The 133,261-nt window shown below is 37.2% G+C and overlaps 1 protein-coding gene across 2 annotated transcripts; it reads right to left on the bottom strand.

Annotated features, from left to right (window-relative positions):
- Nucleotides 1-23,058: 23,058 nt before the first annotated feature.
- On the bottom strand, nucleotides 23,059-115,126 carry Wls (Wnt ligand secretion mediator). Of its 2 annotated transcripts, none has more exons than XM_038311737.2 (12): nucleotides 114,799-115,126; nucleotides 82,548-82,820; nucleotides 60,765-60,889; nucleotides 57,144-57,305; nucleotides 52,872-53,008; nucleotides 50,171-50,339; nucleotides 48,446-48,543; nucleotides 48,022-48,085; nucleotides 45,947-46,090; nucleotides 44,229-44,312; nucleotides 33,890-34,043; nucleotides 23,059-26,522 (listed from the first exon to the last, which is right to left on the bottom strand). In XM_038311737.2, exons 1-12 carry the CDS (start codon nucleotides 114,902-114,904, stop codon nucleotides 26,413-26,415), a joined length of 1,626 nt encoding a protein of 541 aa, XP_038167665.1. In that variant the 5' UTR covers nucleotides 114,905-115,126; the 3' UTR covers nucleotides 23,059-26,412. The 2 variants fall into 2 exon arrangements, with proteins under 2 accessions (XP_038167665.1, XP_038167666.1); XM_038311738.2 differs by lacking the exon at nucleotides 114,799-115,126 and adding an exon at nucleotides 89,944-90,028.
- Nucleotides 115,127-133,261: the final 18,135 nt, after the last annotated feature.

Here is a 133,261-nt window from a genome sequence, read left to right as displayed (position 1 = left end):
TATAAATTTCTGTACTTTCTGATGATCTTAAGCCAGTCCTGTGATAGATTCATTTGATCACTCCAAAAGGAATCATGACTTACCAGGTTGAGAACCACTGATCTAAACTGATAATTCAAAAACTGGGAAACATTGGAAAATAGAAACAAAGGATTATAAAATAATGCCTTTGAAGAAAACAAAATATAAAAACTGATAAACAATAGTTGACTTCTAAAAACGATGAAAATAATTGAAAACTTAGTTATACTGACTTTGAAACAGAATAGGTACTTCCCTGGTAGGGAGAATGCCATTAATAAAAGAATGCATGACTTTGTCCCAGGTAAAATGTTAGCTGCTGAGTGTTCGAAGCTGACACATGGCATAACAGTCAATGGCCTGCATCTCAAACATCTGAGCTGATTAACTGTGTCATCCTAGATTGAACATATCTCCATGGGAGAGTTTACTACTTGGAAAATGGATACTTAGTAGTTCAAGTTCTCCTCCCTAAACTATACACCCACCAGTGTCCGTCTTTATTAACATGGAAGAAAATAATATATCATGAGAAATTACACAGGAAGTCACACACTGTGCCCCATAAGGTCCTTCTTTGTTATGGTAACACCTGCAGTCCATGGCCTTAAACTTTAGTCTAAGATCTAGCAATTGTCCAGTGTGTTTACCCCTGCAGTGTACACAGTACACTGTTTCTACTCTTCTGGTCTGAAGTGAGAAGCCATGCCCACACACAAATCATTTTATTGTTATTTCAATGGACCACCCACAATATAACTAAAACTGGTAATTTTAGAGCTCTGTGGTGCAGCAAGAGTAATGCTGTGTGGGGCTACAGACAGGAAACAAGTCCACCTCAACCAGTATATGGGACATTGACTCTGAATTGCTTTTGTAAAAGCTGAAAAATGTAGCTGTTCTAGAATTATTATACTTTTATGGCCCACAGGTTGTGACCCTGTAATGGCCCCTTCAGCAGCATGTTAGAGACCATTGATGGGTCTTTTGGATGGTTGTAAATCATGGTTGTCTCTTTGTTATAGGAATGTACCTTAATGGCTGATTAATACTGGTAAACAAACACTTGAATCTCATGATACTAATCTCTAACCAGCATGGATTGCACACTACTTATCTTTGGGGTATTTGGAATACAGTCCTCCCTTACTTAAATTCTACTTTGTGTGACTTAATGTATCCTAAGAAATGGAAAATCCTTATACCATTAATTCTATAATCAATTCTACTCTTCTACAACACAGTTTAGCAGCAGAGTGCTACTCTACACAATAGAAACCTTTTACGAGCTCACCAGAATTACCTACAGACAGATCCTAAACCTAAATGTTTAAAGTGCAGAATTTCTGAAGACCCAGAAGAGACAAGTAGTCTTCGAGTTTGGAATATTTGGTGATATCTCTCTACATGCGACAATATAAGCACTACATGAACCAACATTTTTGGCTACTAAAGCTCTGCTCGGTGCAGACACAGCCCAGGCCTTGAAGGTACTCAAAGGCTACCAGCAGGAATCACTTAAAACTACTTAGGATAAGGCAGAAAGAGGCAGGAAGACAATAAACTCTGTGTCTGTCCACTGGCTCCCACCCAGGCAGGAGAGGACCCACCACACCAGCCGCTAGCCTCAGCAATAAGCTCCATCTAGTTTCAGGACAGGGACCCCTTACCTGCCAAGCCCAGCCACTCCTCCACACGTGGGGACAGCGACCCCACCACCACTCCCGCATACAAAGGCCTGCCCCTCTTCCCTGCCCTGAGACACGGGTCCCTTGCTCACCTTGGCACACCATTCCTCCTGTCTGTGGAGAGCAATCCCTCACTCACCATGGTGAAGCTGCTGAGCTGACAGACTCTCTACCAACAAGGGAGCCCAAGGCAAAGTGCAGAAGTGAAACTATGATTTCTTCAAGAAGAGCTAAACTGGAGGCACTAAACCAGAAGCCTGGTTCCCAAAAGAACCCTCCCATTTGACTGGTGGGTCTGCTGGAGACTCTGATTGGCTAGTGAGGTCTAAGTGACAGAACCAGGTGAGCAGAAGGGACACACTGCAGCATTCCCAGCACTGGTGGCTAATTAGAATTTAACAGCAAGTCTCTTGCTAATGTAAATCGGTTTGAAAAGGAAGTATACAAGTTCAGAAAGAGGCTAATCAGACAATGTTGCACTAGAGGAACATTGGGTAACTCAAGAAAATTATAAACAACATCCACAGTGGTGTCGGGACTGATAACCACATTTTCTGCCCTTCTGTGAAAAGTCCTAGGATCTGTGATAGGAAACAACCCTTTTCCTAAGGCCCTGGCCCCACATCTTTACCAGCTATCCCAAGCATATTCCCAAGATTAGAGACAGAGCTCTGTTATCGCTCTATACATCAGGGCCTTGGAGAAACCTCCCAAAGCCTAGGCAGGTTGCTAAACTCAGAGAGGATGTAAATATGTAAATATGGTTACAGTAGTGATGCCATGAATAATGTGAAGGATGTCTTGTGTTTTATCCAAGGTTTAGTTGTACAGTTTGGACCTAGGAAATTATTGATTTATTACACTGTCTTAAACAGTTTCTATTCATCTTTCTTTTATTTGTTGTTTCTCAGCACTATCTAAAGACGAACAGTTGGCACCTTCTTGTGATCAACTATGCCTGCTTACAAAGGACGACCACTACCAGGTTTGCTGACTGTTGATATTCCATCATGAAAGAAAGTTTGTGTATTCGATCTGAGTACACAGCATCTTCACCAGGCAACTGTATGCAATTCACCCTTAATGATATATGAACTAGTGGTTTTAAGGATGAGCTGGAGTACATAAAGCAAAGCTTTTGACTTATCCTCACATTGAAGGATAACTGATTAAAGAGACACTTGAAGAGTCTGTGATTCCTTCCAAGCACAAGTGAACTCTGAAGACTAGCTACTCAACTGGCCTTGACAACTCAGAAAGAAAGATTAATTTTTGCCACATGCATTGGTCTTTAGTACTCAAGAAGAAAGTTTAATCAAAGGATAAGAGAATTGGTAACAACACAAGGGTTCAAACACCACAAATATTAGATGTAAGTCTACATGAGATCCTATTTAGATAGCAAACCTCACTAATATTTTCTTCTCAATAAAAAGATGTTGTCCAAATGTGAGATATCAGACCTTGGCTCCTGGAGCACCTGCACACAGCAAAGAAGGACAGGCCCATATTTCTTTTAACCTCCAAATTATATGATGCTAAATACCTCTTCTCTCCCCATGGGAAGGGCATCATGCTAACTTTTGGCTGATAAAAGAGGTATAAAAGGGTATGAAAGTTGGTTGTGGGCTCATCACTCTGGAAACCAACTGTAGAAGTTAAATGGACATTTCTAACAGATGGGAGCTATTGTGAGCCCCTCAAGAATGTCTTATGGACTTTGGACATTTTAGTGTTTTCCAGACAAGAGTAAAGGAATTCCTTTTCTGTCTACATCTGAGAGTTTGGTCTTTAAGAGAGATGCTTTGGAAAGGTATCACAGTACTACCACCTGATAAGCCAAATTCAACTTGAAGAAACTAGTTCAAGTCATTGCTTCAACCACATAATGGTAGTTAGTGTTACCTCTTCAGAGGGATGTGAAATAAGAACTGGAGGTAGAAATGAACTATACAATTCAACATAAAAAAAAGCTAACACTCATGGCTCCCTATGGGCTCCCATATGGCTTACAATCTACTTCCAACTGGTACTCCTGATTGCTAGGCTTGCCCAGAGTCCCTCATTGCTAGAACTGCCCAGCTGAGCCTCAAGACAGTAGCAGTTTCCCTACTAGATGTACAGAAATCAAATGACTAAGCCAGCACAACTCTTCTCAGCTCTGCCATTCCACCCTAGGGGAACGCAGGGCTCTAGTCTGGAAAATTGGTATTTTAGTAGAAATTCTTCCACTCTCTCAGAGCACTTCCTGTTCCTCTTCCAAAATATGCTGTCCCTTGTGTGTGTGTTCCATTACAGGACCACTGACGAGTGAAATCAACCCTTTCCCTCATAGCTCAGATATTCTGAAGCCAAACTAAGGTCACATTCAAACAGTGACTCTTGCTAAAGCAAAATTCATGATTTTTCTAATTTCTGGAAAGTCTTAGAGGCAAGAAAGTGATGATGTAAATAATGTAAGTATAATCCATGAAAATTAATCAAAAAAGGTGAAGCAGGTTTATGGTCATATGCTCCAAAGTTTAGTAATTTATATTAGAGCACACCAAGGAATAATAACACATTTTATCTCAGGCTGTACATCTTAAATATGTAAAATAAGTTTTTTTTACTCAGGGGAATACCATTTTATCCACTTCTATTTTGGTCAGACTAGTTTAACTACTGTAATTTGGTTTTATAAGTTTGATTCTTTATTACAATTCTTGATTCCTTACTCTGTTGATGCAAGAAATGGCCAGTAAGAACATTTAGCAATCATCTAAAATTGATTGAATCACTACCTATTTCTTATGTGAGCTATGGTCTAAGGGGGGAAAGCTTTCATGCTCCTTCTTGCCCATACAGCTCTGTACAGGGACTATATCTGATTTACAGTTTGTCAGTGAACTCAATTCTTACATGAGTTCCTCTTTATTAGCAAGTTCACAATAAAATCCAGATTAGTTAGAAGACACTCGTCTATTTTCCTTCTCACTAACCATTTAAGGCCCAGCCTTGAAGCAGTTGCAAGAGTTTCTTTCCAGCACTGAAGAGCAGAGACAGGATTAGGTGTTCAAAACCATTCTAAACTACATAGTGTGAGAAAGGTAGGTCTCTTTAAACTCAAGGTCGCCTGGTCTACAAAGCTAATTGAAGCACAGCCAAAGCTACACAGAGAAACCCTGTCTTAAACAACAAAAATGTATTAATTTAGTTGTCTGTGATGTGCCCAACTGTAATCCAGGTACATTGGAGATAAGGTGGTCAAACTTTTCTGATTTTCTACAAGATCCTAGTGTATATATGGAGTTCCAAGACAGCCAGAAATTCATAATGAGGCTATTTTTTAAGATAAAAATATAGAAAAGAAAAAACAACAAATTATTAATAAAACTAATAAACATGATAATTTTTGGTGTGACTAATTTGGAACAGTGATGAAGATATAAGGTATTAATTTATCCTTGGAGTCCAAACAGGTTGATATAGATGACAAGGGATATACACATCTAAGTTAATATAACTAAGTCATATAATGAAAGTATTCCCATCTCTAAAACCTTTCCCAAACCTCAGCTCCTGTCTCTCCTGTAGACATGGTCTCACCTGGAGGAATCATTCTTTTCCCACAGTGAAATTACCAGGGAAACAAATTTCATAGTATCTATTATTTCACTAGTTATTAGCCTATGGAGAGGACCAAGAGAAGAACTCTAAATCACAAGCAGTGAGAGAAACCCAGGAAAACAGAGCAAGAGAGCAGGCTAAAAGAGACCTCAGTGGCTTCCTGAGACACAGAACATACCAAAAACAGTTTCCAAAGACTCAGACAGCCACTGTAAGAATCAGACCAAGATGCAAAGACACTGCCAGCATCAAATGAAGGAAAAGATGGGTAGGCTCCAATGCAAGAATTTATCCAACAACCTAATAAACCATATGGTAACATCAGAACCCAGTAATCACAGATCATGCTAAACAAATGAAAACAAAAGGAAATTATTTTAAACATAACTTCATGAAGAGGATAGTGAACTTTAAAATGAAATGAAAAATTACCTTTAAAAACAGAGAAAAAACAATAAAAAAGGAAGAAAATAATAAATCCCTCAAAAAAGCTCAAGAAAACATAGAAAAAAACAATCAAACTTGATTTTGAAAAAAATGGTTCAAGACTGAAAGACTGTAATAGAGGCAATACACAAACCAAGGAAACTCTGGCTAAGTATCATGGGGATGGGTGATCCCTCTGCCCATTGCCTTTCAAGAAAGAGGGGATAAGAAGCATTTCTCTGTAGGGATGTGTGATCATTACATTCAAGCTACATGGTAAGCTTATTTACTAGGGTTGAAAAAAAATGAGAACAAATAATCTCTCTGAAAACCAACACACTTGGATTTACAAGTATTCAATCCATTAATTGATTCATAAATTTCCTTGTATTTTTTCTTTCTGAACCTCCATTTCCAGGATCTCATTTCTAAAATGGAAATGCTGAAAAACTCAACATGAATATAAACCAATTTTTGTCAAAAGTATAGATGTTCTTGTTTATGAAATATGTATGCAACATCAATAGCATGCTATGTAATCAGTCAGATACACAGGAGAATACACATATGCTTCATTGAGCACTGTGCATAAAACAGGTAACCTTTCAGATTCCAGATTCATAAAGGGTGTGTTTCAAGTTCTTGGCTTTGTATGTATCCTATGCCTTATTTCATCACCATTTTCTCTTCTGTGCACTCAAGAGAAGTATGCTCCTGAGTCAGAACTATTCTGACAGTTAAATGATCTCATAATAGAAAGTGCTTGTCAGAGTGGCCAGCAAGGAGTGAGGGTTGACTTTATAGTAACTTGATCTCAAATATTACTACATAGTCTTAATGACATGAGGTCTAGATTGATTAATGAGCTAAAGTTCCAGGTTTGGCAACTATGCACAAAGAGACAACCTATATGATACAGAACTGATAATGACTTCATATTAGATATTAGAAATAAGTGTTATGCTATTAATTCAGCACCCAGAGTGCTGCAAATTGTAAACTTTATATAAGCAATTGCCAAGTCAGGCTAGTAAAATTGTACTTTCATTTATATGAAGTCCTAACTAGCAGTGTCCACATTTGAACAATCCAACATCATACCACCATCTAGAGATGTGTTGGTCCTTATTCACACACATCCAGAGGCCCTTAAGTTAGACATGCCTATGCCTTGATCAAGAAAAATCTGTCTCAAACATAGAAACAGCCTAAATGCCCCTCAACCAAAGAATGTATAAGGAAAATGTGGTACATTTACACAATGGAGTACTACAGAACAGAACAAAATAATGAAATCTTGAAATTTACAGGCAAATAGATGAACTAGAAAATGTCATGTAGAGTGAGGTAGCCAATACCCAGAAAAACAAATATCATATGTACTCACTCATAAATGCCTTTCAGACATAAAGCAAAGAAAACAGGACTACAATTTGATGTAGGTGTGTCTTCTAACTATCTGTTAATTTCATTTGGTAATAAAGAAACTGCCTTGGCCAGCCCTTAGGAGGGTGGAGTAGACAGAACAGGAAGAAGGAAGTGAGGTAGATGGCTCAGACAGATGCCACGCCTCTCCTAAATTAGGCTGACCGCTGTGCCTCTCTTCAGGGAGAGAGATGCAATGAAGCCAGCTGCCAGGTCAGAAGTGCTGAATATTTCCCAGTTAGACACCACTCATGGTGTTACACAGATTATTAGATGTGGGTTAGTCAAGTTGTGAGTAAGAGGCTGGAATTAATGGGCCAGGCAGTATTTAAAAGAATACAGTTTCCATGTAATTATTTCCGGTAAAGCTAGCCGTGTTGGGAGCTGGGCAGGATGAAAAGCAGGCCTGCCCGCAGCCCCTCACTACAACAATTCTCTAGACAACAAGGATGACCCTGAGAGATAGATACATGGATCTAATCTACATGAGAAGTAGAAAAAGACAAGATCTCCTGAGTAAATTGAAAGCATGGAGACCTTGGGAGAGCGCTGAAGGGGAGGAGAGAGAAAGGTCTGGGAGCAAAGATAATGTTGTTCATTTAAAAAAAAAGGGAAAAAAAGAAAAATCTGTCTCTATTATTATAAACAAAAGGGAGAATTACTTCAAAGAGGAAGAAAGAGAATATGAGGATCAAGATTTTTTTGTATCATGATGAACATGGCATTTACTCCAACTCACACACATAGAAATAAGTACAATTTATGGTCAGCTATTGTTTAGCAAAAGTGACCAAAAGTTAACAGTGGAAACATTTGTTTATGTAGAACTTACACTAAAATTAAAGTTTCAGAGACAACCAATAGAATCTTGAACAAGATCTATCAGGAGGCCATACTTCAGATATAGTTGTCCATCATGTTGTTAAGAGCCATGACTTTAAAATCTCATGCTGTTGAGTGTTTTCTGAGGAAAGCCTTAGGTATGTAAAACAGGAAAAATCACTTGCCATCAAACAATGAAGAAAATAAGAAATATACCCAGCTTATTACATTAATCTCCAGAATGTTAGATCCATATTTGGTGAATTATAAAAACTCCTGTGGCCACGGACCTCTGAAATTCTCTGGGTCTGTGATTTAGAATACCAGAGTAATTACCTGGGGACAGAACTCACAGGATTTCTTCCCTTTTCTTTTTCTTACTAATAAGAAAAAAATGGAACAACTTTGTGAATGATTCCCAAGAAAAAGTATAGTATTAAAAGCTTTATTTGTATATTGGTATTTTGAAATTATTTCTTTTTTTAATATATTTACTTATTTATTTATTAAAAATTCCACCTCCTCCCATCCTTCCATTTCCCTCCCACTCACCCCACTCCCCCTCCTCTCCCTCTCCAGTCATAAGAGAAGTCAGGAAGCCCTGCCCTGTGGGAAGTTCAAGGCTCTCCACCCTCCATCCAGGTCTAGGAAGATATGCATCCAAACAGAATAGGCTCCCAAAAAGCCAGTACATGCAGTAGAATCAAAACCCGAAGTCATTATCATTGTCTTCTCAGTCAGCCCTCATAGTCAGCCACATTAAGAGAGTCTGATTGGATCATATGCTTATTCATTCCAAGTCCAGCTGGCCTTGGTGAGCTCCTGTTAGATCAGTCCTGTTGTTTCCAAGGGTGGATGCATCCCTTGCAGTCCTGACTTCCTTGCTCATGTTCTCCCTCCTTCTGATCTTCATCTGGGCTTTGGGAGCTCAGTCCAGTGCTCCAATGTGGATCTCTGTCTCTATCTCCATCCATCGCCAGATCAAGTGGTGATATGCAAGATATTCATCAGTGTGGCTATGGGAGAAGACAAAATCAGGCACCCTCTCCTCTGCTGCCCAAGTACCTTCTGCTATTTTCTGTAAATAGGATGTCTGATTCACTGAGGTTTAATTTGCTTTTGGGGGGTCTTAAGAAAATAAACTGCACAGCAGTATCATTAGATTTATGAAATTTCATTTGATAAAACTCTCATTATCAAAACGTTAATGCCAGAAATAAAACAAGCCTCAAATGCCATAACCGCATGTTTGAGTGATAGGAGGTGAGCTGGCATGCTTTCAGGGAACAACTCGGAGTGAAAAACTCTTGGAAAGAGCACACAGACCAACATTACAGAGGATACATGTGTGCCTTCTTTGTTATTGATCTACCTCGTTATCACATAGTGTGTATTTCTACATTTGCAAAACAACAGGAACATTTTCTAAAATCTGCTTCTGGTATTTAAAGACACACACACACACATACACACACACACACACATATATTTGTATATATCTATATATACATATGCCTTCCTCCACTTGAACTTAAAAGCTTTAGTTCACCTCTGCTTACAAATGAGCCTCTTTAAACTTATGTAGCACACATTTTTTGCATTTGTATTTGAGACAATTATGAAAAACAAATCCCTTGGTATGTCATTGCAATGCATCTTGTTATCATTTAAGATAAACAGAAATGTTAGAAGGGTACAGAGTTTTCTCTGAGATGATGAGTAAACAGTGAGCCCTCTTCCCCCTTCCCTGATCTTTCCCATTACCTCATTAGTATTTGTTTAGATACAGTAGGCAGAGCATCCCTGTGAAACATCTGTTTGTACAACACGGTTTTCACTGAATCACAATCAGTCACTGAGACCTGCAACAAAGAAAATTATGAGAAGAAACCTTTGAAAGCTCTCATTTTTTACTTGTTTTCTAACAGTGAATATGCTTTTAAAACATAGAAATAATAGAAATGAAAGACACATTAAAAGCAAGTCACACTACCAACTCCCAAGTGTGCTCGTCACTGGATCTGAGAAGCTGAACATCATTTTCATATTAGATAGTGAAACAACTGCTTACATGATCAGGAAGAGAACATTACCTTAAAACATAGCATGAATTCCCAATATCATACACAAAATCAACAAAACACACAAAAAAACAGGACTGGAAATTTCCACAGCAACGTAGCCTCCTACTTTGAAATTAATATTTAGTGGGCTGGATTTTTTTGTTGTTGTTTTACTAATTATGATCTCAGTGGCAGTTTATTCTGCAGTAAATCTGCTGGTGTGAGATTAAATCTGCTATTGAATGGAGTTGTGCACTATGGCGAGGCACTCAATACTGCTGGAGACTGAACATTGCTGTTATCTCATTTAAAAGTTGGCCAACAAAGAAGCCCATTTGTTTAAAATACAATTAAGCTGGTGTCTTAAAGAGAAATTAGCAAGGAAGAGTTCATTTTGGAGGCATAAGAGGTCTGTTCATAGAAACATTAATCCTGCCATTTGGGACTTCAGTGCAATTTGAGACTACCTTTTGAAAGGCTATTCAGGAACACAAAAGCACAAAAGGGGAGCAATAGGTAAATCGTGGGTACAGGTCTGTTCTTGTTCAAGAGGAAACCTGTCTACCTGCATACAGCCCAGAAATTCAGTATAGCCACTGATTTTCTAGGAACCAAGGGAAGAATTTAGGATGTGAATTTAAGGAAGATAGCTGTGGAGCTGTATCCAAATGTCAGCCATTTTTCATACAACTGTACCTACCGAACAACCTGATTTTAGAAGAAAATATATACTAATTTCATTGCTGGATAATTGTTTTAAAAACACTTAGTACTGAAACAGTTTTAATGTCATGATGAAATGATTACTATGAAAACAATGGGTGACTGTGTGCCATGGAATTTCCCAAAACATCGGTTACATGATGCATGAAAGACTTTTTTTCTTTTTCCAGTGTATTTCTGGATCTTATTTAGAAATACAGATTCTAATTACACACACACACACACACACACACACACACACATACACACACACACAATACCTATGAATATATCCCAAACTTAACATTTATAAAAACAAACACTGTATCTTGCTTCACAATGTGAAACATATGCTCAGGTAGAAATGGGAATAAACTACACTATATAATTGCAAAGAGAAGAAGAGGTTGCAGAAAATGACCTATGTACTGCCAGTATGAAACAATTGAAATTATGGTAATGGTTACATAAACAACAGATTTATTTTTGATGTCCTTAGTACCATGTGTACATCCTCACTTCTGACTTTTCCTGAAGCGACTGTCCTTAAGGAAATTGGTGTGCTGCAAAAATTAAACACATCCTATTTCTCCTTCCTTGATATGTTGGTCTGTTCTCAAAGGCAGTAAAAGGAAGAGCTCATTGGAAAGCTTCTGTCCTGCATTCACAGACGAAACCTAACCCAAACACTGCAAAACTTTGAGGTGACTCAGTGGTGCATAGCTTGAAATTTAACTCTTGAGAGTCTAAATAATTATTTTATGTCACTTTTACTTCAAATCTTTGGAAGATAGACACTTTCATAGCTTGTCATGTTTACAATATAACTAGTTCTATTTCACTCTTGCTATTAAATCCATTTTATCATCATCAACTTCAGTTTTTCATTTGAATTAGGACACAGACATGTGACAAGGAGCATATGCAAGGGACTGGGTAGAAGTGCTCTGAGCAAATTTAATAAAATCCTATCCAAGAGGTCAATTTTGTAACCATTTCAGCAATTTTTATAAAGATTTATTTATTTATTATGTATACAGTATTCTCAGTCTGAATATGTGCCTGCAGGCCAGAAGAAGGCAACAGATCTATTTATGAATGGCTGTGAGCCACCATGTGGTTGTTGGGAATTGAACTCAGGACCTTTGGAAGAGCAGGCAGTGCTCTTAACCACTGAGCCATCTCTCCAGCCTCATGTCAGCAATATTTTATTGAGATTATCAACTCACCAGTCTAAGTACCTTGAAGGCAGGAACGCGCTGCATTCATCTTTGTCAGCTTCACTCTACCTGGGATTCCTAAATTGTGTTCAACACGATGAAAGATGTTTCTGAACTACAAGAGAGTGGGCTCCCCTCCACTCTCCACCCATGTCCCATACTAATTAGTGACCACCTCTAAGCACCCCTAGACTCTCATAGCTCTGTTCCCCCAAATGTCCTTGTTTCCTTTCCACACCACTACTGGAGCTACTGGTTCTGGGCTATGACCCAACCACTCCATGCCCATTTCTTGAATGGCATAAGAAGGAAAAGGGCTTACTGTCCCCTCCCCCTTAGTATATATCTCACTATACTAGAAACCTCAAGGGCCGGGCGGTGGTGGCGCACGCCTTTAATCCCAGCACTCGGGAGGCAGAGGCATGTGGATCTCTGAGTTCAAGTCCAGCCTGGTCTACAAGAGCTAGTTCCAGGACAGGATCTAGAAACTACAGGAAAACCCTGTCTCGAAAAACAAAAACAAAAACAAAAAAATAAGAAAAAATAGAAACCTCAAGGAAGGCTGTTACATTGGATCATTTGTTTATTCCTGGATGCTCAGTCCTGAAATAATCACACAAAACTATATTGTTTGCAATACTGCTTGACCAATAGCTTATGCATATTTCTGGCTAACTCATATTTTAAATTAACCCATGTCCATTTATCTGTGTATTGCCATGAGTGTGTGGCTTACCAGGTAAAGTTCCCACATCAGTCTCCAGCTGGGCTTCATGGCTTTTCCTTGATTCTGCCTTCTTTCTCCCAGCATTCAGTTTAGTTTTCCACATCTAACTCTGTTCTGACTTGATCTGCTATAGGCTCAAAGCAGTTTTTCTATTAATCAATGTTATTCACAACATACAGAGGGAAATCGCACATCACTCCCCTTTTCTGTTCAAATAAAAAAAAGGTTTTTAACTTTAACATAGTAAAATTATATATGACAACACAAGTATCAAGTAAGAATTACAGTGACATTATTTCAATCTACTTTTTCTTTTATCATAACTAAGGAAAACTACAACTATAATTATATATTCTTCAACTCCATCAAAGACTGCAAAAGGATATAATAATACCAAAGTAAATATGAAGTTCATTGTTAGCAACTTCCAAAATTCTAGAATTGATAGAGACATGTCGCTGCCTGTACAGTCACCCAAAGTTCTTCTGTACCATTGGGCATGAAATCTTTAGCCAATATGCCCATAGTTTCTGGCAGATTTTTCCATAAAGCAGGAAATTTTAAGATCTTTTCTACCTTGTAATGGCAAAGTCCATCACTTGCTTTCTTCTGTGCTCCAAAGAATGTCTGGCAGACTCTTTCATGAAGCAGGAACCACAAAAGACTGTCTCACTTTTTTCAGCAACTTCAGCAATCATTTTTTTCTGTGGGTTTTTTGAGTCCAGTACATAATAGATAGTTATATTTTTCCTTAGTTATAATAAAAGATAAAGTAGATATAAATGTTGTTACTGTAATTCTTACTTGATACCTGTTTTGTTATATGTAATTTTACTATGTTAAAGTTAAAACCATCCTTTTTATTTAAACAGAAAAGAGGAAATGGTATGAAAAGTCCTTAAGTACATGTGTTGCTTTTATAAGTTAATGAATAAAAGAAACTGCTTAGGACTGTTGGTAGGGCAGAGTAGAATAAGGTGAGAAAAACTAAATTGAATGCTGGGAGAAAGAATATAGAGTCTAGAGAAGCCATGTAGCTCCCAAAAAAGACAGAAGCCAGAACTTTACGCAGTAAACCATAGTCTAGTGGCCATACACAGATTACTAGAAATGAGTTAAATTAAAATGTAAGAGATAGTCAGTCAGAAGCTAGAGCTGCTGGGCCAAGCAGTGATTTAATTAATACAATTTTTGTGTGGTTATTTTGGGAGTCTAGGAGGCAGTAAAACAAACAAGTGGCCAAGCACCCTTCTTATTATAAAAGGCTTTTTTTCCCAATAATCCAAACTAACTTTGGTCATAAATCTTCTACCATATTGGAAATACATTTGATTTTAAATTATTTTATGTATTTGTGAGTTTGGGTTTCTTTCTCATTTTTATTTAAAAGCAGCAATGGAACTAGGACTGGAGAGCTGAGCTGGTGATTAAGTACAGTTGTTGCTCTTCCAGTGCACATTGGTCCAGTTCTCAGTGCCCAGGTGGTGTCTCACAATTGTAACTACATTCTAGAGAATCCAGTGCCCTCCTCCTGCTTTCATAGGCTCTGGACAAATGTGATGCACAAATATATGTGCTGGTAAAACAGACATACATGTAAAATAAAGAAAAACAATGATCCTCTTTAAATTAAAAGACAGTTGTTAATTTGTCCGTTTTTCTTTCTCATTGCCCACCCTCTTCCTTCCTTCTTGTCCTCCCATTCCACTTCCCTCTCGCCACTCTCTCTTCCTTTCTCTCTTTTCTCTCCCTCTCCTGTCCCTCCCTTATTCCCAGTCTCTTTTTCTCTCTGTACTTTACTTATTGAATCTCAGCTATTCATGATGGTAACATATTCAAAATGTTAATCCAGACATATACATTCAATGTTTAAATGTTTAGTTTGGTTTTATTTTTATTGCTTAAATCCATTTGCTTTGAAAAGTTCAAAGTATTCAATTAATACATGGTTCAATTTGAATATCATCCCATTTAGATTTCCAATACCATAAAGATGTAAAAAACTTTTGCAAACATTATGTTTTATTTCCTTGTAGTCAGAGTTTTTATATTTAACTACATTTTACTGTGGAGCTGATTTTCATGAATGCCTTGAGAACAAAATCTGAATGGGTTTCCCTCTAACTAACCTAATAATAGCTACAAATCTTTGCTCTTCATTAAGTCATTTATTCCATTAGTCCCAGGTGTGTTACACCTCCTTTGCCATCCACAATTTGTTATTGAAGACACCTAGGATCCATCTATTAAATGGTATAGACATTATGACACTTAGAATACATAGGACATATACTTTATACATAGGCTTCTGTGGAGTTTTCTATGGGTTATTAATCTGTCCCAAATACTTTTTTAATGCTTTTACTAACATAAAGTCAGTTTTATATTCAATGAAATGAGAATGGACCATGCCATGGAGCAACGTATCATTAAGAATGGAGGTGAGTAAACCGCTGGAAAATGTGAAGGATGTAAAAAAAAATCTCCAAAGACATGTTTTCAGGCAGTATGCTTGTCTTCAGCTGAATGCTTGTTTACAATTACCAGATAACCCACAAAGTAGGAAGAACTCTTTATGAAAGAAGGCCTATGTCTAAACAATAGTGTGATAAAGGTAGAAGATACCAGAGAAAGAGAAAGAAAGGCACACAAAAGGAAGATGTGTAAAGTGCACTGGTTGCTGGGAAAATGCATATTGAATGCTGCTAACCACCAACAGAATGACAAAAATAAGACAAATGACAATTGTGTTTGGAGATTGAGGAAGGTTTTAAGAATCTGCAAATCTCATCCCCTGCTGCAGAATTGTTGCTGATGCTCCTTCTGCTCCTTCAGCCAACAGCGGCTGAGAGACCACTCTCACCCTAACCCTAACACTTACTTAAACAAAAGGGGGAGGTGTTGCGGGAGGTCCTTCCCATCCTTCAGCCAATAGCTGCTGAGAGACAACGCCCCAATGGGGTGCAACACAAAATAGAGATTAGTGTAGTCAATTGGGAGCTGGATGGAGATATCGACTGCATTGGCCAGCACAAAACTTTTCCTAGGACTCAGAAATTAGACTCCTTGGCAAATGATCAAAGGTCATGAGTTTTCATCCACCAAATGTCACATGCTAGAGGAATCAAAGATTTTTATATTATCCTAACATTAAAAGCAGCCCAGATATCTATCAGCTTCCTAGTAACTCATCACAATGTAATCAAGGAATAAAGTAGCACATAGTGACATTTCTGGATGTTAGTGACTATTAAAAGCACATGGGTATAGAACATCAGGATCTTCTATAGCTGGCACTTCCATAATAAAAAAGCAACAAAGAAAGAAGCATAGAAAATTTATCTACATGGCATGTAAGCTGTCAAATGTTAAGTCCTGTAGGCCTAATGTAGGTTTCCTATTTTTATGTTTAGACTCACTGACACATGGCACCTACATAGAAATGCATTGGTACTAAGAGTCTGACAGAGGGAGGAAAGAAACCAAGCAAAGCCTAAGGAGACTCTTCCAGATTCTCTAAAGCATCCTTCCTCTAGGCATGAAGCAAGAACTCTCTGGAAATAGGATACCATGGCCTTCTATCAGACAAAATGGGTCAAGAAACTCTGTCCTGGCAAGCTCATAAATAAACATGTAGGAAAAATAGACTTATATTCTGGCTTATATAATGCACCTTGGAGAAGCGAAAATTCTGGTTGCTCATGAACTCTGAATAAGAAGATAAAATGTCAAAGATAGATCTCAAGGTTCCTCAAATGTCCTTCAGATTAGAGCAAAAGTGCTTCAAAGCACATCCTATGGGGATGCTAAGGTTCAACAAGCTAAATGCCATGCACAGGTTTTACTTTTGCATGACAAATGCTAGGAGTCTCTATTTCTTGCAATTTGTTGTAACACTGATGGTGATGGTCTTTATGTGCACAGATAGATCTTTGTCACATTGTAGGCACCTTTTGCTTCTTAGCATCCCTAAAATCAGTACTGTTTTGCTGGGTTATCCTAAACTTCTTACACCATGATGGAAAGAACATTTTTAGGACATATTTTGCTTAGAAAAGAAAACAATAAAAACCACCTGGGAAAGGTCACTGCAGAAGCCACAGGATCAGTAAGTACTATTCATTCACACCACCATCTGTGAGGCTGTTGCCATTCCCAGATTGAATGAAATGCAGGTCACTGGCCTGAAATGAGTACCTTGGTCCATAGAAAATCTAGATCATGACATCACTGGTGTGGCCTTCTGTTTGACTCTTAAAATCAGAACAATCACCTAGTTTTATGGTGAGCTGCAAGGGACAACTTTTGAGGTCCCAGAGCCCAGACCAGAACTCTAAAGAGTAGAAATTGCAGGAGTGACTAATTTTTCCAGATTCAAAAGATAGCTGTCATTCACTTTTTTGGCCAGCAGAGGAAGACACTTGCTTTGTCTATGGAAGTGAAGAAAAGCCTGGCAGTTCACAATGCAGGAGTAGTTCTCAGATTAATGCCATTGTGCTGCAAGACAAAATGATCTTTTTCAATTCTTTCTACTGACAGTAGATTCAAATGCTGACATATTCCTTGCAGTCCCACCTGTCTCTTCAATAGACATGATCTTGGACACCTCACGTTACTACTCTTAACGTCATAGCCTATGAAATATGAACACTAGATATCAACAGGTAACATTAGGAGAACATTCAAAACTAATAAAGTATGTATTCCCACACACTCAACTGTGGTGACATTCTTTTAAAAATTTTTATTTTTAAATTTTAATTTTGTGTATGGGGAGTGAAGTGTGTACATGTGAATGCAGGTGCTGGTGGAAGGCTTTGACTCTCCTAGGGCTGGAGTTACATGCAGTTGTGAGATATCAAATATGGGAGCTAAGAAATGATCTTGGATTCTCTGAAAAAACAGTAAGTGCTAACAACCGCAGAGCCATCTGTCTAACCCATTACACTCTTTTCTCTATGTGTTATGCATATTATTACAGGACAGAGATAGATATAGCGAAGGTATAGGGAAAACAAGGGCTTTCTGGTCCTAAGTATGTATGTATGTATGTATGTATGTATGCATACATATATATGATGCATATGTATATATCATAACAATTGAAAGCATGTTGTATTTGGAAAGTAATTAAACAATTTTTTTAGGTTTTTCCAGACAGAGTTTCTCTGTAGCTTTAGAACCTGTCCTGGAACTAGCTCTTGTAGGCCAGGCTGGCCTCAAACTCACAGAGATCCACCTGCCTCTGCCTTCCAACTGCTGGGATTAAAGGCCTGCACCACCACTGCCTGGCAGAAATTAAACAAATTATAAACAAAATTATAAACAAAAACTTATTTAAAACCTGATATGTTCTTAGATTCAATTTGCTAGTATTTTATTTAATATTTTTGCATCAATGTTCACGAGGGAGATTGATCTGTAATTTTCTTTATTAGTAATGTCTTTCTGTGGTTTGGGTATCAGAGTAATTGTAGCCTCATAAAAAGAGTTCGACAATGTTGAGGAGTATTGATATTAGTTCTTCTTTGAAATTCTTGTAGAATTCTGAGCTGAAACCATCTGGTCCTGGAATTTTTTTTGGTTGGGAAACTTTTGATGACTGTTTCTATTACTTCAACAATTATAGGTCTGTTTAATTTGCTTATCTTCATTTAATTTTTGGTGATATTTATCCAGAAAGTTGTCCATTTCCTTTATTTTACATTTTTGTCAAGTACAGGTTTTCAAAATATGACCTGATGATCCTCAATATTTCCTTCTTGTCTGTTGTTATATACCCCTTTCCATTTCTGATTTTGTTAATTTGGATATTCTATCTCTGCCCTTTGATTAGTTGGGTAAAGGTTTGTCTATTTTGTTGATTTTCTCGAAGAACAAACTCTTTGTCTCATTGATTCTTTGTATTGTTCTCTTTGTTTCTATTTTGTTGATTTTAGCTCTCAATTTGATTATTTTCTGCTGTTTAGTTCTCTTAGGTGAGTTTGCTTCTTTTTGTTCTAAAGTTTTCAAATGTTCTGTTAATTCACTAGTGTGGGATTTTTCTAGCTTATTTATGTAGGCATTTAGTGCTATGAACTTGCCTCTTAATGCTGCTTTCATTGTGTCCCAGAAATTTGGGTATGTTATGTGGTCATTTTCATTGAATTTTAGGAAGTCTTTAATTTCCCTGTTTATTTCTTCCTTTACCCATTGATGAATCAAGTGAGCATTGTTTAATTTTCATGTGTTTGTAAGTTTTCTGGAATTAGTATTGCTGTTGATTTCTAGTTATAAAGCATGGTGATCTGATAAGGTACATTGGGTTATTCCAATTTTTTTGTATTTGTTACCGAGTATGCGGTAATTTTTGAGAAAGTTCCATGAGGTGCTGAGAAGAAGGTATATTCTTTTATGTTTGGATGGAATATTCTATAGACGTCTGTTAAGTACATTTGAGTCATCACATCTGTTAGTTCTCTTATTTCTCTGTTCATTTTTTGTCTGATTGACCTGTCCAGTGGTAAGAGGGGAGTGTTGAAGTCTCCCACTATTAGTGTGTGGGTTTAATGTATGATTTAAGCTTTAGAAGTATTTCTTTGACATATGAAGTTGCCCTTGTATTTGGGGCATAGATGTTCAGTATTGAAATTTCCTCTTGATGGATTTTTTCCTGTGGCTAATGTGAAATGACCTTCTTTGTCTCTTTTGACTGATTTTAGCTTGAAGTCTATTTTGTTAGACATTAGAGTAGCTACACCTGCTTGTTTCTTAGGTCTGTTTGATTGGTATATTTTTTCCCAACCTTTTATTCTGAGATGATGTATTTGAGTTTGAGATGCATTTCTTGTATGTAGAAGAAGGATGGATTCTGTTTTGGTATCCAATCTGTTAGCCAGTGCCTTTTTATAGGTGAGTTGAGTCAATTTACATTAAGGAATATTACGACCAGTGGTTACTATCTCCTGTTAATTTAGTTTCCATCATTGGTGATGACAATTTGTGAGTTTTTTTTCTTCTTCGAGATTTGCTGTAATGAGATCATCAATTGTCTGTGTTTTTGTTGGTGTAGCCATCTTCCTTGGGTTGGAGTTTTCCTTCTAGTATTTTATGTAGGATTGGGTTTATGGCTAGGTATTGGTGAAATCTAGATTTGTCATGGAATATCTTGTTTTGTCCTTCTATGGTGATTGACAGTTTTGCTGAGTCTGGGTTGGCATCCGTGGTCTCTTAATGTTTACATAATGCTTGACCATGACCTTCTGGCTTTTCATTGTCTCCAATGAGAAGTCAGGTGTAATTCTGATAGGTCTACCTTTATACGTCACTTGGCCTTTTCCCTTTTCCACTCTTAATATTCTTTCTTTACTCAGTATGTTTAGTGTTTTGATTATTATGTGGTGAGAAGACTTTTTTGGGGGGATCCAGTCTATTTGGTGTTCTGTAGGCTTTTTGTATCTTCATAGGCATATAATTCTTTCGTTAGGGAAAGTTTTCTTTTATGATTTTGTTAAATAAATTTTCTGTGCCTTTGAGTCAAACTTCTTCTCCTTCTTCTATACCTATTATTCTAAGATTTGGCCTTTTAATGGTGTCCCATATTTCATGGATATTTTGGGTTAAACTTTTGTTAGATATAATGTTTTCTTTAACTGATGAGTCTATTTCCTCTATTGTATCTTTAGCACTCGAGATTCTCTTTTCCATTTCTTGTATTCTGCTGTTCATGTTTGCATTTGTGGTTTCTGATCTTTTTCTCATGATTTCTGTTTCTATAATTCCTTCGGCCGGGTGGTGGTGGCACACGCCTTTAATCCCAGCACTCGGGAGGCAGAGGCAGGCGGATCTCTGTGAGTTCGAGACCAGCCTGGTCTACAAGAGCTAGTTCCAGGACAGACTCCAAAGCCACAGAGAAACCCTGTCTCGAAAAACAAACAAAATAATAATAATAATAATAATAATAATAATAATAATAATAATTCCTTCGGCTTGTGGTTCTTTATTGTTTCCGCCTCGGTTTTCAAGTCCTGAATAGTTTCTTTTATATATTTTATTACTTTTTCTTGGTTTTCTTTAAGTGATTTGCTAATATATTCCAAATTTTTGTTTGTTTTTCCTTCATTACTTTAAGGAAATTTCTCATTTCATCTTTAAGAATTTCAAATATTCTCTTGAGGTTACTTTTTAAATCATTTTCTTCTGGTTCATCCATATTTGATTGTTCAGGTCTTGGTTTTGTAGTCTCTTTAGGTTTTTACTGGTATTGTTTTGCTCATTGTGGTGTAGCATGTGATCTTACCTTTTCTACTCATCTTTTCCTCTTATAGGTATGATTGGGGCTGTCTGATATTCTGTTGAATAATCTTGTAGGTGCCAGTGAATCCAAAGCTCAGATGGTTGCTCCTCGTGGTACAGTCAGTGTCACAGTTCTAGTTACCTCATTGGTTATTCCTATTCCTGGAGATATCTCAGTGTTCCTGTGCTTTGGTCTGCTCCCCTGGAGTTTGCTGTCTCAGGCCTACTTTGGACTAGGCTGATGGCTTTGATCTGTTTCTGTAAATCTTGGTGTGGATATCCTCCAGCAGAAGTCCTTGGTTTGGAGTTGGACCTGTTCTGGTAGAGATCGCTGACTCTGGATATGATTACTGGCTCAGTCCTGATCTGCCAGTGTTCTGGGGCTGGGTTGGCTCCCACGCCTGGATTTACTCCTGGCTTCTGCTCCTGGTGGAGCTTGTTTCCTCAGGTCCTCTGTCCTAGGTGTCTCTAGCTCTTACATCTTAATTTAATTTATATTTTTAATTTAGTCTGTGTATTACCACATGGCTGTAGTTTACTGGCAAGGTTCCAGTTTGTCTGTTCCCAGTGTCAGCTATTTGGTGTCTCTCTGACTCTGCCTTTTTTCTCCCAGCATTCAGTTTAGTTTTCCCCGCCTACCTCTATTTGGCCCTGCACAGGCCCAAGACAGGTTCTTTATTAACCAATGGTATTAACAGCATACAGAGGGGACTCCTACTTCATAGTATTGATGGCAATATTTAAATCTAAATGTGTTAATGGGGACATAGTCACAAGTCATGAGGAACAGACAAAACCTTTGGGCATTGGTCCTTAGTACAGGAAATGTCATTTGCACACTGGTCTGTTCCAGTCAGAAGACTCATTCTTAGTGTAGCATTTTGGAAAAATGAGAAAAAAACTGAAGTTAATAAGCAGTAACAGTGAAACTGTCTGGAAACTGTGTCTAAAGGAGTGTACCTAGAAAGATGGAAAGGATCTGTCAATAGAAAAATGAAAAGTCAAAAAGAAAACACATGGTCAAACACTGAGAGACATTCCTGACTCTAAGATTTAAAAGCATTGGTAAGAAAAGAGGAAACTCTTTACACAAAATAGTTTAAATATTCCTGGAAGATCCCTCTGATGTCAGCACAAAAGAAGCTAATGTAGTCACAAACCAAGAAATTCCTTTAAAACAAGAAATCAACCAGTTCTTGGGAGAGATAGATGACAGTGGCTTAAATGAAAAATAAAATTTAAATACAGGTGGTAGATCTGCCTAGGGAGGGATAGGATGGGCATCCTTGCAGGAGTTAGTATTTCACTGAAGGCCAGTTTTAGGAACTTAAAACCTTACTCTATTTCTCTCTTTATTTTGTGCTTATGGTTGAGATGTGAGCTCTCAGGTTTTTGTTCCTGTCACCATGGCTGCTGATTCCTCTCCACCATGACCAGGAAACCCAAATTAAATTTTCCTTCCATAAACTGTGTTTGTTGTTTTGCTTTATTACAGCAACAGAAAAGTATTATACAATGTATGCACACTTATTGAAGCCAGAAATACTCTTGTAAACATGTCAGGATAAAAATTATCCTGAGGGATAAAGGTACAACGGTATATTTGCATGATGGTCAGCATGCAAGGCAACTTGACCTCATCACCTGCCCTGAGGATGAATGCCTGGTAGAAAAAGTCAACCTAAATCAAGAAGGCGGTACTGAAGAACACTGACCAATGAAATGTGGTCACTCACCATTTCCTGATCAAAGGTCATACACTAAACTAGCCACTTCTGAGGTAGCTGTGTACACAATTTCTTTAAAAGGTACCTATTTCTCTGCATCCATCCATTACCCATGAGGAAAAAGAATCTTTCTACTTCTGTTAGCCTCAGTGAATCCCAGACAGGAGGAAGTGCCTAGAAAGGCTCAGTATGGCCTGAACTCAGGCACTAGAATTATTAGAGTGAATTATCTCAGTTCTGAGGAATGATTAACCTACACAGGAGTCGTACATAGGACCACCTACTTCATTTTGATACATATTCCTTTCCCCAAAGGGGAAAATGTAAGTATAACATAAATACAAAACCCCAGTAGACAAATGGAAGTGATTTTATTTTCTACTTCAAATACATTGGTGATCTTTAATTTTATAGGCAGATAACATTAATCTTTTATACTTTGTGAAATATCCTTTAAGGTAACGTAAGAATTATTTTTACAGTGATGTGTATGTAAACGTACCCATGGCTATTTTTTTTTCTGATCTCCTGATCTGATTGTCTATAATAGTCTTTTCTCATTTTCTGAGGAGTTTCTAAGACACTTTCTACTGATTGTAGCTGGCTAAGTTTTGTCTGTCTCCTTAAAACTGAGGTTTTCTTGGTGGCACACCCAGGAAGAACTGCAAACAATCTATCTCCTTTTGACCTCAATTTCCTCCTTCACTGTCCACCTAGAATTTCTCTACTGTATGCACTGAAAGTATCTCTTCAATCTTTCAGACATAACTCATCAACTTATTTCAAGTTCCTAATCACTGATATTCTCTGTGTTTTGTTTCATCTTATCAATGTCTTTCCTTAATGAATGGTCTCAGATTTCAAAATGAGTGCTTATTTATGACTCCAATCAGAGGAATCATCTTCCTTCTTGCTGCTCAGAATGTCCATAAATTGACTCTCCTCTGCTTCTCTGCTCAGCATTTACACTTTTAACCTGTCTCATTTTTTTCTCCCATTGAATGTACTTGTGTGCACATTACTGATAGCCTTATGTATTACTTTGATCCTCTGCCCAGGCATACTTCTCATTCATGATGACAGTGGTGGCTAAGTCTGCCACGGACACTCTGTTCATTGTTTCCTCTAAGAAGTGATAGTTAAAAATCCATCTAGACAAACATGATATCTTCCTTATTCCTATTGTGCTAGACCTTTTCTGATGGTTTGCCCAGCCCAAATGTTGTCCCTCCTTTATGGACCTAATCACAAGGTCATGCTGTTTGACCTGACTCCCTGAATAATTTGAATGGTACTAGAATATACTGCCTATGGTTTTAATGAGAGAGACTAAGTTCCATGACTTGTAATTAAACTACTCTAGGGCAAAACATAAGTTCCTAAAGCAGAGCTTCATTAGAGCTCTCCACAAGTCAATTCTTTTGGGGGTAATACAGCTTTTCCTGGGAACCATTAACTAATCTAGGAGTGTCCTATTTGAGGTAAACTTGGCTTCTACTATTCATAGAGATACTGATATCTCTATCAGGATCTCTATTTGTGACAGAGGAACTGCTAGTCCCATGTTTAACAAGGACCTGAAATTTGACTCTGAGCTATGCTTCTTTATGAAGTTCACATTCAGAACACTCAAACTATGTCTGCTTTGTTTCTCCAAAATAATCCTCACTTCTCCACATTCTCTAATACTGCCTGAATAGCCTGTGATCTAATTTATGGGTCTATCAAGAGGTCTCAGAGGTGATTCTAATCACATTATTTCTCTGCATAAAACCTGCAGTTGTCTGATAACTCTTACTATGATATCGAATATCATTTGTATTTTGGCTTCAAGGGCACAGGACTCATCTTTTGTCTTTCTAAATACTATCTAGGCTTGACACTCAAACTTACTCAAATCTTCTCCATATTACATTGCTTCTATGACTTTACTAATGTTATACCCTCTATCACTTGACCCTAGGTAAAGTAATACTTCTTTAATGCTTTCTCAGGCTCTTATCCTATCCCAAAGAATAGAGACACCTCACTCCATCTTCAAGAAGGGGAGGTCACTATAGTGCTTGAAGTTTATCTTCCATACTATAAACATAGAACAAGGTATACTTGATTCTTTATACTTGGGTGTCAGATTAGTAAGTAATTGCTGTATACAATAGACCACATACTTATTCAACATTTACCAGGTTAGCAAAAGGCATAAAAACAACAGTCAAAACCTAAGGATTTTTTTTCTGTCACTGTTTATCACTGTTCTAGCTAAAGTTAGAAAAATCCTAGGGTGGGATTAGCCAGGTAGGTGAATTTAAAAGGAATATATCACAAACTTCATTTTAGTCAGCATTATCTAAAAATTACACTCATGGAATTATTGTTAGATTGCAAAGGGAATCTATTTATGTGAATGTATAACTGATGAAGCATTTCTAGGTACATTATTTTTCACTGTGACTTGGCACACAATGACTCTTTATGAATGCTAAGTGAGAAAATAGACATGTCTGATATCTTGAACAAGGTCACATGACTAGTGCATGAGAGACCTTTGATAGGAAACTACCTTCTAAATTCAGGATCTAGTGTTCTATCTGCTATGCCATGTAGCTTATTTATCATTAAAAAAAGCACAAACAAACAAAACCAATATCAGGTTATTAGTGGGTACAGGAATAAGATCTGTGTGCACGAGGGTATAAAGCATCTGATACTTCACATAGTCTTTGCTAGCCTAGAAAGTCTTAATACCTGCTACAGAAGGTATTGATTCACCTCCAGGAACAGACAGTCAGGATATTTCTGCCAGCAGCAAGCTATTCTATGATCCAGGCAAACTTGAATCTGCATGCCTGAACATTGTTGTAGTAGCAAGGAGAGCATACTTACATTTGTTTTATTCAAATGGATTTACAGTTTTGGAGGTTGTTTGAAACATTTTATCAAAAGAAAACACATTTTAAGCAAGTAGTTAAAAAAAAGCTTTTATGACCCAAAAGTTGTTTAGTAATAGAAATCCTACTTGGGTAGTTTAGCAAATATTTCTCAAAATCCACATCTAACAGACAGACATATTAGTACAAGATACACAGATTTGGTTTCAAAGCTGAAATCCCTCCAGAATGATAGAACTTCTCATGAAATTTTATTACTTTGTAGTAACACACCAAAAACAAAAAAAAATTGGAAGATTTGTACCGCAACTTAAACAATAACTCAGTTGGATACTTGGTGATATAAATAAGATAAAAAGAAGTGTCCATGGAGAAGGGTAAAAAGGCTAACACATAAGCAAATGTTGGACTACAAACAATGTTTAAACACATCCCAGAATAAAAAACAGGAAATAAAAAGTCATAATCTACTCAATATAGATCCCATTGGCCCAAACCACCCCAAAGAATATACCCCTCCAAATGAGTGTGTTACTAACCCACCTGCTACATATGATGTTATGTCACTAATTAACAATGACCACAAAAAATGGGTCATATCAGTTTTTGTTATCATACATGATGTATTCGTAGCAGAAGTCTTGCAAAAGTCACTGTCTGAAGTTATCTGACAAATGTCCACTCACTGGTCTAAGAAACCATACCTAAGAAGCACTAGGCATCCACTTTTCACTAAACTCTGCATATATAGTAGGCTCTCCACTCTAGGGAAGAGGCTGGATAGAGAAACAATTCCAGCCCAGTGCAGCACCATAGCGTCCTATTCCTGTGCTTCTTTACGGGTCAACTTGTAGATCTCAGTCGGTCCATCCACATGAGTGATTGTGGTGGTGAGCTGCAGTTCTTCTCCACTGTGGACACCCAGGTCACCTAAAAGAAAGTATTTGGTGTTATACTTATTTAAGGATGAAATAAAGACACTTCACATTCTACCCTAATAGGCTCTCTCAACATTTTTGTTTAGAATTTATTAATTTTTCTTAATGTCAAATTTTGTCCTCAGAAAGGTCATTAATGATATATGAGTTAAACCACTGCTGTTATCATTTATTATCAGCATTTAATGAAAGCTTACTTTGTGCTTAATGGTATTTTAAATACTTATTATTCAATCTTATTTAATTCTCATAAGAGCAGGCTAAGGTGCAGTCAATTATGATCATGCCAGCTAAATAGTTGGGGAGCCTGGGAAAAAAACAAGGGAACCAACCCCACCCCCACGGAGGGACAGATACATAAAAGCATAGCAGTGAGTCCTGGCAAGGTGCTCCTGACTCTGAGGTAAATGCAGTGGGCTAAGTCAGTAAAACGTACCTCACAGCAGATGTGCAAGGTTGAGTAGGCACAAATCAGCTATTGATGATAGCATATACAATGACTATGTCTCCTACTGATGTGGGATGACCTCCTGTATGCTGTGAATACATTTTGTTACCATTAGTTAGTAAAGAAGCTGATTTTACTAATAGGCAGGCAGAATAGAGCCAGGTGGAAAATCCAAACAAAGATTTGGATTTGGAATAGGAAGGCAGATTCTGAGAAATGCCAGCAGATACCAGAGAAGCAAGATTTGAAGTAACAAGCCATAAGCCTTGTAGTAAAATATAAAATAATAAAAATAGGATAATTTAAATTGTAAGAGTTAGTTAATAATAAGCATGAGATAACAGGCCAAACAGTTTATAATTAATAGTAAGCCTCAGAATGGTTATGCATGAACTGGTGAATGGGAGAGAAACCTATAGTAACATCCTACAAACAAGACCTGCATACCCTAGTCAGGTACTAGGCTAAGCTAATATATATCAACAGCAATTATGGACTTTCTTCTTCAGAAACAAAGAACCAAATATGTGTGCCAAATTTTCTCATGTCCCTCAGGACTGTGTAGATACCAAGACAGAAATAAAATAGCATGGCCTTTCTTAATTAGGAAAAAATGCTAAACACTTAAGAGTCTGCTAGCCAATATTCAATTACATGAATGAGTAGCAAACTAGTGAGAGTAGAAAACACCCAGAATCAATGGTCAGTTCCACTCTGAGAGGTACATACATTTGTAGATAAGAGAATAGTGAAATAGAACATGAAATGTGGGCATGTACATGATTTTCATATTATATAACTATAATATTTTTCTGGAATTTAGTATTTTCTTAGTTTCAGCATATGATTAAACTCAGACTTAGGGTTAGGGGCAGAGAGTGACCCGACAATCTCTTAGACACATTAAGATGTCCAGAACATTAAGAGACCTATGAAAGTCCCTTGAATACTATCCTAGGGAGAGATCAAACAAGAGCTCCTTAGATACTGTCCTGGGATTGAAAGTCTTAGAATCCCACAGGTCATCCACCATAGGAACTAGATTGTTTAGATGATATGTTTGTTCAAGGATACCATGTGGTATTTCTTTCTCATTATAGCTTCATTTTCAGTATGGTATACCATAATCTATTGCATCATTAAATAACAGCTCTCAAGACTTAGGCAAAAAACATTCTAAATAAAGAAACTTCTAGCGCTTTCATTAAATTCTATTTCTGGGCAGGAGAAAAAATGCATAAAAAAGCTTGAGAGAAGTTGCCAAATCTATGTCAAGCAAAGAACAACCACTACTTTTATAAAAAGCACATTCTTTCTAGTCATAAACTTCACTTCCCTCACTTTCTTTTGCTTTCATGTCATGTGTATGTCATCATTCTCATGTGCACGCACACACATGCGCGCACACACACAAGCATGCATTCTAGCCCATGACTCAGTTGTTCAGGGAAAGCAGAAACCTCACACTTCTATTCAAAGAGCAACTTATGGATTTGTATGTTTAGGTTGAGCCATCATATCAAAGCCAGTTTCTGACGACATATATGTTCCATTCACTAGAATTTCAAAGACAATCCTGACCATTACAAGAATACTGTTTACCTAATGGATTCCTTTCTCCTAGAAAATGTGTATGATGTTGCAGATTTCATAAAGAAATAGCCAAAATAGTTTCACTTAAAAATAAAAAGCTAAAACAAACAAGTAAAAAAATCAAAAATAAGCATCTATGTTATAGCATGTATCCATGTCTGACAACTTTCCCTGCCCCTTCTTTTTCTCTTCTTTCCTTTCTTTCTTTCTTTTTTGGAGACAGGATTTAACTATTTAGCCAAGGCTGGGCTCAAACTCATGATCCTACTGCTCATGCCTCTGGATTGCAGTGATTACAGGTATGCACTATTACTCCTGGCTCTGACACAAGTTTAGGTGTTATACAAACACTAATGCAGAAATCCACAAAGCATTCTGCTGACAAATCCCCCACTGGAGAACAGGTGTATCTCAAGATAAGAATCACTCCTTGGTGAAAGTAACTTTGGTGGGACAGGGTTCAAAGAACCTAGGTCTATTTGTTATGCCATCTTAACACTGAAAACATCACAGAAAAGGGAAAAAGGACTGTGGAAATTAAATGTCAGTCAGACACTGAGGGAATTTCAAAATACAATAAATCTTCCTGACTTCATTTGTATTTTTTCTGGAATATTACAAATATGACTTTCCAAAAAGGTTTGGGAGTCTTGCCTAAAGATCCAGAATTCATAGGACCTACCATGTTGTCTGGTGGAAGATAAAGGGTTGAAAGGGAAAGATAAAAGAAGAAAGGTGATCAGGAAGTCCAATGTAGAGAGATCATTCTAATACTGAGTGAGGTCATAATGCTACACAGAAGAGTACAGAGTATAAGTCGCTAGGGCTTAAGAGGTACTGTGAAATTGAATTATGAAGCGATTTGTGAAGTGTATGGCTTCTGTGTTTATGATTAACATAAAGTCCCCCCAAAGTTTGTAAAAAGTGCTTAAGACTGCTTTTAATATGTTGTTTGGGGCATTATGATACTTTACTACAAGGAAACATTAAGATATTTAGCATCTTTAAAATCTGGTCACAAAATGTTATTGGACTATCACAGTTATAGTAATAATGCAAGGGTATATATGTTCCAAACATATATTTAGAAAAAAAATGAGGATATGTTCCAATATTTTGAACTAGGATTTGAGCCTTCTTCAATCTGTCTTCGACAAAAAGTTTTTGGTGAGGACAACATTGTAACATTTCTCAATTGTGAGATTTTAAGCTACTATACAGGGTAAGAAACTAGTCATTGCTTTGAAACTTCACATACTCAGTAGTGTTGTGGATGGATACATTCTTATCTGTAATAGACATTACCCTCAAGTGCCATAATGACAGGAGGTACTCTTCTGTTCTCCTTGCTAGCATAAGAAAGAAACACAGAATCTGATAATGTGGAACTTAAAGAGCTTGTTTGCAATAGATAAAAGCAGTGCAGAGGGATAAGATTGTCATGAAGTTGATGCTCATTAAGAGAAGTTGTTAGCATATTTATAACAACACTTAGAGAATATAACAATTGTTTTATGTGCTATTTTCTTGGAAGAAAAAAACTCTCAAATTTAAGTCAAGGCAAGGCCATGTAGTTTCTATTAAATTAACACAGGAGGATCATAAAATAAAATTGATATTCTTGCCTGTAATCCAGAGTCTCACTGTGCTGTCAGTTTGGAGATTGGTTGTTTAAGAAGCTGCATGTCCCACTTTGCTACATACTGTAACACATGAACTATCAGTGGAAGAGAGGCTGACAGATGCCTAGGTCCCAAGCCCTCTAGAAAGGCAGGAAGAAGGCAATCCTAGATTAAAAACTGGGAATGACAAGATCTCTTGGTTCCAAAAAAAGTCAAGAAATAAGAAGAAAGATTAAAATAAATAAGAAGCCCCAGAAAACTGGGAGCAGCCTCCCCATACCCACAAGAATCTCCACCACATCTGTGACCAGCAGAGCCTTGACCCTGATTGCTCCTGAAGAGGTGAGTATCTGGATTCCTAGGGCCTGGAGGCACATCTCTTTCTTCACCCCCAACCACCAAACCTCAGAGACCCCAGAGCAGCCTCCCCACACCTGTAAACCATCCTCCATTGCACCTAAGACCACCTGAACCTTGGCCCAGACTGCACCTGGAGAGGAGCCCCCCAGAGCTGCATCAGCAATTATCAAAAGTATGGTAATGCCAGCACCAGGAGGAAGAGTGATCACCTAAATCACAGACATAACCTGCACCAATTGGAGGAAGAGAGATCCCCTGAAGCACAGACCCTACCTGTACCCCTTGGAGAAAGAGATGGGTAGTTACCAATGCAAGAACACATTCAACAACCTAAAGAGCAATATGGTAACACATGAACCTCGTGATCCTAAAAAAGGAATATCTGAACATCCTAACCAAGAAGAAGCAGAATAAAATGTCCTTAAATATAACTTAATGAAGATTATAGAGACCCCTAAACAGAAAAATGAAAAGTTCCCTTAAAGAAATAGGGGGAAAGACAAACAAAAAATGGAAGAAAGCAATAAATCTCTTAAGGGAAGTCAAGAAAAAAAAAACAATTAAACAGGCAATGCAAACAGTTCAAACTTAAACATTGAAATAGAGACAATAAAGGAGACACAAACCAAGGTAATTTTTGAAATGAAAAATCTGGGTAAATGAACAGGAACTAGAGAAGCAAGCATAATCAACAGATTATAAGAGATGGGAGAGAATTTCAGTAGTTGAAGGACTCTAGAGGAAAGAAAAAAAAAACAGTCTACAAACCACAATCCCAGAGAATTTAGACAACAGTGAGGACACTAAGAGAAACTTACATAGATCTAATCTACATGGGAGCAGAGAAAAATGTAAAGCTCAATAAAAACCAATAAAAAATAAAATAAAAGCAATATATAGCAAGCCGGCAGCCAACATCAAATTAAATGGAGAGAAAGTCAAAGGGACTCCAATAAAATCAGGAACAAGACAAGGCTGTCCACTCTGTCCATACCTATTAAATTTAGTACTCAAAGTTCTAGCTATAGCAACAATACAACTAAAGGAGGTCAAGTGGATACAAGTTGGAAAGGAAGAAGTTAAACTTTTGCTATTTGCAGATGATATGAGAGTATATATAACTGACACCAAAAATTCTACCAGGGAAATCCTACAGCTGATGAAAACCTTCAGTAAGGTAACAGGATACAAGATCAACTCAAAAAAATTAGTTGTGTTTCTATATACAAAGGATGAAAGGGCTGAGAAAATCAGAGAAACATCACCTTTCAAAATAGCCACAAATAACATATCTTGGGGTAACACTAACCAAAGAAGTGAAAGACCTCTATGAAACAAACTTTAAGTCTTTGTAGAAAAAAAATGAAGAAGACACCAGAAACTGGAAAGATTTTCCACACTATTGGATAGATAGAATCAACATAATAAAAATGGCAATCTTACTAAAAGCAAGCTACCAATTCAATGCAATCCCATCAAAATACCAACACAATTATTCACAGACTTCAAAAGAACAATACTCAGCTTCATATGGAAAACCAAAAAACACAGCATAGCCAAAAAAAAATCCTGTACAGGAAAGGAACTTCCAAAGACATCACCATCCCTGACTTCAAGCTCTGCTTTAAAGCTATAGTAATGAAAACAATTTGGTATTGACATAAAAACAGACATGTAGACCAATGGAATCAAAGGCCCTGATATTAATCCATACATTTTAAAAAAACTGATTTTTGACAAAGAAGCCAAAATTATACAATGGAAAAAAAAGATAGATTGCATAAATGCAGCAACACTGAACCTCACAGAAGAGAAAGTGGGAAGTAGCCTTGAACACATGGGCAAAGGAGACAACTTCCTAAATATAACACCAGTAGCACAGACACTGAGAGCATCAATTTATAAATGGGACCTCCTGAAATTGAGAAACTTTTGTAAGACAAAGGACACAGTCAATAAGACAAAACAGTAGCCTATAGAATGGGAAAATATCACCAACTCCATATCGGACAGAGGACTAATCTCCAAAATATATAGAGAATTCATGAAACTAGACATACCTAACCTAAAATACCAAATAATCCAATCAAAAAATGGGATACAGATCTAAACAGAGAATTCTCAACAGAATAATCTCAAATGACATAGAGACACTTAAGGAATTGCTGAATATCCTTAGCCACCAGGGAAACACAAATTAAATTGACTTTGAGATACTATCTTACACTAGTCAGAATGGTTAAATTCAAAAATACTGATGATAGCTTATTCTGGAGAGGATACAGAGTAAGGGGAACACTCTTCCATTGCTGGTGGGAGTGCAATCTTGTAGAGCCACTTCAGAAATCAGTATGTCTCCCACAAGAGCCAGCAATACCACTCTTGGGTATACACCCAAAGAATGCACACTCAGACAATAAGGACATCAACTGTGTTCATAGCAGTATTATTCGTTATAGCCAGAACCTGGAAACAATCTAGATGACCCTCAACCAAGAATGGATAAAGAAAATGTGGTACATTTACATAACGGAGCACTATTCAGCAGTAAAAATGAATGACATCTTGAAATTTGCATGCAAATGGGTGGAACTAGAAAAAAAAACAATCCTGAGTGAAGTAACATAGACCCAGAAAGACAAATATAGTATGTACTTACAAGTACATATTAGACATAAAACAAAGGACAACCGGTCTACAATCTATGACCCAATAGAAGCTAGGGAACAAGGAGAACCCTAAGAAAGACATATATGGATCCCCCTGGGAAGGGGAAAAGAAAGGTCTCCTGAGAAAATTGGGGGCATGAGGGAAAGGAAGGGCAGAAGGGGAGGGGAAGGGGAGAAAAGGAGGAAGGAGTAGAACATGAGGGAAGGTAATGGTCGAGATAGGGAAAGGACAGAGAGGGAGATATTGCTTGATAGAAGGAGCCATTATGGAGCTAGTGTGAAGCCTGGCATCAGAGAAATTCTCAGGAATCCACAAGGATGACCCCAGCTAGGACCATAAGCAATAGTGGAGAGGATGCCTGACCAGCCTTCCACTGTAATCAGATGGATGTCTACATTAATTGTCATCATAGAACCTTCATCCAGCAACATTCTTAACATATTTTGGAAAATAAAAAAATGGCTATTTCAAGAGCTATCTATCTTGTGTTAAATTGTTGTTTAATATTTCTTGACTCTCGAGTGCTCACTTACTCTATGCCTATATTAGAAAGACATCTGGAAGAAAGTTTAACTGATGAACATAGTGTTTTAGCTATCTAAATCTTGAAGATAGAAGGGTCTATTATATCCTGAATAAATTTGCAATGAAAAGTCAGAGACTCACCATTAGACTGGTCTTCCCCATAGTTTTTATGGGATGGTGCATACAAGAACATCAAAGCAAAGACATACAGGTTCCACATTCCATAGATACCAGTGAAGAAAGCACTGTTCACTTGAACTGTGACACCACCCCATTTCCAATGTCCTTCTGTCACCTATAGATAAAAAGAAAGGCATTCAAGTGAAACAGAGAAGCATAATACCAAAATAGAAATCAATCGCCATGAAAGCCAGAGCTCTTTTTCAAATGGAAACATTAAAGATTTCACATTTTATAAGAGTCCACATTTTAATATGAATGAAATCTATGTAAATTAAGGTCTCCTGACTAGTGTCAAGTGAAAATTCAGTGGTTCTTATTTTGAATATGCATTAGTATAACTTTGATAATGTCGCTTCTTAGAAATGGAAGTACACTTATTCTTCATTTAAGGGATTGTGTTTGACTCCATCCACAACTACAATTTCTTCTCTGCCATCTCCCTATGTAAACAAAAGCTCCCTGAGGCAGAAACCATTTCTAACTTACTTGCTGCAACTGCAACATCTTTGGTGCTTGATGTATACCATGTGTGTACAGTAAACAAAAGTGCACATTTACTCAATAAGGAAATAGTAAAGCTTTTGAAATTCAGTTTCCTTACAACTTGAAGGTCATAGATGAGAATTGAATATATATGTAATTTCTAGTAATTAAATGGCAGACACTAATGCCGTATTTATTTATAAAATGTCATTCTAGGTAAACTATTCTTAAAGGTAATTAGGAAGACTCCATATGCTTTGCGATTTTGTAAGACATGTTCAGAAACTGCTTCAATTTGAGATTACTTGGTAATTGTTTTCAGAGTGCTTTGAAGATATGTGGTTTGCACTAACTACTACAGAGCTGTTGAGCTGAATGACTCATAATTTGTACAAGCACTGAGCTCACTGAAATGATTTCAAACACTCTGGCTTGCTATAGGATATTTTGAATGTGGATAAGAGAAAGTAATGTGTACATGCTTCTTTTTAACAGCTTTATGAGTCTGGGTTATACAAACCTTATCTAGGAGCCACTTCTTTTTTTTTTTTTTCTTGTCCCTTGGGCTAATATCTACTATTTTTTTTTCATGGTTTATTTTTTTCTTTTTTTTTCCAGTTTATTTATTTTTTATTAAAAATTGCCATCTCCTCCCCTCCTCCTCCCCCTTCCCTCCCCTCCCCTCCACCCACACCCCCACTCCCTCCCTATTGAGGCCAAACAGCCATCAGGGTTCTCTACACTATGTTGAGACCAAGGTCCTCCCAACTTCCCCCAGGTCCAGGAAGGTGAGCAACCGAACTGACAAGGCTCACACAGAGCCCGTCCATGTCGTAGAGACCAAGCCCATCGCCATTGTCCTTGGCTCTTCGGTCAGCCTCCACCATCAGCCACCCTCAGAGAGTCCGATTTGGTCGCATGTTCCATCAGTCCCATTCCAAGTGGACTTGGTGGTCTCCCATTAGTTCTGTCCTGCCGTCTCAGTGGGTGAACGCGTCCCTCATGGTTCTGACTTTCTCATGATCTCTCTCCATCCGCTCCTCATCAGAACTTTGGGAGCTCAGTCCGGTGCTCCAATGTGGGGCTCTGTCTCTATCTCCATCCATCGCCAGGTGAAGGTTAAGGCTCACAGTGAGCCCGTCCATGCTGTAGAGTTCACATTCATTGCCGTTGTCCTTGGTTTCTCAGTCCTCCTCCACCGTCAGCCACATTCAGAGAGCCCGGTTTGGTCCCCTGTTCCATCAGTTCCATTCCAACTGGACTTGGTGGTCTCCCGTTAGATCTGTCCCACCGTCTCAATGGGTAAACGCACTCCTCACGGTCCTGACTTCCTTGCTCAGGATCTCCCTCCTTTTGCTCCTCATCGGGACCTTGGGAGCTCAGTCCGGTGCTCCTATGTGGGGCTCTGTCATTTTCTCCATCCAATGCCAGGTGAAGGTTCTATGGTGATATGCCCCACTCTTGGGAATTTACCCAAGAGATGCCCAATCATATTACAAAAGCATCTGTTCAACTATGTTTATAGCAGCATTATTTGTAATAGCCAGAACCTGGAAACAACCTAGATGCCCTTCAGTGGAAGAATGGTTGAAGAAAGTGTGGAATATATACATGCTAGAATACTACTCAGCGGTAAAAAACAATGACATCTTGAATTTTGCATGCAAATGGAGGGAAATAGAAAACACCATCCTGAGTGAGGTAACCCAGGCCCAAAAAGAGGAACATAGGATGTATTCACTCATAATTGGGTTCTAGCCATAAATAAAGGACATCGAGCCTATAATTCGTAAAAATCCTAGAGAAGCTATATAAGAAGGTGAACCCAAAGAAAAACATATAGTTATCCTCCTGGATACTGGAAGTAGACAAGATTGCTGGACAAAAAATGGGAACATAGGGGTGGGGTGGGATGGGGGGAGGGGGGATGGGGCGAGAAAAGTGTGAAGTGGAGGATGGGAAGAGCTCGGGGGAATAGGATGGTTGGGATATAGGAAGGGTGGATATGGGAACAAGGAATTATATATCTTACTTAAGGGAGCCATTCTAGGGTTGGCAGAGGCTTGACTCTAGAGGGGTTCCCAGGTGTCCAGGAAGACGCCCCCAGCTAGGTCCTTGGGCAGCTGAGGAGACGGTGCCAGAAATGGCCAGATCCTATTGCCATACTCATGAATATCTTGCATATCACCATAGAACCTTTTTTTGGTTTTTCGAGACAGGGTTTCTCTGTAGCTTTGGAGCCTGTCCTGGAACTAGCTCTTGTAGACCAGGCTGGTCTCGAACTCACAGAGATCCGCCTACCTCTGCCTCCCGAGTGCTGGGATTAAAGGCGTGTGGCACCACCGCCCGGCTCATGGTTTATTTTTTTATATTTAAAAATTTCCATCTCCTCCCCTCCTCCTCCCCCTTCCCTCCACTCCTCCTCCCCCTTCCCTCCCCTCCTCCTCCCCCTTCCCTCCCCTTCCCTCCACCCATACCTCCCCTCCCTCCCTCTCCATGCCAAGGAGCCATCAGGGTTCCCTACTCTATGTTAAGACCAAGGTCCTCCCAACGCCCCCCAGGTCCAGGAAGGTGATCAACCAAGCTGAGAAGGCTCCCACAGAGCCCGTCCATGCAGAAGAATCAGAGCCCAGCGCCATTGTCCTTTGCTTCTCAGTCAGCCCCCACTGTTGGCCGCATTCAGAGAGAAGGGTTTGGTCGCATGATCCATCAGTCCCATTCCAACTGGAGTTGGTGATCTCCCATTAGTTCTGTCCCACTGTCTCCATGAGTGAACGAACCCCTCAAGTTCCAGACTTTCTTTCTCATGTTCTCTCTCCTTCTACTAGGAGCCACTTCTAAATTGAAAGATGGCAAGCTGGGTTATAATGTTAATGACTTCAACAAAAAGGTTGAGCTTGGCTCCTGCTTATGATATATGTTCATTCAGGCCTTCCTTTGTAATTCCCATGTCCTAAGCCTTGTACAATGTTAACTATATAATTTTTTTTTGTTTTGAAAAACTTGGAGTGTCTGGAAACCAGGAAATCCAGTTATAGACTTACCAATGTTATTCTATCTTTTGTGACTCATACATACAACACAATCACCATAAACTCTTACTCATTTTGTAAACTAACTCATTTTATGAAATGTCCAGGTGATGGTTTTGACAAAGAGTTTAAAACCATTACTTATTTTAGATCATGTGTCAGCATTCAAGCTATTTATGACTTCTTAGCAATGCTTCCAAATTCCACTATATCATTAAAATACAAATTGTGCCCACTTTATAAAAATTATACCATGTGGAACACAGACTTATGTTCAATGAATATGATGGTAGGAAAGAAGCTTCAAGAGAGTTCCAGAAATTTGTGCTTCTGGTCTAGTCCAGGTAACAGGAATGGTTGGGCTCATTAAAATATAAGCAAGACAGGACAAAGTAGCTTTGGGGTAATGGGCCTTCAACTAAGGGAAGGGCATGTAAGAGATTACATTTTGGGACATAAACTAAATTCATAATTGACATTTTAAATTTTAACTTAATATAACTGGTATTTTTTCAATTCTTCTAAAGAGTTACACTGGAATTTTTAAAGAATTTAATTATTGTGATTATAATATACTACTTAAATAATTTCACCCTTCTCTTTTCCTTCTTCTATACCATGTACAGCCCCACACCAAATGTCTTTCAAATTTACAGCCTTTTTTTCATTTAAACGTTGGTGTGTGTGAGTGTGTGTATATGTATTTGTGTGTGTGTGTGTAATTAAATGTGTAAACACATCTACTTGGTCTTAATTCATATTACTTGTATGTATATGTTTTCTGGGCTGACCATTTGGCATTAGGCCACCAATTTATTTGTTCTTCTGTGGATAACACTATTTCTTCTGCTTTTTACATTTCCTGGTTGCCTGTAGTTCTTTGTATAAGATTGAGGCCTTTTGAGCTTTCCTCCTTCTATAGAACTGATACTTTGATTAATTCTTGCTAGAATTTGCATGATTGACTTGTCTAAGGAAATACCTGCAGGCCTGGTACTCAGACAGTACTTGACTGATAGTCAGTGATACAGAAATGCTATAAGAATGTCTCTGGGAACATAGAGAAACAGAAAGTAGAGCTAGAACTGAACACAGGAATCCAGCAGGGTGAACTATGAATCACTATTGATTGAGGATGAGTTTTAATGGATGTTGGTCCTGCTCATAATAAAGGAGACTAATGAATTAGGCATGCCATAGGTTCCAAATAATTATCTGGGATGGACTTTGAGTCTTAACAATTTGTGTAGAAGAATAAAAACAGGCTCTGAGTGGTGAGACTATTGGATTCCAAGATAATACTTGGGCTCTGAAGATCGGGTTTGTTAGCTTGTGTGGGAGAGAGAAAATTCTTAACTGGTATTCAGAACTGGGGGAATAAGGCCTTTTAGTGGGTATACGGGAATACTATCAGCTGATAATTATAACCTGGGCTTTGAAGGAAAGAGATTCTTGAAGTGAAACATTTTTTTCTATAGAAGAGGCTGATGATGTTCAGATGAGGGAAGACCCAGAGAGATCAATACCATTAGCTGGTGAGGTTAAAGGTTGTGGGAAATACCACTATGCAAGGAGTTGGGGAAGATACCAGATGTGATAGAGATCCTAGGTCAGAAGTTATAGGGGACCTTATCATGAACTGTACTATTTGATGATTAAGAGTGAGGAAAGAGTAGTGAGGGAGGTAAATAAGAAAGAAGAGGGAGAACAGGAAGAGGTAGAAGAGTGATGAATGAAGGGAGGGATGATCTATCTGAAAAGTAAAGAAAATATTACAGTCCATAATAAATCACAATAATTTTATGTAAAAGTGAGAAGAAAAATCAATACATGGTAAGTATTCATTACATCTTGTACTTTATGGAGGGTTGGGGTTTCAAAAGCCCAGACCTTGCCTAGTTACCCCCCTCTCTGCCTGAGGCTTGTGGATCAGGATGTAAGCTATCAGCTACAGCTCCAGTGCCAAGCCTTCCTGCTTGCTGTCATGTTCCCTTCCAGGATGGCCATGGACTCACCCTCTGAAATTGTCAACCCTAATAAGTTGTTTTATTTAAAAGTTGCCTTGATTACAGCAACAGAAATTAACTAAGACAAAAGACAGTATTTCCATATCTTGCCTGAGATTGCTCCACTAGAAAGTCATAGCCATTGGTCCAAATACAGAAAGTCTTCTTAGTGACTACACAACACAAGGGCAATGCATTATCTTAAACAGGGTTGGTCTCTAAAAGCAGCAGATCAAACAACTACCTTGGAAGCTCACTTCATTGACCATTGTTCAAACAGCATATATACACAAGTCTATACATTCAAATCTGGGGGTGGGAGTTATGAAGAAACTGTAAATTCCATATATATCCTAAACATGGTAATGTATAATTTATAGTAGACAGAATATGTAATTTTTTTCAGAAAAACCTTATGAATGAGATGCTCCAATAATAAAGAATACATAGGAGCTGAGTCTCTCTAAGAAAATAATGTGTTAATGCCCTCTTTTATTTGTTCTGGGGTATACATGTTGCTAGGAAAATACTTACAAGTACCCATAGATTGAATTTCCATCTGTAAATGCTTATTTCCTGGTAGGCAAAGAGGCAAACTACAAAAATTAGTCATGTAGATATTGTGACTCCAGGGTTTAGAAACTAGATTGTATTTTTCCCCTATGTTTTCTCAACTATTCATGCTTTAGACATACCGAACTCTAAGCACATTCTCACTATCATGATCCACAATGAACAACTTCAACAGATCAGGCATTGTAGATCCAAATTCTTACAATGCAAGTTAGAGGAGTAGTCATTTCCTATTTTAACTTTTGTAGAGAAAAAGAAAACTCAAGTATTTGCAACACCAAATAACAATTTGTTATCACCAAATAACAAAAACCATATTACCCTATACATACTCTTCCCTTTTCCTGATTTTACATGACAACAGATTCCTGATGAGGAGGGTCATCTGTCTATGTGTTACTTTCATTGGTTAATAAAGAAACTGCTTTGGCCCTTTAATAGGACAGAAAATTAGGTAGGTGGAGTAGACAGAACAGAATGCTGGGAGGAAGAAGGCAGTGAGGCAGTCGCCATGCCTCTCCTCTCTGAGTCAGACTCAGGTTAAGATCTCTCCTGGTAAGCCACCACCTTGTGGTGCTACACAGATTACTAAATACGGGTTAGTCAAGATGTGAGAGTTAGCCAATAAGAGGCTGAAACTAATCGGCCAGGCAGTGTTTAAATGAATACAATTTGTGTGTTGTTATTTCGGGTGTAAAGCTAGCTGGATGGCGGAACGCAGCTCCTTCTACAGATTCCTTCTGTATAGAGACCCATTTATACCCCTGCAGTCAAGTGAGGACAAATCTTGTTATACCCAGTAGTTTTGACAACCAACATTCCACTAACAACAAGATTTCCAAACTCCCAACTCAGGCTCTCTTACAAGAAACATTTCCTTACAGCTGTCTAAGGCACAAAATGAAGTGATCACACACCAAAAAAAGAACTGGGGAGCTGGGTCTCTGGGAGTTTATTACATATATCTTTGCCTGAATATCAGGTCTCTGGGTGTTCCTTCAGTGAAAGTCAGTGGCCTTCTGTGCACTGTACTTCTTTTCTGTTCCTTGCTAACACCACCTCTAAACTAAACACCTCTCTTCTATAAGGAATAGGGCTAAAAGACAAAATTGTGGTGCAGCATTTCTTCATTGCTGTGACTCAGACCATTAAAATAGCAGGCATTAAAGACTGAACCTCAGTCCCAGTTACAAAGCCTCAAGGTCACCACATTCTAAGAGCTTCCTATGGGCCTTTCATTCCTGGTCTCAGAGCTTCAAAATCCTAGCAAGATTCCCCACATATATTTCATAGGGCTTAAATGGAAGCTCTCCCAACAAATATAATGGAAGTTTTAAAAACATCCCTTTTACCTAATGCTGAGGTCCATTTCAAAAGCTACCCAATGGATTTTCTTTCAGGTAAGCTCATTGTTGTGACATTCAAAATGATATTAGAAAATAAATCCTCTGATGACTCTATTAACAATACCAAAAAACAGAGAGTTATGAAGGAAAATGTCTTAAGTATCTGTAAATAAACCTTTAAAAAAGAAAAAAAAAAGAAAGAAAAAGAAAAAGAAGCAGGATGAATTATGTTGCTAATGGAATTCAAAGACATCATATCTCTTTAGAGTTGAAATCCACCCATCTAACTATTGCAGCTAATATAAAAAGCTGGCTGGAGTCCAATAATGTGATAATGAAAAACTAATCATTATTTGTAAAGAAAATCTTCAAATTCTCTCATAAGACATCTTCTACCACTTTACAACATGCAGTAGCCAAATATGTATAAAATTAGATTCAGGCAAAGAACAGCCAGCCATATTGAGGATTAATTCCTCCAGAATTCAGGTGGGAAGAATTCTGCAGCTAAGTCACTGAGGAGGGCTGTGGCCCCAAACTGGGCATGAGAGGACTGCAGCATTGCAAAATGGCAGAAGTAGGCCTCAGGAATGGAAGTACTCTTTCCTTTCATGATCCTAAGAACACGGTACATCTTACTGGAGACTCCACTACTAGATGAGGGTCCCCTTATTTTCTTAGTCAAGAAACTCAGTAGGCCATGTAAAAACAGCATACTGCTGAGGGTCTGGAGAAAACAGGAAGTATAATGATCACACAAGGAAATTAGCCAAAAGTGGAGTCAAGCCTAACCCAAACTCTAACCCTTTCTTGAATATGAGTCTTTGAGCCTTAACTGAATTAAAGATGTATTCAGGAGCCAGAGATATGGCTCAGCTGGTAAAGGTACTTGTCGCTGAGGCTGATGATCTGAATTTTATCCCTGCGATTCACATGGTAGAAGGAGAAAACTGACTCTTATGGTATATGTGATACACACATATAAATGTAATAAAATATACAAATAAATGTAATAAAAATTTTGGAAGAACTCATTCTGAATTAGCAATAGCTTTTCTATATTTGGAGTAAAGTTTCCAAGGTTTTATAAATGGTTTGATACAAACACACTCCTATTACAAGTAAAAGAAGATGGAGTAAACAATGTGCAAACACATGTAGGTATATTGTTTAATTTATTTCTACATACGATCAACCTTCATCTACTAACTGGTGGAAGCAGATGGAGAGATCCACAGCTAAGCACTGGGCCAAGCTCCTGGATCCTGGAGTACAGTCGAAGAGAAGGAGGAGGGATTATATGAGCAAAGTGGTCAAGATCATGATGAGGAAACCACAGAAACAGCTGACCGGAGCTAGTGGGAGTTCATGATTCCAGACTGACAGCTGTGAAACCTGCATAGGAATGAACTAGGCCCTCTGAATGTGGGTGGCTTGGGCAGTTTGTGAGACCACTGGCAGTGGGATCAAGATTTATCACTAGTGTATGTACGGACTTTTTAGAGCCCATTCCCTAAGGAGAGATACTTCTTTTGGTCTAGATAGAGGGAGAAGTGCTTTCCTTGGGAGGCCTTACCCTCTCTGAGGAGCAGATGAGGCTGGGGGGGGGGGGTATGGACAACAGGAAGAGGGAATGGAGGAAGAACTGAGATTGGTATATAAAATGAAGAAGATTGTTCTAAAAAAATAAAAAATGAATTAGTTGCTAAGGACATATTTATAGTAAGTGTGAGTTATCTATGATGTGTATAATTAAATACATATATATAATTGTATATGATTCCCTTTGAAATCTGAAATATTTTATTTTATTTAGAAGCATTCTGAGAACAGAACCATAGCTTCACTAGATTGTCAAAGGAATTCACACAGAGTTCATAAACTAAAGAGAAATTTGCTAGTAGATGAAAGAATAAATCACCCTTCTCCTAAGGCTATATAAGAATGCTGCTCTATGCTGTCCAAATATATCCAAAATGACTGAGTTCTAGTCTCCAATTTGTATGCATTTTGGTAAGTTAATAACAAAGCTGTTCATGCTTATGGCATACCAGGGACTCTACAAAATACTTGGCAATATTACTTCTATATATAGTACTATTGCATAGTGAAAAAGATTACTGTTAATATGTTTGCTAAAATAACCCACTAAATTACTACATTTCTGGAAAACAGAATACATGAAAATACCTCAGAAGCCATGGGAATGATAATTTCAAAAACATGGCTAATAGTCTTTATCCAACTTACCTCAGAAGAACTTTGTGAAATGCATCTGACTAATATGTGCATTCTATATCAGATTTTAGATAGACTTTTTCACTTCTCAAAGTAAGTAATCAATATTTTAAAATATTACAAACATCATTATTGAGATTTTAAAGTACATTAAACTGAGTTTAAGAAATAGTATAAACAAAATTTTCTAGCAATGGGACTTTTGAGTTATGTTCATGTTTAGGTGGCAATGTAATTATCACACAGAATGACTAAAGGCCTGGCAAAGGATCTTCGTTAATGCTAAATAATGACCCAATCAAATTAGCACATGCTTACCAATGTTGCATCACAAGTCTTGAAACGTTTACTCTCTGAAATGAAATGTCCCTTCAATATGGCTATAGGTTTTAACCTAAATGCTTAGCAACTTTCTACAATGTAGGACTGGAAGGGGAAAGCCAGTCTATGTGATCAGCTTGCGGAAAGTCCAATGCTGAAGTGATCTAAAAAGTGTTTTGCTTAGCTAAACAAAGTAAGCCTCTCTGCTTTTGTTCTCAGCAACTCTGAAAAATCTCCTCTGTTAGAGATGGGAACCACTCCAGGGACAGTCTCTTGAGAAGGCTTAGGATTCACTCACCTGACTAACAATGAAGAAGATAACAGTCATGGCAGCACAGGCTAAGGTGATAAGCATGAGGAACTTGAACCTGAAAATCAGACCCTATTAAAAAAGACAGGAAGAATTGTTCAATATATTCATTCTCTCTCTCCCCCTTCCCCCTCCTCTCTCCATATTTATTTATCTGTCTGTCAGTCACACTGTCTGTCTGTCTGTCTATCTATCTACTTACCTACTTACCTATATGCAAAACCAAATCCCTAAGAATGACAGTAAAATCATTCCACATGTTAACATCCTTCCTGTAAAGGTGAATGCAGCTGAGGGACTTCTTAAACAAAATATTTTCTATGTTCTTATCTCTCATGAAGCAATGATGCTGAAGTCTAGGATTTTACATTCACAACACATCATTAAGCTTCAAAGTTCCCTGATAAACAGGTTATATAATTCTACACAAAAGTTCAAAGTTACCAAACAAAAGCTTTCTACAGTTATAATAAAATTCTTCTCAAATTTGGGGAGGAAGGTTGTATTAGTCAAAGTGAAATCAATTTGGTTTAATATTCTCATTTGTCACTCTAGCTCTGGAAACAGACAAGCCTGAGAAAGTACTTTTGGTTTCCAAAAATATCAGGGTTTAAAGAATGGTGCCTACTGATTAGGTGTCTTCTGTGCAGACTAGCTGTGCAGGACACCATGATTCTGCAGTTTCTCCTTTTTTCACATAAAAAGTCATTTAAGCAATGAATCTAGTCAATGTGTCACCTGCATTAGAGATTGGAGGAGGCTAAGTGTTTCTCTTGAATAGCTATGTAACCTAGAAGCAGATTATTGAACTCTACTTGAGCACCCGCTGGATATTTTAGAGAATATGTACTACCAAGAGTACATATTCAGAAAGATTGCTCAGAGAATAACAGTATTGGTTAAACACATTTAGCAACCTGAATTCAATTTCTTGAATCCATGTAAAAGCCAAAGTAGAGAGCTGAATCTACATAGTTGTAATCTGACTTCTACATTTGTACTGTTACATGCACTCTTACATTCATGCATCACACACACACACACACACACACACACACACACACACACAAACAAACAATAATAATTAGTAATTGATTTTTTTAAGCATGGAAAGCGGATTATTTGGACTAAAATCTTCAAGGGTTAGGAGGAAAGCCATACCACAAGCTGGGCCAATTCTACATAGCTCGGTATCCCATCTCATCCAGTAAGCACTTAGATTCCATCAAAAGAATCTATTGGGCAGGTTTCTATCTTACTGTTATGAGAACACATTTATACCTTAGAAAACCCCAGGAAATATAGCTGTTTGGGTGTCTTTTTATTTGACCCAGGATCCTATATGAGAAGTTCTTAATTTCTACTTATTTTACTTACTTATTTGTGTGTGTTTATTTGCGAGAGAGAGAGAGAGAGAGAGAGAGAGAGAGAGAGAGAGAGAGAGAGAGAGATAAAACTTTGGACACACACATGCCACAGCGAGTTTGTAGAGGTCAGAGAACTGCTTTCAAAAGACAGTTAGCTCTGACTGTGAATTCCAGAGAAGAAACTCAGGTTGTCATGTCTGCATGGCAAACACTTCTACTAGTTGGGATTATTTTGATGTCCCTTTAATGTGTATTTGAAACTAAAACTTTCAGCTTTCAGAGGTGAGTGTTGACACATCCAGCTAGAGATCATTAGCATGAACTTAGATAGCTGCTTACCTCATAGTGCAGCCGCCGGACTTTGCTCATGGCTGGGAGACTAGACTGCTTCCCACTGATGTTTCGAAATACCTGAAATACCATGAAACACAGAAACAGAAAATAGAGGCAGAGGCAGATCCCTGCCACAATGATGAAAGCCATCTGCAAGTGTATAGTGAAGGAAAGGACAAATTTGCCAAGAACATGTGCTAAAAGGGCACAGAGCTCCTCACAGCTGCCCTGGTGGCACTCAACATTGTCTCCAAGTGCTCAGGAGGTTTTAAGGAAGGTACTACTATTAAAACCTGGTTTTCTGATCCCACTGATTAGGGTTTTCTGACACAACAATTTCAGAAGGGAATATTCAAATAGTGTTATAAGCCAAGAAAAAGAGAAAAAACTGTAGTCTAATTTTACTAAATAGAGTTGGGTCCCTCTTAGAGCTAGTAAATCAGAATCTGTCTTTCAAGCATGTTTTAAAGTAATTCAAATGTGTCATGAATCGAAACACACTAGTATAGTGGATATTTGTTACTAAATGGGAAACTGTTTTAAAATCACTGAGAGAGTTCAAATAAAGATGCCTGAGTCCCATCATACATATATCTCATCATAACATTCTAGAAAATGAGTGTAAACATGTTTGGAACCACTTTGCTGTGCTTGGACTTTTCTAAGAACAAGACTGAGATACCCTGGGGAAGGCATAAATGGAGCAAGTTCAGTAGCAAATGAAAGGGGAGGGGAGTTGGCAAGGGTCCAAAGGATGGAGAGTAAAAGCAAGGACTGTGGATCCAGATAGTATATCCATTGGAGAAATTCTGAGAACTACCACTAGGGCCCAGACTTTGAAAACCAGCAAGATATAGAGCATTGTGAATTGTCAGGAATAGCAGACAACAGACTGCAGCTCCTCTCTCTTCTACCAGCTGGATTCCAAATTGCCTATATTTTTCCAATACTTTGACAGGTAATAAACTATACATCTACCTTTCTTTAAGTAGTATATTTAATGCAATTCTTCCTTCTTTTCTATGACCAACAGTGCCCTGGAATAAAGAGAAGATGATTAATTGTTGCAGGATTTGAAATTTTATTTGCTTCCCTTGCCTTCATCCTATACGTAAAATGAAACGGTTGAATCAGGCATTGCAATTGTTTATCTTGTACAGTTACCACTGTGGGGGATGGGAAGTAGAGGAATTTCAATTCTTCTACATTAAAGGTACTGACACTATGTATCTGGTTTTCTCACAAAATTCTGTGGCATTAAGAAATTGATATAAATACCACCACTAAACAAAGTATATTCAAGGGACATGTCAAGGCATTAGTTGTTAAGAAAGAGCACAACTCCAGGATTCACTCTCACTACAGAGAAGAGGTTTAATATTCTTTTAGAATATTAAACAGGTGCTAAGAATATTAGATTTTAAAATAAGCACCCTTAAGGAATAGGTTAAGACTCATTTTTCTTCACTGAAGTGATGCAGATGGTGATAATTTGAACCAATCAGGATCCTCAGCATTGCTCAAGAACTAATTACCTTAGTGTCAATCCCACTGAGTCTCAGGAACTAAAGGTGGTTGTATGAAGCTTTGACAATAGTTTCACTGGATAAAGGACTGGATTTACCATAGAAGCCCTGCATACAAGTCACCTCAGGCCCCAGCTTTCCTACAGAAGCTTGACACAATGGTGACTTTGGTCTCAAGCTTTCTAGAGCAGAAGATTCCCTCCCATATAGGTGACCTCTGTTCTAGGAACCAGAAAGTATCGCTGTGGCTCAAGAAGCCACAGAATAATAATATAAGAATACCTTATAGAATAGATGATTTAGGATATACTTCAGACCAGAAACTTTGAACTGTATCTAAAACCTATGGCACAGGGAGAGCCCGAAAACTCCCACTTTGGCTGCTTTCACAGTCTGAAAGCACATACTAATTCTTCTCAATATTTATCTCTAATTGTTGCTATTGGTTTGAGGACCCTAATCCAGAGAGTATCTGCTGAAACACATAAAATGATCATGAAGTCCAGAAAGATAGGGAGACAAAAATGAAACCTCAAATATATCAAAGAAGGATACAGCCAGTTCTGTTCCAACATCTGTAGTCCAGATACTGTAGAAAGGATTTGTGAGTTGCACTCCTCTATAAAAACAAAAGCAAACAAGATGGAAAATGAAATACAGGTGCTGAGCAGAGCTTTTCCTTAACATTGAAGCAATGAAGGGAGGCAAAGGTAGGGGTGTTAGTGTACCATATTTAGAAAATAAACTTCAGAGAGTATAAGAGGATATAGAGCTTTAAAATATGAGCCAAAGCATTTTGGATGTATAAAGGGATAAGCCTTTGATTTTGTCACAGACTTCATCTGAGGATATGTTCTCTCCAATATTTAATCCCATGGACAACCAACCACCATTCTTCATTTAAAAACTCCTTTTAGAAAGATGGAAGCAGACAAGGAATATCACATTTCTTCTTGGAGTGCCTTCAGTATCTGCTTACCTCTCACACATGTCAAATATGAAGAGGCAGAAAGAGCCAACAGCAATTGGTCCAACTTGCTTCCAATACCCTGCAATGTGATTCCGCTCATGCTGATCCTAATATAAAACAAATTGAAGAAGGAGAAGAGCAAATCTATTCCATAGGTGATCTAGCTAATCACCTGCTATGTACTTGATAGATGATAGCATTAGAAACAAATGAGATAAAACTCTCAGTGTCATGCCAGCTGAAGGACATTCATCATAAATCCCATTCACTGAGGTTGTCAATTAGAATGCACACAGCACTGTGGGATGGCAAAGAATGACGTTAGGGAAATTTTTGTCCCAAAAAATAAATTGTTGTTTAGTAATAACTTTTGTTTATAAAGGTAAAATGATCATCAAGAAATAAAAACAATAAGGTACTTTATTTTGCTAAGTTTATCTTATCTTCATCATCACAGGAACAATTTTCCACCTCCCCTATCTAATTTCCAGAGTGTCTTGAAATATAACCCAGGTTAGCCTGAAACGCAAAGTCCTTCTGTTTAAGACTCCTGCATTTGCCAGAAGTACAACATGAAGTATTCCTTTGGATGGGCAATAAAAGAAAATGAAGATATATATAAGAAATGTGAGCCTGTAGGCAGGGATGGTGGTCTATACAATCTTATTGTGAATAATCACCCTGGTTGGGGCCCTACTGTCCTTATCTCATTGCCAGGGCATCTCTGCTGGAGGGCCCTTCACATAGTAAGACCCCTTAGGTGGAATTTGGTTGTAGGTAAATTCCCCTCTTCTTACACTGTTCTCCTGCACAGGGAACTGGCTTCACAAATTTGATTTTAATGATCAAATCATAATGAAATTTAAAAATAGCCTCTGCACTGGCATGATGGCTCAGTGGGTCAAAGCAGCTATGGCTAAATCTGAAAACACAAAATCAATCATCATGATCCACACAGTGAAAGGAGAGAACTCCAGAAAACTGACCCCTGACTTACACACACACACGAATACACACACATACACACGGACACATGGACATACATACACACAGACACACACACACAAATAAATAAATAAATAAATAAATAAATAAATAAATAAATAAATGTAATTTAAATAAACAATTTTAAAACATTCTTTTTTGAAGCCTAACTTGAAAGTAAAAGTTCTTATTGACATAACTGCATCTTAGCCACAATGTAAGAATGAGATCAATCTTATTTTTATTATGGTAACTCAGCCTTTCTTAAAATAGAATTTGATGCCATGCAAAGAGGTCAGTATTCTTAGGTAATAGGGGTCACTGGATCACTTGGCCAAGCTGCTAGCTCTAAAAAGGCATGAGCACATTGCCTGGTGGTTAGCCTGCTCTTAAGGCCAGGGAAAGCAGAAGGCAAGCCAAAGAACAAAAATTAAAATAATGATCAGACTTCATATATTTCTCTTTCACAATATTATTGCTTTTTCTATAAGGAAACAAAAACTCAGATACATTAAGAGTTTTTAACTACATTTCACAAACAAGGGCCCGAGATTAGGGCATTTGCCTCAAAACATTCAGCAAGTTACTAGTGAAGAAAGACTATGAACCTGCAGGAATAGAGTTAGACTGTGGTCTCTCATTTCTTTTACCTCCCCATAGCTTAAGAGAGGCTAAACAGGTAGACCAGTTCAGCAACTTTCTCAGAGATGCTTATGGACAGACAGATATCCCTTCCCCAGGAGTTCTCACCATCATGTGTTCACCACAGAAGATGATCCAGAAGGAAAGAAGCATTGCATAGAAGATGCCCTGCCGGATGTCACCAAATAACAGCATCCAGGTCCAGTCAAACCCAATGGAAAACCATTCCACAGGGATATTGATGAATGTCATGGAAATCCCAAGAGCAAAGATAACTCTGAGAAAGTACCCATAAAAACCATGTTACTCTGGAGGGCAAACTTTAAAAATCTGAAGCAAATTTTGAGAACTGAGATGCTATTTATTCAGATTTTAGCTTATTGATCAGTTTCTTAGCATTCATGTAGTTTCCACTCTGGGATACAAAATGTCCTAGTTTACATCTCTGGAAAATGAAGGAGTGTAACACTAACCTTTGTATCACAAAATAGAGTCACCTGAGAAATACACACTTTAACCCTATTCCCTTCTTAAACAGATAAGTTTTACTATAACTAGACCCTCTTACATTTTCATAATATCACTGATCCAATCATTAAGAATATACACCATTACTGTGATAACCTTGGCAACTGCTAATTGTGTAAGTATATTTGTTTCAATAAAAAACTATATAATTATACATAAACACAATTTGTTACTTGTTTTGTTTTCTTCCACCACACTATTTACTTGCCCCTTCTTTATTAAAGTCATTCTGATTTATTTAAACATTTTTATATCCATAATTTGCATATGCTTATAAGCCATAAATAATGTACCAAGAATGCAGTTAAGGCTACAGATACATATGAGAAAGTCCAATGTTTTAACTCATTTAATGGGAACTGCATTTAATGGGAAAGACAGACAAAAAGGCATTAAAGTAAACTGGTAAGCAACATCATCACAGTTTAGAGGCTAAGAACACTGCCAAGATTGTCTTTTACTGAGACAGAAAGTACATAAAGACTAAGTACATAAAGAATTGAGGAAATGAAAGTGAAAAGGGCAGAGAGAAGAGTCTAATTGGATGCAGAGAAGCTTGGAAGAGGCAGGGATATTTACAGATCTATGTATAGCATATTTTAGGAAATAATAGGACATGAGAGGAATAGCTCATGAAGAAACTTACGTAAAGTTTACCTTGAAAGAGACTAGCAAGCCAATAAAAAGTTTTACTAGAATTACAACATTCATTCACTTAACAGATATTAATTTAAAGTTATAGATATTAATTTAAAGTTAAAGAAATATAAAGATAGAAAGAGAACTGATAGTGATTTACATAGGATGAATGGGGTGGGGGGACAACAAATCACTGCAATCAAAAACAGCAAAACAGGGCTTAAAGAGAAGGAGTAAATGAGGTATTAAGATACATGGGAAGTACTATTTCATATAACAAGAAAAAGTTTAAAGGCCTTGGGATGAAAGCCTAGAATACAAGGCATTTGAGCACTATCACAGATACTGCAGTGAACAGAGATTAAGATTCAATGGACTTTATAGGACAGGACAAAGCTAGCAGAGAGATTTCAGCAAAGAAGTGGAGTGATTTTATTGACCTGCAAAGGGAACACAGAGGCTTTTGGTATATATAATGTAGTAAGTAAAATTGTGCAAGGAGGTGCTTCTAATAACCCAGTTGAGCAATGATTTGGGTGATTAGATTAGGGTGGTAGCAATGGAGACAGTATGACTTCATGGGAATTAGATAGAGTGAATAACAAATAGAGTATTAAGTAGCTTCCTTCTTTCCAGTTTAGAAAGTAAAGAAGAGAAGTTGCCTTTTACCAAGATGGGGAGGCCTAGGAGAGCTATAGGTGGTAGCAGAAAGAAGTCAAGTATTCTTTGTATTACATTTTTTTTTAGTGCAAAAGAAGATGCTAAATAAAAATTCCTATGTTTGTATCTAGAGTTGGGAGAGGTTAAGGCTAAGTATATAAAACAAGAATCATCATACAATACATAATTTTTGATTTCCGGAGATCACTTTGGAAAAAGTAGAGCTAATAAAGAAAGCAAGTCTAAAGTCTCTGCCCTAATTCCACAGTGTAAGAAGCTAGAAAGACGGGGAAACAGTAATGAAGATTAAGTGATGGGCAGCAAAGGAGAGTAATACACAAAAAAAAATAAGTTTGAATGAAGGAAACAGGGTGATTAGCTGTGTAAAATGCTGCTCATGGGACAAAGAAGGTATTTGGGCTGTGGAGGTGATTCAAGAGTCTGTGAAATGGCACAGTGGAGATAAATCAATATTGAAATGGAACCAAGAGAGAACTGGAGCAGACATGTGAGCAAAGTTTTTGAGGATTCTTGTAAAAGGAGAAAAATGATATGGTTATTTCAGAAGGAAGTACTTTCTCACGGTACAGCATATTTATGTATAATACTAATGGAACTAAGAGAAAAAAAAGAAGTTGTTTGATGTGAGAAAGAAATGAACTATATCTACAGGAACATCATCCTATGTATGAGAGGGTTTAAATTCAGTTGAAAGTGAAACAGTTAATCAATTGATAGAGAAACATCTGAAATCTGACCCTGGAGAAGAACAACAAAGACAGCAGTGTGAGGTTTATCATTCTTAAGATTAACGAATAATTTGTTTATGAAATCTGAAGGAGACAAAGAGTTCACGATGACTTTCAAATCAATTCACCAGCAGGAGTATCACACTGGTTGCTTGAACTAGACACACAAAATAGGAGCAGGGCAAATTACAGAAAATTAGCATTTTCTAAGTGTGATCTGAATCAGTTCTTACTTTTCCAGAAGTACTGGGGGTCGGGACATCATGGTGATCCTCCTCCAATACCACACCATAATGATGAAGATGCTGGGTGTGAGGAAGGTCTTCATAGCAAACCAGACCTTAGTGAAGCCTCCATTTTGGTGGATTCCCTAGACCAAAATCAAATATAATTTTGGAGAAGAATATACATTACTGTTATTTTTTACATATGAGTACAGATGAACAAAGAGTTTACCTACCCAACAGTGTCCATAGTCACAGAAGGTACTGCCCTCTGTCCCTTCCTCAGATATCATAGAAATATAATGAAAATCATAAAAATGGGCCATGCTATGTCAAGGGATTGATTAAGAACATAATCAAAGATTTTTCTGTAGGGTCTTTATTCAACATTGGAGATACCACATAGGTCCAGTAAGCAGTATTAGAAACCAGAATTACATTATGTTCATAACATACCATTAAAAGAAAAAAATAAAATCAAAAAGCACAAGTCATTACAGAAAAATGTTATACATCTCTATCTTTACCTGTGCTTTTAATTTAATTTTAATTTCTAATTTTCTTGCGAGTGTGTGAATGAGGTTTGATTTAAAATGTGGCCTCCTTACGCTATGCTCTATACCCTTCATTAAACAACATGGAAAGAATCTAAATCATCACTGTTCTCACTAACATTTGTGACTTTTATGGTAAAACATCTTCATTTTCTTATGCTGTTTATATGCAATCAAAATCACACTATGACCTTAGAAATAACTACAATAATTTTATGTGATCTTAAGACCAATTAAGGTATCACAGAACCCACCACATCAATGGAGAGAAGTTAAGGCGCCGAATTCCAGCTTTAGGTTGTGTCAGGAACATTTGTCACAAGCTATTACGGACCATAACACAATTATAGCTTACAGTAACTGATAATTCAGATGTCAACTCATCAGAGAAATTATTCTCAGATGCAGAAAACCTGCCTGGCAAGGTAAGCAGGACCACTGACTCTGAAAACTGCTACTTTCATCTGTAATTTCACTTGTGCAATAACAGCTACTATATCTCCCCATTACCATGAATTTTCATGTAATGTGAACTTATAATCTCATGATTGCATCTCAGTCTTTTTTTTTTGTTTTTGTTTTTTGTTTTTGTTTTTTCGAGACAGGGTTTCTCTGTAGCTTTGGAGCCTGTCCTGGAACTAGCTCTTGTAGACCAGGCTAGTCTCGAACTCACAGAGATCCGCCTGCCTCTGCCTCCCGAGTGCTGGGATTAAAGGTGTGCGCCACCACCGCCCGGCTGCATCTCAGTCTTATGGACACACATATTTGTGGCTGGTCAGGAAGATGACTTCTCTCTACACTATGTTCTCCACATTACAGTGAGAAACATATAAGCCTGTTCTCTATCATTAGCCCTAGTGACAGAGCAATTTGGCCAGACATGTGTTCTTCTGGACAGATCACAAACAGAACTTTCAGAGATTTTACTTATGAAATTGCAGGTGTCTGGCCTTGTAGAATCTAAGCCCCTCAGAGAATTTATGGTAAACTAGGGTGGTATTACAGGTGTTTGTCTTGTTCTATCATAGTCCTTCAAGAGATCAGTAGCATTTATGTTGTGCTATGCTTCCTTCACCGGCACCTCCTTGCATTGATTCAAAATAGCAGTTAATGTTTGCACAAGTTATTAGATTTATTATACTAACTTTTTGTTTAGGTCTTGAGATTTAGGTGTTTAAAAAAGGCTGTTAATTGGCTATGTCCAGTTATTATTAATCACACTCAAGAAATGTAAAATAACGCACTTATTCTTTGCCTTTTCCTCCCGTTGTAACCTGCAGTGGCCCCTTTAAGAGAGGCCAGAACCTCCTTACAGCAGCAGCTGTGGTTGGCTTCAAACTAGCTGAACAGTTTTGCTGTGTATCTTCAAACAATGCCTGTGTCCCTGAGAATTTTCCTTGTAGTTTTTTTTATTACTAATAATGAATATATAAATGCTTGGTAATGTGCAATGGCAGAAGAAATAAGACAGGAAGAACAATGTAGAAATGCAGAAGAATAAGGATGTAGAATGTACAATTAAGAATAAATAAGAATATTAGAACTGGAACAGAAAATTAGAGCTAAGAAATTTTAGACAATTAGGACTAGAGAATTAGGATTAAAGAAGAAATAAAGAAAATGACCCTAAGATACTGTGTAAGGTTATTATAGAAATATTTCAATCCCCACTCCTGAGAAACATTTCTCTTTTGGAACTCTGGGTAGGGGCTGGGAGCTAGTCTCTTGGCCTTTACAACGTTTCCTGTGCCAGGACCCTGGCATGTTGGCATGGTCATCTGTACCACAATGTAGGAATGATCAAGAGGAAGCTGCAGGACCATGGTCACTCTTATACTCTGAACTGTAAACAAAGTAAAACATCTGCTTCTTCTTTTTCTTGTTCCCTATGTTTTTATTTATTCCTTGAGGATTTCATACAATATGTTTTGATAATAAGACATGGAGTCTAATCTGTGGTAGCCAACAATTCTTAAGTATGGGCCTGCCCTGGAGTGTGGTCGATAAAGACAGTGTCTGTCATTTCATTGGTAAAAAATGATTTTCCCTACCCTACAAAATATAAATAATGAATAACTTCTTGACTAGGAGTATGACTTTATGCTGACATTCCCTTTTTAGCACTAGGATTTTGTCTGGCTTTATATTGTACAGGTCTTATTGTGCATCTGTCTTGTTGTGTATGTAAAATGCTATTTCCTTGAAGATATATACCACTCTAGTGCCTACAGTCTCCCCATTCCCTCCTTCTACAAAGATCCCTAATCCCTGAGAGGAGGGATGTGATAAAGACAACCCATTTGGAGCTAAGCATTCCAAAGTCGCATTCTCTGAATGCTGTTCAGTTGTGGGGTTCTATGTTAATTGCCATTTACTGCAAGAAGATACTTCCCTAATATATGCACGCATATATCAATATAACAGTATCTCTTAGGAGTTTTTTATTGTTATGTTCATTTATCAGAATAACAACAGTAGGTTTTCCCTAGGGCACATGATGTATTTATTCTCAGGTTCTTGGCATCATTAACACTGTCAGGTATAAGTTCCATTCCATGCAGCATGCCTTAAATCATCAAAAACTGATTAGTTATTCACATAATATTTGTGCCAGTATTCTACCAGTGGACATATCTTGCAAAAAATTATTATCATAGCTTGCTAGTTGAGACTGACAGTTATTTTTTTGGCTTCCGGTAATATATATAGCACCTTCTAGCACTATGAATGCTAGCCAGCGTGGGTGAAGTTTCAAATAGAAAGTCAGCTAAAATTTTCTATGTTCTCTGTATGTCAATGTTGAATTATCAATCTAAAAACTTGGACTTTTGGTGATCTTAAAAAAAGACTACTTACGATACTAAGTGCAGAGATCCACAATTGCTCAAGGTAAAAAGAATAAGAGGCTGAATGCTTAGCCCTAAAGGAAAATGTACCATACCATTACTCCCAAGTTTCAGAGATCATTTCAGAATAGGGGTCTGAAAGAACCAGAAGAGATAGATGACCACAAGGAAGCATCATCAGCGAACAGCAAGGTTCATATGAACTCATAGCAGTTACCAGAGAATGTATAAAACTTGTACAAGCCCGACCAGACCAAATCACATGGAGAAGAGAGTTGGACACATAACTCTACTACTAGCCACAGAGCAATTGGCAACTTAGCTTCTGGGGAAGGAAGGAGAGTGTTTTATGTAAGAGTGTAACCCTTTGTAACTTAACCAAGCAAGCTCCAGTGGAAGAATAAACAGCTAAGATATTTTGGGCAGCACAAACAGGTTTTGAAAGATTTTTATTTTGTTTTAGTTTGGTTTGATTTTTTTCATGGCACAAAGTTGGGAGGATAGGAGAGAAAACATCGATTTGGAAAGAGTTGGGGGACCAAATATGATCCAAACACATATGAAACTGAAAACTCTCAAAGACCTCATTAAAATTAAAGCATTAATATTAAAAATCATGCATACAATGAAATAACTTTATGCAAATCGTTTTAATTTAGAATTTTAATCATCATGGTTGTCTTGTTATTCTTAGAGACGCAAACAGATAGGCATATAGATGGCAGGACTAATAGAAGAGTTTCCTTCCCAGGAGCTTCCAGGGTTCTATGTGTGGAAAGAGATGGAAGAACTAACACAGAACTCTTTATGACACTTTTATGAATACTGTATTGACTGCTGTTTCAAGGTCACAGACTGTTGGTTCAGTTACTCTCACTTACCACCAACCGAATATCCTTTATTTCCCCAATCCCGACATTGATTTTCTTCTTCTCATTCACTGGTAGTCGGATATTTAGAAGGTAATATTTATGAGCCACTGACCCAATTTCCATGAAAGGAAGGACATCACATTCATAATAACGACCTTCATGCTCTAAAGTCTGGAAAGAGATTAGATGGTTTAAGGCAGATTACTATTTACAAAACACTATATGCATTCATTTGCATTGAGTTCATGTCATCAATTTTAAAATGTTAATGTGTGAAGATGTACACTAAAGGCACAGATTTACGAGGAATACTGAAATCCCTGTTTCCCCTGAACTACTTCACAGAGATAAAGGGAGGGAAGAAAGGGAAGGAGGGAAGGAGAGAGAGGAGGGTAGGATGGGGAAGAAATCAGCCCCAGTTCAGTTAAAAAATAAAAAAATAGATAAAAAGCAGAGCTTTCTTCTGTCCTTTGAAACCTTTCTCAGACTTAGAAACCATATTAGAACTTTGCATCAGACCGTTCAACTGTTTTAGGTAATTCCTAAGAGACCTCCAAAGATTCCTTGTGTGTGTGTGTGTGTGTGTGTGTGTGTGTGTGTGTGTGTGTATTTGGGAAGAAAGTCATTGATGAAGTCTATCACAATCTTGATAATGGCTAATTATTTTCACAGTGAAATATAGAAAGCTAAAATTATCTTCCTCTTATTGATTTGACAAAAACAGCAGTACATTGGGGTTGGAGAAATGTCTCAACAGTTATGAGAACTTGCTGCTCTTGCAGAGGACTCAAATTCTATTCTCAGCATCCACACAGCAGTTTAAAACTGATTATAAATTAAGTTCCAAGGCACCTGGCTTCCATGGTCTGTGTGGTTGTCTGAAAGAAAATAGTCACCATAGTTATTGACACTATTAGGAGGTGTGGCTTTGTGGTCTTGTTGAGGAAGTGTGTCACTGTGGGATGAGCTTTGAGGTCTCCTTTGTATGTGGATCAAGATGTAAAACTCTCAGCTCCTTCTTCAGCACCATCTCTGCCTGAATGCTGCCATGTCCTACCGTGATAATAATGGACTAACCTCTAAAACTGTAATCCAGTCCCCAGTAAATGATTTCCATTATAAGAGTTGCTGTGGTCACAGTTTCTCTCCACAGAAATAGAAAACCAAATTCCTGCAATAATTCATGCAGGTGGTGTACTTGCATACATAGAGAAAAAATACACATCAAATAAAAACGTCTTTAAAAACAACAAGAAGAAAGAGAAGTTGCACACAGTGTCTTGAACAATGGAATTAGTTTGCTAGACACGCTCATTCAAAATTTTCTACACCCAACCTGAACCTCCTAACTATCCAAGAGGCAAATTGGCAAGAGACAGATGAAAATTTAACTAAACATACAAAGACAGGAGACACTTGTAGATTAGGAGGAATAAAACTGGCAAACAAACAATCTGTGTACCTCTACTTTCTTCTTCCCTTTCTTTCCTGGTCAGACATCACTAGTCAGTCGCGTTCTAGTATAGACACGTATCAGTAATGAATCATGAAAATTTTATCCTCTAATGTATGAGGGCTTTTGTCTGACATTACCAGTTGATTATTGGCAGCAAATAAGATTTTAAAAGTAAAATATTAAAAAATAAAATATTCTGTTTCTTTCTCAAATTATAGATGCATATTGGATGATTCTTCCTATATAAACGGTCTTTCTGCCCCTGAATTCCTTTTTCCTCCTTTACCTACAAAGAAGTATAGAAATAAAAATATGTAGGAATTAATGAAAGTAAACTACCAGTTGCCTAGCAGGATTAGTGTCAAACTCACCACATGCAGTTAGGGGCTGGAGGGTTTGTTTGCGTCTTTGGTTCCTTTCTTTTTTCCTTTTCTCCCTCCCTCCCTCCTTCCTTCCTTCCTTCTTTCCTTCCTTCCTTCCTTTTTAAAGTATTTATTTATTTGTATGTTATTTGTATTGACTATTTTGCCTTTGTATATGTATGTGTAACATGTTTTGGGTTTGCTTTCTAAAGTTTTACCTCTACCAGTATTAATGGCACTTCAGAAAAACAATATTCTCGTTTTATCCCTTTTTTAAAAAACTGCCTCCTACCTGCCTTCTCTCCCTCATACTCTCCCTAGCCTCTCCTAATTCTGTCATAAGACTACCTAATTAGGGAATATTACATCAGGTAGCAACTTGACTTTTTTTTCTTGACTTCACAATCCACTGGAGACTACAGAGCTTTGAAGCAACTTCTCATTTAACATTCAGAATCAAAATTAAATTTTACCATAATCAAAATACATAGATTTGATGATTCATTTTCTTCACACCTTTCGAAGTCGGATCTCTTTTGAGAAGGAGAGCAACACATCCTAACGATAATTAAGGCCCTGTCACTGAGAAATGGTTGCAGGCAGCACCCACACACACTTCTCAATGTGTAAGAAAAAGTGAAAAATGACTTCTGTTTATGAGGATAAAATTTTCTACAACGGAAAGTCCTGTAACTTTCATTTAACCAGGCTCTCCTCTGAAAAATATAACTAAGATACATCACATATAGAAGAATTATATATTCCTCAATTTCATAAAAAATTTTTAAATAGCAGCTACCTCTATATTTTCCCCAGTTTATAGGTTCCTCTCATTTTTACCCATTAAATTATCTTCAAGAGCCTACCTAAAACAATTATTCTAGGCTGTTGAGGAGAGAACTCTATATTTAGACAGTAAGCAAAGAAAAGGCCTAGGGTAGAATTTTTCAAGTTTTGTTTATTCCAAGAGTATGAGTTCAAAGTGCACTGAAATAAAGTCTTCAGTACTGTCTCCTGATTTGAGTCAGGAATTATTATGGCTTGAATGTGCCTGTCGATTTTAATATTAAAATTTAGTTGTTATCATCATTTGGTCATAACTGTTCTGCTCTCATGAAAGAATTAATGCTGTCACTGTGGAGAAGGATTAATAATAAAGAGATAAGTTTTGCTATGTGAAGCCACTTTTGTCCTATCTCCTCTCCCATATGGGTTTGATTATTCTCTTACCATGTTTTAGTATAGTACAAAAGACCTGAACAGATTTCAGGTATCATGGCTGTAGTCTCTCAGCCTCTACAAGTATGAACCAAATAAACTTCTATTATTTATAATTTACTGACATATTGGCAGCAGAAAATTGCGGGTTTTAAGTGTGGCCTGAGAATCTGTATTTCCTATAAGCTTGCAGATCACACAGATGTGTTTGGTACTCAGACCACATCTGCATAATGAAAGCCAAGAAAACAAACCGCAACAGGTGATTGGGTGCTGGGTAGAGTTTGTCTATGAGAGTTACAGCCCATCGTGTTAACACTGCATTTGATTCACAAACATGTCTTAGGCATAATTTTAAATTATAAAGCCACTGTACATGTACATGTTCCTTATTTCCTCTGGTTCTTAAAAAGAACAAGGTTAGCCGGGAGGTGGTGGCACACGCCTTTAATCCCAGCACTCGGGAGGCAGAGGCAGGTGGATCTCTGTGAGCTAGCTCCAGGACAGGCTCTAAAGCTACAGAAGAAACCCTGTCTCGAAAAACCAAAAAAAAAAAAAAAAAAAACCAAAACAACAACAAAAAATGTACCCTACCTTGGGGGATGTAAAAGTACATTTTAGTTTGCGTGGTACCCTTTCATGGGCCATTTCAGTCCACTCAGAAAACATATCATCACGGTAACCCAGGGAAACATCCATGGAAACTTCTGCATTTTCTCCTGCAAGAGAAAAAATGGACAATTTATAAGTAATTTTGTAAAAAATACTTTTTAAACATTCCAAAATTTTCACAAACAAGCAAACAAACAAACAACAAGAACCAAAAAAATACCCCAAACAACAACAACAAAAACCCAAAAGAGATATTATTATTAAACCTAAACCTAAAGATTGAGGTTACAGTACTAAAGTCTAGTATGGATTCTGGATTTTCTCTCATAGTCACTCTGTGAGTCAAGAACTTCCATTTAAGCTCTACCAGAGATAAGAACTTCATTCTCTCTGAGGCAGCACAGTTGTTCAGAATCTGAATCATAATTAGGACTTATCCTCCTGTAACTCGCACTACTGGTCTAAAATATGCCTGTAAGAGGCACATGGGAGTTATTGTACCAAATAGTTCCACAAAAAGTGCCTTAGATACTTGATAGTTATAATAGTTACTTTTCTTGTTTTTATTTTTGTTTCTTTTGTTTTGTTTTTTTTCTCCATGCTCTTCTTTTCATTGGAAAACTATTTTCTTTGGAAGAATAGGACAGGTCTTACACATGGACAAAGTAAACTCACCCTACTAAGGAGTCCCACTTTCCTCCTCCATTCTTCAAAGGCTTTGAAGATTCCTAGGTGACAAGAAATATGCACACCCAGAGCCTACCCACCTAATGCCCTACTTCTGTCTTGTGTTACTCTGGAAATACTATTCTTAGACAACTCTGATCTTATTCTCAGTGTTTATGTGTTTTTCCCCAAAAACGGGTATCCAAGAGGAACGAAAAAACCATTTGTGTGGTCAATAATGATCAAAAAGCTGTTGTTCACAGAAAGACATACACAGCACTAGATCTCAGAGTCTGGGGTGCCCTCACACAAACAACAAAGGCTCCTTCTCTCTATATGAGATGAGTCCTAATCAATCATATTCTTACACATAATTTTAAGCAGTCCAAGAATCATACATTCAAAACTGATATTCCAGTTCATTATGAAAGTAAATCTGTTGTAATCAGAAAGTAGAATATATTTTACTGAACAGTTTATTGGTCAAATGTATCACTGTGAAATATATCATGAAATGGTAGGTATGCCTTCAGGGAAACTCTTACCCTGGGCCCCACAAAAAAAAAAAAAAAAAAAGAATAGCAATAGGCCTAGGTAGAGAAGGTATTTCAGGCAGAGTAAAGATCAGACAGAATTAACCACTGGCCTGGCCCCAGCTTTAACAATTCTTCTAATCTACTGAGAATGTTCAAAGGAAAAGTAATAAAAATTTATACACTATATTAGTATACAACTACCCTATTTTAAGTAACAATAACTTCTGAGGTATATTTAAATTAACTAATTTAATTTTCTATCAGCTCTAATAACTAAACATTGATATGTCCTTTTGATTACTCTCCATATATCATTTATCCATTTCTTTTGTGGTTTTGCTACAGGAGTAATGATAATAATTAATTTGTTTCACTGTAAGTATTCCTGTTGCTATATATATCTTAAGACATTATGTTGTATATATTAAATGTGCCCAGAAATTTCTAAAGATTATCATTTGATCTGTATCACTTAAAAAATTGTCTAACTTGTCATCCTCAAATCAGTCACATAACACAACTTTTATATGAATCATGTCTAGAACTGCTATTCCTACTACTTTTGTTAGATAAAGTAGTAGAATTCAAGAAAATATCCATCAGCAAAATCAATCATGCTTCATGGAAAAGCTACTCAATTCTGATCAAAGCTTTCTGCTGTGTTCCCAGCATGGGCAAGGTTCAAAATCATCACTGAAACCCTCTAGCCCAAGCATGGGGTTAAAATATATTGAACCAAAACAATACCTTTTCGATGAAGAACTTGAGAATTGCAGTGTAAGTCAAAAAGCACCAAGTTGGACGCCTGGAAATACCAGTGTCCGTGGTTCTGTCTTTTATTGCATACACATATAGTAAAGACAGACTAAGGTGGGTGGAGAATGAGGTTGTCTAAGGAGAAAGAACTATGTGCTCCTTCAGTAGCCCATGTGAACTGGTACTGAACCATTTTTGCCAGACTGTCTTGTGTTGTTGGGGTTTCTGTCCTGCCTGGTTCCTGTAATTGTTAACTCTTAAAGAAATCACACAGAGGTCTACATTAGTTGTAAATTGATTGGCCCAATAGCTCAGGCTTCTTATTAACTCTTATAACTTATATTAGCACATTATTCTTGTCTATGCTAGCCACATGGCTCGGTACCTTTTTCAGTGAGGCAATCACATCTTGCTTCCTCTGCAGCTGGGTAAAGGACTGCATGCTCTTCCCAGAATTCTCGTGTCCTCCTTGACCCACCTCTACTTCCTGTCTGGTGGTCCCACCTATACTTCCTGCCTAGCTACAGGCCAATCAGGATTTTTTTTAATATAATTGATAGAATACAGACCATTGTCCCACACCACACTTCCACCCATTGCCATCTCACTCCTTAGCAGAGCAGGGCAGTGTGACTAGTATAAAACCCCACTGAGGACATTATAATCCATGTTTCCTAGTGTGGAAGGTTACTGATCTTTCTGAGATCTTTCTGTCTGTGATGATTCCCACAGACCATATTTTTCTTACAGAGTCCTGTAAATTTCTTCATGTGAGAGTGCCATCCCTTAACCTGATGGAAGTAGTAATTTGAATGAATCATAGTGACATTTCATAGTTAATTCTCTTCCCTATATTCTGAAATAAATTTTTAAAAAAATTTATTTATTTATTTATTTATTTATTTATTTATTTATTATGTATACAATATTCTGTCTGCGTGTATTCCTGCAGGCCAGAAGAGGGCACCAGACCTCATAACAGATGGTTGTGAGCCACCATGTGGTTGCTGGGAATTGAACTCAGGACCTTTGGAAGAGCAGGCAATGCTCTTAACCGTTGAGCCATCTCTCCAGCCCCCTCTGAAATGAATTTTTACCAACACAAATGTGTTTGAAAAACATGAAATTTACACAGCAGAATGGAATGATGGGATTCTACACTAAAGGGCTAATCCATAAGAGGAATGGAAAGCCATGAACTTAAGATCTACACATACTTTATGCTAATACCTTATGCCCTTATTCCATGAAACTGATATAACCAGTCTTTATTTTATAAGTAGCTTTTCCCAATGTATATGTAACCTTGACCTTCTTGCTTGTCTCACAGGGAATTCAAATAGGCTATTGCAGTCTTAATTATGTCTACAAGATGTCAGGTAGCATTGCCCAATCAGTAGCCCAGAAGCCATGAGACCAATGTTTTATTATATACAATGTAGTCATTAAAGCTGAACAAGATTTCCTACTCCATTGAAAGGCAGAAGAGAAAATAGTTCAACAGCAAGCAGCACAGCTTTACTGACTTCTTTTGCACAGTGTTCTTCTGTTTCATGTTTGTAATGGATTTGGAGGGAAGCTCCATATTTTTCTTACTTGCTATTATACTGAATATATGATGAAAGGTAGACATGAAGATTTCACTTCCTTTAATAAAATGATGACAGAAATTGCTGTCCTTGATGTTTTATGCACTGTTCTAAGCAATTTTCATGAAGTGACTAATTTAGTGGTCATACAATCCTAAGGGATAAGTTCTATTATAAGATGAGAAGCATCTATCCCCAGAACAATAGCATTGAGTCCAGGTAGGGAGCCAAAGGGTTATTGGAACAGCCACTTATCCTGTATCTCTGAATTTCACATATACAAACAAAAAATGGTAAAATGCTGAGACTATAAGCCAGAACATACAGTCATTGTGATGTTTTGGGAACTTTGTCTTTCTGAGTTCTTCATACACAGAAAAATAGCACCCTTGTCCACAACTATGTAGAGTATAAGTAGATAATGGGTAAAATTAAGGCATAACAGGCTACAGATATAGTGAACAGCTAGAGAATTTTGAACTTGACTTGTGTGCATGATGGGAAGAAAAGAAAAGATGATGTGGTTGTCAGCATGACGAATGTGGTGTCTGAGGTTTCCTGATGCTCTATTAATAGAACAGCAATTGGATTATGAGGAGGAAGAATGTTTTTAGTAACAAGATTGCTAAATTAAAAAAGTTGAGGCTGTTTCAATTTTTCATAAGAACAGCAGCTTCTTTAACATATGTTTATATGTGTCCATGTTTCATACTTTGGGAAGAGATTTCATAAGTTGCTGAGGAACACAATAGTGAATGTCAGAGGTGAGTCTTTAATTTCCTCAGTAAATTTCCATATCACTCCAAGTCCTGCTTTGCCTAAGAAAACAGAGTTCAAAAGACCCCCAGGCAGCATCCTTTATGGAAAAGCTACTCAACTCTAATCAGACTCTTATTTTAAAAGAAAAACAAACAAATAAACAAAAACTTAATTTCTTTTTTTTTTATTTTTAAAAACCAGACTGCTGTGGGACATGGGTCTGTATCCTGTCAATTATATTTCAAATAAATGCTGAGATGTGAGTGCCTCACTGAAAAAGGTACATTAGTTTACAACTAATGTAGACCTCTGTGTGATTTCTTTGGGACTTCACAATTGTGGGAACTGGGAAGGACAGAAACTCAGATAACAAAGGTAGATGACAAAGAGCTATACAGAGGCTAAATACACTCCAATAACCAAAAACAGATAACTGACAAAGGCTTTGTTTCTGTGTATGAATGATGTGAGCAATAGTGATGGAAGACATCATCTGATTGCTTCTCACTTATACTTCACTGTTCAAAACTAGTAGTAGACAAGCAGATGGTACAAAGACACAAGTTAGATGTGCAGTGGTGCTAGTGTCCATCCTATCTTCAATCTTCTGGTTGGAAAATCTTGATTAAATCTAACTTACCATCTCTTTTATCTAACGTAGCAGCCATCACTTAACTCCCTATACATCTCTCCACACCTAGGAAATATAGAACCATACGGCTTTGCCCTCACAAGTCTGGCATACATGGCATATGTATAGCATACACAAGTTTCCTTTCCACCCAGCAACAAGAGAGTTAGGCCATACTACTGACCAATTAAGTGAAAAGAAAGGGGGAAATAAAGAAATAATTATTATATGGTGTCAAAAACTTCTTTATTTTTTTTTTTTAAAAAAAGCCTTGATTTACTTGGTCCTTTGCTCTGGAAAGAAAGGTACAAAAAGTTTTCAAAACCCTCGTGTACATTCTCACATTTCCAGTTATGCATGGTTGTTTGGTAACCTCAGATGGAAGTAACTCAGACCAGCCAGCTTTCAGTCTCCAACAGACATATAATCTGGGGTTATTTGTGCCAGCACTCATTCTCTAATCAAAAGCTCCCCGAACTGACTGGTATTTTCCTGATGCTTTCAATTAAGAAAATAACAAAACCAACCCTGTCTTATATCTATGGAATGTCTGGCAAAAGTGGACTTGGCTAATTATAAATTTGGCCCTGCCTGTGTTATTAAGATATCCTCCAGGGTTGGGTGTGAACCGTTATACAAATGAATGAGCATGACTATTTAACAAACCAGGCAACAGTCTCTATCATCTTTCTCCATACTGTCAAACATTAGTATTGTGGAGAAGTATTTCCATTTCTATATTCTGATGCATTATCTCCTGGCTATAATTAAAAATTCTACAAATGCAATATGACAAGGACAAAGGAATAAAACATTTCTTATGTCTAGTACTTTACAGAGATACTCCTTTTCAGGAAAAAAAAAATCTATCTTTTCTTATTGCAGTCAAGGCAGCAACTCAATGAAGACTGAACAATTGGAAACACTATTGGGACATTAGCTATTTGTAGAGTGATGAATCTGAAGTGCCACAGATCATGGAGAAACCAAACAATTCACATCGTCAATTCTTTCTCATTCTTTCAGACTTACTCCATTTCTCAACTTCTCACACAACTACTACCTATGGCCTAATTGAGACTTTTCACACAGCAGTCAGAGAGGTGGCTTCTAAAATACTGTCAGTGGCCCATATCTTTAGATCCAGCACTTGAGAAGCTGAGGTAGGCAGATATCTGAAGTTTGAGGCTAGCCTAGTCTATATAACAAGTTCTAGGCCAATAGGGACTATATGAGGGGACTTTAAAAAAAAATTAAACATACTTTCAATCCTTTATACCGTCTTTAGTCTAAAATGGAAACTCTAAAAATGGCATACTAAGATATTATCTGGCTCCTCTATGGTCTCTTCTCTTAAGTCTACCCAGGCTGTCCCTTCTTCTACAACATTGGCAGATGAAAAGAGGTCAGCTCTGAAGACAATCTGGGATCTCAACCCACCTTGCCACCTGAGAACAGTGCAAGACTGGGAACATGTCTAAACTTCTCCAGTTATGAAATGGGAGTTATAGTAAAACCACTCATAAGGCCATAAGACATAAAGAAGGCAATGTATGCCAATTACTTGACAGAGCCTCAGATTATGCACGCTGCTATTTCAATGCTGTCATTTGGGCACACTACACTCACCTCACTAGCACACCAAATTTCTAAAAGGAAACCCCTTATACATAGTGAACTGCAAATGACTGGAGATAGGGTTTATTTAGCACCTTTGCTCGTATCAAACTGATGCCTTCTTAAATTCAGGAATTGCATTTTAGTCATCTCTGTTTTCTTAGTTCTTCAAATTTTACCTGGTATAGGAGTTCCTTCTGTTTGTGTGTTGCTTTCATTGGTTAATGAATAAAAAAAAACTGCCTTGGGGGAGCTGGAGAGATGGCTCAGAGGTTAAGAGCACTGACTGCTCTTCCAGAGGTCCTGAGATCAATTCCCAGCAACCACATGGTGGTTCACAGCCATCTATAATGAGATCTGGTGCCCTCTTCTGGCATGCAAGCATACATGGAAGGAATGATGTATACATAATAAATGAAAAAAATCTTTCTAAAAAAACTGCCTTGGCCTGGTTGATAGGTCAGAACTTAGGTAGGTGGAGAAAACAGAACTGAAGGAAGAAGGGCAGAGTCAGAGAAGCCATCTCCTCTGCCGGAGATGGATGCCTGTTAGAATCTCTGGTAAGCCACTGCCATGTGGCAATACACAGATTAACAGAGATGGGTTAAAGTAATATGTAAGAGTTAGCCAATAAGAAGTTAGAGCTAATGGCTAAGTAGTGTTTTAATTAATACAGTTTCTGTGTGGTTATTTCGGGTGTAAGCTAGCCGGGCAGCAGGGACAAAAAAGGGCCCTCTCCTTACTACAAACCAATGAGAGAAACACATATTTAAAGCATACAGAAGAATATCCTACATCACCTACCAATACTTTCTTATCCCCAATCCTACCGCCATATACATTCATGCATATATTCATATGCAACACACATTTGCATAGTTCACGAAAGTATGTTTGTCTAATTTGACCCATAATTAATTCCTGTGATGTTTTGAATTAGAATGACTCCACAGGCTTAAATGTTTGAATAATTGATCACAGTTAGTGGAGTTGTTTTAGTAGATTTAGAAGGCATAGGTTTGCTGGAGGAAGTATGTCACACAGGCCTTGAGGTTCAAAAGCCACATGCTATTCTCAGTTTTCTCCCTCTAGGCTATGCTTATGGTTCAGGATGAGAGCTCTCAGCTCCTGTTCTTGCTGCCATCACTTTTGGTTGCTGCGATGGTTCTCTGCCATGACAGACTCGGATCCTCATGGAACCATAAGTCAAAAAACTCTTCCTTCTATAGGTTGCCTTTGTCAATTTTTTTTTTTTTTTTTTTTTTTTTTTTGGTTTTTCAAGACAGGGTTTCTCTGTAGCTTTGGAGCCTGTCCTGGAACTAGCTCTTGTAGACCAGGCTGGTCTCAAACTCACAGAGATCCGCCTGCCTCTGCCTCCCGAGTGCTGGGATTAAAGGCGTGCGCCACCACCGCCCGGCAAATGTGTAACCCAGGCTGGCCTCGAACTCGTGATCCTCCTGCCTCTGCCTCCTTCAGCAAATCCTACCAGCGTGCGCCACCACAACCGGCTGTCAATTTTTTTTTAACCACAGCTAAAAACTAAGTAATGAATATAGTTCCCAGTTACACACCAAAAAAAAATGTACCCGTTCTCTAGATGAGGAAAAAGAGCGGCTTGTGAAGAAAGTGATTAATTCCCCTTCTCTTTTATGGATAATAATATGGGGATAATGTATTAATGTTCTGCTAGAAAGTGCCAGTGGGGTTAAAGGGAAAAAAAGAAAATGTAGTTCCAGAAGCTATAAACCAACAACTTCTTTGACCTAGAACTTAGCTAAGGTTTTGTGCTTAAATGAAACAATAAAATGGATCTGCAGGACACAGAAATTATGTAATAGATAAAACTTCTTCTAAGAGGGGGCTGGAGAGATGGCTCAGAGGTTAAGAGCATTGTCTGCTCTTCCAAAGGTCCTGAGTTCAATTCCCAGCAACCACATGGTGGCTCACAACCATCTGTAATGGGGTCTGGTGTCCTCTTCTGGCCTGCAGGCATACACACAGACAGAATATTGTATACATAATAATAAATACATAAATATATTTTAAAAATTTCTTCTAAGAGATTCCAGAGAAAAAAAGCATTCTTCCGGGTACAGCAAGACTTGACAATCTATTCAACCTGGCTTGTTAAAGCCAGAGGGAAATCAGATGATAAGACAAAAACATAACAATTTGCACTGCCACGAAGAGGGCAATAATATTCCTCTGAAAGTTAAATGAATTTCCTTTTCCTCAACCAAATATTTCCAAGCATTGACTGGTTCTATAAATACTACTGAGGATAAAAATGGATAAGACAAAATCATTACCCTCAAATTATTCACAGTAAATTGGGAAAATCAAACACTGAAACAAACCTATGCATACAGGTATCTCAAAGTGTTTAAAGGCATTTGGGTTAAGCAATGAAGCACAGAAAGTGTGACTTTCAGAATCAACTCATCCACAGTTATATCTACCTACTAATCACAGGACAATAGTTCAAGAAGCAATGGAGTAAAAGCAACCATGGATAAAGGAAGATGTACATCTAAAAATCCATATACGCATAAAGGAGCATTAAATGGTCAGAGAAACTAATTCAATATGGTGGGGATAGAAGAGTTGCTAGACGGAATAAAGGATTGAGCAGCTGGAAGAGTCTGATAACTAAGAGTCCAAGTTACACTGAATACCGTGGTATTCTCCCTAGAAAGATATTTGAAGCAGGCCAGACTGTGATGGAGCACACCTTTAATCCCAGCACTTGGGAGGCCAAGGCAGACCACTGAATCTCTGTGAGCTTGGTCTATAAAGCAAGTTCAAGGAAAACCAAGGCTAAACAGAGAAACCCTGTCTCATAAAACCAAAACAAAAAAACAATTTAAAAAATTGAAGCATTCCTAGCAGCAACATAAAAGATAGACCTGGATTTAGACACAAAGGATGTTGGTTAGAGAGCTATATGGGAAAAAAAAAAAAAATCACAGTCCATTGTATTTCATAGCTCTGTTTGTTTAATTAAAAAATATAGCAAAAGAATAATTTGCAAGGAATTTGAACTCAGTGATCATCTTTTTTCCCTGTATAACAAAGCTAGAGAAAACAAAACTATTCAAGCCGACAAGCGTTAAACGAGGAAAACAAACGTGGTCAGACTTGTTCCTATATGACCATAATCAGTACTCAAGCAAGAGAAAACAAACCTGATGACTGAGGGATGGAAAGGCACAGTGGCTACCTGTTTTCTCCCCAGGACAACACATACAGTGTACAGAACACTCGGAATAGCTGATTTGGTGGTTGTAAAACTCTCTTTTTCTCTTCTCTCTGTGCAATTAGAGAAGAGAGCTTTATTCACCCTGAATCTAAAAATAGACAATGGCAGTGTTCACAGACTGACAGCTGCATTCTCATACTGTAACCAAGGAAGGAAAGAGATGGCTAATTTAACTCAACAACTTCCAAAACAAACAGTGCAAAAGGAGCCCAGGACAAAGAAAAAACCATGAAGGTCAGATGTTCAAAGGCTGCAAAAACAGCATGGTAGCTGTATAGCAATTCATTAGGCCATCCCAAATTCTGATGTGACCAGTGAAGTATTTTATCAGATCTGTCCACAGAACTTCAGGACAAAGCTCTAGCAGATGCAGTTGCTACAGGGATCGAGGAAAGACCAGTCATGAGGATTGAGGCTTTTCCATCTGACTTTTTCTTATATCACCTGAACAGTCAAAACTAAAGAACTACTTGAGGTTTTCTCCATGAGTGCAGGTCACCCCCCACCCCACCCCACTATATCTAAATTACATATTATATTTTAAATACCCCGAGGCATTTAAAAAACAAGAAACCAAACCAATAAAACAAAAACAAACAAACAAACAAAAAGTCATTGTAAGGGAGAGAAACCAGGCATCTAGAAAGATCGAAACAGTTCATTCCCTCTCATCAGTCATAAAAATGTGTTCAGTTTTCTTCCTCAGGCACCCTGCCCAGGGAGGGGATTATGGCTCAGCTTCAAAAGAAACAAGGGGATGACTGTGGGCGGGGAGCAGCCTCTCCACAGCTCTCCCACAGATCTGTTCTGGCTCTCAGAGCCCCTGCTAGCCAGCTAAATGTCAGTTCACTGCACCCCAGCATTCTCTCACCACACTGCCTCCATCGCCCCGGTGACTAAGCTGTTTCAACAGCTGTGTTATTACTGGAGCCAAGCCAGTGTTACTCACACAGAGTATTTGCTTTGTCCTGTGAATGTGGAAAATTATTGCACTAAAGATTCAGAGTTCTCTTTGCAGATAAGGCCCTCCTCTCTTGATCATTCAGCCACATATTCCCTAAACTGAGCTCTGAGGGCAATAGGACAATATTCTGCTGCTAACCGGGTTTCCTGGAGATGGACAGATTCATAACATTGCAAAGAAAGTGGAACAGACATGTGCCTGTTTGAATGAGAGAAAAGGAAAAAACATGAATGTGATCATTGGTGGAGCACCAAAGATGTCAGTTACTGTTCCCTAAATAAAACCCACCGAGGATGCTAGGTAGACCGGCCTTTCTGTTCTGCTCGTCTGCTCTCCAGGGATGCTTTTTCCTTGACTTTCTTGCCTTGCTGGTGATGTCAATACTATTTTATCTATGTGTGTGATTGAGCAGAGTCTTCCCGAGCCCTCCTTGTATAGCCCTATGCTTCTCTCCCATCCCATTTTTCACAATCATTTGTGTTCATATCACTTCTGAAGCAAGTGGAGTCTGGTGGGTGCCTGGCTCATCTTGATCACTTCACATACCCAGCTTCTTGCGCACTCCTGAGCAGGGAAAGTAAATGCTATTTGTTTACTACTCATTGTTTATAAATCAACTTCAACTCCCTTATGCAAAGGATGATAGGAAAAAGAGAAGGCATTTCCTGTAAGTGAAAACAATGTCTATTTCTAGTATACGCTGATTCTTCATTCATCAGTGCATTTGCCACCACTCCTTTCTAAGTTCTTATAAATGACAGTAAGGCACAATTTCTGATATTAAATTGATGTCAGAAATGTGTTTTCTTATAAAAGTAGTATAGTATTTGAAAAAGAAAGGAAAGAGTAATTTTTAAAGCAAAGTATTAGTTTTTATTACATCTAAAATATGTAAACATTTTTCATCCATACAGAAACCAGAAAGAATAACCCATTGATAATCTCAAAGTGAAGAAAATAAATCCTGTTATGGTGAGAAGGACACACACTATACACCCGATTTTGCCAGACTCCAAAGAGCAAGCTGTTTCTCACTATGTCACTGAGTTGCACATGAGGGAAATTAGGAAACTTGTTCCTTACACTAGGAAGGCCTCTATTCACCGTTCAACTTTTTAAGTCATTTTACATATGGTATTCTCTCAGTAACTATGATGTTGGCTCATATTATTACTGAAGTACTTTATTGTTCTAATAGTTCACGAAGGAAGAAATCTAAAACACTATCAACTCTTTAACTTCCTTCTTCATTTAAGAAACTGGGGTAAAAACAAATAACTATAAAGCCATTCCTATCTTCAGGGCATTTACAATTGCAATTGAGTGATAAGTGATAAAAACCGGAATCTGATTAATATTGAGCGACAATTAGCAAATAAAAAAACACCAGAGCCTCAGATCCATGTCCATACATGAAAACAAAACACCAATGTCATAATCATAAAAGGAAAGAATAGATTTCACACACATTCCTCATGCTGTATCTTGCAACTGACTACAAAGCACAGAGGAAACAAAGTTCATGCAAAAAAGCTACTGACTGAAGTGATCTCCTCTATTCCACAAAAAATCTTTGTTTCTTATCTGCTCCACAGACAAGACTTGGAAAAGAAAATTAGACTAGAAAATTCAGCTTTTCTTTCCAACTGACCCTTTCTTCATCCCCTTGAATTGGGGATGCAGATGAGAGCAGGCAGCCAGGAGGAAATGAGATGGCTGGAGGCTCCTGACCCTCAGACGCTTACCAACAGAGGTGCCTGAGAGGCAGCATTTAATTGTGTAAAAACCAGCCTGTCTCTCCTCTTATCTTTATCCTCTGTGATGAAAAACCACAATTACTGGCATCCTCTGGAATCTGAGTCACTCGGCCAGTAGTAACAGTGATGGCTGTGCCTGTAGTTTAAAGCAAAGGGAGTGGGGTTTCACTAGCCTCTGAAGCCAGCGCAGTGTGAAGCTAGCCTAGCTCAGCTTGGTAACTTCTCCTATTAGAAAGTTCACAAGTAGCCTCCTGTCAGGAGAGATCCAGACAAAAAAGAAATGCAGTCTCTAGCTACTGTCTAATTAAAGGACAAGAAGGTCTCTAATTTTGAATCTATATTTCAGCTCCACATTACATATATAATTTTCATTTTTTTCCAGGAGGATTAAACTTACAATTTCTTAGTCAAATAGATCATATTAGTAACACACTGAAAAGCCCTGACATATTTCTGTAGTTTATCTTTTATCTCCAGTACAGACGTATTTCTATAGCTTTATAGATGGGTCACTGTTATTTGCAGTGAGCTATTTTTATTCATTTTTAGTTTATGTGCATTGGTTTTTTTTTTTTTTTTGCTGTGGGTTTCAGATCCCCTGGAACCTGAGTCACAGACAACTGTGAGCTGCCATGTGGGTTCTGAGAATTGAGCCCAGGTCCTCTAGAAGAGCAGCCAGTACTCTTAACCAGAATCATTTCTCCTGCCCCTAAAGAAATTTTTGGTTTTGCTTGCTCCTTTGTTTGTTTTTTAGGGGGTGGTTTTTTGAGACAAGGTTTCTCTGTTTATTAGTCCTGGCTGTCCTGGAGCTGGCTCTACAGACCAGGCTGGTTTTGAAATCAGAGATATGCCTGCCTCTGCATCGCAAGTGCTGGGTGGGATTAAAGGCATGCACCACTACTACATGGCTGAGTGTGCTATTTTTTAAATATTTTATTAATTCGTTGAAAATATTATACAATGTATTTTGATCATACTCCCCCAAATTCTCCGATAGCCACCATTTCAGTGTCAACTCTATACCTACTCAACTTTAAGTTTTCTCCCTTCTCCCTCACTTTGAGTCCAGCTTGTACTGCCCAACTACTTTTGGGATGGAACCTGCCCTATAGGTCCACCTGTCAGGGGTCATGTCATTAAAGAAATATGATATTCTGTGTGTGTTGTGTAGATATAGATATACCCCCTCCATCTCTACACACACACACACACACACACACACACACACACACACACACACACACACACACCTTGCAGCAGTGACAATATGTCAATGGTTCCTCCATTAGTAGTGAAACTTTGTGCTCACCTCCCTCACTCTATGTTGTAATAATGTGTGGCTTGAGCTTGTGAAATTCTTATGTATGCTGTCAAAATAGCTGTGAGTTCCTATGTGCAACTGCCCTGTTGAACTCAGAAAACACTGTTTTCTTGAAGTCATCCTCCACCTCTGGCTTTTACAATCGTTCCAGCTCATCTTCCATGAAGTTCTCTGAGTCTTTGAGGAAGATATATGGTATGTACATCTCATTTATGCCTGAGCACTCCACAGTCTTTTATTTGTAGCATGTTGATCCACTAGGGTATTGTTACATATTTTAAAAAGAAGTTTCTCTGGGAGTGTTTGGATATTCAGTGTTCTATAGAAATAGCAATATGTAATTAGGAGTCATTACAACATTTCATGGTAGAAAAATATGGGTAATAGTTGTGATTTCTTCACCTGAAAAATTGAAAACAATTTAATTTCATAAATTATTTCATAGACATTTAAAACTTGGTCTCTGGTGGCAATGACTTCACATTGAAGAACAAAGATTTAACTTTGAACATCAAGGGTTGAATATTTATATATATATATATATGTATATATATATATACATATATGTGTGTGTGTGTGTGTGTGTGTGTACATACATGTACCCAATGGCTAATTTCAAAGGAAGCCTTGTCTGTACAAATGTGCCTGACAATTCCCACAGAAAAGAAAATCAAAAAGTACTCTTCTTTCATGATTTTATGTACTTAATGTTTCACATCAATTATACTTATTCAAATTAGTAAAGTCTCAATGTTAGGCTTAGTTTGGAGGGAGCATACAGGTCAACACAAATTTAAAAAAATTACCCTTTCAACTTATGCTCTATACTGGCAGTCTCCCTACTTTTTACTCAATTCTTCAAACAATTCAATTTAAATCTTTGCAATCTAGCTGATGAATTTTAGATTTTGTTTTTCAACTTGAGGGCAGGAGTAGATAATAGAAGAGATACTTAAAGGGGATTTATTAGAATACATATATTACATATATAAGTATATTTGCATATGTGTGTATATATTCTGTTAGTACTGCTCCTTTACAGAACCCTGACTAATACAAAAATAATATTCCAATTACCATTTTCTCAAGAAATGTGCTCATGTGCTCCCACAAGATGCAAAACTCCAACACCAGGAATGAGAAGCCCCCTTTTTGAGTTATTGGTCGGGATTGTTCAAAAGACTCCCCAAATATTTTATACTTTTGCTTTTGATTGATTGAGGTAGAATGTGAGTCTTTATTGCTAAAGACACTATGCATTTCAGACACAGGATATGACCTGAAAGCCTCCTCCTTAAGGATTAGCTTTCATGGTAAGAGAAAATGACATGCAAGATTCCAAAGGGGGAAGCAACCAATAGTTTTACTCAAGCATGACATTAACCAAAACAATGAGCAGCCATAGCATGATAACCTAATGGTATAATAGTGGCATTCATGCATTAGTGGTAAGCAACAGTTCTCTAATTAGACTTAAGACCAGTTCAACAAGAGGGAAAACATACCTACTAATAGAAACCTAGTCAACTACATTGGGTTTGTGAGGTCACAGATCTAGGAGAAGAACCCACAACTTCCATTTTATTAAACCAGCAGAATTCCTAACTGCATTCTAGATGTGTATACTTATACCCACAAATAAGTTTAGTTCTTACCATTTGTCTTAGGGTTTTATTACTGTGAAGAGACACCATGATCAGAGCAACTCTAGTAAAGCTGGCTTACAGTTTCAGAGGTTTAGTCCATGTCATGGCAAGAAACATGGAACCATGCAGACAGACATAATGCTGGAGAAGGAGGCACAGGCAGCAGTATAAAAACTAAAACACACTTCCTCCAATAAGGTGACACCTAATAATGCCATTTCCTACGGGCCAAGCATTCAAACTCATGAGTGTATGTGAGCCTTACTTATCAAACCACTACATTCCACTCCCTTATGGCCAAAACATGATGAAAAATGCATTTAGTCTAACTCCAAATGTTCCTACAGTCAATCACAATATCAGTAATGTTTAAAAGCCCAAAGTACAAAATCTTTTCAGAGAGTCATGCAATCTCTTAACTAGCCTACAAAATCAAAACCAGATCACTGTAATGGCACAGAATTACAATTCCAAAGGGTAGGGAAAGGAGCATAGTGAGGAAATACTGGACCAACATGAGACCTAGAACCAGCTGGCCAAACTACAAACTCTGCACCTCCATGTCTGACGCCAAAGCACACTTCACGTCTCCAACTTCATTCAACTTTGTTGACTACAACATACTTCTTTCTCTTGGGCTAGTTCCACTCCCTGTTAGCAGCTTTCCTTGGAAGGCATTCTACAACTCAGCATCTTCAACATGTTGAGGTCTCAAAAACAATCCAGGCTTTACCTTCACAGCTTCATGCAATGGCCTCTCTAGGCCTTCATTCAGGGACACCTCTCATGTATGCCTGGCCTTGGTGGCTTTTCTTAGTCCTGGAGAGAGATTCCATAACCCATTTATTCTATGATTGACTCTACAGTCAGAACCACATGGCCAAAACTGCCAAGTTCTACTGCTTGTTGGAGCTGGAACATGGCCTCTCATTCAATTATATCTTCTCTGACTTTCTGTTTTCAAATGGTTTCCTTTATTGCATAAGCTTGACTGTACTGAAACTCAATATGTAGACCAGACTGGCCTCAAACTCAGATATCCACTAGTCTGTCTTCTGAATACTGGGATTAAAGGTATGCACCACTACATTTTGACCTTGTAATCAGAGATTTCTCTCCCACCTGCCAGTTCTTGAATAACCATTCAGAGGCTTAATATTACTTATGAATACTTGATTAGATGGCCCAGGCTTACATTTAAGTTAACTCATAATTTTTATCTATGCTTTGCTACATGGTTCATGGCTGTTACCCCATATTTTGCATGTCTTGCTTCTTCAGTGCCTGGTTGGTATTTTCAAGACTCCACCCTACTTCTCCTGTATCTGTGCTTGGATTTCTCACCTAGGTCTATCCTATCATTCCATAGGCCAAAGTGGCTTTATTTATCAACCAATAAGAACAACACATATTCACAGTGTACAAAAGACTATTCCAGAGCATTTCCCTCTTTCTATCTAAACACAAAGGAAAGTTTTTACTTTGACATAGTAAAATTACATATAACAAAACAGTTATAGGAAAGAATTATAGTTACAATATCTAGTCTATTTGTACATGGCAAAATTAAAGAAAATATCATTTATTCTACCTTTGTGGGCCTAAAGTTTCCTATCTAATTTATATTTTATCATAACTAAAGAAAACTATAATTACAACGATCTAGTCTTCAACTCCATCAAAGATCCCAGAAAGATATTACCTGAATAAACAAGAAGTACATTGTAAGCAACTTCCAAAACTCTAGAAATGAAACAGACATCTGACTGCCTATACAGTCACCCAAAGTTCTTCTGTAATGCTGGGACATTCATCTTCAGCCAACAGGCCAAAAGTATTTAAAGGACTCTCCTACTTATAATGGCAAAGTTCATCAGTCACTTTTCTCTGTGTCCTGCAGAATTTCTGCCAGTGTCTTCTGTGAATCAAGAACTTGAAGGACCATCCTGCCTTGTTTTGGCAAAATTTAGAGATCATTTTTCTGTGGGTCCTGCATATCAAGCAGTCCAGGCAAGAGCAGTTTTTTGCCCAAATGGCTAGTTTTGCCACATTAAAAACAAACTCCATAATGTTTCTTCAGTGCCCATCATCTTCTTTGAAGTAATTGGTGCTGCCAGGAGCAGACGTGTCTCACTGTCAAGAAAAGCCTAAGTTCCTAAAACATTTTAAATGCCATATTCCATAGGTCTTTGAGGTGTTTGAAGATAACCTATGTAATTGAAATATATCTTTGTATACCTAAAAAAAAAACCTAATACGGCTACAAGTTTGACTATTATAGACCACTAATTTGCATTTTTAAATTATATATTATATTTTTAAATGAGCTGCATAAACATAATGCTTTAAACAAGAGTAGAAATATACATACAGTATACCAAAATTGATCTTAAATTTGTATGAACAAACTAAAATTCATACCAGAGTAAAATATTTTTAGATTAACAGCTGTTTTTTAAATAAAAATTGATTCATTTTCCTCTTATAATTTCTACACAATATCTCCCTTTCTTTTTTTAGAAAGAATGAATATGATCAATAATAATTTATAATCAACCCCCTTTAAATGAAAACAAGCATTTATAAACAATATTTTGGGAATTTCAGTGTAGTTCTCTAAACTACTTCCTGTTGATTGGTGGATGCTGTTAATCATATGGGGACCCGGAGAAAATCTGAGTTAATGGCCAAGTCCTGGAAAGACCAGTTACAACATTTGTTGATATATATCACCTGTCAAGGTTCAGGAGGTCTCCCTTTATTAAACCTTATCCATCTTAACCTGGAAATGAATTCATAGTCTCTGGTTTTCTGTGGAAACAAAAGCAAAACTACTTCTCCAAAGCAATGACTCTTTTAAGTTCCATTTTACAAATATATTTTTTGACTTCTGTTTTAAAGTTAAGGTGTTTTAAAAATATTTATATTGGTATATTTTGTCAGTCTTTCAAACCCATGTCTCCCAGAGCTTTCTCTTGCCCATCAGTCACCAAAAAATTCAAAATTAACACAAAAATATACAAAATCCAGACTCACTGTGTATTTTCTATTTTTACACAGCTTATTATGTAATCTTTATTATTTTATTTCTCTTTAAAGACTTTATTAGATTATTTTTTAACTATGTATTCCTTTGTATAATTGTTGATACTCTTTCTTTCTTAAGCCTATGCACATTAGAAAACACACTGAAATGTGTTTAGAGTGTTTTCAATCTGGACCTCTTTTACCTGTATTTTTTAGCCTTTGTTGACTGTGTGAACAAATCTTTAAACTGCCTGAAGCTTTGGTGACTGGTTCTACCAACTTCTTGGGTTGTAAAATCTAGCCTAAAGCTCATAAGTAAGAACTGCATTAAACCTTTCCTCGAGCTCTACAATGTTGATACTAGTACTGTGGCAGGCATTTCTACTTAGTTTAACATCCTAGCTGCTCAAGGGCTCAGTGTCCTACAGAAACTCTTAAAGGAGCTGGCTCCCTTTTTAAAATTTTCCCAGGTCCTTTGGAAATTCAAGAGCCTGACTTTGCTATGCCATTTGTAATTGGAGGTTTCTCTCCAGCCTGTCAACTCTCAAAGAATCACTCAGAGACTTAATATTACTTATAAATGTTTGGCCAGATGACTCAGGCGTATTATTACCTAACTATTACAATTAAATTAACCCATATTTTTTAATCTATGCTTTGCCATGTGGTTCGTGGTTGTTACCTCATTTTGTACATGTCTTGGTTCCTTGGTGCCTGGCTGGCAACTGCTAGACTCCATTCTTCTTCTCCTGTATCTCTGCTTGAATTTCTCACCTAACTCTATCCTGTCTTTCCATAGGCCAAAGCATATTTATTTATCAACCAATGAGAACAACACTTATTCACAGTATACAGAAAGACTACTCCACAACAGGGCCTAAGCTGTTCTTTAATTCTTTTACAAGTTGGAAGCTTAACTTGTGTGGTCTTGTTCCAAGTCACCACTCTCTTTCTTCCATTTCTTAATCTGCTTATCTCCTTGAACACAGGATTTATCTCCATTCTACTTCTTGGTGCCTCTTTTTTCCTCAAACTGTATAGTTTGCATTTCTGCTTTCTTAGCTTGCTCTTTTTCATTATAGATCTTCATTAGAGGGATCACTAATAACTATACAACAGAGTTTATACTAGGCCATTTTGAGATTTCTTCTGCCCACAGAATTGACCTAAATCTCTTCACTTTAACCTCTTTAGACAAAGACAGACTTGTTAGACAAAGAGTAAAAAATAACCACATTCCTCACCAAAATATCACAAGAATGATCTCTAGCGCACATGTTAATATTCTCCTTTGAAGCCTCTTGAGCCAGGCCCCCATAGCTCAAATCATCCTCAGCACACTGTCTTCCATGTTCCTCCTAGTATGGCCCATTAAACCCCATTTAAGGCCAACTCCCAAAGTCCACATTCCTCTAAACAAAAGCATGTTCAGTCCTATCATAGCAAAACCCCAGTCCATGATACCAACTTCTATCTTAGTTAGGATTTTATTTCTGTGAAGAGACACCAAGAACAAAGCAACTCTTATAAAGGAAAACATGCCATTGGGGCTGGTTTAGTTTCAGAAGTTTAGTCCATTATTGTCATAGCGAGAAGAATGGCCACATACATGCAGTGATGGGGGGAAGCTGAAAGTTCTACTTCTTGATCCATAGGCAGTAGACTGAAATACACTTCCTTCAACAAGGCCACACCTACTCCAACAAGGATACAGCTCCTAGTAATATCATTTCCTACAGGCCAAGCATTCAAAAACGTGAGTCTATGGGGGCCACACCTATTCAAACCATGACACCCTTCATCACAGAAACTTTTCATTGCAACAGATTGAGAATATTACAAAAAAACCACGACTGATCAAAATGTAGATTGCAATAGATCATATGGTTCCAGTCCTGATTGATATATCTACAACATAATTGCAGAAGATGAAATAGAAAGATTGAAAGACTCAGAGGAATAGGATTTTTCTGTGAAATTGTATCTCCTAGTAATCAAAGAGGCTATACCCATGAACACCAACATGACTGCCTAAATGAAATCTGAACAATAAGGGCAACAATGAACACAGTAACATAGAAAAGGAGAACGTCATAGGGTCTCAATGCTAGACAAAGAACTATAGGTAATTGGGGAATGCTGAGACTGGGAGAAATGATCTTCCCCAGGAGTAATCCCTTCAATTGGTTATCCAATACAAAGTGATCAGCCCTGAGATCTTATACATGAAGGTAATGCTATACAAGCTGAGGCAATTGTATTCATGCATTTACTTAACAATCTTTTATAAATTTAATGGAATAAAATTTAAAAATTGATTGTCAACTTCCAAACTTTCACATAAACTTACCAGAAGCTGTGATTATTTTATTAAATAACTTTAATGCTAAAAATGAAATCAATTATTGGCCAGGCATTTTACACAACACAAAAGTCAGAGTATCAAAATGATCTAGTTTTTCTCACATACTAATAAACAGATACAAGCTTTAAAAACCTAAGTATTGCACCAAACAATAATTGCTATGGCAACAAGTTGTTATTCCTAGCAATACTTCACCTTTCAGTCAGTTGTAAACATCTCAGCCATAATTTAACTATGCAAGCAATATTTAAGTAGTTGTTACCAGAATTAGTGTCACAGGTTATTAAAATGTTTCTTTGAATAACTAAAGTACTGTCTTGGAGTAGAAAAGTGGCCTCCATTGGTTGCTTGGTATCCTTTTTTTGTAGGAGAATGATCTGATCCAAGAGACATTTTCATTCATAGCTTCCTACACACAAAATTACAGCATAAAAAATATAAACACAATCACAAACAGGGAGTTGATCTACCAAGGAAACATATAAAAAATAATTCAGTTGTGCTACGTTGTCAAAGTAGACATTGCTTAGCCAACTAATTTATGAAAGAAATGAGAAAACATCTGGGAAGGCACTAAGGCCATGTAACAACTGGAATTTCTTGAAGAATGACTAGGTTTTCAATAAGAAGCCTTTACTCTATGTGAAAAAACGAGAATGGTAAAACAAGAGGAGATGGGACTTAAGATATGGTTCACTTAAGACCATGTGTCCAGTATGCATGAGGCCCAGGGCTCTATTGCTAACACTTAAAAAGAAAAATATAAAAGAAAATCAGCATGAGCAAGAATGCTAATGGAAGCTGTCTCTGGATGTGTTCACACTCCTAGGAAGGAAATTCCCACAGGTGACCAAAGCAGTTAGGGTACTTACTGATTTGGTTGTTCAACTTGAAAGCAATGTCTAGCTGCATGATAAACAGCATAAACTGGAACCATGGGCTCATCTCCATAGAAGGGAGGGGAATATGTACAGAAAACACAATGTCATTGGCTTCAATTTCCCTCGGAATTGCTTCCTCAATGTCGCGGATCTTTTCACACTTGTTGGGTCCCCAAGGCACCAGCCATCTTGTCTGATGGTGGTTCTTGCGGACATCCACACATTTTATTGACATGTAGGGCACTGCTGTTGTGGGTGCTGGAGCTGAAAAGAGAAAATTTTCCTGTTTTAGAAAGGAATCCATCTTATTAACCACTTCTAGCTAATGCTCTTTTCTGTTGTGCCTTCCAGTTAGTTGTACATCGCCATCTACAGCTGGGGAGCAATTGCTCTCTGTCATCCTCGAAATCCAAGTGAGGACCCTCCTGTCATCTGCAGAAGGTCACAAAAGTATTTCCACAAGCCTTCTCCCCATTGTATTTCCAGTTAATTATAGTACGCACTTGTAAGCAATCTACTTAAATAGCAGCCTCCATTCAAATCTTTGTCACAAAATTCCAATGTGACCCAAGAGCTGGGGTACTGAGTAAGGACAATTGTAGAGATAAGTCTCTGAATTTAGATGCCAGGTCTTAGACCTGGTTGACAAGTTAGTTACATCTGTGCTAGCCTCAGGACCCTCATCTAAGAGACAAGTTGGCTATCTTCTAAGGTTTCTCTTAGTTCTATTGTTCCAAACCACTACCTTTGATGTAAAAAGGAACTATGCTGACCTCAAAACTCCACTTAGCTTGGTACCTGTCTGAAGATGGATATTCAAAGACTGATAATTCTAAAACAAACTAAAATAATACCCATGTTTATCAAATATCAAATAATATTTGAAATATATAATAAGGAATCACTGTTCTGTTTCAAAATGATTAATATGACTATAATAGTTAAATTGCAAAATATAATTTGAATTTTAAAACATATACCTAAAATTCTCCTGAAGAATAGTAACTACTGCTTTAAAAAGCATCAAAACATTATTCTTTATTTAATATTTAATATATTAATATCTGTATTAATGGTCAATGTATTAATATCTTAATGTCTATATTAGTAACAAATAGGTTTTCAGAAAGACTAACCAATAACAAGTAAAAATGCTAGGAACTTTTGCACTTAAGAAGTATAACTGAAAGTCCTTGGGTGTTGGGTATTTATTACATCAACATGGTATTTCTATGGATTCATGCTATGAGAGATTTTTTTCCTCAAAACTCAAAACCATACAGCCATAAATACTTGTATACCTAATTTATCTAACACCATCTTGTCTAGCATATTATTAGAAATGAGTCAAACATTGATAATTTTGGTCAGTTAAACAGCTTCCTGATGTTAGAAAGACTAAGTGAAACATTTAATTTGATCCTTTTTAATGTGGTTGGAAACTAAATAGTAAGGCAAAAGTCATAAATTCCACTTTAAATAACATAGTTCAAATGACTATTTCTTGCAGAAATACATTTTAAAACCTCTCTTCTTCCAAAATGTACCTAACCTTTTGCCATTTATTTTATTCTTTTTGGAAGTAGCTGAGTTTCTCAGTTGAGCTCCAAAACCACATTCCACATGGAACAAGAGAGCACTGAACACTAGACAGTACAGAGACTGTATTTTCAGTAGCTTATGTAGGAGACTGTGGAGCGACCAATCTGGTTTTCATTTTCTTTTTTTAATTAACACAGTGTATCACCCTTAAAATAAAATTCCCAGGAATACTCATATTTTTAAGAGATTCTGGTAATGGACTTGAAGAAGCTCCAAATGTGTCTCCTTCCCCCTTTCTCCCTCTCTTCCTCCTTTCCTCCCCACATCTGTACCTACTTAAAGGCAGCTATGCTGGGAGCATAAGGGCATTCCAGAGGGTGGTCTGAATGGGATTTGGAGGAGCCTTTGAACTCTCAGTGATCAGGTCATAATAACCTTCCCCTAATTTAGGTTAGGAATGCCTGATTTGCAACAAAAAATGATATTTGAAGATTAACGTGCTTGGGCTGTGTGGAAGGAATATGGAGAACAAATTAGTTTGTATTTGTGCTTATAGATATTAATTAACAGAACTTTGAAACTTGAAAAGCATAATGATTCTGAGTGAAATAGTCAACAACTTCAGAAATATTTTATTTTTCCAAGAGAATTTAGCAATAAAAATAACAAAAAAACAATGATACACAAATACTTTCTTCTATGTCTCTAAAAGGAGGTTAACTTTTGAATACTCTCAGTTAAAAAAACTTATACTCACTGTCTCTATGGCTTTAAAAATATAAATAACTGCTGTCCAGTAGTGGTGTATACCTTTAGTCCAAGCTCTCAGGAAGCAGAGGAAGGCCTGTGGGTTTGAGGTCAGCCTGGTCTAAAGAACAAGTTCCAGGACAGCCACAAAGAAATCCTGTCTTGGGGGTTAAACATCACCCCCAAGTTTACCTAGGATGTCATCATTTTACTTTATTTTTCTCTATCTTGTTCTACAAAATAATTTTAGGGTACTAGAAATATCAGTTCATATTAAAGGTGTAACAAACAGACTGATTTAAAATAGATAACAGAAGCAATAAGTGGATAATGCCAGTTCCTAAAGCTTTCATGTGAATTATGAAAGTAAGAGGCTCAATATCTCCTTCACCTTAGGATGTAGAGAAACACCTTCATGTCTGTGAGGGATTATCTCAATTAGGTTAGTTAAAATAAAAAAAACCCACTCTAGATGTAGGTGACATCATTTTCCCCAGAAAAAGGAAAGAGCAATCCTAACACCAGAGTTCATCATCTTTCTCTGCTTCCTGACTGTGGATACAATGTAAACTAATACTTCAAATTCCTGACACTATCATGGACTGTACTAAAACTGTAACCCAAAATAAGCTCTTTCTTGCTTTTGTCAGGATGTTATCACAACAAATAGAAAGGTAGCTAATGAGTATATGTGTATGGCAACAGATGCACATGCACCACACAGGTTAGCACAAACAACCCATGTTAACATACAAATGTACTCAAACAGTAAACTATGCCCCTTACATTGCAGCACACAGATATACACATCTCATGGTAACCTATAGACATACAACCACATGGCAACAGCAACACACAATCCACGAACATCAAAGTTTAATGCAAAGTAACTTTCTGAAGCAAACACTTAAAAAATGTTTACTGTGGCATAAAGTTATGAATAAATGGCATAGACAGTTTAACAGGATAGTTTTAGAAATTGCAGTAGTTATATATTTCATTCTGGTTCTACAAAATTTAAAAATATTTAAATTTAAATGTTTACATATTATGCAGATGAGTATTTAAATGGTTGGTCTGTATTCTCAACTATACCAAAGACAGAAGAATAGAATTACTTTATAGAATCCACATGCAAATAAGCAGTTACACTTGGTTTGCATTACTTGCTCAGTTTAGATCCTCTAAATTGAGAGAAATAAAGCAATCAAAGTGCTTTGGGACACTGAGTCAAACTCTCACATAGTATGTGAAATATTATTGTAAACAGCCGGGCGGTGGTGGTGCACGCCTTTAATCCCAGCACTCGGGAGGCAAAGACAGGCGGATCTCTGTGAGTTCAAGGCCAGCCTGGTCTACAAGAGCTAGCTCCAGGACAGGCTCTAAAGCTGCAGAGAAACCCTGTCTTGAAAAACCAAAAAAAAAAAAAAAAAAAAAAATTATTGTAAACATGAAATTACTTTAGGTTAAAGACTGGTGCCAGGTTTTTTGAAAAAATAATACAACATGCATAAAAGGCTCTGCAAGACGTTCAGCACATAAAGTTTGTCAGTTATTAGACATGTTAATTAGAAAAGTAACATAATGACCTAAATTTGGATTAAAAAACAATTGATACTCACCTTTAGTTTCTACCAACAAAGAAAAACTGAGTCGCAAAGTCTGACATAAGTACATAAAATCACTAACTCTAAGCTATATTTCTGAAAAAGTCTGTTATTACATCACTCTATGATACTTAAAACAGCAAAAATTAAACTCACATGAAATGAGCACAAAAGGCCTCCACAGAAGACCAAATAACTCATCTATTAATGCTCATTGCTCTCCAAACCAAAATTTGAGGTACATTTCCATGCTTCTGCAGCACCTCAAAATGTATAACTTGTTAGCCAAAAGGTTAAGTAGAACATAGTCAAAATCACCTCTATGAAAAAAGTCAGAGTCACAGTGTAATACCTTGAGTCATGATCACAAAACCTAGCATGAGCATGGGAATCTCTCACAGGTACCTTGGAAGTCCTCAAAACTGTTTTGGCAGGCTGTGGGTATGAGGGGCAATAAAAAGTAAATAACTGATTCTACTTTTTGAACAAGCAAGCCACAGTACACATTATATCAGAATTTTAGAGTTAGAAAACCCCAAAACTAACTAATCTCATAAGAGAAACATAAGAGAAGCTACTGTAAAGTACAATCTTCTGATGTTGGTTATTTATAACTTATTATCTAGCATCTATATAGCATAGATGTTCTGATTTTATCTGTATCATTAGCACTAATACAGATAAACAATAACTAAGATATGAATTGCAAATCACTTTCATGTTTATTTAAAGAGTTCCATGAAGAAAAAACATAATATGCAGCTCCTAAAAATACATTAGAATCATCTAAACTTAATTCTCCCAAATTTATTGGATTCTTTTGGGATGGCAAACTAGAACAGACATGACTCTGGGTAAGCAATACAGTGTTTCTAGAAGAATATATTTGAAGACTTTTTAGACAAGAATATAGAGACAGGTTGCCTTCAAAGCACCTTCAAAGTTCAAAGTTCTTTATTGAACTTACTGATAATTCAGATAAGCATATGATAGCACAGTTTGGCTCAGGAAAGGGTAAGTTCTCCATTCACAATAAATTCAGAGAAAAAAAAAGGATAATTAAGAGAGCCAAAACTAAAACAAAGGTTTCATTTGGTCATACCAAGATGATAAATTCTCCTATGTGTATATGCTCGAGACATGTGAAGGAATGCAGAATTTATTGTGAGGTATTGATTTCTCTCCATTTTCTGACAAGTTTCAATAAACAAGTGTAATCAAATAAACAAAATATAGCTGAGGATAATCACAAAGCAAGACCTGTTAATTACCTATCTAGATTTCACAAATTTCCACAATAACCATTTCCCTAGTTGTTCAATGAAAAGGTAAGTCCTTATAATTTGTGAATTATTATACTTAAGGAAAAAGGTAAAATTTAAGGGTAATGTATAGTTTTTGGAATTATTGTGTTTCAGTCACTATGCAAATGTTAAATATTTTAATACATAGCTTCTAGGTTCTAACTCAAGTGTTACTTCCTTTGCCTAATTGGTTAAATGCTATGAGCCAACATCTAAGGATTCCTCCAATTTCCTTTTAGTAATAGTAAACATTGCTTCTTCTGGTGTCAGTGTTATCTGGTCTATTTTCATTACAACATTCTATTGAATATGCACACATCTAAACACTAGGAAATTATAAATTTCTAAACATGTGGCTGCATCTTCCTTCTTTTTAGTATTCATGAAGGCTTAAATATTTAAGTCCTTCAAACTTGAACTGAAGTGCAGGTCTTTATGGAGTCCTTATGTTACAATGAACTGATTGACATTGTTATATTTGATTTACCAACAAACTTTTATCAAACATTTTGCAGGCATCATTGCAAAAATGCCATAATAAATTAGGTGTGTGGCCTTCTTGTATTAATGTACAGTGAAGACTAACACAAAGAGAAAGTCTGGAAGATACCATAATTGTCTTTCACACTGTCCAGGACATAATAATACACATAAGCCCAACCTAGGCTCCTTTCTTACAAATACTTAATATGGATCTTACAAGTCTGTATCAGTAAGTTTATAGCATGAATACTAAATTTTGAGGATTGAAATGAAATTTTAAAGTATTATCTCAGTCTACTAGAAGAAATTTTATTTACATATCAAAAGAAATGAGAATGGTAAAATGGTAAAAAAAAAAAAAAGAGGGGGGTATTTTTAAAATAGTGCTGTCAATGTTTGTGGCCAAAATTAATATTACAGTAGCGTGTTTAATAGCACAATTTTTCCAAAGGGAGGACTTTTTAACTGATTCAATAACTGCTCTTGGGCCTGCATGAACACAAGATAATTGAGACACAAAATAAGGCAAACTGTCCACATCTCAGCCTTAGGCACATATAACTAATGGTAGTAGGCTTGAAGATTTTATGACATATTTTATACACATTCTTAAAAGTATAATACATGTATCTGGGGGTGTGGCTCAGTTGATAAAGTGCTATACAAGCATAGGACCCGAGTTCAGAACCCCCAGCACTCACATAAAAGCTGTACATGATAGCATGTGCCTATAATCCCAGCACTAAGGGAGGAAAAAATAAGAGAATCCCAGAGACCCACAGTGACCCACTTTAGCCAAAAGAGTAAGCTCCAGATCCCTGTCTCAAAATCTAAGATAGGAGTAAAAGTGGAAGGATCTGAAGCTAACTTATGACCTCCAAACATGCATGCATACAGAAGTACACCCACAAACAGATACATACAACAGATACACATAAACAAAAATAAAGAACACAAATAGAAAATATCACCCATTTTCTTGACATCCTATAAACAGCCCTACCTGATGGAGTCTTTGGGTTCTTATGAGATACAACCAAAGAAAGAGACAGATAGAAAAAATTGACAAAGGCTATGAAAAGAGTTTATTCAAAGAGCCATATGATAGGAAGATTATGGAACAGAGGTTCAGACCAACAAGTCCTGTAACAAAAAGGAAAATGTGTATAAGCATTGCTACAAATTTTAATGTCCTCTCCATTGTGTATTGATATTGAAAATCAAGGAATAACTTACTGGATTCTATAAAAATCACATTTGGTTGTGGATTGTTTTATTTTATTTAGGTAAAAAAGCTACATGGAAACTAGAATAGTTGTGTCCAGGGCAATTAAAAAAAGGTATAAAAAGAAGTATGCAAACTCTAGGCATAATTTATTTAATTAGCACATAAAAGCACTGGAAGAGTTAATATCTTAGAACTTTGGGGTTAGACACCTCTGATGGTGGAATTATCACTGTAATAGATTCATTTTAACATTCTGTTCAAAGTCTGACCTTCTCACCCAGTTCTGTTCTGGCTCTGACTCTCTTAGCTTTTCTGACTAAGGATTTCCACCTTAATCCTGTTTGAGAAGTCTTGCTTCACTCAATTATCCAATCTTAAAAGGGAAATTTAGAATGTATAGCTCAATTAAAAAATTAAAAAGGGGAAATTGAGGGCTGGGGAGGTGCCTCAGTGTTGTTACCACCTGTTGCTCTTACCGAGGTCCTGGCTTCAGATCACAGCACCAACATGGTGGCTTATAATGCCAGTTCCAGGGAATCCAGTATCTTCCTCTGACTTCCACAGGAACCAGGCAGGCCTGTGGTACAATTACATGCAAGCAAAACACTCACAGCACAAAATAAATAAACCTTAAAAAGTAATAATTAATTAAAAAAAGAAAAATGTATACTTCATAGTCTTTCCACAACAACATTTCTTATCATGAATTAACTATGATTCCAAGTCCCCAGAAATCCACACCCTTCTAGTTTTTTCATACATCAGTCTGGCTGAATCAGGCTGTCATTTACAAATTATAAAGGACAGCAATAGCTACCCATTTATACGTAATTTCTTAATTGACACAGATTCTAGGAATTTAACAGGAACTGTTTTCATTCTTACAGAGATGTAAGTAGTAAATAAAACTCCCTATTCAGACATGGGTAAAATGAGGATCTTAAAACTACTTATCCTATGTCACAGTCAGTATCAGTCAGTAAGTATGTAGCTATACTGGGGATGAACTCAAATCCATGTGAGCCCACTAACTCTCTTAATGAGAAAAGGGAACAAAAAGATGTATGAGAAATGCATGTGCCATAAGTAACTTAGTTAAAATGGTGAGGTCAGTGTCCAGCTTGTATGAAGTTATATTCCCAGTATGGAGCTGACCACCATTCACAGCTTTGCTATAATGATGGTCATATAGTGGCTTTTTAATTATGGATTTTATACTGAAAACAGGAAAAATGTGGGTTTCTCTACGTAAAAACAACAAGCAGTCATTGGTTACCATGGTAGTGAAAGTACATTTAACCTTGACTGGAAAAGCCATAGTGAGTATGGCTAGGGGTCTAACTAACCTAGACAAGGTGTAGCTTATGCAGAGAACAAAAGTCAAAGGAAGGCAATAGTCATCTTCAATTATGTGAAATACTACTATGAAGTAAACAGGAAACACATGTTCTAGATTATTCCAAATAGAAATTAAATGTGGCCATAGGAAGTACTTTCCACTGAATGGTAAGAAAGAATGTTCATCCATAGCAGTGTGTAGATGGAAGTTTCTGTCCTGCCTGATCCCTCAGCCATTCAATCCCAAATAAACACACAGAGGCTTATATTAATTTTAGACTGCTTGGCCTATTAGCTTAGGCTTATTATTAACTACCTCTTACAACTTAAATTAACCCATAATTCTTATTTAAGTTTAGCCACATGACTTGGGATCTTTTCTCAGTGAGGCATTCTCATCTTGCTTCCTCTGTGTCTGACTGATGACTGACTTTGCCTTTCCTCTTTCCAGAATTCTTCTGGTCTGGTTGCCCCACCTATATTTACTGCCTGGAAACTGGCCAAACAGCGTTTTATTAAACTAAGACGAATCTTAAATCTTTACACTTTACAAGAGCATTATCTCACAGCAGCAGTATTTAAACGGGATGGAAAAATTAAGTAGATTAAAGAGCAAGAGATCATTGGAATGGAAGGTCACTGTAGGAAGACCTTAGGATGGGTGCGACAAGAATAGATAAATTCTAGACTCTCCCCCAAATAAAAATCTCTGTTGAAATATGGATTTCTTGCTGAAAAAGGTAAATTGAAAGTAAGGCTAGAGCTTTACACTGAGAAGAAAATACCAGCAATTGTTAATGTAAAAGGAAAGGAAGATTTCAGCCTAGGAGGAAAGTACGTTAGATGATAAAAGACCAAACATGTGAAGAAATTTGTGGGAAATCATTCCCATCTGTTCTGAATGTATAATCAAGGGAAAGGACAGTCAGGGCTTTTAAGTAAAAATAAAGCTCTTCTCACTGCTTTCCAAATATAAGATACTCAGAGGCTTAAGATTTATGGCCACTTTGTTATTAGGCTTGAAAATTATCTTTAATTTTTCAAGATAGATAAGTGGGGAATAGCTAAATAACAATAAATTGGCAGACCCTTTTTAGTACACTACTGTTGTCCTCTTTCATCATTACTTATGTCTTCAATACCAACAACTCATTATACAACATCTCACAACTAGACTGATAGTTCAGATGGTTAGAGCAGAGATAAATTCAAAGTTCTTTCTTACAAAACCATCCACACTGTAAATTCCAAAGTTATCCTCATAAGTCCTAGAAAATTGACTTGTAGATTCACACAGTGGTGGTACACACCTTTAATTTCAGCACTCATGAGTCAGAAGTAGGCAGATCTCTGTGAGTTTGAGACCAGCCTATTCAACAGACCCAGTTCCAGGACTGCCAGTATAGCACAAATTCTAACTGGTATTAATAATAAAAACCAGAGACAGAAATTGGGGTTAATGCTGAAGATCAGAGAAACAGAGTGTCCAGACACTAGAGAGTTCTTTTGCCTCTCCAATGCCCAGACCGCACAGGCAATTCTGTACTCAAACTGCATCTCCCAGACATCTTCTTCTGTCTCCACCAAACCTCAGACTGCAGACCTTAGTGAGTTCCTGTCTCTTCCCCATTATACTTCTCTCTCCACACAGCCATATTGCTCCTGTCTCCACCCCCCTAGTGCTGGGGTTAAAGGTGTGTGACTCCCCAAAAACTGGGATTAAAGGTATGAGCCACCACCACCTTGATCTGTTTCTGGATTGATCTTGTGAAGCCCAGTATAGCCTTGGACTCAGGCAGATCCATCTACCTGTCTCCTGTGTCCTGGGATTAAAGGTGTATGCCTCCACTCCCTGGCCTCTCTAGTGGCTTAGCTTTGCACTCTCATCTTCAGGTGAGCTTTAACCATCTCAAAGAAAAAAAAAGAAAGAAGGAGAGAGAGAGAGAGAGAATTAACTTGTAGGAGGGCATATAACCTCCTTGTAAAAAGATATATATTGAAAGAATAACAAGTTTCCCTTAAAACCAACAATAAAACTATACAGATTCACCTTTCCCTACTGAATATGAATAATACTAAGAGAATTTCTCCTATTTCTTCATCGTTAGGGCACTCAGAGTATTTACAGTCTTAATATCTTTCAGAACACCAGTTGAGTGAGCATTAAAGATCACTATCTTTGAATTACAAGAAAGGAACTACCAAAGGATAAAGCAAGTTTTCCAAATTTATCCAGGAAATGAGATGATTTGAATCTCTATTCAATACTTATTTTAGAGACTTAGTACAAAGGATTCAAGTCTTGTAAATTCATCAAAAATCCCAAATTTATCTATTTTCCCTACCCATCCAATTTTACCATCTAAGTATTAGCTGGCCACTATGAAAACCTTGGACAGAACCAACCATTGCTATTAGTTACCTACTTTATCAGTAGAACCTGATTCTGCCTGACTAGCTCTGGGAAATTTTTAACTACTTGATTAGCTATTGTATAGTTGGCTTAACTCAGATGAAATTGAACCAAACAGCAGTAGTTTTTAAAAGTGCCTCTCCATTCTGATTACAAAAGAAACATGATTAACAAAGCTCCCTTTGTCCATTCTGAGACAGAGAAAGAGCTCACTGCTCCCTGGCTCCTCTCTGATTACTGAGTCCTTTCCTACTTGTCTCATCACCCACACAATCTGTTCACAGCCCACACAAACAATCAAGCCAGTCTGTGGAGAGTCCTAAAAACATTTACATGGTAAAAACAGACAGAATTAGCAGAACCTCATCTTAACAAAGGATGATGGGACATTCGGTAGAAGAATTCACAAAGGGAAATACAGACAGAGCCCTAAGCTGAATCGATTTGCCCACAATAGCTAACACAATGCCAGTTCTTATGGGGACTTGTCAACTTTCTGGTCAATTTGCAGCCACCTCCAGCTTTTGCCCTCCAAACACTGTTTCTTTTAGAAGTAGTAGTAGTAGTTGCTGTTTGGGTGTTTTGAGAAACAGGGATTTTCTGTGTGGATGTGCTAGAACTGGCTCTGTAAACCAGGCCATCCTGGAATTCAGAGATCTCCCTCATTGTGCCTTTCCCACACCACCACCCCAGTGTTGGGATTAAAAGCATGTGCCACCACTCTTGGCTGGAAGAATTTTTTAAAACAAATGCAATGAACAAGTTAAGGAAGTCCAAATCAGTACCTTAAGGATTCTTCAGTTTTTCTAGAACTTAAAATGTAAAACTAAGTCAGTCACAAAACCTAGTTCCAAATAATAAACAGCTCAATATAAAACACTTAGCACACTTCCTAGAGTATAAATGGTGCTAAAATAATATTGTCTGATTATAATAATATTTTTCTGTGTAGTGCTAACAATATTTTTATAATTATCTTAACTTTTCTATTTACCTAAAATAGTTTACCATATCTGTGAGTTTATCATATCATTGTTAAAATCAGATGCTTCAAATGCTGTCTTCTTTTGCAATAGGTTACTAGGTAAAGTCTCACAGTTGACGTTTAGTTGATTCATTGTGTGCGATAGGCTTACTACTTCTAAAGCCAAGGTCATTCTTTCCTTAGCATCACAGAAAAGCGCAATATCCTGTTCTATGACTGTTTTCCAGAATTTTGTGAAGTGGAAATAAGCCTTTATTATTATCTAAAACAGACCTATGATCAGAATTTAAGAACACTTAAATTAAGAATTGGTCTTTCCAAAGACTATGGTTCTAGTCACAGAACTCACATAGCAGCTCACAAGTGTCCATAATGCCACTTTTAGGGAATCCATGCCCCTCTTCTGGCCTCCATAGATATCAGACATGCACATGATACACAGACATATAAGCAATTCAAACAACCATACACATAAAATACTAAGTAAATCAAAATAAATGTCTGATCCATAGGTAAGCAAAAGACTCAAGATTTACCCTACTGTCTTTAATTAAAAACGAGTGGGAAATGGGTGGGTGGAAAGACCAACATATTTGGCATTGAGGAAAGCATGCCCTTGATTTAATGGCCAAAATAATGTTTCCAAGCAAGGACAGGAAGAAGCATGAAAGACTGGATGTCTAGAGTGGCAAATGATACTCAAACCAGACTTCTTCATACTAGACAAAAAGCTTTTTCTATTTAGCTCATTATTAATTTAGAACATGAATGATATAAATCTTGTCTTCAATTATGCATATCAAATTGTATTTCAAATAATCACCCAATTTTTGACAATCTATGTTAGACTCCAGCTATTCAGTGATATCTTTTCATTTGTATTTGTCTAAAATATGCTTAGAGGTTTTTGTTTTGTTTTGTTTTGTTTTTTGGTCTGTTGCAACTAACTTAGCCCTTAACACCAACTTGCTTTATGTGTCCTGTCTTTCTAATCAAATTGAAGCTGCTAAAAGACAAGGTCTAAGTATTCATACTCTTCTGTAGCCAGATCTAAGTGAGGTAGAGAACTGTAGTCATGTGCTGATTTGCTGTTTATTCTGCCTCATAGTCTCTATCACATCTTAAAAAATCTTCCAGAATCACTAATGAAATTGCACAACCATCTCTAGAGATACTGTTCTATATTGTACAATCATTAAAAATTATATTCTGCCTCCAAAAAGCTCATTTCAGGTGGATACAATGTGGCCATCTATCTTTCACTTGCATGCAAATAAGAACATGTACTAGCATGAGCTTTGTTTCAAAGTCAGAAGCTTAGCAAAATTCTATGATTTATCACTAATGACCTACACAAGCAATTTGTTATTGAACAAATACCTAAATACAAGCACAGACACAGAGATATACACACACAAGCATGCACACAGACAATTTCAAATAGCATTTAAAATTTTTGTAAGTACTTCAACTACAAGGACAAAAATTATCTCAGACTAAAGGATTGGGAAAAGATTTTTCCATCAAATGGGTGTAGAAACATGCTGGTGTAGTTATCCTAATATCTAAAAACAAACATCAAACTAAAATTAATCAAAAGATATGGAGAAGGACATTTCATATTCGTCAAAGGAAAAATCCATTAAGATGAAGTCTCAATTCTGAACATTTATGTCCCAAATACAAAAGTACCCACATTCGTAAGAGAAATATTGCTAAAGCTTAAAGCACACATCAGACCCCACACACTAAAAGTGGAAGACTTCAACACTCTGTTCTTACCACTGGACAGGTGTGCCAGGCAGAAACTTAAGAGAGAAATAAGGGAACTAACAGATGTTATGACTCAAATGGACTTAACAGACATATACAGAACATTCACCTAAACACAAAAAAATCTACTTCTCAGCACCTCATGTAACCTTCTCTAATGACCACATACTCAATAACAAAGCAAAAAAATGGATACAAAATAATTGAAACAACCCTCAGTATCTTATCTGATCACCATGGCTTAACGTTAGATTTCAACAACAACACAAAATATAGGAAGCCTACAATCTCACGAAAACTGAAAAATGCTCAACTGAATTACCACTGTGTCAAGAAAGAAATTAAAGATTTCCTACAATTCAATGAAAATAAAGGCATAACATATCCAAACTTATGGGACAGTATGAGAGCAGTGCTACGAGGAAAGTTCGTAACACTAAGTGACCACATAAAGAATTTGCGGAAATCCCTCACTAGCAACTTAACAGCACACCTGGCAATTCTAGAACAAAAAGAAGCAAACTCACCTTGAAGAAGCTGATGAAAGGAAATAATCAAACCGAGTGCTGAAATCAATAAAAATAGAAACAAAGAGAACAATACAAAGAATCAGTGAAATGAAGAGTTGGTTCTTTGAGAAAAATCAATAAGATAGAAAAACCCATATCCAAACTAATCAAAAGGGAGAGACAGAATATCCAAATTAACAAAATCAGAAAGGAAAAGTGGAAAATAACAACAGATACTGAAGAAATCCACAGAATCTTTACATCATACTTCAAAAATCTGTACTCCACAAAATTGGAAAACCTAAAAGAAATGGACAATTTTCTGTATAAGTACAACTAGCCAAAATTAAATCAAGACCAAATAAACAGCTTAAATAAACCTATAACCCCTATAGAAATAGAACCAGTCATTAAAAGTTTCCCAACCAAGACAAAACAAACAAGCAAACAAACAACAACAACAAAAACAGGGCCAGAGAGTTTCAGCACAGAATTCTGCCAGAATTTCAAATTACCAATACTTCTTAAATTGTTCCACATAATAGAAACAGAAGGAACTTTTTATGAAGTTACAGTAACCCTGGTACCTAAACCACACAAAAATTCAACTAAGAAAGAAAATTATAGACCAATCTCCCTTATGAACATTGATGCAAAAATACTCAATAAAATATTGGCAAACCGAATCTAAGAATACATTAAAAAAATCATGATCAAGTAGGCTTCATCCCAGAGATACAGGAATGGTTCAATATTCAAAAATCTGTCAATGTAATACACCATATAAACAAACTGGAAAAAAAAGACATGACCATCATATTAGATATTGAATAAGCCTTGGACAAATCCAACACTTCTTCATAATTAAGGTTTTTGAGAGATTAGGGATACAAGGAACATGTGTAAACATAGTAAAGGCAATACACAGCAAGCTGACAGCCAATATCAAAATAAACTGAGAGACACTCAAAGTGATTCCATTAATATCTGGAACAAGACATGGCTGTCCACTGTCTATATCTATTCAATATAGCGCTGGAAGTTTTAACTGGAGCAATAAAACAACAAAAGTAGCTGTTTGGAGCCCATTGCTCATGGAGAGATACCTTGCTCAGCCTAGAAACGGGGGAGGGCCTTGGTCCTGCCTTGAAGTGATATGACAGACTTTGGAGACTCCCCATGGGAAGTCTTACCCTTTGTAATAAGCATGTGGGGGGTTTTGTGGGAGAAAGGTGGGGAGAGAGGAGGGAGGGGGAACTGTTATTGGTATCTAAAATTTAAAAAATTAAATAAAAGATTTCTTTAAAAAAGTATTGTACCTAACACATTATTACAGGAGCTCCATTCCAACCAAATGAAATGTTTGCAACGTAGCAATGGTTTCCACTGATCTTAATTTTAAAACTTATTAATAAGTACAATAATCTTTCAACTCTGAGAGATAAACTATTCAAAGATGGTTGGGCAAAAAAATATATATAAATCAGCTGAGCATACTGGTGCAGAGCTATGCCCCCAGAAAATAAAGATTCCAATCTGAGGCAGCCTACATTAAAGAAAAAAAACCTATCTCTCATTTAGTAAGGTTCACACTGAGTGATCTTTAAATGGTTGTTTTGAGAAATTAAGATATGTGAAGAGATTTCATTTCTTTCCATAATTAAATTCTACCTTGTATTTAATTAGACTCCAACAAAGAAAAAAGAGAAAAAAGATGTCTCTTCTTGGTGGGTTCCACCAAGGTCTTAGAATTCACTTGATCAGGTAAATTTAAGCCATGCTTTCATGGTAGCTAGACTTGGCTACATATCTATCACTAAAACCAAAAGTAAATAATAGCTGAAGCCATATGGAATGAGTGGGTAAGGAAAGTGCCAAAAATGAATTCAGAGTCCTGCTATGAAAACGGATTGAGCACAGGGATGGAACCACCTCCAGTGTTCTAGTTTCTATGATAAAACACTCTGATCAAAGGCAAATGAGGAAAGAAAGGGTTTAATTCAGTTTATAGGTTACAGTCTGTCATAGAAGGAAATCAGTCAAGCAGAAATCATGGAATAATGCTGCTTACTGGCTCAATTATAGACCTATGCTTAGTTAGCTTTCTTATATAGCCTATATCTGCTCAGGGAATGGTGCTGCCTACAGTAGACTTGGCCTTCTTTATCAATTAACAATCAAGTGACCTCTCTCACAGACAGATCCACAGGCTAATCTGATCCTAGTAACTTCTCAACTGAGAGTCTCTGCCAACTAACTGTGTTGTCAAGTAGAGTTGAAGCTTAACTAAGCTACCCCTCAAAAACAAAATAAGTAAAAAGACTTAAAAATGAACAAAACCTTCATATTTAACCATCAAATTTAACTAGAGAATTATTTTTTAAAAAGAGGAAGATATACTCAGCACATTAACAAAAACTTTAAAAAAATAAGAAATGCCCAATTCTAGACAACAAGCATGGAGTTGTGCACTCCTAGATTTAACTAGTTGGTTATATGGTGATTGTCACTGATCATCAATCTTTAAAGGTAAATCCACAGACTTGAAATTGCTAATAAATTATAATAAAGATGTAGATAAGAGTTTAAATATAAAAGTTTTAGAAATATTTTATAATAGTTTCTAGTCTAAAAATATTGAAAACTCAAATCAAAAAACACTGAATAATTCAATTGTGATGTTCTGTGACACATGATAGTAACACCCAAACAACCATCTATTGGCATAGTATAGCTAAGAAAAATGCATGTCACAGAAGAGTCAATACTGTAAGTGACCAAACTTCAGAAAAACCTAGTCAATTGGCTTTTCCCTTTTCTTGAGAGCATTTTCTAGCTCCTCCTTTAAAATTTACCAAAGTATCTAAAAAACTAGATTCTGCTTGGGGAAACAGAAAAAACACCAATGACCTGAACAGATTACAACTTATCAAAACAATACTTAAAGAGACATCCAACAATTCTTTCACTGAAGCAACTATGAGTTGTATGGAAAAAGATAAAATAAGAAAAAAACTATAGAAGAATTTACTTCTCCTAGAAGATGGCTCAGAAGTCATATATGGCAATTTTTACAACAAATAATTCTATGTTAAAAAATACAACAATGCCTTTTTACTCTTCTAACACATGTTACCATGTAGCAAATAAGATTCCCAATTTTCGAGTTTTAATCACCACAAATCTAGTGCTTTCCCAAACAAAACTCACCATAAACATAATTCTTTTCTCAGTTTCCATGACTTTAATTGTGAAGATCCTTGGCGAACTGGCCTATCTTGGAATTTTGTCAAGATCAAATGAGGTGATTTCTACAAAAGCACTTTGAAGAAGGATAAAAGCTGTCTACCAATGTAAGGTATCAGGAATATCAAATGCATGTCCTAGACTTAACATACACTCCACAAAGCATGATAAAGGTCACAACAAACCTTTGGTGTCTGCATTACCTCCATTTTTTTTCTATTGTTATTTCTGAAAACAAAATGTTTGCTTACAACATTTCCCTATAATCTAGGGGGAGGTTCTCACTGTCTTTAAATTATCTGAAGAGTAATTATAAAACATAATTCTATAATTAAAACAGGTAATTAAATAATGAAATTAATACCAAAGAAAAATTTAAAGGACATATATGCCAAGAAAAGACACCTCAATAGGGCAAAAAATCCTAAACTAGAAACAAATACAGGGATAATGGTTTCCATATTATCACATTAAAGCCAGGACAGTTATAAATCTTAGAAGACACTTCTGAATGTGAGCATTCGTTAGAGTAATATTAACAATATTTTACATGACTCCAATACCTTTGCATTTGAGAAACTCCTGCTTTTAAAAATGGTTGTTTCTTGGTAGAACTGTGCCTCTAAACCACAGATTTATAGTATTTTTTTCTACAGTGAACTTATTTTCAAGAAAGTAAAACTTTTAAGAAAACATGGATAGGTACATAATAAGTATACTAGAATTTTTAAGTATGCTTTTGTCTTAAATTCCTCCCCCAAGTCTATTCTCCGCCCCTTGAGGATATTTACAATCTTCGATGACACATGCTCTATACCTTCTTGGTTCAAGGAAAACACACCTACAGCATTTCAAATTAACTACTGACCCTTACTCTCACACTATAAACAAACCCTTTTCAGAATCTCAATTGCATTGTGTCCACATTGGTTAAAGCTGGAAGCCTGGTGACCTCATGTGGTGTTAGCTTCTCCCATGCACCAACAGCATCCGCCTTTCTACTCAATTACCCTTTTTGGTGCCAGAGGATTGCTACCCAATGAACATACACAATAGGCTTCTGCTTCATTACACTAACCAACAGCAGGATAGAAATAAGCAGAAGAGGAATAAACAAGCTAATTTATCATGAGGCCAGAGCAAGCATTCACCCTTCTTGCCATGGAAAACTTGAGTGGTTAACAGGCATCTCTGCAGTCTGAGGTGATGTTTATGATCTTACACATTATAGACCAGCTGCAAAGAACCTTAATGATTCATGAATTTTTCAGATTATCAGGTGTGAACACAAGTACACAAGAATCCCTGCTTTGAAAACACTAAATTCCTATATAAAATCTACTCAATAATTATTTGGGGATTCTCAGCCCAGGATTTCAGATAATGGGGACTGACATTCTGATAATTTGCCCCAAGTGCCCAACCTGACTGTGGGGCCTCTGTTATTCATCATGAACGAGGTGGTCAGGAGGGACCCAGCCTCTTTGTAAGGAGGATCTGGTGCCCCTTCATTAGGCAAGGGCACAGCGGTTGATTAAATTAACAACTTCGGAGGGCTTCAGTCCCAGTTCCCAGACATTAGCACCATCATCCAGAACAAATTAAAGTCTCACAGCAATTAAGCAGATTTTGAAAATGAATTTCCCATGGTTCAATAGCTCAATAGCAATCTTGAGTTAAGTAGTAGAACAGAGTTTGAAGGAGAGAGTAGGAATTGCTAAATTTCTAAAGTAAATGTGCAGCTGGCAGAAAGACAACAGAAAGCCTCTGTTGAGTGTCTCTACTTAGTGAGACTTTGAATTTTAGGCACCAGAAGTGAAAAAAAGTAAAATTTAAACAAAATTGTTGCATTAAAAAGATGAATTTCAGAACAATTTCCTTTTTCTATTTTTATTATTTTTAATTCCTTTAAGAGTGTTATGTTCCGAATTAAAATTTTAAATAGGAGACAGAAAACTTATTTCCTTTCACAAGATTTTAACTCAAACCAACAATTTAATATAATCCACATCTTAAGGATCTTTAGAACAGCTTCCCCAGGACCCTAAAAACAAAATAATCATTGTTTAATTTTAAAGATTCAGTATTTGACAGACCCTATACTGAAGTCTTTTAACATCTTATTTGATCTTATGAGATAAGCCGGGAGAGTCATACTTAACTGTCTTTGAAGAATACTCAGACTTGGGTTAAGTAATTATTCAAGGTTGCATAACAAGTACATGGTAGAGCCAGGATTTGAATCCACACCTTCATGGTTATAATTTACTGGTGAAATCCTTGCTTAGCATTCCTAGAAAATAGATTCTATCTCTAACATGATAAATAAATAAGTTTAAAATTTAAACTCCTATTTAAATCTAATCTTTCAGTCTCAAAAAACAACTATATGTAGGCAAAATGTTTAGAAAAGTAGAAAAATGAATTCCCATTTTTAAAAGTTTGTAGTCAAACTGTGGGGCTCTAAAATGAGTCCTTTCAGAACAGTCCTCATGAAGAAGAAGAAACTCATCTAAAATAAGTCCCTCCAAACAGTCCCAGTGAAGCAGAAGAAATATATTCCCTTTGTAAACACAATAAATCACAAGTTTTCCACTATCACTCAGCATCTCTATTTGATTATTAAAACTTTGGAAATATATGCACTAGAGCATATTCCTTTTATATTTAATTGTGAAGTATGGGCAAGCAATCACAGCCAATTATCTATGTTTATGCACAATAAAAGCCAAAACCACATAAACAAGAGGGAATGACCATGAACAGTGACTGGGAAGCTTAGATCAAACTATATGCTGTCCCTTGGTCTCCTCTGGGCCTTGATTTCCACAATATAAGAGAGGTCCCCTTTCAACTCCAAAAATGGTACAAGTTTATTCATATCCAACCAAGCATACATACCATGAGGATATGCATAAACTTTGTTAACATGTTCAAGAGAAAAATAATAGTCTTAGTTTCATTTAAACATGAAAGTACAGCCTGGAATACACTTCAAAATTTATGGTAGACCTTAATGAACATTTTTAATATCCTTGCAGTAAGTCCAAAGTACAAGGCATTTGCCTATGCAATTCTTCAACCATATTCCTGGTACTCATATTGTGCTTGACTATGATAAAACTGCACATCAATATAGGATTTATAGTTTTGCATAGTTTCTTGCATACTATATTATAATTAAACTATTCTTATTTTAGAGCTCAGATGGTAACAGAGGAGTACGCTGGTAGAGTGCTGACACAGCATTCACATGCCTCTACTGCCACAAAAAATGTTGACAATACAGCTCTATAGTTCTAGTTAATACTCCGATAGGTGATATGAATTAGTAAAAGATCATCATTTTTCCTCAAATCTGATATTCAAAAATATCTATCATATATTATGCATTTGGAAGAGGAAAATGTCATATGGATAATGACTCCAGTTTTATATTGTAAAACAAAAGAGCAGCTAAGGCGTGTATTGTAACAAGAGATAGAACATGTAATTAAAATTTCTTTAAAATTTGTTACCTAGTGTTACCTATGCTATGAACAGCCATGCTTTTAGATTTTGAGGGCAGTGTCAATGATTTAACTCAGAGCCTTGTCTGAGCTATCTCCCCAACCCCAAACCAGAATATTAAAAGGAAAATATTTAAGATTCAAATTAAATCTTGAGAAAACTATTAATAAAAACTAAGCCCAAAGATAAATGAACTGCTGTGATTACCAAATATGTGGATGATATACTTCTTGAGCTATTGGTTAGCACAGCCTATGCCAATAAGAAAGTCACAAAGCAGTATTGTTGAGTTTTCAGTAGTACCTAACCCATTGAGAAGCGAAAGCACAGATGAACACACATATATACATGTGTTGCTAAGCATGTACTTAGTGGTAACTTCTAATGCAGAAATGTGAGGTTCTCAGAAAGTGATTCCTGTAATGCCTATGAGAAGGCACACATGGAACAAATGTGTAAGTTATACTCACTTAAATTCCATGTTCTGCCTATACATTCTTTAGACAAAGAAACTGAGACTTACAACATATTAAAGTTTTGCCTACGTTTCAGAGGAAGTCTGATAACAGATAAACCAGATCACTACCACTGGTTGCTACAATAAAATCCTAGAACTTGAAAAACTTTGAACAGGAGTATTACTGAATTTTGTTTTAATTTCTTATATATAATAGACAACTGTTCTAAGTTTAACCTATCTATAATTCCTGTCCTCTTTTAACTTTTTTGTTTGTTTTGTTTTTTGAGACAGGATGTCTCAGCTATCTTGGAACTCACTCTGGAGAATAAGCTGGCCTGAAGCTCACAGAGATGCACCTGCCTTTGCCTCCCTAAGTGCTGGGATTAAAGGCGTGTACCACCACACCTGGCTCTCTTTTCACTTGAGACAGCATCTCATAAATTGCTAAAGCTAGCCTTGAAGTCACTCCCCAAGTAACAGTGATCCTTCTGCGTTAGCTTCTTGAGTGCTGAGATAAAGGCTTTTACTACCCAGTATAGCAGGCTCTCATTTGGGCCACCAACCAGCTCCCAAATCAGGACATGGAAACTTATTATTTATTATGAATGTTCAGCCTTAGCTTATCCGTATCTCACTAGCCCTTATAATTTATATTAACCTTTTTCTCTTCATGTATGATTTAACCCAAGACTTTTTAACCTTTCATTCTGTATATCCTACTCTGTGTCTGACTGACTGGCAAAGCCCAGGGCATCTCCCACTCTTTCTCCCTTTTTCTCTCCTTTCTTCTTCTCTTCTTTCCTCTTACTTATTCTCTCTGCCTACTACTACTACTGCCTAGCTGTTAGCCATTCAGCTTTTTATTAGACCAATCAGGTGCTTTAGACAGGCAAGCTGAAACAACAACACATCTTTACATAATTAAAAACCACACAAAAAAGTAACACATCTTTGCCTAGTTTAAGAAATTCAACATAAACAAATTTAACTCACCTTCATATAGTTAAAATATTTCACAACATAAACAAATGCAACACATCTTTGCATAAAGTAATATTCCACAGCAATCAGGTTTTCAGTAAACAAAAAATATCATATGAAAAATCTCTAGTCACCATTCCATTTCTCAAGAATCATTCAATACCCAAGTAATCAACCAAATTTTAAAAACTCTCACTAGTGAGGAATTAATGGCTTACTTAGAAAGAGTGGGGATAAGTAGCTACTGTCTCATAGATATGCTAATCCTGGTTTTTATCAGAATCTTGAACATATTCATCATTCTCATAAAATTCATTTTCTTGAGTGAGTGGAGTAAGAGAAGAAAGTAATGAAGAGATTTTTGGGTGTCTGTGAAAAGAAAAAAGAAAGGAGAAATGAGAAAAGAACAAGGGGAACAAATGCTAATTTAAAGACAATCGTGCTCACTCATTTAAAAAAATCAACAAATTATCTCTTTTTTTGCTTTATTTTCATCAGCTATTACACAGAAATACCATGTCTTTTAGAGAGAAACTCTGCTTTGCCTGAGCATGTACAAAGAGTGGTGCCAGGGTCTCAACAGACCTGTTATACATAATAGGCTCTTATGAACCTGAAGGTTCTATGCAGCCAGAGGTTGAAACAAATAAAGATATCTCAGGTCTCACAATTTTCTGTAGCTGCCATCCCTGTCCTCCAACAATATGAAGAATCTGATCTTTTCTAAGTAGAGACATGTTCTGTAAGTTTTAGTAGTTTGTTCATAGACTGCTCAAGAATTTTATCTCTAACTGCTTAGGCCAGGATTGCAAAGCTAAAGCAGGAACCTGATTCACATAGGACAGAATCAGCTTAAGAGAACAGAGCAAAGAAAGGAATGTGGGGGTGTGTCTTTCCCATTAGAGGCATTCTACTCAGGGCAAGTTAGAGCCTAAAGGACAACATAAAACATGTTGAGAAGCAGATTAAAAGAAACTGGACCTCAAAAATGCATGCTTGCTTTGAGAGAAGGCTAGATTTAACAAAGTTGGAGCCACTTCTTAGTTGTGATAACCTGAAGGCAAACATGTTAAGTAAAGAGAGACTGAAAGTTGATATCATGTTAACTAAATTACATGTTGCTTCATGACTGCTTCTTTCAAGAAAAGGAAAGGCAAAGGAAGAATTTACAGTACAATTCATTAGATTGACTTTATTAACGTAGAACTTGAAAAACACTGAGCCAACCAATTTCAGATCAATTGCCTTTTTTCTAAAGAAAAATTTTAATGCTTCGCCAAAACTAATATAGTAGGCTTGATCTTCCTTTTTAAGTCCCTCTGCTTTATTAGACATATGCATTTGTGGATAAAGCCCCTCAGCTATTCAAGAGAATTAGCTGGACGTTTAAGAAAGTCCTATAATTTGCATGAACCAGCTTAAAATTTTTTTTAAAAAGGAAAAGATCATTCCTTTTTCTGAGAATATTAAAAGCATACAACAGGAAGGAGAAAAAGCAGCAGAAACTTGAAAGGATTTAAATGGGCATGGAGATGGAAGGGCTCAGCTCAGTGTGGGGGAATGAGTGACAACAGAAAAAAAGTAGGTGTGAGAAATACAGCCTATCTGTGTGCTGAAGGGATGTTTGCAGAGGCCTTAAATTTCCTTTTTCTGGGCCACATGCTGCTATCATCTCCTGAAATATCCACATTCAATATCTGTTGTACAGTCTAAAGACAAAGGATACTCTTCAGTACTCATTTCCCAAGTTTTCTGTAATGCTCATATCCCTTAGCTTCATGAGGTCATGTCACCAAGGAGGCATGTGTGTTTGTCAGGCTTACCCCTACCCAGCATGGCTTATAAGCACAGTCACAATCACAGTGCTGGTATGAGGATTGTTAAGTGTCAGGTACTAGAGTCATTTGTTTAGACTAAGTCATTTTGGTACTCAGCAATCAAAATGCTTAACTTGAGAAAGGGACATGAGCCAAAAAAGGAGATAGAGCTTCCATGTCATATTTCTTTTGTTTGGAACCTCACCCTTGCCCCTCTGTTTCGTAGAAATGGAAGGAAAATGGAAAAACAAAAAAGAAAAAAAAAGAAAGAAATGGAAGGGACAGTGGGAGAAAAGCAGCATCCCAAATTAAGAACATGGCTTAAGATTCAATAAAGGATAGCTTCAAAAGAGTTCCTTCGACTGGTCCTGTGGAACTATAGTCACAGGATCTCCATTACTCAGGGCAACAGCAAGACATCTGAAGGGAGTTTCAGTGAGGGTCCAGTGATGATGGTATGCCAGAGGCCTTGAACCACACCTTGACTCATACAATGAACATTTTGGGGTGAGGCTGGTTGGACTAAAGGGTATATACTGTGTGACATACAGCAGCTCCAGATACCACCAGAATGAAAGAAGAGGTGTTGGAAAAAATGGGGGAGCAATGTGTTTGGTTTGGTTTTTGTTTTTAATTAACTTGGAGAGAGTTCTTTTGGGAGGTATACAGCAGGTGTGAGGGGTGGTTATGGGGGGGGGTTGGGAGGAGAACAGGATTGGGGTGCATGATGTGAAATTCTCATAGAATCAATAAATACTTACGTTTAAAAAATACAAAGTCTAATGTGTACATACAGCAATGTACTTCTTGGTATATACTATTGATTGAACACTTCCGTGGTGGAAAATTATATTAGAAAACAGCCTAAACCCAGGTAATAGTGGCACAACTTTAGTTCCAGCACTAGGAACGCAGAGGCAGGTAGATCTCTGTGAGTTCAAGGTCAGTCTGGTCTACAAAGTGACTTCCAGAATAGCCAGAATTGTTACACAGAGAAACCCCGTCTTTTTAAAAAAAAAAGGTGAAAAAATAAGTCATTCCAGATAGCAATTATACTGGTGGAAAATTTGTAAAAAATCTTTAATTTTCTTAGTCCTCTGGTTTTCTGAAATTGTTAACTTCTGAACAAAGCAAAAGGTCAATTTTAAAAGACATAAACACTAACAATGAAGTTAGAAAAAAATCTTAAATAGTTCTGATACTGAACTGAATATTCAAGAAAGTAGCAATATTGTCATTGTGGGTTATAATGATCATTGAATGAATCAATACATCTAAATTATTTTACATGGTCACCCAAAAGGCAACAATTACAGAAAAGCAAGTACCTGCTCCTGGTCAGACAGTCACATGATTCTTACTTTTGTTCTTTTATAAAACTTTATTAGGAAAAGAATGTGGAGGTTTGTTGAAGAAGCTGGGAAAACCATAGAAAAATAGCAAAAGAGTCTCAGCATATTTTTAATTCTAAAATATGAAGTGTCTTCTTTTTCATGATTTAATAATCTTTTCAGTTTGTTTATGAAAAGCAAAACATTTCTTGATCTTAAAGTCTTGTCCTCCCATTGCCATCAGATACTTTGGAACTACCTGTATCCGGCCTACTTGTTCCTTTAGGCCACCATCAACAAGTCTCAGAGGGGAGCTCTAACCAAGTGAAAATAATACAGGTGTGAAAATCTGTTGAAGTTTCTATGAAAACTAAGAGCTTCAATTTTTTCCATGTATTAAAAAATATATATATTAGCATTTTCTCCAAGAATAAAATGTACCTTTCATGGTGTCTACATGGCTACTCCTGAGAACTACTGCTTTTGTATGTTGACATTTTGGAAGGACATTTTTTCCCTGATAATTTTTTTATTACTTTATAAATAATACCAATCACAATTTCCACTTCCTTTCCTCCTCCCACTTCCCTCCCACTCCCCCACCCATCCTCTTGCCCTCTGGTTCTAAGAGAGGGCAGGTTACCCAGCCCTGTGGGAAGTCCAAGGCCCTCCCTCCTCCCAGGAATTTTTTTAAGGTTCAATTGTTCCCATTACTGCCATCCACACCTTCCCAAAGCATCGCCAGTCTCCAGTGATTCTTTCTCTTATCTTCCTTTGAGAAATTCAAACTTCTTATAGAACTACATAAATATATCAAACTCAGAGCTGGGTAGAATAAAATGAACTAATATTTCTTTCTGATTAATGAACCACGCTGCTCAGACAATTGGATGATTCATACAGTTATGGGGTCTGGATGGAACTTGTAAAGAAAGTAAAAATAGTGTTTGATTTTTTTTTCAAAGGATACCCTCCCTTTTCCTTGTTAAGATACTGCTTTGGCACTACAATTGAATTCCTTTATTATCCTAGAGATTATTATTCTCTTCCATGTCATTTAATAACTAACAATGAGAAATCAGTTACAGTTTCCTGCTCCTTATTATACCTATTATACCTCTCTGTATCAAAATCATTTCTACTTAGACCCAGAAGTCATGATTTAGATAGGATCATTTAACTCTGGTTTGTAATATCAGAGTTACTAGAATCTACTTCCATATTTGACTGAGAGAGTTAAACTTGAAAAATTTTGTTAGAACTGTTTGCATCTTGATTTACTTATATAATAATGATAAAATGAGTACAAAAATATCAATGATGACCCAGTGAAAAAGTTCAGCAGGTAAAGGTGTTTGCTACTAAGTCTGACAACAAGAGTTTAATCCCTGGGGCCTACATGGTAGGATAGAACCAACTCTTCTGAGTTGGTTGTCTTATGAGATATGCACACATATACAAACACACACAAATTTTTTTTAATTGTGATATCATTAACATGACTTTTGTGGATTAAATTATACAAAATCTGGCACAAGGTGTACATTCAATGCATGTTCAACAGAATATTTTATTCTGTCATTTATTTCAGGAAGAAATATTAGCTAATAATTTGCTGAACAACATAGCTTCCAATTTTGTATGTTCTCAAATTATCAATAAATAAATGGTTCTGAAAAACCTCATCATAAGAAATTTTCTGTGGGTCTCCCTGTGACTCCCCTAATTTACTGAGGCTCTAAGTCCTCTCTAAACAATCCCCAGACAACACATAGCCCTGTCCTGAGCACACCGTGGGCCCCAATAAATCACTTTGGACATTAGGTCAGTGGTACACCTAAGTTTTGAGCTAAAGACATTCTATAAAACCACTCTATGAGGGAGATAAGTATGAATCTTTCCTCAGTCAGTACATATTTAACAATAAAGGTTGCCAGAAATGAAAGCATATGCCTTTAGGTCTAACACTTAGGAAGCAAGAGATAGGCAGATCTATCTATGTGTCCTGGTCTGCATAGGGAGCTTCATGCCAGACAGGTATACATAGTAAGATCCTGTCTTAAAAGCAAACAAAAATAAAGAAATAGTGTGAAAAATAATAATGTAAAAAATGTAAAAATAAAAGTAAAATTATTGTAAAATGTCTACTAGATAAGGCAGGGTTATAGGCAGAGGATTTGTAAACACCACAAAACTATTTGTAATTACTCAAGGATGTTTCTCACTTTACTAGGGAAAGAAAAATTGCACAAGAAGGCTGGATGGTACTGAGAAAACCAGAAAAACAATTAGAGCTTAGCATAAGCATTGTCTTATTGTAATAATCAAGAGGTTTAGCTTGCTAAATCAAATAATGTTATTTTAATAATGAAAACATGATTACTCTAAGTGAATTTATGAGATTACATAAGATTTACATAAATCACAGTAGTTTGATTCCTCTAGGAGCTAACAAAGAGAATGAAAAAGTATAGTTTGATCAGGTATGTAATTTTGCAAAATAAAAACCATGATCAAATATAGAAAAATATGATCAGTATCAGCCAAAAACCAATTAGTACTTTTCAAGATTCTCACAAGATATAGCTTGGTGTGGGAAGCCAATCAATCCCAGAATTTGGGATGTGGAGGAAGGAGGATCAGAAGTTAGGGATCATGCTCAGCTAGAGAATTCAAAACAAGCCTGGGGTACAAAATACTTTGAAAAAAAGCAAACCAAACAAAAGATTCTCAGCAGATACCTAAATTCTTCAGAATTACATTATGAGTACATTAAAACACAATAAAGTGCAATACAGTGAAATTAAAATCTAATATACTGACAATTGTGTGACTATATATCAACCATGATTTCATTCAATTTCTCAAATCCCTACAACTTTCAAATGAATAATACCAGCAGACAAAAGTTCATATGAATGAATAACAACCAAGAACACAAGATTTTCAACTTAATGACGGCATGATAGAGTTCTGCATCCTTGACAGGCCTGTTACATGTAGACGTCTATTTGTATTGTATATCTTTAGCATTTAATGGGGGGGTACTCACAAAACAATGCTTCTTCCCAAAGAAATTATAACAAGTGATTTATTTTTGCTTGCAATTTAATTTTGAAATATTCTTATTTGTGGATTTGCTTAAAACAATTTAGCCATTCTATTCAGTTGCTATCTCTGCTCTCTTCCTGATTTTAGAATAGGTGAAACAGTGACCTGATTCTTCAAACTTTATTATCTCCAGAAAAGATTAATCAGAAGCTGAACAAACTACACATGATGGGCCAGATGCTCAAGTTCATGGTTTTTAGTGGGCTGTGCTCTTGTTTCATGACACATGGTCTTCCCAACCCTTCCATCACCCCTACAGCTGTTTCTCCATGAACTAAATTCATCAAATGTAAAACCAAAGGAAAAATATTTCAGTATTTTTTAGGCTTGATTTTCAGAAGGGTAAAATAAGCTATACCTTTCAAATATATTATTTGAAATATTAAAATATTGAAAAGAAAAATATTTTATTTTATTTTTAGGATTCTTGAATATTAAAAAACAGCTAGTCACTTAGTAATTTTTCTGAATGTATAAAATAACAGATGCTTAATTTTATAGTATCTCAAAGTTTTAACAAGAACATAAACCACTGAATTTATAAATCTACCATTTTCTACCATGTAAAATATTCCTTACAGAGCCAGTTTGTAAAATTCCATCAAAAGCTCAACAATATATAGACACTGTCACAAGGAAGACACACAAAGCCAGCCAGAAAGCAAGTAAATAAGCTAGGTAAAAAGGCCTTTAAGATATAGGAGATTTAAGCTAAATCAAAACTCAATTCCTTCTTTTGTTTTTATAATTACTTTTAAAAAATTCCCCTTGATTTTATGAGGCTACAATTGAATGTCATATAAAACTCTGAATACTAAAAGAGTTATACAATTAGAGATGAAAAGGATCTTAAACTCATTTATCTACTAGTAAGGAGAAAAGCCTATTAGTTAAGTGACTTGCGTGGTCACTTTGAAATTCATGATTTGCTATGGCTGCTTAGGGAATTCATACTTATGTTTTGTGTGTGTCGTTTATGTCCAATGAGGAACTTTCCTACAAGATTCTCCTTCCCTGAGATGCCATGTTTTCTTCATGGGGAAAACAAGAATCCAAAAGTAACCCAATGGCTACAGTTCAAAAGGAACAGCTAACTTAGGAAGACTGCTTTATGATCAGAGTGCCTGGCCCCATAAGTAGCAATGGCATTGAGTGCAGAGATTTTTGATCTTTTTCTTGTCTTCCTAGCCTGTAAACTGTTCTTTCAAGTACTGATTCTACTGGTCCACTCTGAACAGTTTCATCTACTTTCAATTAGATAGAGAAGTTGAGTGGAAAACATAGCATGCATCTCTTGTTAATATTCATTTCCTGTATTTTGGTCATCTAGAGAGCTTGGGTTACCTAAATTTATTTAAGAATAAAATTGTTACTCTCCAAGTGGAAGAGGTATAAACTAAAACAATATTCAGTGTGGTGTAAATCTAATCTGTTCAGTTTTAGGACCATAACCGAGGACAGTCTCTGCAGTTGGGAGAAAAGGAAAGCAAAACACTAACGTTAAGGTTATGTAAAAAACTTCATCCAAGAAATGTTAGAGAGAGATGTTTCTTTTCCAAGTAAAGTAGTTTGATAATTTAGGAAAATCTATTGGGGGGGGGAGGGGGGACGGGAGTGGGGGGGGGGAGAGCAGAAGCTTCACTGACCAAGGAAGGCTTACCTCAGACAAACCCTGATCTGAACAAACAACTTCTTTAACTCTGGTCATTCTAATGTCCAGCAGACACTTCCAGGAACCTTGAATCTCCTCTGTGCAACAGAGGTTCCAGAAAAGAAGATAATTCCAGAAGAGGTCTAGGAAACCTGCAGCAGGAACCAAGAGCTCTGTGGTCCCACATCAGCTTTGCGGAGGCGGGGGGGGGGGGGGGGGGGGGGGGGGGGGGGTGAAGTGGGGAAGTGGGGGTGGGCCTGCAGCGACAGGAAACTGTAATGGCTTACTATGTGCAAAAACCTCAAAGGGGAAGGTCAGACAAGGATAATAGGCCAATTTAATTCTGAACGCACAAGGTGCAAGAAATTTTATTATGGTCTGCCACTGAAATCACACAAGATCCAATAGCATCTAACTGCAACTGCTCATCAAGGGAAACAAGAGGTGTAATTGTAACCGCGGTATAATCACTGTGAGCGCGCCTAGACTGCTGCTGCCTACAGCTCCCAGCAAAGAAATATTAAGAGCCTGGAAAATCCAATACAGAGAAAAAGAGATCCTACATGGCGTAGCAAAACAAAAGCCAAAGCGCGAGTGTGTGTGTGTGTGTGTGTGTGTGTGTGCGCGCGCGCGCGCCCGCGTTTGTGCAAATGATAAAGCTGTTTGCTGTTTAGCACTGTGTGTGTACGTATGTGTGAGATGTAATAAGACTGTTAGCAGTGTGTGTGTGTGTACAGTGATAAAGCTGTTTAGCCGTGTGTGTGTGTGTGTGTGTGTGTGTGTGTGTGTGTGTGTGTGTGCAGTGATAATAAAGCTGTTTAGCCCACCCGAAGGACAGAGGCTTAGAAAACTCTGGTTTTAACATATACTGGATCTCCTCTAAGAACTCCCTTCTTGAAGCTTCTCCCACTCTCCTTTGTTTAAAACACTTAGCCTCAATGTTACAAAGATTGGCAGTACCAGACTCTCTGGAATGCGAACCCAACACACCCGAGTCTAGAGGCAAAACACCGCGCCCATGACTCTAGGCGGGTCTGGAAAGCTCCTGCGTGGCCCAAGGGCTCCCGGGAAGAGCACAGACAACCCCCACCCGACCCCCCTCCCCGCGAGCCAGCGCTCTTCTACCCAGCTAAGAGCAACAGTCAGCTCCAAGGAAGCCAAGCCTCCCAGCCGCGCCCGCTCCGAAGTTGGCACTGAAGTTTGTGCAAGGTTGTCCGGAATCTTGAGGAGGAAGGGACGTGAGGTGGGACGGACAGTGGAAGGAAGTTGAGTTTTCTGAATGGATACCGAGGCACAAGGTCGGCAACGTCGGAAGCCTTTTTTGCTCAAGAGGTCGGGCTAGTGCGCACTGGGAAAGTCTCTCTGGCGCCGTAGCTGGGGCTTGGGAGCTGTCACCTGAGGGCAGCCCAGGAGGGAGCAGGAAACGTCCACCTTGGCGCCAGGGGAGGACCCCAGGTTTCCGACTCACTGGATCTTGGGGCTCAAAGCAGAGGGGGGAGGGGAGATGGAAGAGGGGACAACAGGCAAAAGCAACACCTTTCAAACCGGCTTTCTGCTACGCCCTCTCCAAGTTCGTGCTGGGAGGATCAGTTATCTCCCAAACCACTCTACTCCATCCCAGATCGAGTCCTCAGCTCACACCAGTCTCCCGCCAGAGGTGGGTGGGGTGAGACGTGGAAACCAAGGGCTGACGGGTTGAAACCCTAAATCCTGCCCTAGTCCCTCGCCGAGACAACCGAATGCATTTACACAAGCCAGAGCCAGTAACAGCTCGCGGCTGACACAGGGCGCAGCTACCGACTCTTCTGTTATTCCTAATAAAGTCGACTGAGTTGCCCTCCCGGAGCTGATTGGGAGGGAACCTAGAGGGAAGAGGGGGCGGCGAGGGGAAAGAGCAGGGGGAGCAATCAACTTTGCGACCCAGCACTTCCTCGCGATCCGTCGCCATGCTTAAGATCCACCCCCACCCCCTCCTGCCTTTCAAGTGGATACTGAAACTAGGCCAAAACTTTTCCCCTCCTTTTCTCTTTGCCACTAGACTGGATTGTGCCCCATGGAGCCCCATGGAGCTCTGCTTTCTTAAGCACAATAGCCGGACTAATTAGATCATAGAGGCAAGGCAGCGATACTGTAACAAGTAGCCCAAGAGGCAAAAGAGGGAAGGGCCGAAGAGAGAAAGGGGAAAGTTTGCAGCTCTCACACTTACCGATCAAGCCTCCCACCAGAAAGGCAACGATTTGAAAAACCAGCAGAATCCCTCCAACAATGCAGAGCTTCTTGGTGCTCATGTTTTCTATAATTGCCCCAGCCATTTCTGCACCCCCCCCCCTTCTTTTCTCCTTTAAATAAATGTTTTAGGTTATGCTTTCGCTTCCCCTCTCCTTCTTCCTTGTCCTCTTTTCCTGGTGCTGCAAAACTTCAAGGGTGCAATATCACAGCGGAGATGGAACCCAGACCGCAGACGTCCGCGCGGATCCCTGGGCGAAGCCGCTCGGGCTCCCCAGATGCCCAGAGCTGAGACTGCGGCCGCTCGGCAGCCAGTGGACGCTTAAAGGAGCAGGGAAGCGGATCACATGACACGCCTCCCTCTCTTTCTTCTTCCCTCCCTCTCGCGTTTCCTCCCTCCCTCCCTCTCTTCCTCAACCGTGGCCCGCCAGTTCAGGGATCTGAGCTCCCGCCAGCTCTGGCTACCCGCTTTCAGATTTGGCCTGCTGCTTGCCCGGGCAACAGCTGGTATCTTGAAGGGGGTGGCTGGTGTCGTTAAATGGACTCGGCATAAACAGCCTCTCACATGTTTCCTTTTCTGGTTCCCAAAGTATGGGATTTAAGTCACTAATGGGCCGCTTTGCAAACCCTTAACTTACACATTGAACCCACTCCACCACCAAGCACTAGAACTTTAGGAAGGAGGAGAATTTTTAGAAGTAATCTAATATAACGTAAGAATAAAGAGAGGATATAAAGAGAGGAAATAAGATCTCGGTTCAGGTTCCTTCTGCCTGGCCCTAGCCTGGGTTATTACCTGGCTAAATCTACCACTAAACTGCCTTTCAAGGAACCTGACTGTCCAGCCAAACAGATCTCTGTTCTGGACATCCAATCTTGGTCTTAACTTAATAATGCTTTAAAGTTAATTCAAAGCCCAATTTGTTTTTAAAAACTCTTTGCTTGTTTTTTTACACCACCTTTATATTTTTTCTAAGAGTTGATTCCCTTCAATTCTTCTCTTACACTTTCACCTATTATAAGGTCTTATGTATGCACATTTGTTTCTATTACTAAGATATAAGGTCCTGGAAGATTGACACCAAATTCAATTCTCTTTGTATACCCCCCTCATAGTGCCTAACAAAATTGTCACACCAAGAGATCCTGAATAAACTTTTGTGAAATAAATAAATAAGGAATGTTTAAGCAAGCCCACAGTTTGCACTTCAAAAGCCTTAAGGACCTTAGTTGGGTTAGAAAGCTCACATGGTAAGTGCTACCAGTCAGATTTTCAGGTGGGTGGTCACAGCTAAGGAGGCTGAGTCAGGAAAATTAGGAGTTTAAGACCAACCTGGATAACTTTGGGAGACCCTGCCTCAAAATAAAAAATAAGAAGTGATCTGGGGATGTAGTTCTGTGGGAGAGTTCTTGCTTAGCATGTGGTATGAGGCACTAGATTCAAACCTCATTACAGGCAGAGAAGAAGAAAAGAGAATGCTAACTCTTTGAGATATATGTTTATATTTAAAAACTACTTCCAAGGAAAAGTGGTGGACAGTGATTTTAAAAGTTTTCTTGGTCAGTTTGTCCTAGACTCCAGGGCCTTGTTTTTCTAAGTTTCATAAACTGCCTATTTAGCCAATACAACTTACATCACACCTTAGTTTTATAAAGGTGCCTCCTTGCCTTCCCAAAAACAAAGCCACCAGTACACCTGATTGATTTCTTGCTTCTTGTCCTCTTCCTGTGGAGGAACTATTTTAAGTACTGCCCTCCTCTGCACCTGCATAGATAACACCATGTAAGATATACTATATAAACAGGGTTATCAATTAGACAAGATAATCTTAAAGACAGGTACTAAGTTGCATCTATATAAGACTTCATCTCCTTGGCCTTCAGCAGACCCTAAAAGTTACAAGACTGTAGGTGCTTTTTATTTATTCTTTCTCCCTTCAATTCTTTGTCCATCAGTCACTTACTGCCTCAATGTGTTTCCCTCTTTCCTTCCTGAGCACTAGAGCAAGAGTATTCTTAAGTAACTACAGGATACTTGTCATTCACTGTATAATGATAACCTGCATTGTAGTTGACACCTGGAACTCTCAGAAGGGAATACACAGCAGAACTGCTATGGATAGCAGTGCTCAGAAGTATTTGGGTGCTCCTTAAACAGAGACTGGCCAGTCACTGTAGATCATTGTCTTTTTTTTACATTTGCAGAAGATTATATCATATATGTGTGATAGAGAAAAAGAAGGAAGAAAAAGGAGGAAAGGGAGAATTAAATTGAGATTTGCAATCTAAGTAAATGCATACCTGTAATCTTATATTATGTTCCCAGTAAATGCCTCTGACCCAGAGAGCAATGCATATATATCATTTGCTGAAAGTAGCAAAAATAGAAGTTGAAAACAATATTATAAAATGAACATCCATCATAAATGTTGCATACAACATTTGGATATTGATAGGCCAAAAAAATGATGGTATGTGTGTGTGTGTGTGTGTGTGTGTGAGAGAGAGAGAGAGAGAGAGAGAGAGACAGAGACACAGAGACAAAGAGACAGACACACACACACACACACACACACACACACACACACACACGATAGGAGTCCTCCTGGATGCTGGACAATGAAAGTGTTAAAACTGGTCTCCATTCCTATTGGCTCATGGCCTTTTTAAAATCACTTTTCTATATGGCTGTCCCGGCTTCATCAAACCTCAGCATAAAATCAGATAGAGTCTTAGTTACTTTTCTATTTCTGTAATAAAGTCATGATCAAGACAATTTATTGAACAAAGAGTTTACATAGGCTTACAATTTCAATGAGTTAGAATCCATGATTGTACAGCAAAGGCATGACACCAGGAACAATTGATCCCCAAGTAGGAGGCAGCAGGAACACAAACTGGGAATACCTAAGCCTTTTGAAACCTCAGATCTTACACCTAGTGACAAACCTTCTCCAGCAAGGCCACACCTCCTACTCTTTTCAAAAATTAAAAGAAGTAGGGGAAGGGGAACACTCCAATTGAGGACCAAGTATTTGGACATATAACCCTATAGGGACATCATTCTCATTCAACCATCTTAGGTACCTTCCCTTGTGCTTTGTTGATTGTGACTAGAAAGGCTCCTTTGCGTGTAATGGAAAGCTTTGAGTAAACTTGTTATACTTTTCTCATAAAGTGGGTTTTGTGATAGGAATATCTATACAAGATGCTTTAAATTTTTTCAATTTCTGTTGTCTTTGCAAATATTAATAGTGACTATCAGATCATCATTTCCCAATGTGATAACATGAATATGTAGAAAAAAAGCTCCCTGCCTCTAGATCCCTGACTAGTACATTATAGTTAGTAATCAGCTCCAAGGCTTAATGTTCTCACCTATAAAAGAGAAATAGTAGCCAGGAGGTGGTGGCGCACGCCTTTAATCCCAGCCCTCGGGAGGCAGAGGCAGACGGATTTCTGTGAGTTCGAGGCCAGCCTGATCTACAAGAGTTAGTTCCGGGACAGGCTCCAAAGCAACACAGAGAAAACTTGCCAAAAAAACAAAACAAAACAAAATAACAACAACAAAAAAAACCACTAAAACAAACAAAGAGATAGAGAGACATAGAGAAAATAAAACCAACATTTTGGTATATTCTTACACGATATAGATACTTACTATTTTTAATTATATTAAGAAAACATTAATTGAATCGATAATCTTTGTCAGAAAAATAAAACTAGGAAATAGAGGTGTAGCTCAATTGCTAAATTGTTTACTGAGCAGGTTTTGGTTTGTTTGTTTTGGTTCTTGGTTTTTTGAGACAGGATTTTTCTGTGTAACAGCCCTAGCTGTCCTGGAACTCACACTGTAGACCAGGCTGGCCTCAAACTCACAGAGATCCATCTGCCTCTGCTCTCAAATTCTGGGATTAAAAGCGAGTACCACCATACCTGGCAGCAACCTAGTTTTAATCCCAGCAATGCGTAAACTGGGTATAGTGGCAAATATCTGTTAATTCCAGCATTTGAGAGGTAGGTAATTAGGAGGCTCAGAAGTCTAAGGTAATCTTTACTAACAAGGCCATACATATATCGAATTAGAGGGTACCCTAAGATATATGAACTCTTGTTTTAAGAAAGGAAAGAAACTAGTAAGGCTGATCAGTGATTCGTTGTTTTTCAGATGTAACATTTGATCATGCTATGAATACTTTTTTTTTAATGAGTCAGTCTCTTAGTATACTGTATATTCTTGACCCTCCTTGTTTCTGGACTCCTTGATGCTACTATTACAAGTAAGTGTCACCACAACTAGCCTACAAATATTTTTGAAGCATAATTTTAAGGATGACTAAGGATTATTTTCATTTGACAATGGTACTAATAAAGAAAAATGTTTAATAAAAAATATGAAAACCATGTAGTGAAAGTTAACATTGAAACACTCTATTCTAAAAATTGTTCCCTGAGACAGAGAGATGGCTCAGTGGGTTGGAGAAAACACGGAGGACCTGAATTTTAACCCTAGCATTTATAAACTCAGGCAAGACTGTACATGCCTATAACTTTTGCACTGCAGAAGGCAGAGATGAGAGGATTGTTGGAGTTTGCTAGCTACCAGCCTAGCTCCAAGTCCAGTGAGACACCCCATCTCAAGAGAATGAAGTGAAGACTAATAGGACAAGACATGTATGTCTTCCTTTGGCCTCTGCACATAGGTATGTGGTATATACCCCCTACATCCCCACACCCCCACACATGTACACACTCAATTGCCTCCAACCACCACAAGTCATCAGAGAGATGATTTCAGAGACAAGAAAAGGACTAGAGAGGTGGCTAAGCAGTTAAAAACATTTGCTGCTCTCTCTCTCTCTCTCTCTCTCTCTCTCTCTCTCTCTCTCTCTCTCTCTCTCCTGTGTGTGTGTGTTTCCATTTCACATACTAACCTTACAAAGGAATTCTTCAAATCAAAACACTTCAACCTCATCCTCATATGAAATAGTTTAATATGCACCCCAAGTTTCTGCCATATTAGAACTCACTCCCACCATCCGATTTCCATTTCACTTTTCCATTCACATTCCATATATATTTCAGACATTAGCCTTATTTAATCCTAGCTTATATCTTACTGTTATATAAACAAGGAATGTGACTTACCTTTTAAATTTTAACTTTTTTCAATTCTTTAAAAAATATTAGAATGCCAAATATGTCACGATGAACATTAAAGAAAATAATGTAATTGTGCCAAACACAGAGTAGGCATTCAACAAATGTTGCAATTATAAGGGAGGCAGTTTCTGTTCCCAGAGAGCAGAACAAAACAAAACAAACCATAAATCCTCTAATTATAGTCTCTCTTATTAAATTACCTCTTTGAACCCAGGCAACCTGGAAGGGCAGGTAAAAACTTTATAGGTTTCCAGAAGTCTCTTAGTGTGGTGCAGCCAGCAGCTTGAAGTAGCCAGCCTTTTGTTGTTTCCCAGGCTTGAAAGAGACTGTAGGAGAGAACTGAGGTACCTTCAAAGCTTCAGATTGCCTATGTTGGGTTGCTGGAGTACAGGTAGAGCAATGACCTTACTGTCTTTTATCATGTAGATATGGGATCCAAACTAACTGCTCCCCAACATCCTTATGACTATTTGGCTTCCCCAGGATCTCTGTATTATGTTTTCTCACAGATCCTCTCTGTGTTCCTCCCTATGATGGCAGCAGTACACAGAGACACGTGTCCTGCTGACCAACAACACTCTGCACCATGGCACAGAGTTATTGTATAGATTTTGTGAATAGGTGGATGATGGTTGGACAAGTACAATCCTTAGCTGCTCAGAAACCCAGAAAATTCTCCCTCTCTGAAACACAGACAGCTAATGGCAGGAAGTATACCTTAGACAGCCACAATTCATGTCCTAGCAAGGGAAACACTGGCTGACACAGTTCAAATGTCATTGCAGAGTATCTCAGAATTACTGTAAAGCACATCAAAAAAAATTTTTTTTAATTAGCATTCTAAAAAGGACATTTGGTCCACACACTGATATAAAACTAGATACCTGAAATTCTCAAGTAGATGCAAGATAACATTCATCTTTTCACCAAGTGTGTCATTTGAGAGCATTGAGAGGAGGGAACTCAGCAGACACTCTCAGGGGCCTCATGTGAAAGGCCCTGTGACTTCGTCTTAGCTTTGTTCTTCATGTTGGCTATATCTTGAACCCACCAAAAGAGACAACTTAAAGAAAATACCATACAAGGCCACGAAAGTAAGTAGAACTCAAGCCCTGCCATCCCCAGATATTCATTCCTTCTCTCTTTGAGGTCCATAAAACCTTAGTGTTTCTACGATAAGCATTTTGGAGTTTGTAGGCCTCTTTTGTCCATATGTCTTACTCTTGTCTCTTTCTCATTACTTGACTCCCATCCAAAGCAAATTTCCTCCAATGAACCTTAAGTACTGACGATTCTTGCTTTGCTGGTAGTATTTTCTGCTAAGAGATTTTCCAAGATGAAAAATCTATCTTCAAGTTAAATGACTTATACAAGTTATGGTTAAGCACAATTACATAGTGTGTTGAATTTACCTTTGAAAAATACATATTACACAGAAGACTTCATAAAATTAATTTTAACTCATATAATCTATAAATTGCTACTTATATTTTTAATTATTTTGTTGTCATTGTATGAATTTACCTTTGCCTAAGAGTTTTAGGTACTTCACAAATATTTATTTAATTTATTTATTGTGTGCGTGGGGGGGGTGTCCATACATGCCACAACATGGGTGTGGATGTTAGAGGACAACATATGGAAATCAGTTCTTTCTTTCTAACTGAGGTCATTGGCTTTAACAGCAAGTGCCTTTATTTGCTGAGCCATCTCTCCAGATCTTATAAATATCCATTTAAATAACATTAATGAGGTAGAAGATTCACTATTTCTAATTTATAACCTCACAATTGAAATCAAAATGCTTTGATGATACTTCTTCTCATTTTGCTCATCTTATATTGTATGTTTATAAGATGTCACATATCTAGCATAGAAAACAGAGGTTTGCTGTCACCAATATTACCTACTATCACCTTCTAAAATTTTCTTTTTCACTGATTTTTGTTTCATACCTTCCCTTAATCTTTCAAGTTTTTCCAGAGTGAAAATTATTTTTCCCCTTGAGTCCTTCATTTTCCTATCCATTGCCTTCACTGACTTCCCTTAGAAGACAACTTCTGGGAAGTTCCCTTCGCTGGTTTTGGAGCCTCACTTCTTTTTTTTTAAGATTTATTTATTTATTATGTATACAATGTTCTGCCTGCACATTACAGATGGTTGTGAGCCACCATGTGGTTGCTGGGAATTGAACTCAGGACCTTTGGAAGAGCAGCCAGTGCTCTTAACCTCTGAGCCATCTCTCCAGCCCTGGAACCTCACTCCTGCTATCATTCCCAATCATTTTAACATTATGAATCCCAGACCTAGTGTTCCCATAACTCTCTGACAGACGCCACCAGTGAACTCTGTGTTGATGTTCCTACTTGACATCTTATAATATTCCTTCCTTCCCCAGCTTCAGCAACTTTGCTCTATCTTATTTTCTCTTACTGATCTAGTATCTCTTTTCTTAAACTGGCTCCAGCTCTTCTACTCACTAGCAATTCTGAGCAGTTTCTCCTTCACTTCTTTGCTTCTCAAAGTATGCGAGCAATAAATATCTTTGAACTTGACCTCTTACCTAAACTTTAACCCTGCACAGCCAAGTGTTTCCTTGACGTTTCTGCCTAGAGAAAACACATTTGACACCAAATGAATTCTTCCTAGCACTCCAATGACTCACACTACATAACTCAATGTCATCCTTTGACTATGAGCCATACATCCTATCAGTTTTCTCAACCAGATTCTACCACCTCATTCATGAAGAGCTAGCCTTACTTCTCTTCAAGGCTGACTCTCATCACTTCTCTAACTTGGACTGTAGAAGACATTCTCTATGGGGTCTCCAGTGTCTGATTTCCTAAAATATGCAGTCCAGTGCATACATCATTATAAAACTCTGAATCTGTCTTCCTTACTTTCTGAATATAACTTGGCAGTGTCTTCCCATTGTTTATGAATCAAGGCTGCCTTATAAATGTTACACCAGCAAAATCTCAGAGTAGTGATATCTGTTATATAATAGCCTTTGCACCCAGATTCTCCAAGATACTTATTTATATTTATTATGCACAATTCACATTCTACCTTAGTCCTTACTTCTTGTAACTTAGCTTTTGGAGCAAATCAATTATTCCTATGAAGGTATCACCAAGCTATTATCTTGTAATGTTCAGCCTGTTACATTACTTAATTCAAAGTCTGGTTATCTAGATACCCAACATGAAAAACTCACAAACATCTGAACTTTCTTATTGGTGTCATAAACAAACACTTAGCATGTCAGAAACTGTAAATAATTATCGTGATAACAACAAACACTTGCACATACTATGTGACAGCACTTGTGTAAAGTGAGGTACAGTGTCCAAGTATACATCCCTTAGAACTAAAATACCATAATACTGTGAAGCTCATATAGTTGTGATGAGGACTAAATGTTTCAAATGTAACCATAACCCTAGAGATAAATACATTTTTTTTTATTTAATGCCATTCTCTAACCACAAGAAAAGCCTTGGTTCAGAAGTGTCAATAATTTATTCAAGATCATAAAGCTAATAATATTCAAGCTAAATTTTCAACTCAATTCATGAAGTAACAAAGTCCAGGGATGTAACAGTTACTATATTCTGATTTTTACTCTAATTACAGTAACTTAAGGTCTTCTATGTTCCAAGCACTGATATATTATGTGTACACATATATTTGCATATATGTATCTATGTATTAAATGCCTATTGAATTTTTATAGCAACTTCTATAAAATAGGCAAGGTTTTTCTCCATGGTTATCTTTGTATTTAAGATTTGCAGAAAGAAAGCCAAATCAAAATTTAAACAAATATTCCAGAAAAACATGAAAATAAACACTTATTTCCAAATGTCATTCATTATTAGACTAAGCATAAAACATTGGGAGGCTGAGGCTAGATGATAAAGTTCTAGAGCAACGTTTTTATTTTAGTGAGACCCTCTCAACATAAAAATTGAAGCTGGGCAAGCAGCTCAGTGATAGAGCACTTATATTTGGCTCTTATGTGTGAGGTCCTGGATTCCATGCCTAGCACCACACACATAAAAAGATAAGTCTGGTCTTTTAAGAAACATTTGAGAATTCCTTGAAATTTTAGCTTTCTAGATCATTTAATACAAAGTTTTAGTTTCCTTCAGGTGTGAAAGTTAAGGAATTTATATTCATTCAACCATCTTATTCAGCAAACATCACTGTTGTAGAATTTTTCTGTTATTATAACAAATTTATGAATTTAGATAAATAATAGTTTACAGAATAGAAGCTTACTTGGTGGAGCATGGTAACTTCTCTGCTTGGCATCAAGTTTTCTTGCTAACAAGGTTGAGGGCATCCCATAGTGGGACAGATAAGACCTGTCTTCTGACTGACCCTTCCTAATTCTAACTACCCCCCCCCAAATCCCTATGCCTAAATACTATTAATGAGAAGTTGGAGATCAAGTATCTACATATGAACTGGGGCTACATTAAATCACAATAACCAGTTTGTGCATTGTACTGATTCCACCATACACTTGGAATTTATTCCTATGACCTTAGAGAATTCATTTACACCATTTACATCTCATCTCTCTTCATTGTAGCAGATTTGTATAATTGCTGCTAGGATTTCAAGTTTTAATATACATTAAGGGCTTAGATCAGAGCCTTGGCAGGGTGACATTACCTAATGGACTGCTGTAGAAGCAGTAATAGATGTTATTGTGTTATCACATAGGGTTTGGGGAATTTGGGGTCAGGAATAAGTGGGAAATAATTTATTTTGCATTAGAGGAAGAGAAAAAGTGCCACTAAATCTTCAGAGAAGAAAAGGTAATTCTAGGTGTTATGAAATATGATAGTTACTTTTCAAATAGAGAAAATTATATTTGGATAAAGTTAAGATCAGAGAATAGAAACCATTACAAATTGTGGTCTAGCTGAAGAGTTGGTACATGTGTAATCCTGGCAAATTGAGCTGAAGTCCTATAGCCATGTGAGACAGGAACACAAAGGTGGAGGAAAAAATGTTGTCATTAAGATTATACATCTCTGAAAGCTATCATTTTAAATCATGTTTATTACTAGACTGGTGATAATAACACCTTCCCTTTATTTTTGTAGAACCATTTTCATACAATTTTAAGATACTATCTCAGTAATATTCACAACGTTGGAGGTCTTTCCAATTATAATTATCACTATTGTCCATAAGAGAAAACAGTCACACAAGGAAGGAAAAACAAACATCAGAGTTGCTGAAAGGTTACTAGCTGATCCAGAAGTGAGAGGCTGGTGTGCAACTTACTTCAGTGTTGAAAACAACAAAATCACACAATTTCTAATAATCTTTAACACCCCATTCTTCTGTTTCTCTTTGAAAACATCTGAAAAATCTCTGAAAGCAGAGTGTTATTGTTGAAGAGGCTTGTGTAGAAAAGACAATCAGACATAGTGTTAATCATGCAGAAACCTTTGTAAGAGTAGAATGGATGTGTTGGCAAAAAGCTGGGCTGCTTGCCAAGAGGAAACAAGAATTTGCTTTAATTTTAAAGTTACTGTTTAACTGAAGTATATACACCATAGCTAATACATTGATGAAATTTTGCACTTGATATTGTATTAATTTCTGAAAATGTCATAGTAAACACCATAGACTGTGTGAGTTAAACAACAAAGGTTTTATTTTCTCTCATCTCTGAGGTTGGAAGTTCAAGATCAAAGGACTGGTAATATTGGCAGCTTGGGTTCTTCATGCTCTGGTTGCACCTGTCATATAATATCCTCATGTTGGATAAGTCCCAAGTACAAAAGGCCTTTATTAATCATCCTCTTAATAATCTTATGTTCAAGCAAGCTTACAGTCTGAGATATTAAGAGTTGATAATTTTACATATGAATGTAGACTCACGATTCAAACATTAACAAAAACAGAGATGAGAGTTAGCCATCTCTTAAGGTTCTTCCATGCTATTTCTCTGTTAACTACTCTTCTATAAGCTTAAAATTATACAAAAATTCACTTTCCATACTTATCACCATAATACATTTTCTTACTTTATTTGTTTACTATGTATTTACTTTGTATGTGTGCTTGTTCATGGGGGGCACCCACCTAACACAGAGCATGTGTGTACGTCAGAGCACAGCCTTCAAGTATGAATCCTCACCTTCCACCTTAATATTACTTAATCAGTATTTAATCAAGATTGGCTGGTCTTCAATCTTCTGCCTCCCATCTTTCTGTAGATGATAGAGTCACAGACACTTGCACTACTGTGTATATTTGGGTTTTATAAGAACTCTGGAGGACGAAATTCAGTGTACATAACAAATGAGCCATCCTTTCAGTCCCATTAGTTACTTGAATTTTATAACATATCTATATTCTTTATTAACTACTCTTCCTGGCCAATAAAATATCATGTAATCCTTCATGCTATTGTGTATAACTTATAATATATAACTATGTTACAATCATGTAATATTTGAGTTGCTTCATTTGGGCTATTATTATTAAAACTATTATAAACCTTCTTGTATTCATCTTTTGGTAGGCACATAATCATCCCATTAAACACATAAAATAAAAATGTAGGTGTTTTGATACTACTGTATACTGCCCAACAATACCTCAAAGTGGGTATGCCAACATATACTCATATGAGCAGTGTGAGCTCCAGTTATTCTCCATATTCACCATTATGCAACATTGCTAGTATCAAATTTGAGCAATTCTGGTTGGGACATAGGAGCATAGCCTTAGCAATTTTAATTTGCTTAACTCTGTTGACTTTTGGTCACTTATGCATGATTTAAAGAAATACGTAATTTTTGAATATTTAAAATGGTTGCCTCTTATTATGTATTTGTAGAATTTCTTTATATACTTTGAAAGCAAATATATTTTCAGGATTATAGCTTATCTTGTCCCTTAGTAGGTTTTTTCATAAGCAGAAACGTGTGTGAGTGTGTGTGTGTGTGTATGTGTGTGTGTGTGTGTGTATGTGTGTGTGTGTGTGTTACTAAAGGTAGAACCTTGTCTTGTATATACTAGGCTAATGTTATCACTGAGCAGCATTCTTAGTGTTTAATATTTTTATTTTGAGGTACAGTCTTACTAAAGATCCAAAGCGGCCTTAAACTCACTATGTAGTTCAGACTGGTCTCAAGCTTTCAATATTCTTGTACCAACCTCATAAGTATTTCGAATTATAGGCATGTGCTATCATATCTATTAAACTTGATTTATCAATCTTACTTTTTATTCTTTATATGACTACTTCATTTTTAAATTACCTCAATTTCATGAAGATATTCTCCTATGCTTTTAATCTAAAACTTTATTTTTCTGCATTCACACATTTTAAATGGAAATTTCAACATCACTGCACTTATGTAAAAATACTCTTTAGATGGACTTTTGTCTAATATTATAATTAATCTTTAGATCAGTTTATTACAAACTGACATTTTAATGTTGGCCTAATAAATTGTTTTAATTCTTATATTGATGAGTCTTTTAAAAAATTGTTTCTGCTGGTGGTGATGTATCTGTGTGTGGGGGGGGTGCATATGCTTGTGTGTGTCCATGGAGACCAGATGATGGCATCCGGTCACATCTTCTACAACTCTCTAATTTATTTCTTTAAGGAAAGTTCATGTGAACCTGGATGATATTCACTTAGAAAGGTTCTAATATACAGAATAACAGGGAGCGTAGGGTGGAAACTTGTGAATTCTACAAGAAGCTCAGGCATTAATTATGAATTCCCAGAGTTTCAGTTGCAAACTGAAGGGACTAACAAATATCATTCACAGGGAGTTGAAAGAATTGGCCCAGATTTGATGATCTTCCAGAGATACAAGTTTGGTTGCAAGCACCCACATCCAGAAGCCCACAACTGCCTGAAACTCCAGCTGCAGGACATCTGATGCCCTCTTCTGATTTCCATGGCACTGTACACATGTATATCAACCCACACTCAGCTGTACACACATATACATATTTAAAATGTTTTTAAATAGAAAATTTTGTTTAAAAGAGTAGCATTCACAATTTAAAGGAAAAAAGAGGTGATTAAATTTGATGAGCTTGGGTAAATAAATAATAATACAATCCAATAGACTCCTTGGAAATCAAGACCATAGGATACCACAAAAAATCAGGTTAATCAGTAGATAAGTCAGAAGACCACATGGGGAGAAGGCAAACAAGTCAGTCAGAGATAGCCTTAGAACCGTGGTTTTCAATTTGTGGGTTGTAACCCCAAAGCGATTGTATATCAGATGACCTGAATATCAGATATTTACATTATAATTCAGAACAGTAATAAAATTACAGTTATGAAGTGTTGTGGAATATTATTTTAAGATGTGTTACATTTGTTTATGTTGTGAGATATATGTTTAATGATGCAAAGATATGTTGCATTCTTTCATGTTGCATTTGTTTAACTTTGTGAAACTGTGTTTCTTTGCCTGTCTAAAACTCCTGATTGCTCTAATAAAAAGCTGAACAGCCTATAGCTAGGCAGAGAAAGGAAGGCAGGGCTGGAAGGCAGAGAGAATAGATAGAAGGAGAAAAGAAGCAAAGGAGACAGAGGAGGGAGAGAAGGAGGAGGACTCCCAGGGCCAGCCACTTAGCTACACAGCCAGACGCAGAGTAAGAAGGAAAGAAAAGATATACAGCAATAGAGAAAGCTAAAAGCTGAGAGGCAAAAGATAGATGGAATAATTTAAGAAAAGCTAGTTAGAAATAAACCAAGCTAAGGCCAACATTCATAAGTAATAATAAAACTTCGTGTGTTTTTATTTGGAAGCTGGGTGGCAGTTCCCCCAAAAGAACAAAGAGTAAAGAAAAAACTCAACCAACAACAATGAGGGAGTAGTGAAATAATTTTGAGGTTGCGGGTCAGCACAACATGAGGAACTGTGTTAAAAGGTTGCAATATTAGGAAGGTTGAGAATCAGTGGCCTTAGAAGACACTAAGTCTGGTGACACCTTGATCTAGTTCTTCAGACTTCAGGAATGTGAAGAAGAAAACTATTGCTGTTCCAGCCAGCCAGACTATTTCGTTTATGTTTTAACAAATAAAGCTTGCCTGAAGATCAGAGTGCAGAGCTAAGTCACTAGAGGCCATGGAATGGTGGCACACTCCTTTAATCCCAGGATTTAGAAGACAGAGGCAGAGGGATTTCTGTCAGTTCAAAGCTACCCTGGACTATTCAAGACTGAATCTGTTTTAAAGAGAAATCAAGCTGACACAAAGGTGATCCCAGCACTCAAGATCCTATGCCTTTAATCCCAGCACTAGGGAGGAGGAGACAGGAGTGATATGTCTTGGCAGAGATAGAAATATAAAGTGGAAGGAGACAGGAGCAATGCAGTCTGAGGTTTTTGTGGAGACAGATGGAGGCTGGAGAACCAGTGTGAGGACAGGATCACCCTTTCTATCTGATCATTGGTAGAGGTAAAAGAACTCTCCAGTGTGTGGCCTCTCTGCTTCTCTGACCTTCAGCATTAACCCCTATATCTGACTCTGGGTTTTTATTATTAAGATCATCTAGATTTCGTGCTACAGACTTGCATTTTGTTATGGCTCCAATAGCCATAAGAGATTAACATAAACAGTAAAAGTGAAACTTTACCTATGGTTTCCTCTATGGAAGGTAGATAATGTGCAACTCCACACTGGCTTGTTATATTTTTAAAAATCTTTCTTTAAAAATAAATGCAACTTATTTACTTAATTAATTACAGATAATTCATCAGTGTTTTCTACTGTTTTACTTTTATAGAGGGATCTTTAGGTTTTTCTTATCTTCTTTCCAGTACGTAAGTACATCATTGTACTGTTGTTGTTGATTTAATAAAACATCAACGATCATCCTAATATTTAGCAGCACAAAGCAGATAATTTGTGACTGATAACTAGGTTTCACAAATGTTAAAAGATACCTAGAGGAGTCCTACATTCATATGCAAATACATACATGTGTGTGTTATATATGCATGTGTGTCTGTGCATTTTTCTTCTATAACTAATCCTTGATATAATATTAGAAAATTGTGAGTTTCTTTGTGTTAAGAAATATACTTGGGAAGCCAAAAATGGTGTCTTAAATTCAACCCTTGGGAAACGGATGAAGTAAGATATCGCGCTCTCTCTCTCTCTCTCTCTCTCTCTCTCTCTCTCTCTCTCTCTCTCTCTCTCTCTCTTTCTCTGGTGTTTTGAGACAGGTTTCTTTATGTGACAGTACTGGCTGTTCTGGAACTCCATTTGTAGACCAGGTTGGCCTCGAACTCACTAAGATCCACCAGCTTCTGCCTCCCAATTGCTGGGATTAAAGGCATGTGCCACCACCTCTTGGTGAAGGCAGATCTCTTATGTGAGTCCAGCCTGGTCTGTATTGTGAGTTCCAGGTGATTCAAGCCTATATAGAAAGACCCTGTCTCAGGGGAAAAAAAAGCCATGTGTGGGACAATGTGTGGGAGCCTACAAGATGGTTCAGATACAGATTCAGTCACCCACTAAACCTGATGACCTGAGTTCAATACACAGGACCCATATAGTTAAAGAAGAGAACCAAATTCTCACAAGTTGTCTTCTTACTTCCACACATACAGTGTGGCTTACACGGCCTCCCTTACCATGAATGAAATATTTTTTTTCTTTTAGCTAGAGACTCAACAGCAAATGCCTTTACTCACTGAACCTGAAACCCTTGAGTTAAATTCTCAAGACCCACATGGTATAAGGAAAGAATAGACTCCCACAGGCTGTCCTCTAATCTTCATACATGCTTCTGTGGCAAACACAAATCCACACAGATACAGACATGTAATAAATAAATGCAATTTCAACATTTATGACAAATATAAATTTTTAATTCTTTGAACTAAGGGATACCACACTAAGTAAAGTGTCTCATAAGTGTCACAAGCTGTTATAGGCAATGATACAATTACAACAGATGACAGTTTATATTTATAAGATTGACCCACCAGGTGATCAATGAATTTGATGGAGGAAATTCATAGGCAAGTCTTATGAAAATATTGCCTATAAATACTGACTGCTCATGTCTGTAAATTCACATGTGCAAGGACAGCTATGTTGTTTCTCCAATTCCAGCACTGTAGTATATAATCTCATATGATGTACATGTAATCTCACAATTACATCTCAATCTTAGGGGTACATATATTTGTGGTTGGTCAAAAATGACTTCTCAATTTTGATATATAGAAAATATACTAGGATATGCTTCATAACTAGATCTATTGTCCCATGAGGGCTGTGAGGCACTTAAAATCCTGCTTTGCTTCTTTTACTCATATTATTATCATAAGATAATAATAATTTCTCCTCAGTCTAAGACAAACTGCACACAATTAGCTTATTTCTATCTCAGAGCAAGTTCAAACTAGACTAGGCTTTTGTAATCGGATCATAAGTTTAAAACTTTACAGTTATATACAAGGTCAGAGTTTCAGGTGTCTAACCAAAGTTATTAACAGAAAGTAGCTTAAAAAATTATGCCAATTCTTCACTTGCCAAGTCTGGCTGATAAGAACTATGTCTTGTAGCTTGTCTCATTGGCTGCTGTGTCCCCACTCTTTGGTCACAGCTGACTCAAGAAACCTTGAAACTTTGTGTTACCATGGCAAATGGCTCTCCCCTTATTGCTTACCAAGTAATGCGATTTGACCAATAAGATATAACTCTTGTAATATTTTTACTGCTTCAAACCTACTGTAAAAAGTGTATTTACATTAGTTGAACAAGAAGCTAGAGATGATTGAAACAGAGAAATGAAACTAAAGGTTTAGAATTACAGAGTTGGAACTAAAGAATTAGAAGCTAAAAAATTATAGATTATAATTACAATAGAATTAGAATTAAAGAAGAATAAAAGATAATGATCCTCAGATATTGTGTAAATTTATAGAGATCTTTCAGTCCTCGTTCCTAAGAAGCATTCTCTGAGTTATCCTGGGTAGGGGTCGGGAATCCAGACTTCTAAACTGTTAAACAGAAGCTTAAGGCCTTCAGTTTGGAACACAAACCTATAACTACTACTAGAGAGGCTGAGACAGGAGGATACTGGGGTTTGTTGGCCATTTAGTCTAGCCAATTGGTGAGTTCCAAGTTCAAGAGAAATCCTGTCTCAGCAAATAAGTAAGGGCAGAAAAATCATCAATTCTCTTATCCAGCTGTGGAGCCTGAGAGATATAAGAACTGCCAGCTTCACAAAATATGCCCAATAACACAAGAGTGATATAAATATTATGGGCTAATCAGCTGCTTTTCAATTGTTATTTAAGGCCTACTCCACAGAAGAAAACTCATATCTGATACTCTAAATCTGACCAAGGACCCATGGATGGGGAGTTCATAGGCCCTAAGGGTGAGTCTACTACTATTATTTTACTAAGCTGATTTAGAATCAAACTGTTTACTAAATACATATCTTTATACCCATGGATTAGTATATCTCAGAATTTATCACAGTATCATCCTTGTATAATTGATGGCAATTAACATACAACTGGTCAAAATGAGTATAATATATAATTGTGGAGTACTCAGCCCTATGTGAACATCTAAAATCACATACTTCCATGGCTCAGGGAACATCATGGGAGACTAGACAGAAACATTGTTAGAGTCAGAGGTAGTGAGATATTGGAGTCAAACAGTATCTTCTGGACATGGCCGGATTATTCATTCATGAGCTCGTAGCAGCAGTAGTTGCCTGCACAAGATCAAGTCATTAAGTGGTCCAGTATGTAGGTGGGAGGTGCATACAAACCTCTACCCCTGCTATGACAGTTGATGGCTGGTAGAAGAAGAGTCAGTTTTCTTCAAGAGGGTGGTCCCTAGTAGACTGACAATGTTCTGATAAATGGGCACAAACTGATGTATATATAAACAATAATCAATAAGCTATTAAAAAATAGAGAACATTAAGTTGAGAGGTGGACCTGGGAAGTGAATTCAGGAAGAGTTGGGGAATAAGAGGCAAATATTGTAATATATTATATTCATGTATGAAATTCTAAAAAGCTAAATTTAAAAATACACACTTCGTGACCCACCTAGGCCCTTTACATAGATGTGATAGTTGTGTAACTTGGTCTACATGTGGGATTCCTAACAATGGGAGGAAGGGCTGTCCCTAATGCTTTAGGTAGCTCTTGTGAACCTGCTCCTCATACTGGATTGCCTTGACTAGTCTTAATACATGAGGAGGTGCTTAGTCTTGATATGCCAA

The sequence above is a fragment of the Arvicola amphibius genome, chromosome 14, assembly GCF_903992535.2.
Source record: "Arvicola amphibius chromosome 14, mArvAmp1.2, whole genome shotgun sequence".
Lineage (NCBI taxonomy): Eukaryota > Metazoa > Chordata > Mammalia > Rodentia > Cricetidae > Arvicola > Arvicola amphibius.
The sequence above is the reverse complement of the archived record's forward strand: the minus strand, read 5'-3'. Positions and strand labels throughout refer to the sequence as shown.

Coding starts and splice junctions, on each gene's coding strand:
- Wls (XM_038311737.2), bottom strand. CDS start 114,904: ATGGCTGGGGCAATTATAGAAAACATGAGCACCAAGAAGCTCTGCATT. Junction 82,821..114,798: donor TCTGGTGGGAGGCTTGATCG/GTAAGTGTGAGA, acceptor TTCTCTTTTCAG/CTCCAGCACCCACAACAGCA. Junction 44,313..45,946: donor TCCGGCGGCTGCACTATGAG/GTAAGCAGCTAT, acceptor CTTTTTTAATAG/GGTCTGATTTTCAGGTTCAA.